The sequence below is a fragment of the Haliotis rufescens genome, unplaced genomic scaffold, assembly GCF_023055435.1.
Source record: "Haliotis rufescens isolate VD_foot unplaced genomic scaffold, xgHalRufe1.0.p SCAF_6, whole genome shotgun sequence".
Lineage (NCBI taxonomy): Eukaryota > Metazoa > Mollusca > Gastropoda > Lepetellida > Haliotidae > Haliotis > Haliotis rufescens.
In genome coordinates this window covers 52,251,587-52,395,765 of record NW_025964334.1, presented here as the reverse complement: position 1 = coordinate 52,395,765, position 144,179 = coordinate 52,251,587, and the positions used below count along the sequence as shown (strand labels likewise).

Here is a 144,179-nt window from a genome sequence, read left to right as displayed (position 1 = left end):
GGGCACAATGACACACTCAACCGGGGCACAATGACACACTCAACCGGGGCACAATGACTCAGTCAACCGGGGAACAAAGACACGCTCAACCGGGGCACAATGACACTCAACCGGGGCACAATGACACTCAATCGGTGCACAATGACACACTCAACCGGGGCATAATGACACACTCAACCGGGGCACAATGACACACTCAAACGGGGCACAATGACACACTCAACCGGGGCACAATGACACACTCAACCGGGGCACAATGACACACTCAACCGGGGCACAATGACACACTCAACCGGTGCACAATGACACACTCATCCGGTGCACAATGACACTCAATCGGTGCACAATGACACACTCAACCGGGGCACAATGACTCACTCAACCGGGGCACAATGACACTCAACCGGGGCACAATGACACTCAATCGGTGCACAATGACACACTCAACCGGGGCATAATGACACACTCAACCGGGGCACAATGACACACTCAAACGGGGCACATTGACACACTCAACCGGGGCACAATGACACACTCAACCGGGGCGCAATGACTCAGTCAACCGGGGAACAAAGACACGCTCAACCGGGGCACAATGACACTCAACCGGGGCACAATGATACTCAATCGGTGCACGATGACACACTCAACCGGGGCATAATGACACACTCAACCGGGGCACAATGACACACTCAAACGGGGCACAATGACACACTCAACCGGGGCACAATGACACACTCATCCGGGGCACAATGACACTCAATCGGTGCACAATGACACACTCAACCGGGGCACAATGACTCACTCAACCGGGGCACAATGACACACTCAACCGGGGCACAATAACTCACTCAACCGGGGCACAATGACTCACTCAACCGGGGTACAATGACACACTCAACTGGGGCACAATGACACACTCAACCGGAGCACAATGACACATTTAACCGGGGCACAATGACTCACTCAACTGGGGCACAATGACACACTCAACCAGGGCACAATGACACTCAATCGGTGCACAATGACACACTTAACCGGGGCACAATGACACACTCAACCGGGGCACAATGACACATTCAACCGAGACACAATGACACGCCCAACCGGGGCACACTGACTCACTCAACTAGGGCACAATGACACGCCCAACCGGGGCACAATGACACACTCAACCGGGGCACAATGACACGCCCAACCGGGGCACACTGACTCACTCAACTAGGGCACAATGACACACTCAACCGGGTCACACACTTTAATCACACGATTCACGTCAGACGCTCTTAAAACAGCACAGGACACGGGAGATCTTAACTGCAGGCCAACAGATTTTGACAGCATTTTAGTAACATTCAAGGCGCTGCAGCTTAATGTAAGGTAAAAACCAGAAGTCCCGTTGGTCGCAAACGTCAAAAAACATCACAGGCGTGATGCTGCTTTGAGATACAACGACAATACATTATCCTAGTTATCATTGATACATGGTACATATCGATAGTTTCAAAAGACGTAATAAAATTATATAACAAAAACTAACACGCTTCTAGTAATTTTCTCCATTTCGGTGCTACCTGTAGGACAGGGCTTGATTGCAATTTTCGCGAACACCTGTGTCATCACTTTTCACCGCTTTTGCGCCAAATGGAGACTGGTTTCAGAGGCTGGTTATTGTCTAGCGTTGACGACTTTCATCTATTATGTTACCCCGGCATCCAAATTAAGTCACACCTGTAAAAAAACGAAATTGCTATATTCAAAAAGGTCGATGTAGTACATATAGCATAAAAAGGAACAGTATACAAGATTGAGTGGGTATATGAATAATCCTCACGTCACTTTCAATTGTATATTCGATTTAAAATTTCACATGGTGATTGGAATGAGATTGTATTCAGTTCAGTTGAAAGGTAATCGATAGCAAGATTGAACTTGATTACTTAATTCAACGTATTACAGCAACATTTATAAGCAGTCATGCAACTGTTTTGACACTGGGGTTAATCAAACGTGACAATAAAATAACAAAATGGTTCAACGTTTTGCATAAACACGTGTAATTTAACACAATCAGAGAGTTATAAACATGCCTAGTAGAGCGAGATGATTATTTAGGAAATTGATGTCAACGACATTGGACCCAAGCCATGGAATATTTATATCAAAATGAAACTGCCTCAGATACGAAAAACGGAATATCGATTCGGGAAACGATCTCCGAGACATTCACTGTTGTCCTTTCCAGTAAAAGTCACTGTCTGAACTAAAGATTTATATCCATTGTAATGAAGCCATTTCGTTTTCAATGGTTTCAAGACGCCTTATTGATACACTCACGTAACTTAATTGACGTTCTCTTCTATTGTTCGGGGGGACGGTGGCCCAGTCGTCTAAGGCGCCACAATTCGCTGTGCAGAGTTGCGTCCCTTGGCACGCCAGAAACCTATGATTGTGGATTCGAATGCCGGTTCGTCCCGATTATGTTTCTAGGTTTGTCAGCACCATACTCATGCTTGTGGGTTTCACCGAAGTGGTAAACGTCTGAGACCTGCATCACTTCGGACTTCCCTCCAACATCAAGCTGACACCGAAACGTCGCCTTTACAGTAAATAAGAAGTTGTTATCCATAACTTGTGTCATCCGTCATCTTTTAAGTTATGCCTTACAAAAAAAATGAAGCTGACACGTCGTGCGATAACTGTTAAAAGCGGCGTTATATTCCACTCTCTCACTTTAATTGTTCCCTTGTATATATTACTGGTGTTTAAGTGACACTTGGGTGGCCCAGTGGGCGGTACGTGTGTCCGTCATGTGGAGAGACTGGGTTCGATCCCGAGTATGTGTGAACATACTTTGTGTTCCGCACCTGACTTGGCTGCGGGTGATCATAATTCCAGAAACGTGTTGTTATGTTGCTAACAGTTACTCCAATGTTGCTGTGGTATTGCAGTTGAGCATTGTGTGTCTTGTGCTATCGTGTGACTAGTTGTCTGGGACCGCCACCGTGGTCTAGTGGTAGAGCGTCCGCCCGGAGAGCGGAAGGTCCGGGGTTCGATCCCCGACCGCGTCATACCAAAAGACGTTAAAAGATGGTACTTGTTGTTACCCTGTCTGGCGCTCGGCATACAGGGGCTAAAACAAGGACTGGTCGGCTCGGAGTCAGTATACTGTGTCTGAGTGGTGTATTCATGTTAAACTGCGGCATGGTATCTCAGTGAGCTAGCACTATAAATCGGCACCAGTCCGGACTAGTACAAGAAGCCACACAAACACACACAGGTACATGCAGTCACTATATAAGTGCAATAATCTTGGACGCGACGTTAAACACCATTTCACCTCACCTCACCTCACCTCACTAGTTGTCTGGCCCATCACTTGATAATCAACTTTATTTACATGCTGCTGTCACAAGGCTCACTCTGATATGCGGCGTCAGGCAACAAACATAAACATTGTGTACGTGACGGATCTACTACTACTAATAAGGAGAAGAAGGAGATGAAGAAGGAGAAGGAGAGGAAGAAGGAGAAGAAGAAGGAGAAGAAGAAAGAGGGGAGGAGAAGAAGAAGGAGAAGGAGAAGAAGGAGTAGGAGGAGAAGGAGAAGAAGGAGAAGGAGAAGGAAAAGAAGAAGAAGAAGGAGAAGTAGAAGAAGGAGAAGAAGAACAACAAGAAGAAGAAGAACAACAAGAAGAAGAAGGAGAAGAAGAAGAAGGAAAAGGAGAAGAAGAAGGAGAAGTAGAAGAAGGAGAAGAAGAACAACAAGAAGAAGAAGAAGAAGGAGAAGAAGAAGAAGGAGGAGGAGAAGAAGAAGAAGGAAAAGAAGAAGAAGGAGAAGAAGCAGAAGGAGGAGAAGAAGAAGAAGGAGAGGAGAAGGAGTAGAAGGAGGAGAAGAAGAAGGAGAAGAGAAGAAGAAGAAGAAGTCGTCTGGCCTGAAAAGTGAAACTGAAGGCTTTCTGTTCGCTGCTCAAGACCAGTCACTTACCACTCGAAACCGTCAATGTGTGATTTTGCATCAAAATGGAAATATGACATGTAGATTATGTAATGAATTTAACGAGACTGTCCAACACATTGTCAGTGGATGCCCAGCTTTGGCACAAACACAGTATCTTAAACGACATGATGGTGTAGCTCGATCATTTTATTACCGACTTCGCCATGCTTGTGGTTTTGACACAGAGGTCCATCCATGGTACGACCCGGAATATGTATAGGGTGTCATGGAAAATGATAAATACAACATTCTTTGGAATAGGCCCATTTACAGCCTTAGACGTATCCAGGCCAACAAACCTGATCTTGTCCTTTTTGATAAATCCAATGAAATCATTTATATCATTGAATTTTCTGTCCCTTTTGACACTAATGTGATTGACAAGAAAACATCATGGCAAATATGCGGACCTCGCTTTCGAAATGTCATGCTCACATCCCAAGTACCAAGTTGTCCGACTCCCCATTGTTCTCGGTGCCTTAGGTTTGGTACCTCCCAATCTGTTGACTGACATTGGGAGACTACCCGGGTTTGCTACCAGGAATACAGCCCTTCTGACAATCTGGGTAATGCAGAAGGCTGAAGTGTTGGGGAGTCTTCACACTCTCCGAAAAGTTCTGGGTGGGTTTGAGTAGGCAGCGCTTCCTAGGAGAAGTCCCATTCGCTTTCTGGGCTGCGTGTAGAGGGGGCAAGGGCCCTAAGCTGGTGAATAGCCTAACCAGCCTGACTGTGCCAGGATCACCCAAACCCTCATTGCTGCATTTTTTATTTTAATCTGTTAATAATACTAATACTACTACTAATAATAATAGTAATAATAATGATAATAATAATGATGATATGATGATGATGATGATGATGATGATGATGATGATGATGATGATGACGGATATGATGATGATAACAAGAACATCAACAATAAAACACCAACAGACTGCTTAATGTCAGTGGAAATCACGTGGCATAAAATAAACACCCACAATCTGTCACTGGCAGAATATTTCTGCAGCATTATCACGTGCCAGTAGCAGCAAAGGGCAGATGTCATGCGCCCGGCCCATAAATAAATACTACATGACATCAAAGATCGCATTAATCCAGAGAGCATCACAAGTGCCATTGTAGAGTGGCCCCCGAAATGTGTTGTTTTAATGTTCTCCAACATAACGCTGTTAACTCTATATATGTTAAACAAAACACCGTATTCAATAAAGAAAACATTGCGTTCACGTAAATCAATAAGCGGTACATAAGAGCGACATTCCAATCGTCAACTTTTATTTTAGTTTGAGCAATAAGCCTTTGATGTCAAAATTTCACAACTGTTGTGGTACAATCCTGCATGCTTGCTCTACGAAGATTTCAGCGTCTTTGGTTTACAACATTTGAAACTTTAGCTAAGCTTTCAGTTTTATTGAAGACGTGTGAAGGACATTGCCATGTTTGAAACATCACTGACTAAACTGATACCAGGTGAAATTCCCTTCTTTGACTTGAGCAATGTTCTCGTTGTTAAGGTGAAGAATTGACTTGCCTTTGCATGCGTTCGTGACGGGTGCAGCCGGTGGGCAGAACCCGCTTACCTATCACTTGGTATCACCACGAACTGATAGTGATTCATGAGCGCATGTTGAATATTTGGAATCATACAGCCGATTTTGCTTCCAGCAGCGATTTCTTATGATGACTTACGGGGTGGTCGGGTAGACTTGTGGTTAAAGCGTTCGCTCGTCAAGCCGAAGACCCGGTTTCGAATCCCGACATGGGTACAATATGTGAAGCCCATTTCTGGTGTCCCCCGCTGTGATATTGCTGGAATATTGCTAAAAGCGGCATAAAACCACTCTCGCTCACAATGATTACTTTCAGTATGGTAAAATGGCTTCGTCTCTTTTGCTTCGTGTTCCATTGACCAAAATAATAAAACTAACCTTTACTTACTACATTTAACATTATCGCAATGGTAGCATGCAGCTGCGAGTTGATCTAGAACATCAACTCGCGCATTTTTAAAACCATCGACGTTCTATCTCGACGGCTACGACAATAACAAGAATCCACTGAACCCTAATTAATGAAAATCTACCACCATTCCGCTTTTCTTGCCTTATCCAGCAAAATTGGGTATCCTGCTGGAAATGATCCCAAGATCATACCACCGTAAGACTTGGCATGATAGGTTTCTAACAAATCTAATTAATTTCAGTTGTCATGAGAATATGGATCTAATTCCATCACGTCTTGGGGTCCAACCAACTTATACTAATGCGCAGCAGGGATGACCTGTGGTCACTGTGGGTCTCTTGCCCGATATCTTCAACCTATGAGATCGATGCGTGAGTGACCAGGTTGACCACTTGGTGATTACTGTGCGGAAGATTGAGACGGGGGAGTAATTACTGACTTGTTGATCACAGCCGGATACATCACAGATGGTGACAACAGGATATATGGCCACTGCACTTTCAGGAAACCTCAAGTAAATTGATTATTATTATGCAAGACATGTTTGTCTACTGGGTATGCTCTCTGGAGGTACAAGTCAAGATTGAGCTATGTCTTCTGTAGATAATATCCCGGCCTGCGCTATGTCCTCTGTAGATACTATCCCGGCCTGCACTATGTCCTCTGTAGATACTATCCCGGCCTGCGCTATGTCCTCTGTAGATACTATCCCGGCCTGGGCTATGTCCTCTGTAGATACTATACCGTCCTGGACTGTGTCCTCTGTAGATAATATCCCAGCCTGCACTATATCCCCTGTAGATACTATCCCAGCCTGGGCTATGTCCTCTGTAGATACTATCCCGACCTGCACTATGTCCTCTGTAGATACTATCCCAGCCTGCACTATGTCCTCTGTAGATACTATTCCGGCCAGGGCTATGTCCTCTGTAGATACTATCCCGGCCTGGACTGTGTCCTCTGTAGATACTATCCCGGCCTGGACTATGTCCTTTGTAGATACTATCCCAGCCTGGGGTATGTCCTCTGTAGATACTATTCCGGCCTGGGTTTTGTCCTCTGTAGATACTATCCCGACCTGCGTTATGTCTTCTGTAGATTCTATCCTAGCCTGGGTTTTGTCCTCAATAGATACTATCCCGGCCTGCGTTATGCCTTCTGTAGATACTATCCCGGCCTGGGCTATGTCCTCTGTAGATACTATCCCGGTCTGGACTATGTCCTCTGTAGATACTATCCGAGCCTGGATTATGTCCTCTGTAGATACTATCGCAGCCTGCACTATGTCCTCTGTAGATACTATCCCGGCCTGGACTATGTACTCTGTAGATACTATCCCGGCCTGGACTGTGTCCTCTGTAGATACTATCCAAGCCTGCACTATGTCCTCTGTAGATACTATCGCAGCCTGCACTATGTCCTCTGTAGATACTATCCCAGCCTGGGCTATGTCCTCTGTAGATACTATCGCAGCCTGCACTATGTCCTCTGTAGATACTATCCCGACCTGCACTATGTCCTCTGTAGATACTATCCCAGCCTGCACTATGTCCTCTGTAGATACTATTCCGGCCAGGGCTATGTCCTCTGTAGATACTATCCCGGCCTGGACTGTGTCCTCTGTAGATACTATCCCGGCCTGGACTATGTCCTTTGTAGATACTATCCCAGCCTGGGGTATGTCCTCTGTAGATACTATTCCGGCCTGGGTTTTGTCCTCTGTAGATACTATCCCGACCTGCGTTATGTCTTCTGTAGATTCTATCCTAGCCTGGGTTTTGTCCTCAATAGATACTATCCCGGCCTGCGTTATGCCTTCTGTAGATACTATCCCGGCCTGGACTATGTCCTCTGTAGATACTATCCCGGTCTGGACTATGTCCTCTGTAGATACTATCCGAGCCTGGATTATGTCCTCTGTAGATACTATCGCAGCCTGCACTATGTCCTCTGTAGATACTATCCCGGCCTGGACTATGTACTCTGTAGATACTATCCAAGCCTGCTCTATGTCCTCTGTAGATACTATCGCAGCCTGCACTATGTCCTCTGTAGATACTATCCCGGCCTGGACTATGTACTCTGTAGATACTATCCAAGCCTGCACTATGTCCTCTGTAGATACTATCGCAGCCTGCACTATGTCCTCTGTAGATACTATCCCAGCCTGGGCTATGTCCTCTGTAGATACTATCGCAGCCTGCACTATGTCCTCTGTAGATACTATCCCGACCTGCACTATGTCCTCTGTAGATACTATCCCAGCCTGCACTATGTCCTCTGTAGATACTATTCCGGCCAGGGCTATGTCCTCTGTAGATACTATCCCAGCCTGGGCTATGTCCTCTGTAGATACTATCGCAGCCTGCACTATGTCCTCTGTAGATACTATCCCGACCTGCACTATGTCCTCTGTAGATACTATCCCAGCCTGCACTATGTCCTCTGTAGATACTATTCCGGCCAGGGCTATGTCCTCTGTAGATACTATCCCGGCCTGGACTGTGTCCTCTGTAGATACTATCCCGGCCTGGACTATGTCCTTTGTAGATACTATCCCAGCCTGGGGTATGTCCTCTGTAGATACTATTCCGGCCTGGGTTTTGTCCTCTGTAGATACTATCCCGACCTGCGTTATGTCTTCTGTAGATTCTATCCTAGCCTGGGTTTTGTCCTCAATAGATACTATCCCGGCCTGCGTTATGTCTTCTGTAGATACTATCCCGGCCTGGGCTATGTCCTCTGTAGATACTATCCCGGTCTGGACTATGTCCTCTGTAGATACTATCCGAGCCTGGATTATGTCCTCTGTAGATACTATCGCAGCCTGCACTATGTCCTCTGTAGATACTATCCCGGCCTGGACTATGTACTCTGTAGATACTATCCCAGCCTGGACTGGGTCCTCTGTAGATACTATCCAAGCCTGCACTATGTCCTCTGTAGATACTATCGCAGCCTGCACTATGTCCTCTGTAGATACTATCCCAGCCTGGGCTATGTCCTCTGTAGATACTATCGCAGCCTGCACTATGTCCTCTGTAGATACTATCCCGACCTGCACTATGTCCTCTGTAGATACTATCCCAGCCTGCACTATGTCCTCTGTAGATACTATTCCGGCCAGGGCTATGTCCTCTGTAGATACTATCCCGGCCTGGACTGTGTCCTCTGTAGATACTATCCCGGCCTGGACTATGTCCTTTGTAGATACTATCCCAGCCTGGGGTATGTCCTCTGTAGATACTATTCCGGCCTGGGTTTTGTCCTCTGTAGATACTATCCCGACCTGCGTTATGTCTTCTGTAGATTCTATCCTAGCCTGGGTTTTGTCCTCAATAGATACTATCCCGGCCTGCGTTTTGTCTTCTGTAGATACTATCCCGGCCTGGGCTATGTCCTCTGTAGATACTATCCCGGTCTGGACTATGTCCTCTGTAGATACTATCCGAGCCTGGATTATGTCCTCTGTAGATACTATCGCAGCCTGCACTATGTCCTCTGTAGATACTATCCCGGCCTAGACTATGTACTCTGTAGATACTATCCCGGCCTGGACTGTGTCCTCTGTAGATACTATCCAAGCCTGCACTATGTCCTCTGTAGATACTATCGCAGCCTGCACTATGTCCTCTGTAGATACTATCCCGGCCTGGGCTATGTCCTCTGTAGATACTATCGCAGCCTGCACTATGTCCTCTGTAGATACTATCCCGGCCTGCACTATGTCCTCTGTAGATACTATCCCAGCCTGCACTATGTCCTCTGTAGATACTATCCCAGCCTGCACTATGTCCTCTGTAGATACTATCCCGGCCAGAGCTATGTCCTCTGTAGATACTATCCCGGCCTGGACTGTGTCCTCTGTAGATACTATCCCGGCCTGGACTATGTCCTTTGTAGATACTATCCCAGCCTGGGGTATGTCCTCTGTAGATACTATTCCGGCCTGGGTTTTGTCCTCTGTAGATACTATCCCGACCTGCGTTATGTCTTCTGTAGATTCTATCCTAGCCTGGGTTTTGTCCTCAATAGATACTATCCCGGCCTGCGTTATGTCTTCTGTAGATACTATCCCGGCCTGGGCTATGTCCTCTGTAGATACTATCCCGGTCTGGACTATGTCCTCTGTAGATACTATCCGAGCCTGGATTATGTCCTCTGTAGATACTATCGCAGCCTGCACTATGTCCTCTGTAGATACTATCCCGGCCTGGACTATGTACTCTGTAGATACTATCCCGGCCTGGACTGGGTCCTCTGTAGATACTATCCAAGCCTGCACTATGTCCTCTGTAGATACTATCGCAGCCTGCACTATGTCCTCTGTAGATACTATCCCAGCCTGGGCTATGTCCTCTGTAGATACTATCGCAGCCTGCACTATGTCCTCTGTAGATACTATCCCGACCTGCACTATGTCCTCTGTAGATACTATCCCAGCCTGCACTATGTCCTCTGTAGATACTATTCCGGCCAGGGCTATGTCCTCTGTAGATACTATCCCGGCCTGGACTGTGTCCTCTGTAGATACTATCCCGGCCTGGACTATGTCCTTTGTAGATACTATCCCAGCCTGGGGTATGTCCTCTGTAGATACTATTCCGGCCTGGGTTTTGTCCTCTGTAGATACTATCCCGACCTGCGTTATGTCTTCTGTAGATTCTATCCTAGCCTGGGTTTTGTCCTCAATAGATACTATCCCGGCCTGCGTTATGTCTTCTGTAGATACTATCCCGGCCTGGGCTATGTCCTCTGTAGATACTATCCCGGTCTGGACTATGTCCTCTGTAGATACTATCCGAGCCTGGATTATGTCCTCTGTAGATACTATCGCAGCCTGCACTATGTCCTCTGTAGATACTATCCCGGCCTAGACTATGTACTCTGTAGATACTATCCCGGCCTGGACTGTGTCCTCTGTAGATACTATCCAAGCCTGCACTATGTCCTCTGTAGATACTATCGCAGCCTGCACTATGTCCTCTGTAGATACTATCCCGGCCTGGGCTATGTCCTCTGTAGATACTATCGCAGCCTGCACTATGTCCTCTGTAGATACTATCCCGGCCTGCACTATGTCCTCTGTAGATACTATCCCAGCCTGCACTATGTCCTCTGTAGATACTATCCCAGCCTGCACTATGTCCTCTGTAGATACTATCCCGGCCAGAGCTATGTCCTCTGTAGATACTATCCCAGCCTGCAAGATGTCCTCTGTAGATACTATTTAGGCCTGGGCTATGTCCTCTGTAGATACTATCCCAGTCTGGGCTATGTCCTCTGTAGATACTATCCCGGCCTGGGTTTTGTCCTGTGTAGGTTAAGTCAAGATTGGGCTACGTCCTCTGTAGATACTATCCCGGCCTGGACTATGTCCTCTGTAGATACTATCCCAGCCTGGGCTATGTCCTCTGTAGATACTATCCCGGCCTGGGTTTTGTCCTCTGTAGATACTATCCCGGCCTGCGTTATGTCTTCTGTAGATACTATCCCAGCCTGGGTTTTGTCCTCTGTAGATACTATCCCGGCCTGCGTTATGTCTTCTGTAGATACTATCCCGGCCTGGGCTATGTCCTCTGTAGATAATATCCGAGCCTGGATTATGTCCTCTGTAGATACTATCCCAGCCTGGGCTATGTCTTCTGTAGATACTATCCCAGCCCGGGCTATGTCCTCTGTAGATACTATTACGGCCTGGGCTATGTCCTCTGTAGATACTATCCCAGCCTGGGTTTTGTCCTCTGTAGATACTATCCCAGCCTGGGTTTTGTCCTGTGTAGGTTAAGTCAAGATTGGGCTACGTCTTCTGTAGATATTGTACCAGCCTTGGCTATACCCTCTGTAGATGCTATCCAAGCATGGGCTATGTATTTTGTAGATACTACCCAGCCTGCGCTATGCCCTCTGTAAATACAATTCAAGATTGTAATGTGTCCTCCGTAGATACAAGTCAAGATTGGGTCCTCTGTAGATCCTATCCAATCAATGTCCTTTTTACATACTATCCCAGTCATGTCCTCTGACGTTCCTCGTGAGACCTGGGTTATGATCTCTGAAGATACTATTCATCATTGGCAATTCCGTGCATCCATGTACACCGATCAACAATACAAACATAAATTGATGCACGTTCTCTGCGCACGCACGCACGCACGCACGCACCTAGACCCTGTATCATGGCCTCTGTACACACACACACACACACACACACACACACACACACACACACACACACACACACACACACACACACACACACACACACACACACACACACACACACACACACAAACTCCTCGTCTGTACCTGTGTCACTTCCTCTGTACACTCACACACTCCTAGTCTGTACCTGTGTCACTTCCTCTGTACACACACACTCCTAGTCTGTACCTGTGTCACTTCCCCTGTACACACACACACACTCCTAGTCTGTACCTGTGTCACTTCCTCTGTACACACACACTCCTAGTATGTACCTGTGTCACTTCCTCTATACACACACACTCCTAGTCTGTACCTGTGTCACTTCCTCTGTACACACACACTCCTAGTCTGTACCTGTGTCACTTCCTCTATACACACACACTCCTTGTCTGTACCTGTGTCACTTCCTCTATACACATACACTCCTAGTCTGTACCTGTGTCACTTCCTCTATACACACAAACTCCTCGTCTGTACCTGTGTCACTTCCTCTATAAACACACACTCCTAGTCTGTACCTGTGTCACTTCCTCTATACACACACACTCCTAGTCTGTACCTGTGTCACTTCCTCTATAAACACACACTCCTTGTCTGTACCTGTGTCACTTCCTCTATAAACACACACTCCTAGTCTGTACCTGTGTCACTTCCTCTATACACACACACTCCTAGTCTGTACCTGTGTCACTTCCTCTGTACACACACACTCCTAGCCTGTACCTGTGTCACTTCCTCTATACACACACACTCTTAGTCTGTACCTGTGTCACTTCCTCTGTACACACACACTCCTAGTCTGTACCTGTGTCACTTCCTCTATAAACACACACTCCTAGTCTGTACCTGTGTCACTTCCTCTATAAACACACACTCCTAGTCTGTACCTGTGTCACTTCCTCTATACACACACACTCCTAGTCTGTACCTGTGTCACTTCCTCTGTACACACACACTCCTAGCCTGTACCTGTGTCACTTCCTCTATACACACACACTCTTAGTCTGTACCTGTGTCATGTCCTCTGTACACACACACTCCTCGTCTGTACCTGTGTCACTTCCTCTGTACACACACACTCCTAGTCTGTACCTGTGTCACTTCCTCTATAAACACACGCTCCTAGTCTGTACCTGTGTCACTTCCTCTATACACACACACTCCTAGTCTGTACCTGTGTCACTTCCTCTATACACACAAACTCCTAGTCTGTACCTGTGTCATGTCCTCTGTTCACACACACTCCTCGTCTGTACCTGTGTCACTTCCTCTGTACACACACACTCCTAGTCTGTACCTGTGTCACTTCCTCTATAAACACACACTCCTAGTCTGTACCTGTGTCACTTCATCTATACACACACACTCCTCGTCTGTACATGTGTCACTTCCTCTATAAACACACACTCCTAGTCCGTACCTGTGTCACTTCCTCTGTACACACACACACTCCTAGTCTGTACATGTGACTCCTAATCTGTAAATGTGTCACTTCTTCTGTACACACACTCCTATTACAACAATTGTGACAATGCGCATACAACATAAACATAAACAACATAAGTATGTATTCAATCATGACACTGCGAAGACCGTAGACCTACAATATGACAACTAGGAACACGTAGCAGAGATCGGACGTTTGACGAAAACACAGACAGACACAATGTCAAGATTGCATAAATTTCTCCAAGTCCACTAGAGATATACATAGATGGATTTCTTATGCCTGCGACTTATGTGAGACAATGTCAGTTGTGGAACAGACCCTCTGAGCATCAGACCAACACATGATAGATCTGTCCCGGTTGAGATCTCTTGCATTCGGCAGGACGATGGATGAGGACATATTCATAGTCGGGGAGTCTTCACATTCATGAAGGCATAGTCGCCTTTTACGACAAGCATGGTTGCTGAAGACCTATTCTACCCCGGATCTTCACGGGTCTCTACCATCAAGAACTGTCCCAACTGACCTCTGACATTCCCACTGTGTAACACTCATGGCCCGGTCCTGTGGGTGTCTGCTAACAGTCATATCACAAGACATAATTATGACATCTTGTCTGGGTCGGGGTTTGAGAGATGGTACAAAGGCCCCGTTTGGGCTTATGACCTGCGGAAGGCTTAAAACGTTGGGGCTTTGTAGCCGCGTTTTGACAGAAGTTAGGTGAAATGTTTAACCTCGCGTTCTAGATTATTGCACTTATATAGTGACGTGCATACACGTGTTTTTGAGTGTGTGGCTGCTTGTACTCGTCCGAACAAATGCCGGATGGTAGTGCTGGCTCTTTCATTTACCATGCCGCAATTTAACATGCATATCCCACCCAGACACAGTATATTTTCTCCGAGCCGACCAGTCCTTGTTTTAGCCCCTTAATGCTGATTGCCAGGCTGGGCAACAACAAGTACCATATTTGAACGTCTTTGGTACGACGAAGCTGGCGATCGAACCACCGACCTTCTGCTCTCCGAGCAGACGCTCTATCCACAAGACCATGGAGCTGGTTCCCTATGACAGAGCAGGAGATCTCTGTCAGATATTTCGTAACTGTGGAATGACATCTGAAGTTTGATAAAGGGGACTAGAAATGTTTCTCGCAGTAGCACAACATACAAATATTTCTACAAGAAACAGTATGTCTACAGAATATCAGAATCCTTTATATTGTTTCAGTATTGAGGTTATAAACGAATGTACAAATATACTGCTTTTGTATGTACACCGTGATAGAACTTGAATACTGTTCAAATCTCACTCAGTCCTTATGTGTGCTTGTATTTTTGTGATCGATGTGCACCAACCGTCAGGTTGAAATGCTGGTCAGTGTACCAATGGGTACTCTTTACGGTCAAGTAACAATGTTGTAATGTGCATTGATTCTATTTTATTTATTACACATCAAGATCATGCATCTATCTTAGGCATGTTGGAAATAATCGTTTTCAATTATTTTGCAATTACGGACAAGGGCAAAACAAATATTTCGATAATTATAATTATTAATCTATAACCAAGGTCACTCAAGACCGGAATAACACCAGATACCGCATACGTCTCTAATTGAATCAGCGGAGCTCTCAAATCAAGACAGACCATGCCATTTATCCTCCTGGGATATGACTTCAGGAACCCTGCCAGCCAGACATGAGGCTTTCATGGACGGCTGGACATTCAGACGGCATGGACAGCGGTCAATACATTCCGGAACACGCCCTCTAATGCCCTCACTGTATCCGTGCTTGCGGTCGCTCTGCGGAGTCAATTTCTGTCAATACACTCCCGTAGTAAGAGATTTTTCTTGTAAAGCCCTTCTGCCGTCGGCCTCCGAGTTCAAATGATTTCATCCCATCGAGTTGACCTTTCACGTCTCCACAACCTTTGAGTTGTAATCTTATTCTAATCTAAGGGAAATAGTATTTCGAATCAAGGATGTTTTCTTATTTTTGAAATCGACGTCTTCAAGGGGTTTAGGAATCTTAAGAGCTGTTTCTCGAGCCAACCACAGAAGCCTTGATGGTGGCACTGGTCTTTGTATCGACATCGAATTAAGATTATGGAAATGGTTTGTTCTCGTCACACGACCTTTCTGTATGACCAACAGTAACGTTATGTCATGCAAGTGATAAATTAGCCTTCTTTGAGGGCATGAAACAATCAATGTTTAAGGCCTCAGTTTTTAATGAATGAGTGAGTGAGTGAGTGAGTGAGTGTGTGAGTGAGTGAGTGAGTGAGTGAGTGAGTGAGTGAGTGAGTGAGTGAGTGAGTGAGTGAGTGAGTGAGTGAGTGAGTGAGTGAGTGAGTGAGTGAGTGAGTGGGTGAGTGAGTGAGTGGGTGGGTGGGTGTTGGGTTGAGTTAATGTTTCTTTTTGCATTAATGGAGATATAAACGTTAATATCGTTGTGTAATTAAATAATTACCATAACAACTAATACTACTAGTAATGGAATTAGTACTACAACAACTACTTCTACCAGTAATGAAGTTACTACTTCAACTAATTCTACTAGTAGTGAAAATACTACAACAATTACTACTCCTTATGATGAAATTACTACTACTATTTCTAAAAGTAGTGAAATTACGACTATCACTACTACTTATAGCAATACAACTACTTCTGTTATGAAATTACTACCACTTCTACTAGTAATGACATTACTACTACAACTACTTCTACTTGTAATGAAATTACTACTACTTACAATTGCTTTCATTGCTACTACTTACAGCAATGAAATTACTACTACAACTACTTCTACTAGTAGTGAAATTACTACTACAATTACTACTACTTATAATGAAGTTACTACTTCTACTAGTAACGAAATTTCTACAACTACTACCAGTAATGAAATAACTACTACAACTTCTTCTACTAGAAATGAAATTTCTACTTTAAATACTTCTACTAGTGATGAAATTACTACTACTACTACTAGCAATGAAATTACTTCTACAATTACTACTACTTATAATGAAATTACTACTACTACTTCTACTAGTAATGTTTACTAGTAATAGTAATTTGATTACTAGTAGTAGTAAATAAATTACTACTACTAATGATGAAATTACTACTACTATTACCACTACTCAGAGACCATAAAATAAATTGTGCCAATGTTACTACGACTTTCACAACTACACAACAGTACTACTGCATCGACTTCTGTCATCGGTAAAATATTCCCATCACACATAAAACACAAGGTCTCACATCAGTGGCGGACGCATCTGCTTAAGCAAGCCAGTCCGTGTACCTGGAAGTGTTTTTCACTGTAACGGTCGACAATTTCAACTATATATAGTTTCGTCAAGAGAAGATTCGCTCACTTGAATGAAAAACACAAATATAAAAATCAGTCAAGCTTACAGAAGGATCTGGCAGGGAGTCTCATACAAGTGATGTTCCACAAGATTATTCCCAGTTTTCCGGCTGCGCGGCGTCAAACACAAAATCTCGGGGCAAGAGAGTATCACGGTGTTATTGCAAAATGCAGACGCTTATCTGACGAACGCTCTGATAATTGAGTCTTGCAAAGTTTGCGAGGCGCATGTTTCGTACAAGGAGCGTCTGGCATGAGGAATTATTTCAGGATTATGCTATATCTCCTACTTTTACTACTATTTAAAGACATCATTTTAACACTGAACGGATGTTTGAAATATATTTTCATTATCGTTAATGATAAATATATGTACTCATACATACATTGATGTTGATTATTTACGTTAATAATGATACTGCTATTTTAGAATCTCACTTGGCTCAGTTGCTAAGACTGGATAATTTGATTTTTTTTTTAAACTTGTCGCCAGTGTGCTTTCTCAAACATTTATAGGATTTCAAACGCAGCTAAAATAGCATATGGAAATTAAAACGTGTTTCAGACATTTATTTCAAAGGTTAGTGTGTATTTACACGCGAAACATTAATATGGGGAGTATTAGAGATTTTCATTTCGTGACTTGGACGTACTTGCGCGTTTTATAATGTCTTTGGGTACAGACAGGTCACAGAAGAATCAATAGTATTCATGAAAACGTCCATTTTTTATTTTTTACATAATTTCCGTTTGTTTAATCTTCAAAGACGGGATTCACTAGACGAAGGATCTAATATGTCAAAAATAACTTCTGGAGGAAACAAAGATGTATCTGTCCAGCGCAGTGGAAGTGATTGTGGTGATGTTATTGCTTTCTGTAAATGAAGATCCTTGAAGGACATGGGCTACGAATAAACTGATCCAACTTGGAATATAACAATATGGATCTATTACTCGACGAAACACTGCCTTCAGGTTTGACATTTTAACGGCAAGGCTTCAGGGGAATTTAACAATGTTTTAAGTACATGTGTTTTGGATTCTACAAATCTGCAGATACTCCGTCGTGGATAAGTCATCACGCCGAAAACCCGGGTTCGATTCCTGACGTGGGTAAAATGTGTGAAGCCCATTTCTGGTGTCCCCCGCCGTGATGGTGGAATATTGCTAAAAGCGGCGTAAAATCAAACTCACTCACTCACTCGTCGTTGATAATGCCTCACTGTCACATAATCTTAAATCTAAATTAAATTTTACATTGTATTTTTATTGCGACATGTAATGCATTGGCGTTAAGGAGACACTAACGTGGCAATAGATCTGGGAACGGTTTCACAAAGCGATTTTTGCGCTAAGACTGTCGTAAGTCTATGTTGGCGTCTCGGCTCCCGAAATCAAATTATGGCTGCAGGTCTTAGACGGTTACCACACTGGTGGAACCAAAGATGGCATGGTGCCAAGAAACATAATCAGGAGGAATCGAGATTCGAACCCGCATAAGTTTATGGCGAGCAACAGCGAGTTGCGGCGCTTTAGACGACTGGGCCAACCGAACATTTACAGTCACATACTATATATATCGGTAAATGTATTAGAAGCAACGAGATTGGCTGTATTGCATACTACATGCCCACGCATTACCATTATACAAGGGCAAACAAGGCATAACATTGCTAACAAACACGAGTGTAATATTTGAATGGAGCTAATTACGATGGAACTGCTCGTAAACCAGGTTTATACTTACATTAAATCGATAAATGGGAAGGATGTTTTGAAAGGGACATCATTAACTAGTTAATGATGTTAGAAGACCCAGTTTGTCAATGGATCTGATGACGTTCGCTGTTTAATTAAGATGTTTGTCCGTTTCGAATGCTAAAACGCTGGTATTTGTTAGACTACTTGCTTTTCATGGTTCATACATGTTGGTTGTATTGTTCATAGCTGATTGAACTTTATACAGATTATGTAATGTATAACCAACACTAGTTTGTCAAGCATTCTTCTTGCCACAACCTCTTTGCATAACCCTACTGCCTATCCAACATGTTTTTGATATGCATCACAATAGATTAATTTCATATACTTAAATTGACCAAAATAATGTACTATACTATTGAAATAGCTTGGCCTATGTGTACCCAAGAAAAATAGAAATAAAGTGATAGAAGTAAGTTTGTCAAGCAATGTTCCAATGAGTGTGTGTGTGTGTATGTGTGTGTGTGTGTGTGTGTGTGTGTGTGTGTGTGTGTGTGTGTGTATGTGCGTGCGTGCGTGTGTCCATGCCGCAGTTTAATATGAATACCCCTCTCAGACACAGTATACCGACTCTGAGACGAGCAGTCTTTGTTCTATCCCTTTGGTGCCGATCTACAGGCAGGGTAACAACAAGTACCATCTTTCAACGTATTATGGTATGACGCAGGCGGGGGCACGGGTGGCCCAGTCGTCTAAGGCGCCGCAATTCGCCTTGGGCACGCCAGAAACCTATGATTGTGGGTTCGAATTCCGGTTCGCCCTGATTATGTTTCTAGGTTTGTCCGCACCATACTCATGCTCGTGGATTTCACCGAAGTGGTAAATGTCTGAGACCTGCATCACTTCGGGCTTTCCTCCCACATTAAGCTGACACGCCGTGATATAACTGGAATACTGTTAAAAGCGGCGTTAAACCCAACTCACTCACTACATATAAGTCCAATCTATTAGCCATTCCAGAATGTTCTTTTCAAACCAACAACCAACCAACTCACTCACAGGAGTGCGGCGTTAGACAACTGTTACTGGTTTGTCTGGTCCAGACTCGATCACCCATTTCCCAGGCAGCCAGGATATAGGCGTCTACTGTGCTATAGTACAACATCAAACCTGTATTCTTTAACTCTAAAGGCCATCGAAGTTGCTTCATTGTTTTAATGAAACACGAAACACAGATACAATGACTGAATCCTGCATTTTTTCCAAGCCCAAGATTTAGATTTAGAAAAAAAAAGTTCAAGACGAAAACGCTGCTGTTAATAAAAAAATGCTTGGTTTTTTTCGAATCTTTTATCTTTGGCGCATCTCCAAAAGTTGAAAGTAGCTCCAATAGCTCAAAGTAACAAATTAATCAGATCTGTTTTTCATCACAACAATTTTTTTACGTGACTCTAGCCAGGAAAGGTATCTCTCCAAGCATCCACACCTGCTCAAAGTACCGAAATAAACATTGACGTAACTTTCTACCAGAATGGTATGCCACTTAAATGTCATTAAATGCACATAAAATAAATAAGCAGGTGTAACCCTTGACGATGGTAAGGTTGATCTTGGCGGCGGTGACCCCACAGGCATGAAACTCGAGTCCGTTAACTTCACAGTTTCGCTTTGATAAATATATTGCAACTGTTTTTTCGTTCAACGTCAAAGCTGCAGGACCATGAGTCTTGAACCTTAGTGCCACAACGCAAACATGAAACTGAATCCTTTCGTCATCATTCGCATCTTTCCGTTACCAACAAGAAATTTCTCTAAGAATGGTTTCGTCATGTGACTCATTTACAGCCTGGTTCCCTGGGTTGGTTGCGCTTGCGCTTGTGCAGCGCAGGCGCAGCCAACCCAGAGAACCAGGATTGCTCATTTATACCTTAACTGGTGTCTTGGGTGAGTGAGTTTACGCCGTTTTCCAATACCCTTTTTTGTGGTATTTTAATATTTGAATATTCGTTGTATTAAGCTTACAAAATACAACAAAGGCCAATTTAAAAGGCGACTAACGGAATCGGGTGGTCAGGCTCGCTGACTTGGTTGATACATGTCATCTATCCTGATTGCGTGGATCGATGATCATGATGTCAATCACTGGATTGTCTGGTCCAGCAACGATTATTTTACAGACCGCCGTCATGTAGCTGGAATATTGCTGATTGCGGCGTTAAACAACAAACAAACAAAACAAACAAAACAACATAATCTACCAAAAGATTAAGGGGCACGGGTGACCCATTCGTCTAAGGCGCCACAATTCGCTGTGCAGAGTTGCGTCTCTAGGGCACGCCAGAAACCTATGATTGTGGGTTCGAATCCCGGTTTGTCCAGGTTATGTTTCTAGGTCTGTCAGCATCATACCCGTGCTCGTGGGTTTCACCGATGAGAACAACGTCTGAGCCCTGCGTCACTTCAGACTTTCCTCCCACGTCAAGCTGACACGTTGTGATATTACTGTAATACTGTTCAAAACGGCGTGAAACCCAACTCACTCACTCATATATCGCAGCCTTCGAGTGAGTGAGTGAGTGAGTGAGTTGGGTTTTACGCCGCTTTTAACAGTATTCCAGTTATATCACGGCGTGTCAGCTTAATGTGGGAGGAAAGCCCGAAGTGATGCAGGTCTCAGACATTTACCACTTCGGTGAAACCCACGAGCACGGGTATGGTGCTGACAAACCTAGAAACATAATCGGGGCGAACCGGAATTCGAGCCCACAATCATAGGTTTCTGGCGTGCCCAAGGTACGCAACTCTGCACAGCGAATCGCGGCGCCTTAGACGACTGGGCCTCCCGTGCCCCCTCGCAGCCTTCGAACACCATAAATGAGGCACAGTGCTCGGGCAATTTGCACGTGCTGCAACTTGGAATCTGGTACACGTGTCATCTCTTGCTTGACAAAATGCTACCAGTTTCAGGGCACTTGTCCGCCGCTCTGGCAGTAGGTGAGGGCGCCGCGCCATGACCTTTTGTCTCTCTGCTGCATTGCAACTTTCCACGTCACCTTTAGAGATCTATGTTCTGCCATTTCAGACTCGGCAGGTAGTCTGCGATCTGTTGTCGCTATTCCACAGTCAGATACAATGTTTTAGGGACCGCCTCCGTGGTCTAGTGGTAGAGCGTCCGCCCGGAGAGCGGAAGGTCCGGGGTTCGATCCCCGGCCGCGTCATAACAAAAGACGTTAACAGATGGTACTTGTTGTTACCCTGTCTGGCGCTCGGCATTCAGGGGCTAAAACAAGGACTGGTCGGCTCGGAGTCAGTATACTGTGTCTCAGTGGGCTAGCACTATAAATCGGCATCAGTCCGGACTAGTACAAGCAGCTACACACACACACACACACACACACACACGTGCAATAATCTTGGACGCGACGTTAAACCCAATTTCACCTCACCTCACCTCACCAATGTGTTAGGAACAGATAACATGGAGACTAAGGATGGTAATCGAGGCCAATCTGGGATGCGGAGCTGGAACCCGTTGATCTTCTCATGGATGTTTCGGGATGCAATTCTGCACAGCTTCTTGCGGCGCCTTAATTAGACCATAGAGTTCCCCTGATTAGACACTGGGCTATGCCCGACGTAATGAGAGACGGATGTATCCCAAATAGAGCATCATTATTGAAGCAAGATTCAGGTACAAATGTAATCAATATAAAACAAGGCAATGAGTGTCTTCGTTACATTGAGACATCAACATTCATGAAGTGCTAACCACAAAACAAACGCGACACAGTCGTCCAAATGACCAGAAATTGTCACATTTCTTGATTGCATTTTTTAATTATGCAAATTGAATGGCGGGTGCTACGCGTAGGGCACACCTGGTGGTTCTACTACACCAAATCAGAACCAGTTGGGACAGTGCGGTTTTCGTAGGGAGCCCTCGATCAGTGCAGATCGAGAGATATCTGCAGGCTGTGATTGGAGGATATTCTGTAAGATTTTTATGTCTTTCAAATGTACATCCATCCAGTTATTAAAACTGACCATGTTTTTCTATATTTAGTACTGTCTTTTTCAACATGATGACTTATGCTGAATGTGACCACAGCTATTTTCAAGTAGGTGACATTTGGTGCGAAACTGGGGGTGGCGTTTTTAGCTTCCTGAACTCGGAAATGGAGCTGGCTAAGCTAGTCATTTTTTTATGTTTTTATTGCTGCTCTAAGGCCAAACTGTGCACACACGTACAGTTAACAGCTGTTGAATGCTTAGTTATTTAAAAAAAAAATAACGTTACTATAGAAGTCTATGGGAAAACATTTGGTGGTGTGTAACCTGGTGTCATCACAGATTTTCAGTGGTCCATTCATATGATGTCAACATTTATTTGCCATTTGGTTATTCCCTTGCATTGACAATTTATATCATGCCCTATGAGACATGCTGCAGTGTAAACTTTAATATCGCTTTCAACAATTCCACAATAGTATCTCGCAAACACACACAAAATGAAGAAGTGTATTCACAGTGGATCTGAGACAGGGAATGGAGAACGAATGTACGGTCGGACATCAGTACACATCACATCCCGGGTCAGCACTACCCGTGGGGATGACAGGATAGAATAGGTCAGTCTTTGTCAAAATACAGATCCCCGCAGTCGCCTATACCCGTGAGGATTCTGGGGCAATAGATCACCAGCAACCATGACTGTCTCCCTCAGGGAGTCCCGGTGCCAAAGACCTACAACCCCCGCCGGACATTGTATCCAAGGAGGAGGTCATTGATAATTATGCTTAGTGACAATTGTTCTTGGACATTCGGTCATAGGAGTGCTATCCGCGAGCACTCGGACCTTCTGATTTAATGAGATTGCATCTATCACATTACAGGGGTCGGCGCGTCAAAGGACATTAGTTATTACATTTCTAGGAACCACCAGGGCTCGGTGTACTTTGATACCGAACTGTTAACCCGCAGAGATTCCGGTGAGACCACATTACCATTACCCGATGCTTGTCTCCCGGGTAGATTTCAGGCAGAATTGGTCTCTAGTACCCGATGCTATTCTCCCCGGGTAGATTTCAGGCAGAATTGGTCTCTAGTACCCGATGCTATTCTCCACGGGTAGATTTCATTCAGAATTGGTCTCTAGAACCCGATGCTATTCTCCCCGGGTAGATTTCAGGCAGAATTGGTCTCTAGTACCCGATGCTTGTCTCCCGGGTAGATTTCTGGCAGAATCGGTCTCCATTACCCGATGCTTGTCTCTCGGGTAGATTTCAGGCAGAATTGGTCTCTAGTACCCGATGCTATTCTCCCCGGGTAGATTTCAGGTAGAATTGGTCTCTGGTATCCGATGCTTGTCTCCCGGGTAGATTTCAGGCAGAATTGGTCTCTAGTACCCGATGCTTGTCTCCCGGGTAGATTTCAGGCAGAATTGGTCTCCATTACCCGATGCTTGTCTCTCGGGTAGATTTCAGGCAGAATTGGTCTCCATTACCCGATGCTATTCTCGCCGGGTAGATTTCAGGTAGAATTGGTCTCTAGTACCCGATGCTATTCTCCCCGGGTAGATTTCAGGTAGAATTGGTCTCTAGTACCCGATGCTTGTCTCCCGGGTAGATTTCAGGCAGAATCGGTCACCATTACCCGATGCTTGTCTCTCGGGTAGATTTTAGGCAGAATTGGTCTCTGGTACCCGATGCTTGTCTCCCGGGGAAATTTCAGGCAGAATTGGTCTCTAGTATCCGATGTTTGTCTCCCGGGTAGATTTCAGGCAGAATTGGTCTCTAGTATCCGATGCTTGTCTCTCGGGTAGATTTTAGGCAGAATTGGCCTCTAATACCCGATGCTTGTCTCCCGGGGAAATTTCAGGCAGAATTGGTCACCAGTATCCGATGTTTGTCTCCCGGGTAGATTTCAGGCAGAATTGGTCTCTAGTAACCGATGCTATTCTCCCCGGGTAGATTTCAGGCAGAATTGGTCAAAAGTACCCGATGCGTATTTCCCCGGGTAGATTTCAGATTTCAGGTGGGCGGTCATCATTAATGAATACTTACCGACTAATTAGGTTGTAATGTGTCACATGGCTGAAGGTGCCTCATCGTTCCGACGTGTGTGGGTCGTTGTTCAAGCTTTTAAACAAAAAGGGTGCATTTTCCGTCTCAATAATGTTCAGGCCGCTGTCATGTCGCTGGAATGTGCGGAGCAAAACAACATTCAACCTGCCACCTTGGCAGAACAGGCAATAACGACCCAGGTTCGAATCCCGGTATATATGTCAGCCCAGAATACCTACCCAGGGCCCTGTTCCACAAAGCGACCTTAGTGCTAAGTTGGTCGTAACTCCCATACTTTACCATAGGCTTACGATCAACGTAGCACTAAGATCGCTCTGTGGAACAGGGCCCTGGACACCATGCGTGTCTGTATCGTACGTCAAGGCACAAGCAATACCATCAGGCTATTGAAGATTGAGAGACCGCCGTTGACACATGGTGAGAACATTTATGTCCCAATAAACTAACAACCGATAATATGCCGTATAGGAATGCTTGTTGCGTGCTCTTTTCTTGCACAAGACATATTTGGCTAGTTACGTACAAACTCCCCGCTTCATGCAACGTATCGGGTTAAAATGGTTTAGTCGCAAGAATGGAAGCTGCACTTCGCCTTAAATTTGTAACCAGGATCAGGGTATTATTTGCAATGCATAGCGGTACATATTGACACAGTTACTAATGTCATCGTCGATATAAAGAAATAACAGGATCTAATTTACTTCTTGAATTAACTTCTCATCTATGCAAGATATAACGGGTCTTTTTAAAGACGCTTCAGCGGACTAGGTGAGGTGAGGGTAACAACAAGTACCATCTCTTAACGTCTTTTGGTATGACGCGGTCGGGGATCGAACCCCGGACCTTCCGCTCTCCGGGTGGACGCTCTACCATTAGACCACGGAGGCGATCCTTCAACGACTGACACTAACGTTGGAGTATGAGTGAGGGCAGATATCACCGCACTGAATTCCAACAGTTCTAACCAGGATATCATGGCGACTGCTTATCGGAAACAGTACATCAGTAAGAAGTACAAATAAAACAATACAAACAATCCATTTGATTCTGTTGTGTTTCTTTTAAAAGTGTTGTATTGTCAATGTGCTGTTAGCCTCAAGAGTGATGAATATATGTATGTCAGACATGACTTGGTGATGACAGCTGCAGTTGACGCAAGCAGAATAAAATCTGATGAATCGATGAATATTTCAAGAAACTCGTGTGACAGCGCATATATCTGTCTTCGTCCGGCGAGAGGGAGCCCCTCATCGATAACTGTTTTTTTTTGTTGTTGTTAGCTATATGACGGCGGTCTGTAAATAATCGAGTCTGGACCAGACATTCCAGTGATGGTTATCATGAGCATCGATCTTTGCAATTGGGATTCGATGACATGCATCAACCAAGTCAGCAATTCGGACTACCCCATCTCGTTAGTCGCCTCTTACGACAAGCATAGTCGCCTCTTGTGACAAGCATGAGTTGCTGAAGACCTATTCTACCCCGGATCTTCACGGGTCCTTTGCAATTGGGATACGATGACATGCATCAACCAAGTCAGCAATTCGGACTACCCCCATCTCGTTAGTCGCCTCTTACGACAAGCATAGTCGCCTCTTATGACAAGCATAGGTTTCTGAAGACTTATTCTAAGCCGGACCTTAAAAGTGGCAACAAATATTCAGACGAAGTGTTGCTGGGCTGGATGTGAAATAAAGTTATTGATGTTTATAAAGCCAGGCTTATACACTTTTATGTGTTCAAGAAGTACGCGTTAAATCAAGAATCAGTACGCCTTGGGGAGGAATACCCGTCAACAACAGCATTGCGATGATTGAGCACAGTGGGAAATATTCCAGCGATATCACAACGGCCTTTAAATACACCGGTAGAAACAGCTGAGGAAGGCATCCATTTTTTCACGACGGGGTCACGACACCACAGTCAACGAAGTCGTCATTTCATTGGAAGCTGAGCACTGGATGCCGGGATGGCAAACTTGGCTGGCCAAGCTCCTCACAGCGATAGCCCGTTCGCGGAGCTCTCTATACTACCGAGTGTGTAACGAAGGTGTCACGCGCTGGGAAGGAGCTTGTGGGTTCGCAATTGAAGGGAGATAACTCCAACAGGACTGCGATCACGACCACCATACTGACAAATTCGATTCCATTGATCAAGCCGCTTCAAAATATCACATCCAATAGCACAAACACTTGCACAACTTTCAAATTATTTACTATGCCCAAGCTAGCAGTAATATTCTTTCCCATTCAAATGGTATAAAGAAAAGTCAATAAATTTAATCATAATAAAAAAAGATTTTATTGCTTACAGTACTGAGCTTTTTCTATAAAAGTGATGAATCTGACGGCTATTATTGGAATGTATTTATTTCATGCGAAAAAAATATGTAAAAGCATTCACCATAAAGAATATACTGAACAAAAAGTTTAGGGATCATGAATATTCTTGGGGATATTTTCTTGTAGTGAAAACTGAGCACACAATTTCATAAAAAAACATTCCCAAATATATTCATGACATCCCGACTTTTTTTAAAAAAAAAATCTGATAAAACAATGTTGTCATTAAAATAACACACATTTTTAAAATAAATCTTCAATTAGAAGTTGGGTATCAAAATAGATAGTAAGTATCAAACTGCGCCTTTGAGTAACACAGCAAGTATCAAACTGCAGATTTGAGTAAGATAGCAAGTATCAAACTGCAGCTTTGAGTAAGACAGCAAGTATCAAACTGCAGATTTGAGCAAGATAGCAAGTATCAACCTGCAGCTTTGAGTAAGATAGCAAGTATCAAACTGCAGATTTGAATATCTATTACATAAGCAGCAATATGAAATAAGTAAGGATAAGATATATGGATGAACAACTTCTTTATTACAATTAGGAGCAACATTTCGGTGTAGGTTCTAACACCGTTATCAATCGATGATGTGTTGATGGTACCCCGGGGGTATGTAATAGCCACTGGGATAAAGTCAAAGCCCTCACAACCGACCTCAAAGACTTCAAAACCAGAAAACTACAAGAAGCCATCAACATCAATATACTCAACCTTCAATCAACCGTGGCCAAGGCTCTCAACCCCCGGCGTGCCATCAACTCATCAAATACCCCAATCAGTCAAAATCCTTTTGTTTACATTACTGGCTTCACCCTTTTGTTTATACTACAGAATTAGCCGGTCAACATGTTTACTACCCTTTTGTTTACATAACAGGCTTCTCCACTAAAGGACCTCCGTGGTCTTGTGGTAGAGCGTCCGCCCGGAGAGCGGAAGGTCCGGTGTCCGATCCGCGACCGCGTCATACCAAAAAACATTAAAAGATGGTACTTGTTGTTACCCTGTCTGGCGCTCGGCATTATGGGGCTAAAAGAAGGACTGGTCGGCTCGGGGTCAGTATACTGTGTCTGAGGGGGGTATTCATGTTAAACTGCAGCATGGTATCTCAGTGAGCTAGCACTATAAATCGGCATCAGTCCGGACTGGTACAAGCAGCCACACAAACACACACACGTACGTACATGCACGTCGCTATATAAGTGCAATAATCTTGGACGCGACGTTAAACCCCATTTCACCTCACATCACCTCTCCACTAAAGTGTAACAGCATCTGATATCTACTCTACTGTATAAACACTGCCTCCTACCTGTATATATACTTGTCAACCATACTCTGTACTTCACTTGCTTGATAAGGATGTTAAACCTACACCGAAAAGTCGCTCCTAATTGTAATCAAGTTGTTCATCCATATATCTTATCCTTACTTAGTATTCCAACTTCAAAATGCCTCTCAAAGAAACAATATGAAACTTTCACATTTTCCTCTTTGTCCATGAAGCTGTGTACAAGAGTGAGTGAGTGAGTTGGGTTTAACGCCGCTTTTAACAGTGTTCCAGTTATATCGCGGCGTGTCAGCTTAATGTGGGAGGACAGCCTGAAGTGATGCAGGTCTCACCACTTTGGTGAAACCCACGAGCACGGGTATGGTGCTGACAAACCTAGAAACATAATCGGGGCGAACCGGGATTCGAACCCACAATCATAGGTTTCTGGCGTGCCCAAGGGACGCAACTCTGCACAGCGAATCGCGGCGCCTTAGACGACTGGGCCACCCATGCCCCCTAAGTGTAACCAATACAAGCTAGTCTGGAAAAAGCACGACAAAGGCTGACATCTCATTGTGACTAGGTTAGATGGCTGGCAGAAAAAACAGACTTAGGTCAGTTTTGAAAGATTAATATTACAGTATATTTTACAACAGTCGTCAATGACATAGATATGATATTTTACCAAACATTAGAAACACTTCATTTGTCTACATGAATGAACAGACAATGGTCAATTGGTTCTTTGAAAAAATGGTACAAAAAACACAAGGGACAGGAACGTAAAATGAAAAGGATGAATTAACATGACAAAAACCGTTACTTCAAACAAACACGCCCAGAATAAGAAACTTTGGGAGGTGTTCACTCGAAAAACATTTTGAATTTTATTAATTTTTCTTTATGATATATCACCGGAAAATAACCTGTAAAAATATATTTCCATGATTTTATAACAATTACCTATTTTTCAGAACTATACCATGCCTTGAAGTTTTCAGGATTTCATTAAGTACATGTACGAACAATGTATATAATTTGTTAACTTTCATGTTTACTAAAAAGAAATACTAATATAGAAAAGAAAAACATTATTTTTCACAACTGATTCTGGAGTCAACTGTTGGTAGTCGTCTCAGAATCATGTAAGTGTAATTGCTGTTTGGATGATGAAAACTTTGATATTTACAAATCGATTGCTTCTGAAACTATTGTAAAATCGGCAATGGGATTCCTCATCAACACACTGGTTGACGTTCCCACCTTTGTCTGCACTTATTTGTGTGTGTTATCAATGTTGACGGAATCAAGTACAACTCTTATCAAACTACAAACTATCAACACTAAACTCAGTGTTCTGACATGTTTGTTTATTTTTCTAGATGAATGAAAGCAGCTATATTTTCTTTGTTTGACTCAAAATGATACTTTTATCTTACTAACAGGTAGCCATATTATAAGTAATTACATGGTAGTATCAATTCCAAAATAACATTTAGCTGATGGTGACAGTTTTACAACATGGTACTTAACAAGAAATGAGTGTGAGTGAGTATGGTTTTACGCCGCTTTTAGCAATATTCCAGCAATATCACGGCAGGGGACACCAGAAATGGGCTTCACACATTGTACCCATGTCGGGAATCGAATTTTGGTCTTCGGCGTGACGAGCGAACGCTATAACCACAAGGCTACCGGACCGTCCCCTCTTAACAAAAAACATGGCAATGAAAGTCATTCATGTTGATAAATACTTCGAGTACAAGTTGAGCAATACATATCATCCTTGTCAATGCTTCAAAACATGTTATTTGTTAATAAAGACTCTCAAACCATGACACATCTTTTCGTGGCAAGGGAGACAATTGACTATAAAAGTCTGTTTCCACCCTTGCCGAACTAGTCCTGAATTCCGGAGTTATATATTTGGCTGGACCAACAATTCTATGCATAGTCCAATCAAATTTTCGCAAACAACATGGCGACTGTCATGCAGATTAAGGTCAACTGCAGGACTTGCAAAGCATGTACACCGTCAACTAGGGGTCGACAGATATTTTCCAAAGCGTTTAATCGAGGTGCTCAAGTGATATGACCTGTTTTATTACAATATAGATCTGGATTATCAACCAGACTGTCATGATTGGGCGCCGCCATTTTGTTAACAGCAAATGCAAGTGATTTGAGAGGTGGAATCTGATTGGTCAGTAGGAGGGACATAGAAGGGGCATGGCCCGTAATAGCCACTGGTGGTGTTATGATCGAGCCTCTAAATTTCAGCCAAGTTCGGCAAGGGTGGAAACAGGAAGTTATATTCAGTTAACTCCCTTGCCTCGGCAAGATAAACATGACATCAAGTCACAATCAATACATACAAATTATTAGTCACTCAAATATGACAAGAGATCACAATGTTAAGAAATGTTTTCAACAAAAACATAAATTATATCACATTCATTCAATAATGACGATGAAAACTGGGTTGAATATTGTTGAACACAGCAGTCAGTCAGTCCGTCTTAATATAATTTATTATTATGCATTGATCTTGTGTGGTCACATAAAACAATTTCACATTTTAGATCTGTAAAAACAGATTTCTGGGTTAACCTCGTTTCAATTTGTAAATCACCGGACACTGTAAATACCAGTAATTGAACCTGAAAATACAAACAGAGTGAGTATCGTTTTACGCCGCTTTTAGCAATATTCCAGCAATATCACGCCGGGGGACAAAGATGTTTGCAAGCTGGTGAAACCCATGAGCTTAGACAAACCATGTATTTATGATTCCGACCCGACCAGTCTGTGTTTCATCCGCAAAATCCTTAACTCCAGGCAGGGTAACAACAAGTACCATATTTTAACATCTTTAAGTATGAAACAGCCAGGCGCTGCCAGAGCACCCGCTCTATCCACATAAAAGGGAGTTTGTGATCATTTGATAAAGTGAACTGACATAGAAACATGTAATAGTTGCATGAAGTTCTGAATGAGAAACACGAAGCAGGTCCAACTGGGGTTAGAGACACTCAAGTATCTCAAGTACACAGTACCCGATACACTCAAGTATCTCAAGTACTCAGTACCCAAGACACTCATGTATCTCAAGTACACAGTACCCGATACACTCAAGTATCTCAAGTACACAGTACCCGATACACTCAAGTATCTCAAGTACACAGTACCCGAGACACTCAAGTATCTCAAGTACACAGTACCCGAGACACTCAAGTATCTCAAGTACACAGTACCTGAGACACTCAAGTATCTCAAGTACACAGTACCCAAGACACTCAAGTATCTCAAGTACACAGTGCCCAAGACACTCAAGTATCTCAAGTACACAGTACCCAAGACACTCAAGTATCTCAAGTACACAGTACCCGATACACTCAAGTATCTCAAGTACACAGTACCCAAGACACTCAAGTATCTCAAGTACACAGTACCCGAGACACTCAAGTATCTCAAGTACACAGTACCTGAGACACTCAAGTATCTCAAGTACACAGTGCCGGAGACACTCAAGTATCTCAAGTACACAGTACCCGATACACTCAAGTATCTCAAGTACACAGTGCCGGAGACACTCAAGTATCTCAAGTACACAGTACCCGATACACTCAAGTATCTCAAGTACACAGTACCCGATACACTCAAGTATCTCAAGTACACAGTACCCAAGACACTCAAGTATCTCAAGTACACAGTACCCAATACACTCAAGTATCTCAAGTACACAGTACCCAATACACTCAAGTATCTCAAGTACACAGTACCCGAGACACTCAAGTATCTCAAGTACACAGTACCCGAGACACTCAAGTATCTCAAGTACACAGTACCTGAGACACTCAAGTATCTCAAGTACACAGTACCCGATACACTCAAGTATCTCAAGTACACAGTACCTGAGACACTCAAGTATCTCAAGTACACAGTACCCGATACACTCAAGTATCTCAAGTACACAGTACCCGATACACTCAAGTATCTCAAGTACACAGTACCCGAGACACTCAAGTATCTCAAGTACACAGTACCTGAGACACTCAAGTATCTCAAGTACACAGTACCCAAGACACTCAAGTATCTCAAGTACACAGTGCCCGAGACACTCAAGTATCTCAAGTACACAGTACCCGATACACTCATGTATCTCAAGTACACAGTACCCGATACACTCATGTATCTCAAGTACACAGTACCCAATACACTCATGTATCTCAAGTACACAGTACCCGAGACACTCAAGTATCTCAAGTACACAGTACCCGATACACTCATGTATCTCAAGTACACAGTACCCGATACACTCAAGTATCTCAAGTACACAGTACCCGATACACTCATGTATCTCAAGTACACAGTAACCGATACACTCAAGTATCTCAAGTACACAGTACCCAAGACACTCAAGTATCTGAAGTACACAGTACCTGAGACACTCAAGTATCTCAAGTACACAGTACCCAATACACTCAAGTATCTCAAGTACACAGTACCCAAGACACTCAAGTATCTCAAGTACACAGTACCCAAGACACTCAAGTATCTCAAGTACACAGTGCCCAAGACACTCAAGTATCTCAAGTACACAGTACCCAATACACTCAAGTATCTCAAGTACACAGTACCCAATACACTCAAGTATCTCAAGTACACAGTACCCAAGACACTCAAGTATCTCAAGTACACAGTACCCGAGACACTCAAGTATCTCAAGTACACAGTACCCAAGACACTCATGTATCTCAAGTACACAGTACCCGATACACTCAAGTATCTCAAGTACACAGTGCCCAAGACACTCAAGTATCTCAAGTACACAGTGCCCAAGACACTCAAGTATCTCAAGTACACAGTACCCGAGACACTCAAGTATCTCAAGTACACAGTACCCAAGACACTCAAGTATCTCAAGTACACAGTACCCGATACACTCAAGTATCTCAAGTACACAGTACCCAATACACTCAAGTATCTCAAGTACACAGTACCCAAGACACTCAAGTATCTCAAGTACACAGTACCCATGGTACCTATTGAGTTTTACACAATATCTTTGGATTTCATTGATAAAACTGCCTTGTTGCCTGGTAAAGAATACAATCATTTCACAATTATGAAAATATATATTTCTATCAAACAAAATATACCACATCATCAGACGAATAAATCAACAAGCAAAACAAGAATTGCAACACTTCCGACATTCCATAACATGTGTAACAAGCAATCACAAGCATACAAGATACACTCCACACATAGATGACTCACAAAACACACAATTCTTCAGCAGGATGGTACCAGGCAAAGACTGAAACTTGAATATCTATCCAAACTATTTCCCCCAAGCCACATCCCACAGTCAAAGGGAGACAACTCTATGGGGAACCAAATGCATTTCTTTCCAGCGGCCAAAGTTTGCACTTAATCCTCACAACAGACTTCTTTCAATCTATCAACGCTTCTGAATCAATATACCAGGTTACGTTTCCTATATCCGGCTTCACACCAAGGATCGGGTACTCATCCTTAGATCCCTCCGCATCTTCTAAATCTTTCAAAATTTGCCTCTTCCCTTCACCAGTTACAAAGACTGACAGCTGTTTAGCCTTGTTAATGACTGGCAATGTTAGAGTCATTCTCTGAATTTCAAACGAATCTTCCGGCCCGTACGCGAACGCTGTAAACTGTCTTATCGCACTTAGGCTTGGGTTATTTGGGAAAAGGGACGCGGTGTGACCATCGGCGCCAAGTCCTAAAACAATGTAGTCGAATCTTTTATCACTTATTTGATCTTTGATCATGTCTTGATACAACTGTAACCCCTCATCATTAGGGCTACACAACTTGCCTGTAACTTCTACAGGCATTGGATGAATATTGAAATAGGGTAGGCGTATATATTTCAAAAGATATTCTTCTATTTTACCAAAATTGGAATCTTTATCAGTAGCAGGAACACACCTTTCGTCCACTTGCCAAATATGCACATACCGCCATGGAATATCAGCAAAGTGCTGTGCAAGGGTTTCAAATAAAATAATTGGACTTTTCCCTCCTGAAAATGCAATATGGTACGACAATGACCTCTTTAATGTTTGCTTGATTGAGTGAGCTATGTCTTCGGCTAAACGGAAGGCAAGCCTCTGAGGATCTGTAGTAATTAACTTGTTGCCAAGAAAGGAAGAAGGGGTTTGTCCAAATGATTCATTTTGAATTGATGCCGCTCCTGTTACCATGGTAACAGAATCAGAAATATTTTCAGTATATTGCAGTTTGTTACTTGTCACTCTGAATGACAACTTTCCATCTTTGTCACCTGCATCGTAAATCTTAGGAGTAAGTTTAGAGAAAGATGAACTCACATCAGTCCAAATATCCCACAGTGAGAGTAAATGACTTGTCCCAATAAATTTGTCCTTGACACCGAGATACAAATCTTCTATCAAAACAGTATAAGCAGCTGGGTCTCTATGGGGGATTCCAATAAATAAATCATCCCTTTTCTGCCCAAATAATTCAGACGGTTTTGGTACGGAGGACTGGTCAGAGACTCCCGGGGGCCAAACAGGCTGACCAATAGATTTGGACATCAAGATGGCAGGCATTTTCAGCTGACCATGACCTATGTAAAAAATCAATTGTTGTAAATTTTTGTCCCTACAATTATTAGTGCAGACAGTATTTCTCTTAAATACCACCCTGACATAACCTGAGCGTTCATCAAGCTTCTTTCCACCAGCAAGAATAAATGGAACACCATCCCACCTCGGGGAATGTACCTTTAACATCACTGCTGCAAATGTTGGCGTAAATTTAGACTTTTCAAGATCGGCCTGTTCCTTTTCTGCATCTTTGAGATATTCGGAGAACTGACCAAGAAGAGTGGCAGACATTTTGGCAGGCTCTATCTGTTTCAGGAGTCTCAGCTTGTTGACCTTGATGTCGACTGATGATGATGAGTTTTGGGGGATCTCCATGGCGATGATTGTGAGCAGTTCCGTGAGGTGGTTCTGGAAGACATCTCTCATGACGCCAGTCTGATCATAGAAGTCAGTCCTGCCTGGAAATGTAACAAGAACATAACCATGGTACCACTGACAGATGTGTTGTTTGTAGCTCTCATGACTAGCATCATTGATTTAGATACAGCTGAATCTGTTCGATGTGGAGTGACTAAGAAAAAGTATATCCCTCCAATAAGGTGAGGTGAAATGGGGTTTAACATCATGTTGTTTGTTTGTCGTTTAATGCCGCACTCAGTAATATTCCAGCTATATGACAGCAGTCTGTAAATAATCAAATCTGGACCAGACAATCCAGTGGTTGACATCATGAGCATCGGTCCACGCAATTGGGGTCGATGACATGCATCAACCAAGTCAGCAAGCCTGACCACCTGATCCCGTTAGTCACCTCTTACGACAAACATGGGTTGCTGAAGACCAATTCTATCCCGGAATCTTCAGTGGACTTATGGCACTTATATAGCGATGTGCAAGCGTGTGTGAATGGCAGCCTGTACTAGTTCAGACCAATGCCAGCTTTATACTGCTAGCCCATTGAAATATCAATGCCACAGCTTAAGATGGATACCCACTCAGACATACCGACTCCGAGCCGACCAGTCTTTGTTGTTACACTGTATTAAACAATGTATCAAATAATCACGGTTCACTACTGTTTATATGACAATTTTAAAATACATAAAATACATAAACTTACATAGTCTCAAGCTTCCGTCCTCCCGGCCTTCATCAAGCACACTCTGTTGGTGTCATAAATTATTTCAACTATTGCTTGTTTGTTTTGCCTGTTTTGTTGCCACACTCAGCAATATTCCAGCTTTATGACGGCAGTCTGTAAATAATCGAGTCTGGGCCAGACAATCCAGGGACTGACATCATGAGCATTGATCCACGTAATTGCAATACAATGTCAGCGAGTCTGACCACCAGATCGTTAATCGCCTCTTACGACAAGCATAGTCGCTTTTTATGGCAAGAATAGGTTTGCTGAAGACCAATTCTACCACAGATCTTCATGGGTCTATTTCAGCTATTGAAAAAGGATATCAAATAGAAATAAACCAACAGAGCGTGCACGTTTAAGGCCTTGAGGCCAAAGGCTTGTGACTTTTTATTTGCATTCCCCTTTGGAATAAACACAAGACAATTTACCCAAAGTAAGGGAAATATGAAACAATGAATGGTGTTATGGACCTCCAGGGTTAGAACTAAACTCAAAAACTTCACTCATGTTACTAGCATGAGTCATCTTCCCGAGGCAAAGAGTCAACTGACTTTAAAAGTCCAGTTTCCACCCTTGCCGAACTAGGCTGGAATTACTGGGCCCGATCGTAGCGCCACCAGTGGCTATTACAAGTCGTGTCCCTTCTAAGCCTCTCCTATGGACCAATCAGATTCCACCTCTCATATCACTTGCGTTTGCTTTACACAAAATGGTGGCGCCCGGTCAGTTAGATCTGATCAACAATCAAGATCTATATTCTGATAAAACGGGTCTTACTTCGCGAAATGCATCAAATCATGTGAGCCCCTTGATTAAAAACATGAAAACATTGGGAAAATATCTGCTGACAATGAGTTGGCCGTGAATATGCATTGCAAATCCTGCAATCGACCGAAATCTGTACGACAGTGTACGACAGTGTACGAACCGGATTTCGATTTCGGTGCGTGATTTTGATTGGACTATGCATAGACTCGTTAGTCCAGCAAAAATGTAACTCCATAATACTAGCCTAGTTCGGCAAGGGTGGAAACTGCACTTTTAAAGTCAGTTAACTCTCTTGCCTCGGGAAGATGAGCATGAGTAGACATAAAATGCCCTTGTAATGTTAACACAATGGGGAAAATTGGAAACATGTACTAGCCCGCAGGTATTTGTACTAGCCCGCAGGTATTTGTACTAGCCCCGGGCAAGTGGGCTGGTGTTAAATTCTAACCCTGACCTCTGTCCTGTGTTAACGTTATTTGTTACCTTGAACTCCAATGGTTTCCTTCATAAATATTTCCACTTGCTCAACGTGGTCTCTGTTCAGTAAAGCTTCCACGTGATCGTTTTGTTTCCTAGGGAAAAAAGCATATCAAAGGATAAATATATATAGTTCAATAAGATTTAACAAATGAGTACTTTTTGTTGTTGTTTAACACTGCACTCAGCACCATTCCAGCTATATGACAGCAGCATGTTGGTTTGGTTGGTTTGTTGTTTAATGCCACACTCAGCAATATTCCAGCTATATGACGGCGGTCTGTAAATAATAGAGTCTGGACCAGACAATCCAGTGATTAATATGAGCATCGATCCACGCAATTGGGATCAATGACATGCATCAACCAAGTCAGCGAGCCTGACCACCCGATCCCATTACTCGCCTTTTACGACAAGCATAGTCACCTTTTACGGCAAGCATGGGTTGCTGAAGACCTATTCTACCCCGGAATCTTCACGGGTGACAGCAGCATGTAAATAATCAAATCTACATCAGACAATCCAGTGATTGATATTGTGAGCAACGATCCACGCCATTAGGGTACAAAGACATGCTATCAACCAAGTCACCAAGCCTGACGACCTGATTCATACAGATGCCTTTCACGTTCCTGGGGATCAACTCTTACCCAGAATCCAATAGATTAACAACAAATGAGTGAATAGGCGGGAGGAATTAAAACATAATTGTCCTGGCCTGTTAGGTTCGTGTGGGAGGAAAACCCAAGTGATGCAGTGTGAGCATATATGTATTGTGTGTTACATTCAACATCCTCCAGGTCTTCAGGGCTCGCATTTCGGTTTAAACCCTGGATCCATTCCAGTAGTTCTCGCGATCTTAAATTACCCACCCTTGACTTTCATTAGCGAAGTTGATTTGCTATGCTACTCAGACTAACGGACCAATCAGAAAGTGGATGCATGTCAACGATCCCAATAGCATGGATTGATGCTCATGATGTCAATCACTGGACTGTCTTGTCCAGATTTGATTATTTACAGACTGCCGTCATGTAGCTGGAATATTGCTGACTGCGGCGTTAAACAAAATTCAAACATACTAACAATGACACACAATCTGCTTTGACACATATTTCTAACCCATTTGATAACATCGGACTCTGGGGACATTTTCTAAATTCCCACAGGTTAAAACAACCTGCACTCACTCTTAATGCAAGGTACATTTTCTGCTGAGTGTTCAGGTTGCCCAAATTTAGGGACAGAGTAATCTTCGTGTTCAAAGTGTTTGTATAATAATTTGACACATTGATACAACTTTGTACTTTCAAGATATCCCTTGTATTCAAAACATAATTGTTAAAAGTAGTAGTGATGAGGGCCTCTTATTTCAGAGAGAGGCAAGGGTAACCCTGACATGAGACTCAAACAATTGTAAGACAATTTATCATTTAACTTAAGCATTTATCCATGACATAAGCTTATGACATAAAAACATGTATGTCATACCCCAATGACATAAGTATGCAAATTAGATATGCAAATTAGATAACCGGAAGAGGGAGCGGTTTGATTTGAAACTATATATTATAAGTGAAGTTACACCAGAGATATAATCAGATTACACAGAATCGTTGTTGTTACCGTTATTAAAGTTTCAATTATTCTGCAAAAGTCTGTTCAAGTATTTTGTTTAAAATAATCCGAGGAACTTTTTTTCTCAGCGAATTGTTTATTTTGGTTTACATGGCTATGGAAAACATGTATCACTACGCACGATCTATACGTAAGATTTCGACAAGTTGCTGATGTTAATGTCTAATGCAATTATTCCTTAATTTGGAAGCAAAAATTTGAAAATGATAAATAGAATTCATCACTCGTGTCGCCAAAGGCTCGGCAAATACCGATTAACTAAGACTCGGTTGATATTTCCCATATTAAAAAACACTCGTGATGAATACTCTATTAATCCTATGCCATGTTTATATGATGATAAATGTAAATATACCTGAAATTTATGATTTCTCTAACTATTGTTTTTCCAAGGTAGTGGTCAACCCTGTAGATCTCTTCTTCAGAAAAAGAATGGGACAACTCAAGACCCATTTCCTTAGCAGACTGGCGATCAAGGCCAAAAGGCTTTTCCAATACAACTTTCACTTTCCAGTTTTCATGGCTCACTCGGCAGTAATTCTTTATATATTGTGCAGCTGATAAATACCCACTCGATGGAATTGATAAGTAAAATATAGCCTCTACATTAACGTTTAATTTTCCATTCATAAGATTTTCCCATTTTATTTTTATACCATCACAAAAGGTTTTATAATGTTCATCTGTTTTCAATTGTGCATAATTGACTGAACTGATGAAATTCTCTTTGGATTTTTTACACGCAAGTCCATCCATCTCTTCACACGTAAGTCGTTCGTCAAGGACTTTGGATAAAATTGGTTCCGTTGATTCTGGGTCAGTTCTTCCAGTTGGGTAGAGGGTGAATGAATTATGTTCAGTTGTATACTTTGTTATGAGGCTATAGAATCCCTGCATGAGGTATCTCTTGGACAGATCACCCATACCGCCAATGATAATGATATCGGTGTGTTTATATTTTGAGTCTGTAACTTCAGTGCCCAAACTAAACTGCCACACAGAACACCCTGTGAGAAACACGATGGCGCCGGCTACAGTGCTCCCTAGTCTTGGGGCAAACATTTTAATCAAATTACTTGGCATACACAAGGAAATATTGAGATAAGATCGTTTAACTAATTCCAGTCGCATGAAGCGGTAGAGTAAATTGTGCTTGCAACCAAGAACCCATGGAATGAATATAAGTAAGGTGGAAATTTTCTTGTTACACGGGGGCCGCCATGTTAAAACGCAAAACCTATAGGGAGGACAGCTAATATTACATTTTGAAAATTGGCAGAAGACAATATTTCTGAAATTGTAATAATACTTTGAAATTATATGATATAAATGCGACACATTCATCCGAATTAATACAACAATAGTTCTGTACTAAACCTTTCCAACGAAAATGAATATTTGTTTATATCACATTTTGTAAGTGAATAAGTTGTCTTGTTTTCAGGACACACGGTGTTGTTGAAATCCAAAAACGAAACACGTAGTTTTATGTTTCGAAACTAAATGAGAAACGATGATTACTAGCTACACTAGTGTTTTAGATTATAATCATTACAGTTACAATGTACATGTTGTTTAAAATATTCAGCAGGATTGCTTAGTTCTAGTTCACTTTAAATGGTCGTGTTTCGTTTCCGTTCCATCTTTAGTCCTTGACCTCCACTGACCTTAAAGTATAAACACAACCATGGCCTCTAGAAGATTGGGAAGGATTGCTTTAGAAAACTCGACATTATTTATGTGTGACATGCAGGAAAAGTTCCGGCCCACTATTCAGTACTTTCCACAAATTATCAATGTAGCAAACAGAATGCTGAATGCTGCCAACACGCTTGACATGCCGGTCGTGGTGACAGAGCAATATCCAAAAGGTGATACAAGGGGCCCTTTTAGGGTTGCCTGGAATTATCCTCAGCATTTCGAATGATCACATTTTGGTTTATGTCCCTGAATGACTAAAATGCGTACAGAATTAGACGTGACAAATTGAAATGTTTGTGTCAGAAGATGATTTGATTTACACGTCTGATACACAGAAGTACTGACTGCAGAGTTTCAATGATGTAAGCATATGTTAAGACTCCACTATAATGACAGACTCTTACGTATGTTGACAGGCCTGGGCCCCACCGTTCCTGAACTTGATGTCAGCCAGCACAAAGTGTTCCCCAAAACCTGCTTCTCCATGCTCATACCAGAGGTTGAAGAACACATAAAAAAGATGAGAGGTATGGCTGGGACGGGTCCTGATTTACTACCCGGGTATCCACACCCCTATTACCCGACCCTACCCGGGTACCCGCTGTTGGTTTCAAGAGATAGATACAAAATGTCTGATTGGGAATAGTTTGACAGTAGCCCGAGCAAAATGTATTTAGATACACATATAGAGGTTATCACGCGAGTGTGTTTGCGGTTGGTAAATATCCTGCATTAGGAATAAACATTGTATTTAGTGAGCCTTGGCGAGCTAAATACATAGTGTTTATTCCTAATACAGGATATTTACCATCCCCAAACCCACAAGCGTGATAACCTCTTTATCATATAATGTCATTCTTTAATTCTGTGCTTCAAAATCGCTTTCCCTCTCTCACATACATAACCGAAACATTGCGAGTTTTTCTGGAATGCGCGCATTAATATTTATTACGTCACAGGGTAAGTGATGTGTCAGTCGGACAGTGACAGTAGCCAATATAGTTCCAACTGAAATCTGTTTCTTATACAGTGGCGAAGCAACATATACGCAAAACAACAATTGTTTTTAATTGCCTTTTGCGGCAATCAATCTGTCTGTCCGCTAGAGTAACTGTCCTTTGTCAAAGGGAAGCTACTCTAACCTTAGTCTATGAGACGTCACGGCCACGGTCAGTCGTTGTTGACAGTCGGTCTGTCCTGTCATAACGTTAAGAAGTGTAGTCAGATGTACACACAGCGACAAAACGAAACAAGGTAACAATTCAAACACATTTCGGACAAATCCAACTATTTTAATTTGTGGAGAAGGTTTCAAGTCGCAGAGGTCTACAAGCACAGATATGGCTACTGATCCCGCTTGGCTAGGCCTCGTGCCCTCGCAAAATTGTTTCGAAATTTATATCTCTAAAGTTGCCCAAACTCATAAAATGCCTTAGCTACGTCACAGTTAGAGACTGATTTCAGTATATTAGACTGTTCTTTTGATAATGATAGCAATTATCCCTGTAGTTTATCCAGATTCCCGATGGTTAATTCTGACTCGATCGCCGAATGATGAGGGCGACGCCATGTTTGTTTATAAACAGTGAAAGTAGTCCCTACTTGATCTTTGATATTTGCATCTCTATCCGCATATGACCCCAACGGATATCGTTTTTATCCGTTGGCTTTATCCTGCCGAGAAACCTACCCATTATATGATAAATAAAATTATCTGGTCATGCATATACACTGAAGTTGACTGAAGTTTTATCTTTTTTCAAACATCTGAAGGAATGCGTTCATAGTCTTGAAGACATGTGAACATTAGTGTAGTTTTAGTGATTTTATGTCATGAAACAATATATCATGTGACTAACCATGGGTTCGGGTAGTCCTGTGGGTACCGGGGTCCTACTCAGTACCCACCCGGCCTGAGTACCAGAGTTAACCGAATTGCATGGATCGATGTTCATGATGTTAATCGCTGGTTTGTCTGGTCCAGACTCGATTATTTACAGACCGCCAAACAAAAACAAACAAACATAATGCTCTTATCAACATTCATGAAATTCACTTGAACAGATATACAGGTTGTTGTGGAATTGTCAATCTCTCTTAATGTATTAGTTTCATTGTCAAGAAAGGATCTGTAATAATTCAGAATTGGTTGCCGTGGCTAGAGTAGATATTTGTTCACCATGTTCCAGATCTGAAGTCAGTGATCCTGTGTGGCATTGAGACTCAAGCTTGCATACAGCAAACAGCACTTGATCTGCTGGAGCGAAACTATGACGTTCATGTGATCGTGGATGCGTGTTCCTCCAGGAGTATGGTGGACAGGTAGGGTTGGGAGAGTGGAGCTATGACGTTCATGTGATCGTGGATGCGTGTTCCTCCAGGAGTATGGTGGACAGGTAGGGTTGGGAGAGTGGAGCTATGACGTTCATGTGATCGTGGATGCGTGTTCCTCCAGTATGGTGGACAGGTAGGGGTGGGAGAGTGGAGCTATGACGTTCATGTGATCGTGGATGCGTGTTCCTCCAGGAGTATGGTGGACAGGTAGGGTTTGGAGAGTGGAGCTATGATGTTCATGTGATCGTGGATGTGTGTTCCTCCAGGAGTATGGTGGAGGGGTTGGGGTGGGAGAGTGGAGCTATGATGTTCATGTGATTGTGGATGTGTGTTCCTCCAGGAGTATGGTGGACAGGTAGGGGTGGGAGAGTTGAGCTATGACGTTCATTTGCTCGTGGATGCGTGTTCCTCCAGGAGTATGGTGGACAGGTAGGGTTGGGAGAGTGGAGCTATGACGTTCATGTGATCGTGGATGCATTTTCCTCCAGGAGTATGGTGGACAGGTAGGGTTGGGAGAGTGGAGCTATGATGTTCATGTGATCGTGGATGCGTGTTCCTCCAGTATGGTGGACAGGTAGGGGTGGGAGAGTTGAGCTATGACGTTCATGTGATCGTGGATGCGTGTTCCTCCAGGAGTATGGTGGAGGGGTTGGGGTGGGAGAGTGGAGCTATGACGTTCATGTGATTGTGGATGCGTGTTCCTCCAGGAGTATGGTGGACAGGTAGGGGTGGGTGGGAGAGTGGAGCTATGACGTTCATTTGCTCGTGGATGTGTGTTCCTCCAGGAGTATGGTGGAGGGGTTGGGGTGGGAGAGTTGAGCTATGATGTTCATGTGATCGTGGATGCGTGTTCCTCCAGGAGTATGGTGGAGGGGTTGGGGTGGGAGAGTGAAGCTATGATGTTCATGTGATCATTGATGCGTGTTCCTCCAGGAGTATGGTGGACAGGTAGGGGTGGGAGAGTGGAGCTATGACGTTCATGTGATCGTGGATGCGTGTTCCTCCAGGAGTATGGTGGACAGGTAGGGGTGGGAGAGTGGAGCTATGACGTTCATGTGATCTTGGATGCGTGTTCCTCCAGGAGTATGGTGGACAGGTAGGGGTGGGAGAGTGGAGCTATGACGTTCATGTGATTGTGGATGCGTGTTCCTCTTGGAGTATGGTGGACAGGTAGGGTTGGGAGAGTGGAGCTATGATGTTCATGTGATCGTTGATGCGTGTTCCTCCAGGAGTATGGTGGACAGGTAGGGTTGGGAGAGTGGAGCTATGATGTTCATGTGATCGTGGATGCTTGTTCCTCCAGGAGTATGGTGGACAGGTAGGGTTGGGAGAGTGGAGCTATGACGTTCATGTGATCGTGGATGCGTGTTCCTCTTGGAGTATGGTGGACAGGTAGGGTTGGGAGAGTGGAGCTATGACGTTCATGTGATCGTGGATGTGTGTTCCTCCAGGAGTATGGTGGACAGGTAGGGTTGGGAGAGTGGAGCTATGATGTTCATGTGATCGTGGATGCGTGTTCCTCCAGGAGTATGGTGGACAATAGGGGTGGGAGAGTGGAGCTATGACGTTCATGTGATCGTGGATGCGTGTTCCTCCAGGAGTATGGTGGACAATAGGGGTGGGAGAGTGGAGCTATGATGTTCATGTGATCGTGGATGCGTGTTCCTCCAGGAGTATGGTGGACAATAGGGGTGGGAGAGTGGAGCTATGACGTTCATGTGATCGTGGATGCGTGTTCCTCCAGGAGTATGGTGGACAGGTAGGGTTGGGAGAGTGGAGCTATGACGTTCATGTGATCGTTGATGCGTGTTCCTCCAGGAGTATGGTGGAGGGGTTGGGGTGGGAGAGTGGAGCTATGATGTTCATGTGATCGTGGATACGTGTTCCTCCAGGAGTATGGTGGAGGGGTTGGGGTGGGAGAGTTGAACTATGACGTTCATGTGATCGTGGATGCGTGTTCCTCCAGGAGTATGGTGGACAGGTAGGGGTGGGAGAGTTGAGCTATGACGTTCATGTGATCGTGGATGCGTGTTCCTCCAGGAGTATGGTGGACAGGTAGGGGTGGGAGAGTTGAGCTATGACGTTCATTTGCTCGTGGATGCGTGTTCCTCCAGGAGTATGGTGGACAGGTAGGGTTGGGAGAGTGGAGCTATGACGTTCATTTGCTCGTGGATGCGTGTTCCTCCAGGAGTATGGTGGACAGGTAGGGGTGGGAGAGTTGAGCTATGACGTTCATTTGCTCGTGGATGCGTGTTCCTCCAGGAGTATGGTGGAGGGGTTGGGGTGGGAGAGTGGAGCTATGATGTTCATGTGATCATGGATGCGTGTTCCTCTTGGAGTATGGTGGACAGGTAGGGGTGGGAGAGTGGAGCTATGACGTTCATGTGATCGTGGATGTGTGTTCCTCCAGGAGTATGGTGGACAGGTAGGGTTGGGAGAGTGGAGCTATGATGTTCATGTGATCGTGGATGGGTGTTCCTCTTGGAGTATGGTGGACTGGGAGGGGGGGGAGAGTGGAGCTATGACGTTCATGTGATCGTGGATGCGTGTTCCTCTTGGAGTATGGTGGACAGGTAGGGGTGTGAGAAAACTGGAGCTATGACGTTCATGTGATCGTGGATGCGTGTTCCTCCAGGAGTATGGTGGACAGGTAGGGGTGGGAGAGTGGAGCTATGACGTTCATGTGATCGTGGATGTGTGTTCCTCCAGGAGTATGGTGGACAGGTATCGGGAAGATGGCACCCCTGCATTCTTCTCTCTGGTCCAGTGGTAGAGCGTCTGCCTGGAGAGTGGAATGTCGTGGGTTCTGTCTATTAAGGGGCTAAACTCGTAACAGATACTGGTGGCACTACGATCGAACCCGGAAATTCCAGCCTATTTCGGCAAGGGTGGAAACTGGACTTTTACAGTCAGTTAACTCCCTTGCCTCGGGAAGATGTGATTTGTTGAAATATAATGAATGAGTAAAACAAGGCAATCAATACACTCAGATAGGACAATTGTTATAAATGTACACTTTAATGTAAAACTTACAAGAATGACAGGAGTGTAGAAATATGTTCTCATCAAAATACATTACAAGAGTGTTCACTGAAATAATCCAAGGGAGGCAACTCCCCCTGACCTGCACCCATTTGCCATCCCAGCAAACACAATGATTTGGGATCAATGTTGGCCCAATGTCACCCTTAACGTGGTGCCATTGTTGGAAGATGATATTGGTCCAACAAGATCTTTTGCGCAGCATTTTCATCTTGGTCCAATGTTGGCAACATGACAAGAGTCCAACATTGTACCAACATGGGGCTGTTCTGCCAGTGTATCAATAGGGGTAGGCTGTGCGTGCACATGGGTTGTGCTGAGTATATTGTGTGGGCACACTGGTTGATGCTATTCATTGTTGGTGGTGTTTTTAAATCTGGACAATAAAGGTTTGCATACAGAGCAGCAGAGATCTACATTAACAGCATGCGCTCTTAACAAATTGTGTTATTGGAAGGCAGATTTGCTAAGCCTAAATTTCGTCAATTGTGATTATTCACATTGATGAAATTGATTCAGTTAACTTGCAATTGATAATAGGTTTAACAAGGTTTTCTGAATGTATTATTATGAATTTCTCAGGCAGTAAGATTGTGATATGACAAATATCATGTAATGTGGTTTGTTGTACATTTTGAAATCTGACAAAACTTCTCTGAGAATTCATAATGAGGAGACGCTTTTGATCTGTCTACTTACATTACCTGTGAAGATCCGGGCTGGAATAGGTCTTCAGCAACCCATGCTTGCTGTAAGATGCAACTATGTTTGTCGTAAGAGATGACTAACGGGATCGGGTGGTCATATCCCATTTGCTTGGATCGATGCTCATGATGTCAATCACTGGATTGTCTGGTCCAGACTCATTCAAGACCGCTGTCATATAGCTGGAATATTGCTGAGTGCGGCCTTAAACAACAAACCAACCAACCTTGTATTACCACTACATGGGATATGACAGGTGTGGTTGTCCAATCGCTTCTCTTTTTTTCCAGAATGTATGCATTTGATCGAATGAAGGAAGCCGGTGCTTTTCTGACGACCAGTGAGAGTATGATGCTGGCCTTGACGAAGGATGCTGCATCCCCCAAGTTTAAACAAGTTCAGAAACTCATCTGGGAATCCGCCCCGGACAGCGGACTCCTGGGAGATAAATAGACGCTGTGACTTAGCCCGGACAGCGGACTCCTGGGAGATAAATAGACTTTGTGACTCAGACACTTTGGTTATTGGTTCATGGGATCTAAAAGCACAGAAAATGATTGTTATAACGAATACCAAAGAGGAATTTTCATCAGTGCATGCAGCAGAATCTATTTCAGATTCCCAGTTTCTGATTTCCTTGGTCTAGATTTTCAAAATGATCTTAGTTAAGGTTAATATTAACAACTTACATTCAAAGTATGATATAAGTTTTTATGATAAGATACATTTTGGAAATTATCTTATAACTGTTGTATGTCGTACGGTGCATTTGTTAGTGGGAGAACAGTTCCATCTTGTTCCTGTTGTCAAAACTTGAAAACAGATCATTGTCTTTACATTGAAAGTTGCCAGATGCATTGCTCATCACCCTAACTGGTGCCTTTTGCTATTTTGAAATTTTTCGAAATTTTCCTTTTTTTTATGTTTCCATTGAAACAATTTCAACTTAGTCTCAAACAAGGACAGGTTCATTTCTGGGCCATAATTTGAAAACTGTTTAAAATTTCTATGAAACTACACATATGCAGTGATTGGTCATCAGCTTAACTGGAGCCTTTTACTTGTTTAAAATTTGTCAAAATGTCCATGGAAACAATTTCGACTTCAAGGGTAGGGTTTGTTTCAGGGTCATATCTTGAAAACCATTCAACGTATTTCAATGAAACTTGGGATATGCATTGCTCATCAGATTCACTTGCCCTTTTTGCTATTTTGAAAATGTTCTGAATTTTCTTTTCCAATGTTTCCATGGAAACAATTCTGTTTTAATCTCAAACAATTCTATGCTTTTTCCAAGCCATAATACTCAAACTAAGAATATTTTTGCATGAAACTATACATGTACACAGATCAGCTGCTCAACTATTGGTTTTTCATATTTTTCAATTTAAATATTTTTTCATTTTGGAAACAATTTGGACTATGTTCTAAACAAATATCATTTGCTTCCCGCCAAGACTTTACAGCTTATGAATATTTCTGCAGGAAACAATTATCTTTCCGGGCTATTATTGTTTTTTCTGGATTTGAAAACACATTTACAGTATCGACTTGAACTAATGTATTAAAAGACATGTGAAGATCTGGGTTAGAATAGGTCTTCAGCAATTGCCTGCTCCAGGCTCGATTATTTACAGACCACAGTCACATAGCCGGACTATTGCTGAGTGCGCCTTTAAACAACAAACCTACTGTATGAAAAGAAATTTGGAGGGAGACATAGGTTTTGGAGTAAAACACATTCTAGTTTCAAATATACCTTTGGCAAAGCATGCTCCATCTTGGATGAAGATGAAACATAAACGTAGACAGGTGTGGAGCTGTTTTAAGATTCATGACATTCTTTTAATATCTTAGGACAACGATAGCTTCAGGAATGGGCTACGACAGAGTATGGAGCTATCTTAAGATTTATGACATTCTTATATTATCTTAGGATGACGATAGCTTCAAAAATAGGCTACGACAGAGTATGATGTGCTCAAGATAGCTTTATGATAATCTTAACCCTCAGATTGTTTTGAAAATCTAGACACAGGTTTGGTAGGTGGTTTCAAAAACTGCATTAACAGTCCTGCTGATATCTTGCTGATGTCTGTGAGCACTGTGATTGATGGAGTAATGAACATGTTAATTATGCATGAGATTGTAAATAAACAGACAATGTGATTGATATTGATCTGCAGAGTTGTGAGACACAATGTGCAGATGAGACTGATTGATCAACTGATCATCAACTTATTGATCATTGCAACACAGACTGGATTTATGCATGAGGTGTTTAGACTGTGCACATGCACAGTGGACAGTGGACTTTGATAGCCGTGAAGCTTCGCAGTTGGTTGTCGTAAGATGCATCTATGATTGATTGCCATGATATTGCTGGAATATTTATGACAGAGGTGTTAAACAACAAACAACGAGCCTACAGTATGTTTTGCATATTGAGGCATGTTGTACATTTTATTCCCTCAGCATATAATGCAGGGGGATATGTTCAATGCCTGGACTGTCTGCCCGTCCGTCCATCTGTAGGTCCGTCTGACTGTCCGTTCGTAATCATTTCGTTTCCAGAGCATAAAAATACCAACAACAAAAATATTGAATATTTTTCACCCAAAATTGGCAGATATATCAAACAGGTCCTGAAGTGGTGCCTTTTGCTATATACAGATTTTATGCATTTTTATTTTTCTTAATTTCCATGGAATCAATTTTTACTTAGTCTCATAAGGGCGTTGATTTTGTATCTGGAGCACAATTCAATAACCATTCAATATCTTTCTACAAAACTTGGCAGATATATCAAACAGATACTGGAGTTGTGCCTGCGGCTGTTTGGGGATGTTTGACCTTTTTATATTTTTGATTGCCTTGGAAGCAATTTGGACTTAGTCTCAAAAGGGTGGGGGTAGGTGTCGTTTCTGTAGCACAACTTGAAAATTGTGAAAGACGTTTCATCCAAACCTGGTACATGTATTAAGTGTGAAGTGGTGCCTTTTGCTATTTAGGATTTTTTATATAAAACAAAAAACTTGTTTCCATGGCAACAAGTTTGACTTTGACACTATTCATAGTAGTGTGTTTGTCCAAAACATATCTGTAAATTGGTGCTCTTTCTCGAAACTGCACACACAAATACCAGGTTGTCAACTGCTGCCTTTCGCTATTAAGAGATTTTTAGAATATATTTCTTTTCTGTTTTCCGGTGAATGAAGGAGTAAGCATATACTCCAAAACGTTGTGTTCCTCATAATAAAGAAGTTGACATCCATAAATTCTCATTCTTAATTCTTATTATGGCCAGACAAATTTGGGTAAAAAATAGAAAAATGCAGGTCAAATGATCTTCTTGTCAAATGTATGAGTAAGTGGGAGAAAGTTATTTATTGCTGCAGTTAGCTCTAGTATTGTTACATCACATATATTTTGTTGGCATTTACTAAAAGCATATACTCTTGGCCTTGCACAGATAACTCTGTTCATTATATACTTTAGTGTGAAAGACTGAGATTTCTGTCATTTGGAAAAGTGATATTTCACAGCAGTGACAGAAAAGTGATATGTTCACTGCAGTGAACATAACACTTTGCCCAATCTCATTAAAATCAGATCTTTGTTCTCGCTTCCGCTAAACAAAGATCTGAGGACATCCCATTATGGGTCACGTCAGGCCGACCTTGTGCGAACTTTGACCGACCAATGGAATGACCAATCAGACGGCAGCTTGTTCGTGCTTTACGGCACAAATTTCAAATTGGCGACTACGTTTCGAAACATATTTTGTCAAATTCTCGATTACAAATTTGAAACCTGAACAAAAAGACATTCTGGAATGGCTAATAGATGGTCTAGATTGTTAGGATTCTGTCGTTAAACCCGTAACAATCGTTCGGAATACACCATGTTAAAGTTTTCGAGATTGCATGATTAGAAATCACATTCAGACTGTCACTTTCATAATCTGGTAAGTGACGCACTGATTGGTCGGATGAAAGGTCGTTCTGACGTGACCCCTAATGGGATGTCTTCAGATGTTTGTTTAGCGGTAAAGGTCTGATTTTAATGAGATTGACACTTTGCCAGAACTACTTGCCACTCAGACTTACTTCCCTTTACCCTGTACTTGAATTACCTCCCCTTTACCCTGTACTTGAATTACCTCCCCCTGAAACGGATTATATTCTGCTCATCCTAGTCGGTCGGTTGGTCCGTTTGTTGTTTTACGCCGCACTCAGCATTATTCAAGCTATATGACGGTGGTCTGTAAATAATCAAATCTGGACCAGACAATCCAGTGATTGACATCATGAGCATTGATCAACGCAGCTTAAATGAATGACATGCGTCGAACAAGTCAGCGAGCCTGACCACCCGATCCCGTTAGTCGCCTTTTACATGAAGCATAGTCGCATTTTACGGCAAGCATTAATCCTTGTCAAGAAACAACAAAGTGAAGATGGATATTGTCCATTTACTAGCTTCAACTGATTTAGTATATTTGAACAACATGAAGAAGCTCCTTCCAAACGTTTCTACAATGTTTGTAGTGAAGATGTTGACAGATTTCTTGATGAACAAGAAAATGAAAACATCAAAAAGAAGACTGCCTACGTCCTGAAGCTTCAAGACCAGTTGTAGAAATAGAACCCATTGTTCTCGATAACCTCATGTCCAAGTACCGCCTCCGTGGTCTAGTGGTAGAGCGTCCGCCTGGAGAGCGGAAGGTCCGGGGTTCGATCCCCGGCCGCGTCATACCAAAAGACGTTAAAAGATGGTACTTGTTGTTACCCTGTCTGAATGAGTGAGTATGGTTTTACGCCGCTTTTAGCAATATCCCAGCAATATCACGGCAGGGAACACCAGAAATGGGCTTCACACATTGTACCCATGTCGGGAATCGACCCGGGTCTTCGGCTTGACCGGCATTAAGCGGCTAAAATAAGGACTGGTCGGCTCGGAGTCAGTATACTGTGTCTGAGTGGGGTATTCATGTTAAACTGCGGCATGGTATCTCAGTGTGCTAGCACTATAAATCGGCATCAGTCCCGACTACACAAAAAAAGAAGTCCGTTTGACTCCAAATGAGAACGATGAATTGCAAAATAACTCGAAATCCAGAAAAGTGTATAAAACATCAATACGGTACTTGACCATGAATACCCTGTACCCAACAAAATCTGAATTTTGTTTAATTTAAGACCCATGACGGATGAAGTTCTTTAAGAAACTATCATGTAATTTTGTATAGAAATGTGTACATGACACGTAGTGGGGACAAACCGTGGAAGGCACAGCGCAAGCACGCATGCACTGCACGTTCTGTGGTAGGGGAAATGACAATGCGTTAGAGGGGCCGTCTCATGATAATTTTAGTCGCAATCTGACTCGCTCTTGCCATAGATCTCGTCGTCGGAACTGCTGGTGCCTGAACCGACTGCCACTATTATAGGTTGGACTGTTGCTGGCCGTAGTCCATCTCGTGACCAATAACGTGGCTCTATCTCGTCAACGACTGTGGCCACACAACGCCTCCATGTTTCTACTGTTACCCGACCAAGGGATTCGTTTACGAGTTGTTCAACGTCTCGTAATTTGAAGTTGTGTTCGATCGTCCAACGTCACCCTTGACGATGCCCCATACCAACTCGATTGGATTCAGGTCGCAGTGATAAGGTGGCAGTCGTAAGACAGTGTGACCCTGACCCTTGATGTAACTGTCAACTTTATACACGGGGTCAGGTTTCATAGTTTTGATGATTTCATAGAGCTGTGGTTTCATCGCTCGAGAAGGAAAGGTAATGTTCCTCCGTTGCAGCCAAGTAACCATGTCTCCTTTACGGTTATTAGAGGTTGGAGTCTTGCTTTCTGGATCCTGCACACTATGATACGGTGCATTGTCCATGACAATGAGAGACTTGGTAGGCAAAGCAGGGACTAATTTATCTTTCACCCACTCCAGAAATACATTGCCGTTCAATTCTGTGTGGTAGTCCCTGTTGTCTTTGGCCTTGGCTCTAAAGACGAAGTCACAGTCTGGGAGAAAACCCTGACTAGCAGAACCAGCATGGAGAACTATGAGTCTTTCACCCTTTCCCATTGGTAACTTTCTACCAGACTCCTTACAGTCACCACTGGGTACCCACTGACTGCTGGCTGTGTGTGACGCATTTACCCATGTCTCATCTAAGAAGACGGGCTCATATGCTTCTTCACGTTTCTGCTTGATGGTACGAAGGTAATGATTTCGGAGAGGAACAATGTCAGACCGTTCACACAACACAGCCCTATTTTCTCCGGTTATCTTTTTGTATTTGTAACCAAATGTATGCAACAGCTGCCATAGTTTGTACTTTGTAACACGTAAATCATGGTCAGTTTCAAGGTGTTTCTTCAAAATTCTTAGGGACAGGTACTTATTTTCTAAAAGCAGTTTAACAATTGCACGTCTGACTTGATCCCTCTGAAAACTGTCTAATTTATCAACCTTGCGTGGTTTTGACATGTTCCCTATCTCCTTGGCCTGACTATTTGTATCTCGTCGACTAACAACATATTTTAGTTTCTGAGGGGACATACCAAGAGCTTTTGAAGCTCGTTTCAAGAATTTATTAATTGCATAAAAAGGCTTTGCTCTTTCTGCTTCACTTCTAAAGAAATCATACACATTCAACATCAACTGTTTAACATCTGCTGAGTAGCGCATCTGTCATTGAATGAACACGGTCACTGTGTAGCACGTGCATACCGTGCTTGCGCTGTTCCTTCCACGGTTTGTCATCCTACGTGTCATGTACACATTTCTATACAAAATTACATGATAGTTTCTTAAAGAACTTCATCCGTCATGGGTCTTAATTAAACAAAATTCAGATTTTGTTGGGTACAGGGTATTCATGGTCAAGTACCGTATTGGTGTTTCATACAGTTTTCTGGATTTAAAGTGATTTTGCAATTCATCGTTCTCATTTGGAGTCAAACGGACTGTAGTACAAGCAGCCACACGCACACATGCATGCACGTCGCTATATAAGTGCAATAATCTTGGACGCGACATTAAGCCCAATTTCACCTCACGTCACCTCATGTCCAAGTTCCTCATCTCAGTTCGCAAGAAAGATGGTTCAGAGTACGAACCCTCATCTCGCAGGAATTTTCTGTCTTCCAGCTTAATTAAAAGTGACGAATTTTCAAAATCCAGATTAGTGCTGAAATCAAAACAAAAAGAACTGAAAACACAAGGAAAGGGGAATGAACCCCGGGTCGCTGACGGGATAACAGACAAGGACACAGATGTTATGTATCAAGCAGGTTCTCTCGGCTTGTCAAACAGAATCAGCCTCGTACATACAATGTGGGCTTTCTGAACACTCTGTTTCAGGATGGGAACTGGGAGAGAGGTACCTTCAGGTGTGATGGGGGAAGTCGACCTTAAAGATGACAACAAAGAAGAATATTTGGTATTTACCTCTGAGCGTCCGTCAAAGACCCGTTCTGGAGAAAGCCTAAGTGGCATCCACAGGAAGCACCGTAGCTTTGCAATCCCTGATGAACAAGATCAGAATCCATTGGCCTGCTACAAGAAGTACAGTGACAACCGGCCAACATCCATGAGTGAGGCCAACATCCATGCTTCACCCAAAGAGCCCCTTCTTTGTGGCAATTAACCACTCCGGGAAAGTCGAGTCTGCCTGGTACAAGAGTTCACCGATGGGCTTGAACAAATTATACAGTATCATGAATGACATGACGGATGGAACAAATATCACAAAAGACAAGCGTCTCACACCCTATACGTAAAATTGTATTTAATTGTACATACTCTTGACTCATTCAACAAACAATAAACCAAAACCAATGATAATTTAAATAAATTAACAGATCTAGATCTAGCTATTTGTCAAGTTTTTCGAATGTTTCCAAATAAAATATGAAATAATATTGAAGGCAATAAATTATATCAAATTAAATAATTAAATTATTGATAAATTTACACAATAAATATGATAAATGAAATTGCACCAATTACTGATTTTTTGCAGCATGAGAAAGCACCAAGTTCGGAAACTTGTGTATGAAGGGAGTTGCCACAAATCAAATCTTGGAAATAATAGGTAAACAAATCTATATGCGTTTTTCTTAGCTATCAAATAAGATCGGGTGGTCAGGCTCGCTGACTTGGTTGATGCATGTCATCGTATCCCGTATCACGTAATTGCATGGATCGATTTTACGAGGTGAAGCACTGAATTGTTGACTGAACATATGTGTTTTTGCAAGAGATGCACCAGATGGCTTGGTCCGTTATTGTTGTCTTTGATTGATCAGTGATGCATTAAGAATGATCAACATGGCATGTGGAAACGCCTCTTTGAAGGATGTTTCTATCACAGATCGATGTCTGAGTGTTTAAATATTAAATTAAAGTTTTCTCATGGGGTTTTGTCACTTGACACGGGGGGCCCAGTCGTCTAAGGCCCCGCGATTCGCTGTGCAGAGTTGCGTCCAGAAACCTAAAGTTGTGGGTTCAAATCCCTGTTCGCCCTGATTATGTTTCTAGGTTTGTCAGCACCATACCCGAGCTCGTGGGTTTCACCGAAGTTGTAAACGTCTGAGACGTGCATCACTTAAGGCTTTCCTCCCACATTAAGCTGACACGCCGTGATATAACTGGAATACTGTTAAAAGCGTTAAACCCAACTCACTCACTCAATGGCGGATCACCAGCGTCCAGAAGGGGTCTGCACAGAACTGTGGGTCCAGCTTGCGAGATCATGACATTGTCGCACAGGTAACAATTCTGGGAGACAGACTCGTACTCGGCACGGACGGCTGCTTCTTCATAACAAAGCGAAGTGCTGTCCTTCACTGTATATGCAGTGTATGTTTGCCTGTTTCATTCATCAATGCCTTTGTCCGGGGAGACACTGCCAGCATGTCAATATGCTGTAAAACCTGCATGAACAGACTTGATACAACACGAAGCTGCTTTCCTCACGATAAAGCGAAGTACAGTCGTTCTGTGTCCTCAGTCCTCGAGTCCATTGACTGTATCTTCGAGGAAGCTAAACGAATAATTTGTCGACTTAATACCATGCCTTCTGTATTGGTTATTGCACAATGCAATGACTATGCTGGTCGTAAGAGGCGATGAACGGGATCGGGTGGTCAGGCTCGCTGACTTGGTTGATGCATGTCATCGTGTCCCAATTGCGTGGATCGGTGCTCATGATCTCATATCACTGGATTGTCTGGTCACGACTCGATTATTTACAGACCGCCGTCATACAGCTGAAATATTGCTGAGTGCGGCGTTAAACAAAAAACAAAAAAACAAACTCGGGACTTTCACTGCCTGAGTATATTGACTATTTGACTGTGGCTGTATGGCTAAAGCAACTGTCACATCTGCGAGTAGAGAGAGCACTTGGTCTCCTGTTGTTAAAATATAAGATACTGGATGCAATGAACTATGACATAAAAAAACTCTGCAAAAATGAAACGCAAAAGTGATTTTAGATGCATATTTTATTGATCCTATAAATAATCAACAGATGGTAACTTGCACACATCCTTCTCATTGACCAAGGTTCCAAATGGCACACATGGAACAGTAGATTTTCAAAGTGAAGGTCATATGTGCCGCTATTAGAGTCCAAAACCGACTGGCATCGTCGTCAAATTGAAGCAATCAGATACCGAATTGTGGCCTGGACAATGTGGTTGTTGCTGACGTGCTCGCAGTCGTTGATCCAGTGCATCCCATAAATGTTCGATTGGGTTTAAATCTGGAGATCTTCTTGCATAATGGGAAGGACGTGTGGTCAGAGAATCTCATCCGTGTACCGTTGTGTCGTCACATTCCCATGACCTTGCACCAAGCCTGTTCTACCAGTTTAGGAGATGGCTGCCCACATCATTACACAACCACCGCCAAATGTGTCCACTATCTGTATGCAGTTTCGTGAATAGCGTTCCTCGACGCTCTACGCATGCTCACGGTGAAGTTTAAAACGTGACTCATCACAAAACCAAACTTGTCTCCATCAACGCCCGTGATGGAGTTATCCATTACTTACTTGGTGATTCTTTCAAGTAAGTGACGTATGAATCTGTCCTGTGCTCTGGTAGTGATGCACGATCAAGTTTCACAGTCTTGTATCAGACTTCCCTATATCCACGTTCAACAACGCCGAGGACACCCTGGGATATTGTACCATGAGGTGTTCAGACCCTGGGAAGACGCATCTTCCCGAGGCAAGTGAGTTAACTGACTGTACATGTAAAAGTCCAGTTTACACCCTTGCCGAACTAGGCTGGTATTATGGAGTTACATTTTGGCTGGACTAACGAGTCTATGCATAGTCCAATCAAAATCGCGCACCGAAATCGAAATCCGGTTCGTAAAGTGTCATGCAGATTTCGGTCGACTGCAGCATTTGCAAAACATGTGCACCGCTAACTCGTTGTCAACAAATATTTTCTAAATCTTTTCATGTTTTTAATCAAGGTGCTCACGTGATTTGATGCACTTCGCGATGTAAGACTCGTTTTATCACAATATAGATCTTGATTATCGATCAGATCGTCTTGACTGGGCGCCACCGTTTTGTTTGAAGCAAATGCAAGTGATACGAGAGGTTGAATCTGATTGGTCAGTAGGAGAGGCATAGAAAGGACATTACTCGCAATAGCCACTGGTGGCGCTACGATCGAGCCCAGGAATTCCAGCCTAGTTCGGCAAGGGTGGAAACTTGACTTTTAAAGTCAGTTAACTCCTTGCCTCGGGAAGATGGGGAAGACGCTGAGCCCCGTGACTGACGAGGATGGGTCGCTACTGTTTCTAATGTGTGGAAGTAAGTTACAATTTCATGCAAAGGTACTGTCATTTCTATCTCTTGCATACAAACCACACTAACACTAATCGAAATCCACAATATGGAGCTAAAATAATTATTCAAAAACTGAGAGCAATTATCATTAAGTTATCCAAATCTAAATTTATATAGTTCCAGATTTATCCGACGGCTAAAAAAGCTACGGGATTCCCGCAATGAAATTAATACAGTGTAGCAATAATTTATAAATTTGGTTGGACAAATGTTGCTTTTAACACTGTTTAAATTTACAATTATCACCCTAAAGTGTTCACGTTTTAGTTTGATATCCTGAACGAATTAGATATAAACTTCCTAGGGGAAGACTCTTATGGTACTAACTGCGTGGTCACACCCCTACATCACCCTTAAGTGTTTATTGTTCATCGCACATGGTTCACGAGTGACATGTTCTTCCCAGGAGAAGACTCGTATGGTACTTACTGCGTGGTCACACCCCTACATCACCCTTAAGTGTTTATTGTTCATCGCACATGGTTCACGAGTGACATGTTCTTCCCAGGAGAAGACTCGTATGGTACTAACTATGGGTCACACCCCTACATCACCCTTAAGTGTTTATTTTTATCGCACATGGTTCACGAGTGACATGTTCTTCCCAGAAGACTCGTATGGTACTAACTGTGTGGTCACACCCCTACATCACCCTTAAGTGTTTATTGTTCATCGCACATGGTTCACGAGTGACATGTTCTTCCCAGAAGAAGACACGTATGGTACTAACTGCGTGGTCACACCCCTACAACACCCTTTAGTGTTTATTGTTCATCGCACATGGTTCACGAGTGACATGTTCTTCCCAGGAGAAGACTCGTATGGTACTAACTGCGTGGTCACACCCCTACATCACCCTTAAGTGTTTATTGTTCATCGCACATGGTTCACGAGTGACATGTTCTTCCCAGAAGAAGACTCGTATGGTACTAACTGCGTGGTCACACCCCTACATCACCCTTAAATGTTTATTGTTCATCGCACATGGTTCACGAGTGACATGTTCTTCCCAGGAGAAGACTCGTATGGTACTAACTATGGGTCACACCCCTACATCACCCTTAAGTGTTTATTTTTATCGCACATGGTTCACGAGTGACATGTTCTTCCCAGAAGACTCGTATGGTACTAACTGCGTGGTCACACCCCTACATCACCCTTAAGTGTTTATTGTTCATCGCACATGGTTCACGAGTGACATGTTCTTCCCAGAAGAAGACACGTATGGTACTAACTGCGTGGTCACACCCCTACAACACCCTTTAGTGTTTATTGTTCATCGCACATGGTTCACGAGTGACATGTTCTTCCCAGGAGAAAACACGTATGGTACTAACTGCGTGGTCACACCCCTACATCACCCTTAAGTGTTTATTGTTCATCGCACATGGTTCACGAGTGACATGTTCTTCCCAGAAGAAGACTCGTATGGTACTAACTGCGTGGTCACACCCCTACATCACCCTTAAGTGTTTATTTTTATCGCACATGGTTCACGAGTGACTTGTTCTTCCCAGAAGAAGACTCGTATGGTACTAACTGCGTGGTCACACCCCTACATCACCCTTAATTGTGTTTTTTTATCGCACATGGTTCACGAGTGACATGTTCTTCCAAGGAGAAGACTCGTATGGTAGTAAGTGCGGGAGAGCATCAGACTGTGGATATGCACATTCAGTATGCAGCGGCGGTGTCTGCGACTGTGAGAGCAGTTACAATTATGATGACACAAGTGGAAACTGTACTGAGCGTAAGTATAGGGGGCTTTGTTACAACCCTTCATGTAAAAAGATAATCTTAATGAAAAAGAATACATTAAGGGTTGCGAGTTAACCCTTGTTACAACTCTTAATGTAAACCTATTATATGGTTTTAAGGAATGTATACTACTTAACAGGACCTTGAACACCTTTCTTGCCTGAATTGCAATATTATTTAAAACTTACGGCCTCAGTAATCTATTGCTAAAATACAAGCCAAGTAACTACTTCAAAATACCACTTTTAATAACGTGACAAACCTTCCCAGTTATTAAAAACAACTCTTTTTTGTTTTCGATAGGCTCACTGACATTTGCCATTTACAGTAATCAAGCAATATATTTAACTTCATTTGTAAGTTGTTGACAGTATTGCCAATAAGGCCATCAGCAAATAGAAGTGAATAATATTAATAAATTCCGGATGTAACTGAACACCAAATTCAGAAACCAATTCGTTTATAATAAAACTGACACAAAATGGGACTAAGCTTACACCCTTGCCTCACACCCACAAAGCAGTACAATGTACTCGATACTCTGTTGTTTGAACGAACACACGCCTTCACATTACTGTAGATTGATTGTACCATTTTACCCATTTAAGCACTCAAACCAATTTGTACAATAGCTTTCATAGAAGATGACGCTGAATGGAGTCGAATGCTTTAGAGAAATCAATAAATGCTACATAAAAATTACCTCCTTTTCGTGAAAGATTGGTTGGTTGGTTTGTTACTTTACGCCGCACTCAGCAATATTCCAGCTATATGACGGCGGTCTGTAAATAATCGAGTCTGGACCAGACAATCCAGTGATTGACGTCATGCGCATCGATCCACGCAATTGGGATACGATGACATGCATCAACCAAGTCAGCAAGCCTGACCACCCGATCCCGTTAGTCGCCTTTTACGACAAGCAAAGTCGCCTTTTACGGCGTGAAAGACAGCGCTGAAAGACAGAGTTTAAAATAGTTATCAATAGTTAAATAACCTTTTACGAAACCCCGACTGACATTCAGATATTTTATTCAAGTCGTCCAGACACACGCTTTATCATATCCCTGAAATCTTCCGCTGCTGAACTCTCTAGGTCACTCCTTTTACATTGTGCATACTGATCCCTCGTGATTCTACACAGTGATCTGTATGCATTGCAAACTCTGTTATACTTAATAAGGTATGACTAATCTTTAGTTTTCTTTCTGAACGCATTTAAATAATTGCACCGTTCATGTTTTTTTACAGCGAAATTCGTCATCATGCCATAGTGAACGTCTATAGTTATCGCTCACTCGTGTCTTCATCACAGAAGCGGCTGATACAATAGCATCAGTTATAAATGCTGCACCAGACACGTCTGTAAGAGAACACAGTGCTGCATTCTCACAGTCTGATGTCGAAGAGGATTCCATATTGTGGAGAAAATACTGTGAAGCTACACTTTCTAAGTGTATCTGTATTCTTTACGGTTACTGACTTTGTGTAACAACTTCATTTTAATGCGGGGCAGTCGGGTAGCCTAGTGGTTAAAGCGATTGCTCGTCACGCCGCAGACCCGGGTTCGATTCCCGACATGGGTACAATGTGTGAAGCCCATTTCTGATATTGCTGGAATATTGCTAAAAGCGGCGTAAAACCATACTCACTCACTCCTTTTAATGCCCCAAATACAGGTAGATGCTGCGATTCCGATCGAGATAATATATCAAAATCGGTGATATCGGGGAATATGTCACTCGATGCTAAAACATATTCTATCACACAATACCCTAAATGCCCAATAAATATAGTCACCGATTTGATAGTCAGTTCAAAATCTTTCATTCACAATAAATATGTTTAGAATTTAACACATTTCCAATGGGTTGTCTGGCCCAGACTCGATTATTTACAATCGTTCGTTAATTGGGTATAATTTGACTAAACCACATTCCATGATATTTCTCATATCACAATGTTACTGCCTGAGAAATTCATATTTCTACATTCAGAAAACCTTGTTAAACCTATTGTTTGTTTATTTGTTGTGTAACGCCGCACTCAGCAATATTCCAGCTATATGTCGGCGGTCTGTAAATAATAGAGTTTAGACAAGACGATCCACGCAATTGGGATACGATGACATGCATCAACCAAGTCAGCGAGCCTGACCACCCAATCCCGTTAGTCGCCTCTTACAACAAGCATAGTCGACTTTGACGGTAAGAATGGGTTACTGAAGTTGTTCTACCCCGGATCTTCACGGGTCAAATCTGGCAGTGCGTAGGATTAGTCTCACAAATGAATGTTTTTCAACGTTTTTGAGGGGTTATGTAGACTCTTCTTGATCACGATTCGAACTTCAGCTAACCTTTCCTCCAAGTGAAAGAAAAGAACATACATCTCCTATGCCGTCAATAGCTCCTGGATGCTATAAAATGTTCACTTCCTTGATTTGACCTTTGATAGATCTGGGGGGGGGGGGGGGGGGGGGGGTTGGGGGAGGAGGAGGGGGTTGTTAGTAAGTTAAAGATTTATGTCACGTCGGCAGTATTTCAGCCACGTTGTATTAACTTATTTTGAATGTTAAATCTGACCCGTGAAGGTCCGGGGTATAATAGCTTTTGAGCAACCCTTGCTGTAAAAGGCGACTATGCTTGTCGTTAGAGGCGACTAACGGGATCGGGTGGTCAGGCTCGCTGACATGGTTGATGCATGTCGTCGTATCCCAGTTGCGTGGATCGAGGCTCATGATATAATTCACTGGATTGTCTGATTATTTACAGACCGCCGTCATATAGCTGGAATATTGCTGAGTGCGGCGTTAAAAAACAAACAAAAGAACACACCAAAACAAAACAATATAAAATCCTGTCATCTCGGGATCAGTAAAATAACTAGTAACACATAACAGAACCACATTTAACTCAATAATAACAAACATGTTTGTTCGCATATCTGGCATTTATTAGGATTCAAATTAAAGCAACAATCAATTTGTCTTCACAAGCAACGAGATGCTTTTCGTAAGACCGATGAAATGTTAATACCACAGGCATACGAAGATATATCCAAATATCGACGTATATGATATAAATAGGGGAAGAGTTTTGCGGTCGGAATCTTGTTGTCCGTTACACGGTTTAAATGTGCGGTGTTGTTCGTGTGCACCGTGTCAGACTGCCATGGACAAATCATCTCATCACATATCTGACGTTTAGTGGCAATAACTTAACCAATGGTCTTTCGGGCAACAGTCACTTTGCCTTCACAAGTAACGAAACTCTTTTCGTATGACAGACATGCGAATACCATATAAATAAATGAGAAATATCGTGTTGTCCGTTCTGATTTGTGGACACAGTGTCGTTAGTGTGTACATCGCCGTTGGTGTGTACAGTGTCGTTGGCGTGTACAGTGTCGTTAGTGTGCACAGCGCCGTTAGTGTGTACATCGCCGTTGGTGTGTACAGTGTCGTTAGTGTGTACAGTGCCGTTCGTGTGCTCAGTGTCGTTAGTGTGTACAACGCCATTAGTGTGTGCATCGCCGTGAGTGTGTACAGTGTCGTTAGTGTGTACACCGCCGTTGGTGTGTAAAGTGTCGTTGGTGTGTACAGTGTCGTTGGTGTGTACAGTGCCATTAGTGTGTACATCGCCGTTGGTGTGTGCAGTGTCGTTAGTGTGTACAGTGCCGTTAGTGTGTACATCGCCGTTGGTGTGTACAGTGTCGTTAGTGTGTACAGTGCCGTTAGTGTGTACATCGCCGTTGGTGTGTACAGTGTCGTTAGCGTGTACAGTGCCGTTCGTGTGCTCAGTGTCGTCAGTGTGTACAATGCCATTAGTGTGTGCATCGCCGTTAGTATGTACAGTGTCGTTAGTGTGTACAGCGCCGTTGGTGTGTACAGTGTCGTTAGTGTGTACAGTGTCGTTGGTGTGTACAGCGCCGTTGGTGTGTACAGTGTCGTTAGAGTGTACAACGCCGTTGGTGTGTACAGTGTTGTTCGTGTGCTCAGTGTCGTCAGTGTGTACAATGCCATTAGTGTGTGCATCGCCGTTAGTGTGTACAGTGCCGTTAGTGTGTACAGCACCGTTAGTGTGTACAGTGCCGTTGGTGTGTACAGCGCTGTTAGTGTGTACAGCGCCGTTGGTGTGTACAGTGTCGTTAGAGTGTACAACGCCGTTGGTGTGTACAGTGTTGTTCGTGTGCACAGTGCCGTTAGTGTGTACAGCGCCGTTAGTGTGCACAGCGCCGTTGGTGTGTACAGTGCCGTTAGTGTGTACAGCGCCGTTAGTGTGTACAGCGCCGTTGGTGTGTACAGCGCTGTTGGTGTGTACAGCGCCGTTGGTGTGTACAGTGTTGTTCGTGTGCACAGCGCCGTTTGTGTAGTGTCATCATTGTGTACCGTGTCGTTAGTGTGTGCAGCGCCTTTAGTGTAGTGTCGTTAGTGTGTACGGCGCCGTTAGTGTAGTGTCATTAGTGTGTACTGTGTCGTTGGTGTGTGCAGCGCCTTTAGTGTAGTGTCGTTACTATAGTGTGTACGGCGCCGTTAGTGTAGTGTCATTAGTGTGTACTGTGTCGTTGGTGTGTGCCGCGCCTTTAGTGTAGTGTCGTTAGTGTGCACAGCGCCGTTAGTGTAGTGTCATCAGTGTGTACCGTGTCGTTGGTGTGTGCAGCGCCTTTTGTGTAGTGTCGTTAGTGTAAACAGCGCCGTTAGTGTAGTGTCATTAGTGTGTACTGTGTCGTTGGTGTGTGCAGCGCCTTTAGTGTAGTGTCGTTAGTGTGCACAGCGCCGTTAGTGTAGTGTCATTAGTGTGTACCGTGTCGTTGGTGTGTGCAGCGCCTTTAGTGTAGTGTCGTTAGTGTGTACAGTGTCGTTGGTGTGCACAGCGCCGTTAGTGTGTAGTGTCGTTAGTGTGTACCGTGTCGTTAGTGTGCACATCGCCGTTAGTGTGTACAGCGCCGTTAGTGTGTAGTGTCGTTAGTGTGCACAGTGCCGTTTGGTGAGTGTCGTGTGTACAGTGTCGTTTGTCTGTACAATGCCGTTAGTGTACAGTGTCATTAGTGTGTACAGTGTCGTTAGTGTGTACAGTGTCGTTAGTGTGTACAGTGTCGTTAGTGTGTACAGTGTCGTTAGTGTGTACAGTGTCATTAGTGTGTACAGTGTCGTTAGTGTGTACAGTGTCGTTAGTGTGCACATCGCCGTTGGTGTGCAGTGTAATTTTTGTGCAATGTCGTCAGACTGCAGTGTCGTTAGTGTGTAGTGCCGTTAGTGTGTACAGCGCCGTTGGTGTGTACAGTGCCGTTAGTGTGTAGTGCCGTTAGTGTGTACAGCGCCGTTGTTGTGTACAGCGCCGTTGGTGTGTACAGCGCCGTTGGTGTGTACAGTGTTGTTCGTGTGCACAGCGCCGTTTGTGTTGTGTCATCAGTGTGTACCGTGTCGTTAGTGTGTGCAGCGCCTTTAATATAGTGTCGTTAGTGTGTACGGCGCCGTTAGTGTAGTGTCATTAGTGTGCACAGTGCCGTTAGTGTGTACAGTGTCGTTAGTGTGTACAGTGTCGTTAAAGTGCTAAGTGTCGTTAGTGTACACAGTGCCGTTAGTGTGTACAGTGTCGTTAGTGTGTACAGTGTCGTTAAAGTGCTAAGTGTAGTTAGTGTGCACAGTGTCGTTAGTGTGCACAGTACCGTTAGTGTGCACAGTGTCGGATAGCCAGGTGCCAGTTTTCTGTGATATTAGTGACGAGATACCCGACAGGGAGCTCCAAAGCGGGCGTGTCGCAGAGGTTGCATGTTTCATCTTTATTGTCAAGCTCCGCATTGACACACACGAAGTCAGTCTCTGCCTCGCATGCTGCAGCGCAGGCCCGTATCGTTGACGTGCTCAGGACCTTGGAGTTGCAATAGTCAACTCCACTGGCAGGGTAAGTACTGATTTCCTTGCCATAGGCGGTGCAGCCTGAAAAATATGTCACATGTCACACTTCATACTTAAGGGAATTAATAATTACGTGGCACTGGCAATAGTTCAGCCACAAAGCGACACTCGTGTTAAAGGCATGTCATATGTGTATACATTGTAACCTCAAGTTCACCAGCTTAGTTTGAAATTGGACAGTCGAAATCATCAGGAATTTTCTTACTTGAATTCATAGGCTCTCAGGGGGCACGGGTGGCCCAGTCGTCTGAGGCGCCGCGATTCGCTATGCAGAGTTCCGTCCCTTGAGCACGCCAGAAACCTATGATTGTGGGTTCGAATCCCGGTTCGCCCCGATTATGTTTCTAGGTTTGTCAACACCATACCCGTGCTCGTGGGTTTCACCGAAGTGGTAAACGTCCGAGACCTGCATTACTTCGGGCTTTCCCTCACATTAAGCTGACACGCCGTGATATAACTGGAATACTGTTAAAAGCGGCGTTAAACCAAACTCACTCACTCACTCATAGACTCCCAGGTTATCTCCTTGACACTGCCCACTTTACATAAAGTTTATCAAGCGAATGTGGTTAGGGATGATGATTATCCTGTATTAGGTGAGGTGAAATGGGGTTTAACGTCGCGTCCAAGATTATTGCACTTATATAGCCACGTGCATGTACGTGTGTGTGTTTGTGTGTGTGTGTGTGTGGCTGCTTGTACTAGTCCGGACTGATGCCGATTTATAGTGCTAGCACACTGAGATATCATGCCGCAGTTTAACATGAATACCCCACTCAAGACACAGTATACTGACTTCGAGCCGACCAGTCCTTCTTTTAGCCCCTTAATGCCTAGCGCCAGACAGGGTAACAACAAGTACCATCTTTTAACGTCTTTTGGTATGACGCGGCTGGGGACCCGGGACCTTCCGCTCTCCGGGCGGACGCTCTACCACTAGACCACGGAGGCGGTTCCCTGCATTAGGAATAAACCTTGTATTTAGGGCGCCTTGACGAGCTAAATACAGAGTGTGTATTCCGAATACTGGTTATTTATCATCCTAAAACACACAAGCGTAGACAAGCGTACAATGTCATTCTGAACTTATGTCATCGAAAAACCTGTTTTCATCTCAAACAAAAAACAAAAAAACAATTGCCTATACATATTGTTCCACCTGCATACTTGTTTTTTAAAGGGAGGCTACGCTAACCCTAGTCTTTGTGTAGAGTCTGCCTGCCCTGCTATAGTGAGTGAGTGAGTTTGGTTTAACGCCGCTTTTAACATTATTCCAGTTATATCACGGCGTGTCAGCTTAATGTGGGAGGAAAGCCCGAAGTGATGCAGGTCTCAGACGTTTACCACTTCGGTGAAACCCACGAGCACGGGTATGGTGCTGACAAACCTAGAAACATAATCGGGGCGAACCGGGATTCGAACCCACAATCATAGGTTTCTGGCGTGCCCAAAGGACGAAACTCTGCACAGCGAATCGCGGCGCCTTAGACGACTGGGCCACCCGTGCCCCCTTGCCCTGTTATAACGTTACGAGGTGCAGAGTCAAATGTAACAAAAGCGACAAAACGAAACAAGGTAACACTTCGGATATATTAAGGCCAAATCCAACTGTCATAAATTTGGGAAATGGACCCAAGCCGCAGAAGTCTAAAAATGATCCCACTAGGCCAGTGACATCGCTAAATTGTTTCGCAATTTAGTCTCCAAAGTTGACATTAACTCATAATAATAGGCAAGGATTGTCAGGCTCCCGTCCAACTGTTGTCATCCCCTCCTTGCCAAATGCAGACCTGACATTAACTAACATTAAGAAAATTCATTAACATTAAGGATGGTGGCGCAGTTGCTAGCGCCACTGTCATTGGATCCAGAATAGTAGACCGCCTCCGTGGTCTAGTGGTAGAGCGTCCGCCCGGAGAGCGGAAGGTCCTGGATTCGAAACCCCGGCCGCGTCATACCAAAATACATTAAAAGATACTTGTTGTTACCTTGTCTGGCGCTCGGCATTAAGGGGCTAAGACAAGGACTGGTCGGCTCGGAGTCAGTATGCTGTGTCTGAGTGGGGTATTCATGTTAAACTGCGGCATGATATCTCAGTGTGCTAGCACTATAAATCGGCATCAGTCCGGACTAGTACAAGCAGTCACACACACACGTCGCTATATAAAACAATAATCTTGGACGGGATGTTAAACCCCATTTCACCTCACCTCACCTACAGACTAGTATCAAGATTACCAGATAACAGCTCTATATTCACAGCATAAGCGAACGCCATTTAAACAGCTCTAAACTATATCAATAACCAATCTAAAAATAAATACTTCATTATTTTTTTCAGATTCTCTTTCGTGTATACAGACAATTGGATATGTAATTTAAACCTCTTTTACTTAAATTTAGAAAAATATTATTTGATGATCTCGACGCTGCCCAATATGACATCACCAGTCTGTTGCTGGTAACCCAGTCATGTTGGAATCATTGGTAACACAATGACCGATGCGTCTGCAAAAGCAGCGCTCTGTGACACCACTTCTAATCCCTTACAATGATTATCAACCCATGATCAAGAGGTTACATACATGATCTAATACGAAAGAAGTTGGACACCCAAGTTGGTTGGTTTGTTTAACGCTGCACTCAGCATATTCCAGCTATATGACGGCGGTCTGTAAATAATCGAGCCTGGACCAGACAATCCAGTGATTGATATCCTGATTGGTTGGTTGGTTTGTTGTTTAACGCCGCACTCAGCAATATTCCAGCTATATGACGGCGGTCTGTAAAATAATCGAGTCTGAATCAGACAATCCAGTGATTAATATCATGAGCATCGATCCACGCAATTCGGATCGATGACATGCATCAACCAAGTCAGCGAGCCTGACCACCCGATCCCGTTAGTCGCCTTTTACGACAAGCATAGTCACATTTTACGGCAAGCATGGGTTGCTGAAGACCTATTCTACCCCGGAATCTTCAGGGGTCCTGAGCATCGATCCACGCAATTGGGATCGATGACATGCATCAACCAAGTCAGCGAGCCTGACAACCCGATCCCGTTAGTCGCCTTTTACGACAAGCATAGTCACCTTTTATGGCAAGCATGGGTTGCTGAAGACCTATCTACCCCGGGTCTTCACAGCTCAAAAACCAAAGTTTGACGCTGTCAGATCAATGTAATACCAAATACTTACGAATCAGACAGTCGCCACTCATGACGTCATAGCTAGCTCCAAACATGCAGGTGCAGACGCCGTCTTCGCATTTGGACTTCCCAAAGGCACAGTTTGAAGACGTCACGCACTTCGTTCCAAACGACGACTCTTGTAATAAGATACGGAAAAAAGAAAATATAGAACAAGCTTTGTTTTCAAGAATGTAATATAAGACCAGACAGCTCATATAAGGTTGGTTGGTTTGTTGTTTAACGCCGCACTATTCCAGCTGTACGACGGCGGTCTGTAAATAATCGAGTCTGTACCAGACAATCCAGTGATTGACATGAGCATCGATTCACGCAATTTGGATACGATGACATGCATCAACCAAGTCAGCAAGCCTTGACCACCCGTTTACGTTAAACGCCTCTTACGACAAGCATAGTTGCCTTTTACGGCAAGCATGGGTTGCTGAAGAGATATTCATCCCCGGATATTCACGGCTCTCAAACGTATGGAGGTAAGTGTTCGAAAGTGAATAGATTCCATCGTTCTTAAAGGTAAAAAAACCATTAGCCTCAACTACACCCTGCATACATAACCGACTCACTATGTTGTTGTTACTTAATTAAACGCCATATTCAGCACTATTCCAGCAATATGATGGCGGTCTGTAAATAATCGAGTCAGGACCAGACAATCCAGTGATTGACATCATGAGCATCGATCCATGCAACAACCAAGTCAGCGAGCCTGACCACCAGATCCCGTTACTCGCCTTTTTCGACAAGCGTGGGTTGCTGAAGACCCTGGATCCTCACGGGTACGGGCTTTGAACAGTCATGGTGGTATATTTTGTGTTTCACCTCCTAGATCCCACCAACCACGGGGTGTCAACAAGGACGAAGCCATATTTATTACTCATCCGTGAAGAGATCACCCGTTCAATAAACATACAGTGGTATTATACACTGTTTAATAACATCACGTGCACACAGAGACCCGTGAAGAATCCGGGATAGTCTTCAGCAACCCATGCTTGCCGTAAAAGGCGACTAACGGGATCGAGTGGTCAGGCTCGCTGACTTGGTTGATGCATGTCATCGAACCCATTTGCGTGGATCGATGCTCATGATGTCAATCACTGGATTGTCTGGTCCAGACTTGATTATTAACTGACCGCTGTCTGGAATATTGCTGAGTGCGGCGTTAAACATCAAACAAACAAATACAAAATCTGCCTGGAGCAATCGTGCTAAAAACATTTGTAATGCCAAGTTCATTCTTCAGACTTGTTATATTGCAGTATAATTTATTGTTAAATAATGATTGTAACTGTATTACATTGTTTCTGTGGAGATTCAGTAGAAATTCATTGCATTGTATTTGGATACTGATTAGTTGTCAAGAATGTAATATTATTTAATGTCAGCAGTTGTGAGGAAGTTGCTATATATAGATGCTCGAACTATCTGTAAACTTCTGAAATAGCATGGATGGATGTCAAGCGTTATAGAAACAAATGGGGTAGTCTGTGATGTTCTTGTGACACTGGACTAGTCAAGCACTGTGTGGAAAGTGCTGGAAAGCTAGTGAGACCATATGAGTGGAGCGGGCACGTGCCTGTCTCATCTCACAATTTATCTGACATTACATCAAGATCAGCTGTTATGTGAAGATCACTTACCACCCCGGATTCTCGGAAACTTGACCACTAATGCGGATAGGTGAATAATATAATCACTGAACTTTTTGCCATCACAACTGCCATCAAATTTTGTATTTGATACTGCCATTGCTTATTGAACTACCACTCTGTTTTTATTGATTTGTAAACCTAGTTAATTGTGTATACAATTGTAAATTGTTTGTTGGTATTGAAATAAATATTTTTACGTACAGATTTATGGGTTAGCTAATTGTTTCAACCTTGGAATCGATAAGGAACAGCTACTGTTTTCGGCTCTCTCATAAAAGATGCCTACTGCATTGGTACAAATGCAATACATATTTTACATATTAATAATGCAATCCTTTCTCGTTGCACTTTCGATGCTCATGATATTAATAACTGGATTGTCTGGTCCAGACTAGATTATTTACAGACCGCCGTCATATAGCTGGAATATTGCTGAGTGCGGCGTTAAACAACAAACCAACCAACCAACCAATCGTTGCACTTACTTCCACAGAAAGAATAGAGTCGTGATCCATCCTCGTCAGTCACGGGGTTCAAGGTCTTCCCAAGGACGGAGTAACCACAGCCGTAAGTAGAGCACGTCCTTATCCTTGGGTTGTACCTGTAGGACTTGCATCTGTTGTCCTCGGAACACCTTCTGTTGCAAAATGCCGGCATCATCACATTCATGAATGTAGAGAGGTGGAAATCTGTAACAGCCTTTCCATCAAATTCCGCTAGACGATAATCCTTGCATTGTGTACATGACCAAACAAATCCAATGACTTCTACTAGTAGACACATACCAATAGCAGCAGCGTTTGACTTTGAACACATGTCTGTCATTCTGTCTTCTTTTGCGCACCCAGGAATAATGTCAAGGGATCTTGTTCACTGACATCGTCTGGCTCTTATGACTAAACTTGTTTCACTAATGGTTTTCGTGTTGCTCCAACGATATTCATTAAAAATGTACATCATCATTGATCAGGTAAGTGGAAACCCCTCTTTCCAATCTAGCCTTGAGAATAATCTTATGTCTTTAAGCATTCTACCCGCTCCAATGGGTTTTCCCCCAGTGGAAATTTGTTGGTTAATGCCACACTGATCAATATTACATCTCTTTGGAGTCGCCTGTGAGGACCCAGGGTAGAATGTGTCTCCATACCCGTGAAGATCCCGGGGTAGAATAGGTCTTGGTTGATGCATGTCATATGGGAATATTGCTGAGTGCGGCGTTAAACAACAAACCAACCATTGTAATGCAACAACTCTCACAATAATAATTCTAACTGGAAAGTTCTTTTAAATATTACGCGCGATAAAAAAAGCATTGACTGATGCTTATTTATAAACAATCAGATTGAAACGGCCTTGAAAGAATGTACACTTTATACAGTCCATGTATGTAGCTCTTTAGTTTGTAATCCTGAACTCCAGTGTGTCTTTTAACGGGCGGATTACCATCCTGGAACATCTGATTGTTGCCTTGGAAATAGAATAGGTCTTCAGCAACCCATGTTTGCCGTAAAAGGTGACTATGCTTGCCGTCAAAGGCGACTAACGGGACCGGGTGGTCACTCGCTCACTCAGTCAAAGTTTACGTGCTTTTTGCAATTAATGAAACAAATATCTTCATGGCTGATTTGAAATAAAAAACTAAACAATGTTTTTCATTTGTGGGGTTCACGGGAGTCAAGGAAAGATATTTTGGTCCGAAAATAGAAATTGGAAGCTCGTGCTTGTGACCTTCGTTGTCCTGTTGACCTTGGATCGGTTGGTCATGCTCGCTGACTTGGTTGATGCATGTCATCGTATCCTAATTGATCGATGCTCGTGATGACAATCACTGGATTGTCTGTCAAGACTCGATTATTTACAGACCGCCGTCATATAGCTGGAATGCTGGAGTGCGGCGTTAAACAACAAGCAAACAAACAAACCAAGCAATATCAAAGTTATTTGATCTGTAATCACTATTTTGAGATGAATACTAACGCCTACGTTATGTTATCATCATCGGCATGACTATACACAATTTTGTCATTTTATCTTTAAGGCTGTGATAAGAGAAAGATAGTGAGACTATCACATGAAAGTCGTGTGATGCCTAAGAAGTAGTTAACCCCAGGTAGTCGGCGTCAGTGACCTCATCCAACGTCAGCATGCCGACCAAGTCACTAGGAGACTTCGTTCAGTGTCCTGTGTGCAGAACAAGGTAGGATCTGTTCTGTGTCATTCAATACAATCTACATACACATTGGGGCAGATACTTTGTAATGGTTATAAAACCTGGCGTTTTGCTCAAAACAACGTTTTCACACGTTTATTATTATTTCAGTTATTAACACTGAAGTGTGTCCTCTCCGAAACTATCGCAATGAATAGCTTGGAAATTGCTGATGCGGCGTAAAACAATATTCATTCATTCATTCATTCATTCATTCATTCATTCATTCATTCATTTATTCATCCTCCGAAACAGAGAGATACATTTAAGGGTCCGATCTGAGAATGGTAGGAAATCCAAAGATATTGATTATGTGAAGGAAATGATAAGAAATAGCGTTACATGCCTCGGGCTCGGTGTATGCTGCTCTACTCTCTCTCTCTCTCTCTCTCTCTCTCTCTCTCTCTCTCTCTCTCTCTCTTAAGACCACTGGGCTTTTTTCATTCTCTTCAGCAGACTAAGCTTATTCAGGGGCAAGAATACGTTGCTGTCTTATTTGTCGACTTATGAATTTTGCATGATTAATTTGGTTTGTTTCTTATTTAAATCCACACTAATGCATATTCCAGCATGACGTGGCGGCCCGTAAATAATCGAACCAGACAAGACAGTGATTGATATTATGAGCAATGTGTCACGCCGTCGGGGTAGGATAACATGCCTTTATACCATATCATCGAGTCTGGCAACTCCGTGGTCTAGTGCTAGAGCGTCCGCCCGGAAAGCGGAAGGTCAATGGTTCGAACCCAAAAGACATTAAAAGATGATACTTGTTCTTACCCTGCCTGGCGCTCGGCATTAGGGGGCTAAAACAAGGACTGGTAGGCTCGGAGTCAGTATACTGTGTCTGAATGGGGTATTAAAACTGGGACGTTGTATCTCAGTTGGCTATCAATAATAAATCGGCATTTTTCCTGACTAGTACAAGCAGCCAAACGTCCACGCACGTCCATGCACGTCGCTATAAAACCTCATTGCACCTCTCCTCAGACACGACTTAACATATGCGAAAATGAGAACCAACCATCTGATTAAATAATCACATTTATATATGTAACGAATGAATAGATTAACCCGATATTTCGGCATAGGGGGAAAGCTAAACACATATTCAAATATTCACATTTTTCTATGTATGTTAGGCTGGGTGAACAGATGGATGAAGGATGGATGGGTTGATGGACGATCCAGTTATTTCGGTAGTTCAATATGCACCAAATCTTTGGTGGAAAGAATAAGTAGAAGATAGAGCTGTTAAAATCCTGATTCCTTCTAAGTTGTTTAATTGCATGTTAAGCAGTTCGTGGTCGGTTTTGTTCAAACTGTTTTTCGTTTAAAAAATGATACATTTGTTCCCCCACAGCCACGTCCCCACCAACGGAGCACTGAAGGATGGCGTCTATGCTTCCACCTGTGAAAACTGTGGCCACTTCTTCAAGTTCAAGGCCACAGGTCCTCTCAAGTCCTCGGTCACCTTCACCATCAATGGGACATCCTTTACAGGTACGATTGAGCAACATGACTGATACCAAAGAACCAGTGTACAAATGATTGATTGTACATCTAATACACCAGTAAAGTGAGTGAGTGAGTTTGGGCTTTACGCCGCTTTTAGCAATATTCCAGTAATATCACGGCGGGGGACACCAGAAATGGGCTTCACACATTGTACCCATGTCGGGAATCGAACCCGGGTCTTCGGCGTGACGAGCGAACGCTTTAACCACTTGGCTACCCGACCGCCCCACTCCAGTAAAGAGTACGATTCCCATTATAATACAAAACTGTTCTCTGGCAAATATTTTCACGTCTAACGCGAGTGAGTAAGAATACATATATGCTGCAGCTTCATTCGGGAGGATTCCCGAAACAATGGTCATTTGGCGGGAACAATGTGCTAACTGCTTGGAGTGCTGATGTGATACAAAAGCAGTGCTTTATATATGACTTGAATTAATTTACTCGTTCGTTGTGCCTCGACAGATAGAACCAACTGCTTTTCCATTTCCCTCTGCGCTTGCGACCTTCATCGGCGTTCACAATGTCATGTTACCGATGTCTGTCACGTCCACAAAGACTGTCACGTTCACAATGTCAGTCACGTTCACAAAGACTGTCATGTTCACAATGTCAGTCACGTTCACAAAGACTGTCATGTTCACAAAATATGTCATGTTCGCAAAGTATGTCATGTTCACAAAATATATCATGTTCACAAATTCTGTCATTTTCACAGTGTATGTCATATTCACAAAGTATGTCATGTTCACAACGTCTGTCACGTTCACAATGTCTGTCATGTTCACATTGTCACATTCACAAAATATGTCACGTTCACAATGTCTGTCATGTTCACATTGTCACATTCACAAAATATGTCACGTTCACAATTTCTGTCATGTGCACATTGTCACGATCACAAAATATGTCACGTTCACAATTTCTGTCATGTTCACATTGTCACATTCACAAAATATGTCACGTTCACAATTTCTGTCATGTGCACATTGTCAAATTCACAAAATATTTCACGTTTACAATTTCTGTCATGTTCACAAAGTCTGTCATGTTCACAAAGTCCAACACTAATTTTCCCTTTCTCTCTGCGTTGGTGGGTGGCTTTCTAATACACCAGTAAAGTGAGTGAGTGAGTTTTGGCTTTACGCCGCTTTTAGCAATATTCCAGTAATATCACGGCGGGGAACACCAGAAATGGGCTTCACACATTGTACCCATGTCGGGAATCGAACCCGGGTCTTCGGCGTGACGAGCGAACGCTTTAACCACTTGGCTACCCGACCGCCCCACACCAGTAAAGAGTACGATTCCCATTATAATACAAAACTGTTCTCTGGCAAATATTTTCACGTCTAACGCGAGTGAGTAAGAATACATATATGCTGCAGCTTCATTCGGGAGGATTCCCGAAACAATGGTCATTTGGCGGGAACAATGTGCTAACTGCTTGGAGTGCTGATGTGATACAAAAGCAGTGCTTTATATATGACTTGAATTAATTTACTCGTTCGTTGTGCCTCGACAGATAGAACCGACTGCTTTTCCATTTCCCTCTGCGCTTGCGACCTTCATCGGCGTTCACAATGTCATGTTACCGATGTATGTCACGTTCACAAAGACTGTCACGTTCACAAAGTCTGTCACGTTCACAATGTCAGTCACGTTCACAAAGACTGTCATGTTCACAAAATATGTCATGTTCGCAAAGTATGTCATGTTCACAAAATATATCATGTTCACAAATTCTGTCATTTTCACAGTGTATGTCATATTCACAAAGTATGTCATGTTCACAACGTCTGTCACGTTCACAATGTCTGTCATGTTCACAAAGTCTGTCATGTTCACAAATTCTGTCATGTTCACAAAGTCTGTCATATTCACAATGTCTGTCATGTTCAAAATGTCTATCATGTTCACAATGCCTGTCACGTTACCAATGTATGTCATGTTCACAACGTCTGTCACGTTACCAATGTATGTCATGTTCACAATGCCTGTCACGTTACCAATGTATGTCATGTTCACAATGTCTGTCATATTCACAAGGTATGTCATGTTCACAAGGTATGTCATGTTCACAAAGTCTGTCACGTTCAAAATGTCGTTCATGTTCACAATGTCTGTCACGATCACAAAATATGTCACGTTCACAATTTCTGTCATGTTCACAATTTCTGTCATGTGCACATTGTCACATTCACAAAATATTTCACGTTTACAATTTCTGTCATGTTCACAAAGTCTGTCATGTTCACAAAGTCCAACACTAATTTTCCCTTTCTCTCTGCGTTGGTGGGTGGCTTTCTAATACACCAGTAAAGTGAGTGAGTGAGTTTTGGCTTTACGCCGCTTTTAGCAATATTCCAGTAATATCACGGCGGGGAACACCAGAAATGGGCTTCACACATTGTACCCATGTCGGGAATCGAACCCGGGTCTTCGGCGTGACGAGCGAACGCTTTAACCACTTGGCTACCCGACCGCCCCACACCAGTAAAGAGTACGATTCCCATTATAATACAAAACTGTTCTCTGGCAAATATTTTCACGTCTAACGCGAGTGAGTAAGAATACATATATGCTGCAGCTTCATTCGGGAGGATTCCCGAAACAATGGTCATTTGGCGGGAACAATGTGCTAACTGCTTGGAGTGCTGATGTGATACAAAAGCAGTGCTTTATATATGACTTGAATTAATTTACTTGTTCGTTGTGCCTCGACAGATAGAACCGACTGCTTTTCCATTTCCCTCTGCGCTTGCGACCTTCATCGGCGTTCACAATGTCATGTTACCGATGTCTGTCACGTCCACAAAGACTGTCACGTTCACAAAGTCTGTCACGTTCACAATGTCAGTCACGTTCACAAAGACTGTCATGTTCACAAAATATGTCATGTTCGCAAAGTATGTCATGTTCACAAAATATATCATGTTCACAAATTCTGTCATTTTCACAGTGTATGTCATATTCACAAAGTATGTCATGTTCACAACGTCTGTCACGTTCACAATGTCTGTCATGTTCACAAATTCTGTCATTTTCACAGTGTATGTCATATTCACAAAGTATGTCATGTTCACAATGTCTGTCACGTTCACAATGTCTGTCATGTTCACAAATTCTGTCATTTTCACAGTGTATGTCATATTCACAAGGTATGTCACGTTCACAATGTCTGTCATATTCACAATGTCTGTCATGTTACCAATGTCTGTCATGTTCACAAAGTCTGTCACGTTCACAATGTCTGTCATGTTCACAAATTCTGTCATATTCACAAGGTATGTCATGTTCACAAAGTATGTCATGTTCACAAATTCTGTCATATTCACAAGGTATGTCATATTCACAAGGTATGTCATGTTCACAAATTCTGTCATATTCACAAGGTATGTCATATTCACAAAGTATGTCATGTTCACAAATTCTGTCATATTCACAAGGTATGTCATGTTCACAAATTCTGTTATATTCACAATGTCTGTCATGTTCACAAATTCTGTCATATTCACAAGGTATGTCATGTTCACAAATTCTGTCATATTCACAATGTCTGTCATATTCACAAGGTATGTCATATTCACAATGTCTGTCATGTTCACAAATTCTGTCATATTCACAATGTCTGTCATGTTCACAAATTCTGTCATATTCACAATGTCTGTCATATTCACAAGGTATGTCATGTTCACAAGGTATGTCATGTTCACAAATTCTGTCATATTCACAAGGTATGTCATATTCACAAGGTATGTCATGTTCACAAGGTATGTCATGTTCACAAGGTATGTCATGTTCACAAATTCTGTCATATTCACAATGTCTGTCATATTCACAAGGTATGTCATATTCACAAGGTATGTCATGTTCACAAGGTATGTCATGTTCACAAATTCTGTCATATTCACAATGTCTGTCATATTCACAAGGTATGTCATATTCACAAGGTATGTCATGTTCACAAGGTATGTCATGTTCACAAATTCTGTCATATTCACAATGTCTGTCATATTCACAAGGTATGTCATATTCACAAGGTATGTCATGTTCACAAGGTATGTCATGTTCACAAATTCTGTCATATTCACAAGGTATGTCATGTTCACAAGGTATGTCATGTTCACAATGTCTGTCACGTTCACAAGGTATGTCATGTTCACAAAGTCTGTCATATTCACAATGTCTGTCATATTCACAAAGTATGTCATGTTCACAAGGTATGTCATGTTCACAAAGTCTGTCATATTCACAATGTCTGTCATATTCACAAGGTATGTCATATTCACAAGGTATGTCACGTTCACAATGTCTGTCATGTTACCAATGTCTGTCATGTTACCAATGTCTGTCACGTTCAAAATGTCGTTCATGTTCACAATGTCTGTCACGATCACAAAATATGTCACGTTCACAATTTCTGTCATGTTCACAATTTCTGTCATGTGCACATTGTCACATTCACAAAATATTTCACGTTTACAATTTCTGTCATGTTCACAAAGTCTGTCATGTTCACAAAGTCCAACACTTATTTTCCCTTTCTCTCTGCGTTGGTGGGTGGCTTTCTAATACACCAGTAAAGTGAGTGAGTGAGTTTTGGCTTTACGCCGCTTTTAGCAATATTCCAGTAATATCACGGCGGGGGACACCAGAAATGGGCTTCACACATTGTACCCATGTCGGGAATCGAACCCGGGTCTTCGGCGTGACGAGCGAACGCTTTAACCACTTGGCTACCCGACCGCCCCACACCAGTAAAGAGTACGATTCCCATTATAATACAAAACTGTTCTCTGGCAAATATTTTCACGTCTAACGCGAGTGAGTAAGAATACATATATGCTGCAGCTTCATTCGGGAGGATTCCCGAAACAATGGTCATTTGGCGGGAACAATGTGCTAACTGCTTGGAGTGCTGATGTGATACAAAAGCAGTGCTTTATATATGACTTGAATTAATTTACTTGTTCGTTGTGCCTCGACAGATAGAACCGACTGCTTTTCCATTTCCCTCTGCGCTTGCGACCTTCATCGGCGTTCACAATGTCATGTTACCGATGTATGTCACGTTCACAAAGACTGTCACGTTCACAAAGTCTGTCACGTTCACAATGTCAGTCACGTTCACAAAGACTGTCATGTTCACAAAATATGTCATGTTCGCAAAGTATGTCATGTTCACAAAATATATCATGTTCACAAATTCTGTCATTTTCACAGTGTATGTCATATTCACAAAGTATGTCATGTTCACAACGTCTGTCACGTTCACAATGTCTGTCATGTTCACAAAGTCTGTCATGTTCACAAATTCTGTCATGTTCACAAAGTCTGTCATATTCACAATGTCTGTCATGTTCAAAATGTCTATCATGTTCACAATGCCTGTCACGTTACCAATGTATGTCATGTTCACAACGTCTGTCACGTTACCAATGTATGTCATGTTCACAATGCCTGTCACGTTACCAATGTATGTCATGTTCACAATGTCTGTCATATTCACAAGGTATGTCATGTTCACAAGGTATGTCATGTTCACAAAGTCTGTCACGTTCAAAATGTCGTTCATGTTCACAATGTCTGTCACGATCACAAAATATGTCACGTTCACAATTTCTGTCATGTTCACAATTTCTGTCATGTGCACATTGTCACATTCACAAAATATTTCACGTTTACAATTTCTGTCATGTTCACAAAGTCTGTCATGTTCACAAAGTCCAACACTAATTTTCCCTTTCTCTCTGCGTTGGTGGGTGGCTTTCTAATACACCAGTAAAGTGAGTGAGTGAGTTTTGGCTTTACGCCGCTTTTAGCAATATTCCAGTAATATCACGGCGGGGAACACCAGAAATGGGCTTCACACATTGTACCCATGTCGGGAATCGAACCCGGGTCTTCGGCGTGACGAGCGAACGCTTTAACCACTTGGCTACCCGACCGCCCCACACCAGTAAAGAGTACGATTCCCATTATAATACAAAACTGTTCTCTGGCAAATATTTTCACGTCTAACGCGAGTGAGTAAGAATACATATATGCTGCAGCTTCATTCGGGAGGATTCCCGAAACAATGGTCATTTGGCGGGAACAATGTGCTAACTGCTTGGAGTGCTGATGTGATACAAAAGCAGTGCTTTATATATGACTTGAATTAATTTACTTGTTCGTTGTGCCTCGACAGATAGAACCGACTGCTTTTCCATTTCCCTCTGCGCTTGCGACCTTCATCGGCGTTCACAATGTCATGTTACCGATGTCTGTCACGTCCACAAAGACTGTCACGTTCACAAAGTCTGTCACGTTCACAATGTCAGTCACGTTCACAAAGACTGTCATGTTCACAAAATATGTCATGTTCGCAAAGTATGTCATGTTCACAAAATATATCATGTTCACAAATTCTGTCATTTTCACAGTGTATGTCATATTCACAAAGTATGTCATGTTCACAACGTCTGTCACGTTCACAATGTCTGTCATGTTCACAAATTCTGTCATTTTCACAGTGTATGTCATATTCACAAAGTATGTCATGTTCACAATGTCTGTCACGTTCACAATGTCTGTCATGTTCACAAATTCTGTCATTTTCACAGTGTATGTCATATTCACAAGGTATGTCACGTTCACAATGTCTGTCATATTCACAATGTCTGTCATGTTACCAATGTCTGTCATGTTCACAAAGTCTGTCACGTTCACAATGTCTGTCATGTTCACAAATTCTGTCATATTCACAAGGTATGTCATGTTCACAAAGTATGTCATGTTCACAAATTCTGTCATATTCACAAGGTATGTCATATTCACAAGGTATGTCATGTTCACAAATTCTGTCATATTCACAAGGTATGTCATATTCACAAAGTATGTCATGTTCACAAATTCTGTCATATTCACAAGGTATGTCATGTTCACAAATTCTGTTATATTCACAATGTCTGTCATGTTCACAAATTCTGTCATATTCACAAGGTATGTCATGTTCACAAATTCTGTCATATTCACAATGTCTGTCATATTCACAAGGTATGTCATATTCACAATGTCTGTCATGTTCACAAATTCTGTCATATTCACAATGTCTGTCATGTTCACAAATTCTGTCATATTCACAATGTCTGTCATATTCACAAGGTATGTCATGTTCACAAGGTATGTCATGTTCACAAATTCTGTCATATTCACAAGGTATGTCATATTCACAAGGTATGTCATGTTCACAAGGTATGTCATGTTCACAAGGTATGTCATGTTCACAAATTCTGTCATATTCACAATGTCTGTCATATTCACAAGGTATGTCATATTCACAAGGTATGTCATGTTCACAAGGTATGTCATGTTCACAAATTCTGTCATATTCACAATGTCTGTCATATTCACAAGGTATGTCATATTCACAAGGTATGTCATGTTCACAAGGTATGTCATGTTCACAAATTCTGTCATATTCACAATGTCTGTCATATTCACAAGGTATGTCATATTCACAAGGTATGTCATGTTCACAAGGTATGTCATGTTCACAAATTCTGTCATATTCACAAGGTATGTCATGTTCACAAGGTATGTCATGTTCACAATGTCTGTCACGTTCACAAGGTATGTCATGTTCACAAAGTCTGTCATATTCACAATGTCTGTCATATTCACAAAGTATGTCATGTTCACAAGGTATGTCATGTTCACAAAGTCTGTCATATTCACAATGTCTGTCATATTCACAAGGTATGTCATATTCACAAGGTATGTCACGTTCACAATGTCTGTCATGTTACCAATGTCTGTCATGTTACCAATGTCTGTCACGTTCAAAATGTCGTTCATGTTCACAATGTCTGTCACGATCACAAAATATGTCACGTTCACAATTTCTGTCATGTTCACAATTTCTGTCATGTGCACATTGTCACATTCACAAAATATTTCACGTTTACAATTTCTGTCATGTTCACAAAGTCTGTCATGTTCACAAAGTCCAACACTTATTTTCCCTTTCTCTCTGCGTTGGTGGGTGGCTTTCTAATACACCAGTAAAGTGAGTGAGTGAGTTTTGGCTTTACGCCGCTTTTAGCAATATTCCAGTAATATCACGGCGGGGGACACCAGAAATGGGCTTCACACATTGTACCCATGTCGGGAATCGAACCCGGGTCTTCGGCGTGACGAGCGAACGCTTTAACCACTTGGCTACCCGACCGCCCCACACCAGTAAAGAGTACGATTCCCATTATAATACAAAACTGTTCTCTGGCAAATATTTTCACGTCTAACGCGAGTGAGTAAGAATACATATATGCTGCAGCTTCATTCGGGAGGATTCCCGAAACAATGGTCATTTGGCGGGAACAATGTGCTAACTGCTTGGAGTGCTGATGTGATACAAAAGCAGTGCTTTATATATGACTTGAATTAATTTACTCGTTCGTTGTGCCTCGACAGATAGAACCGACTGCTTTTCCATTTCCCTCTGCGCTTGCGACCTTCATCGGCGTTCACAATGTCATGTTACCGATGTCTGTCACGTCCACAAAGACTGTCACGTTCACAATGTCAGTCACGTTCACAAAGACTGTCATGTTCACAAAATTTGTCATGTTCGCAAAGTATGTCATGTTCACAAAATATATCATGTTCACAAATTCTGTCATTTTCACAGTGTATGTCATATTCACAAAGTATGTCATGTTCACAACGTCTGTCACGTTCACAATGTATGTCATGTTCACAACGTCTGTCACGTTCACAATGTCTGTCATGTTCACAATGCCTGTCACGTTACCAATGTATGTCATGTTCACAATGTCTGTCACGTTCAAAATGTCGTTCATGTTCACAATGTCTGTCACGATCACAAAATATGTCACGTTCACAATTTCTGTCATGTTCACAATTTCTGTCATGTGCACATTGTCACATTCACAAAATATTTCACGTTTACAATTTCTGTCATGTTCACAAAGTCTGTCATGTTCACAAAGTCCAACACTAATTTTCCCTTTCTCTCTGCGTTGGTGGGTGGCTTTCATCACAATGATGGCCACGTTCACTATGTATGTCCCTGATTTCCCTGACGTGGTGCCCTTCACCCTAAATGCACCACTATATCTCACATTGCCTGGTACTGATATTCTTGTACCCTGTGTGTACCATGTACCCTGTGTGTACCATGTACCCTGTGTGTACCATGTACCCTGTGTGTACCATGACGGGTTTTACCAATACTCAAAATGCCAAACACTATTTTGTAAGGTTCCTGTTGATCTCGAGAGTTTGTACCAGTACATACACTGTCTGTCACACATACCCATCAGGTTGCACTAATGTTGGCACCCTCTATGACCCGCTCCACCTGTGCCCCGAAGGGCTTCACAGTCGCCATGCAGTGACTTACTATCTTTGCCCCTGTGCCGCTGAAGGGTGCACACAAGCTGACATTGTCTCTGTCTGCTGAGTATGTTCCCCCAGTGATACCTTTCCCCAATCCTCACTTTGAGTGCCGTAGAGTTGCATGGTCAACCTGTGCCTGGCTCGTTTGATGTTGATCACAGTGTCACTTATTTACGAAATATACGACAAGTGGGAGTTGTTTTTAATACAATAAAACACTGTTGGGAGAATAAACCATGAAGGGTACAGTCCCCTGTGGTTTATTCTCCCTGCAGTGTTTTATTGTACGATCAACTACGACAACGAGTTTACTTCTCATATGATATAGCAATTATTTTAAAAAATGATGAATCTCATTTTAATGTACAGGTGTGTGTGCGTGTGTGTGTGTGTGTGTGTGTGTGTGTGTGTGTGTGTGTGTGTGTGTGTGTGTGTGTGTGTTTGGTATTTTCACATATGACACGTGGATTATCTGCACCTTTTCTCCCAATACCGATTGTCATATCTCTTCCGATTTTGGGTGAGATCGTTCGGCCATTGCATTCATCTGCGCTGCCATCTATGGGGAACATCTCACTAGACACTCCCCTCTGAAAATATCGTCGTCCAATTTACGACGTCATCAGGTTGAGAGCCCATGTTCGAATCTCCAGAAATGACGTCATGATACAACAATGTTTTGTAGTGAAATAAACCACGCTTCGTTCTTCATTGTTCTTTGCGATTTAACACGTAGCTATCTTATATTTGCATTTTCACTTTTACCGTGGCGGGTTGCATGGATGCGCGCAATGTCCGCCAGTTCGTGTGCCCCCAAACGTCATTAGTTAGATGTGTAAGGGCACTTTACACATTTCATTAATTCTCATTCCAGTTGGCAACCAGTATGCCGCAGCTCTGTCCCTGAATGAGTTCATGAGGTCCCAGGGTGTGTCCTATGGCACCAAGGTGATGTGTATGGAGGGAGGGTGTGGCGTGTGTCTCGTCACTACCACACTGTATGATCCCATCACAAAGGCCGTGCAGACCTACACAGTCAACTCGGTACGTCACACAATACGTCATCGTTGTTAGAACATTATACTGTGTATTTTGGTAGATAATACGAGACTGTGCTGTATTCAAACAAAGACACACGAAAATAGTATACAGATATGAATTAAGGCAATGCCAACATTTACGTTGATATTTCTGTAGGCAGTGTCCCATAATTATTAAGCTGGCAATGTCTTAAATACGGAAGCCTTTAAGGTAGGGCCATTTTGTTTTTTATATTTTTTCGATACTATCTTGAAATTTCAAGATACTAAGTTGATATTTCAAGATACAGAAGTTGAAATTTCAAGATACAGAAGTTGAAATTTCAAGATACAGAAGTTGAAATTTCAAGATACTACCTTGGAATACAAGATACTATCTTGAAATTTCAACTTAGTTTCTTGAAAAAATATAAAAAACAAATGGCCCTACCTAAAAGGCTTCCGTATTTAATACATGTATGTCTGTAAAACATTTTCAAGATACTAAGTTGAAATTTCAAGATAGTATCGAAACATGTTTTAAAAAACCAAAGGCTTCCGAACTTAAACATATAACACATATTATTAAATGTCTGATTTTTGGCAGATAATACGAGACATTCATGTCGATATGCATTAAGGCAATCCAAACATTTACGTTAATATGTCTGCAGGCGATGACCCAATATTCACCTGGCAGTGTAACCATAAAACATATTGTAACATATCTTTTGGTTTGGTTTGGTTTGGTTTGTTGTTTAACGCCGCACTCTGCAATATTCCAGCTATATGACGGCGGTCTGTAAATAATCGAGTCTGAACCAGACAATCCAGTGATTGATAGCATGAGCATCGATCCACGCAATAGGGATCGATGACATGTATCAACCAAGTCAGCGAGCCTGACCACCCGATCCCGTTAGTCGCCTTTTACGACAAGCATGGGTTGCCGAAGACATCTAATTTCCGATAGTCAACTCGGTAGGAATGCGCATATGTGATAACATTTCTCGATTGCTTATAAACTAGGTTCGATTTGAAACAGTTGCATGTCCCTCAGTACTTGTATACCATAATCGATTTGTGAAGACTCTTTTTAATAATTAATTTCAAGTCAGCGTGTTATGAATGGATCCGACATTTCAGTGTCTGGTTCCTCTCTACACCTGTGACGGCATGCAAGTGACAACCATAGAGGGTCTCGGCAACCCCAGGGACGGCCTACACCCGATACAAGACCGTCTGGCACAGTACAATGGCTCTCAGTGTGGCTTCTGTAGCCCCGCCCAGGTCATGAATATGTATGGGTAAGATATTCAAGATGGGTATTATCTATGGAAGTTAATAAATGTAGTTAGGTAAGGTTTTCATGATATATGCGAAAAATGACCTCCAATCTGTCTACAGATGTCTGAAGTCATGTAACAAAGGTCAATATATAGCAATACACATGTATATGTATAAAGTATCATTTCTTGAAACGACTTCAGGGCATCGAATTCTACAAAAACGTATAACCTAACATGAGTGAGTGAGTTGGGTTAACGCTGCTTTTAACAGTATTCCAGTTATATCACGGCGTGTCAGCTTAATGTGGGAGGAAAGCCCGAAGTGATGCAGGTCTCAGACGTTTACCACTTCGGTGAAACCCACGAGCATGGATATGGTGCTGACAAACCTAGAAACATAATCGGACAAATTACACGACTGGGCCACCCGTGCCCCCTAACCTAACATGAGTATGTATGGATAAGAATGTAAATACACATATAAAAGTCGCGGCCGAACATAGTTAATTATAAAAAGAACAGGTCCAGTTTGTGCTAACTTTCATTGAGTAACAATATGAGCAGAACATACATGATTTATATATTATTCTATCATGTATCTGATGAGATCAGAAGAGTGTAAGAACTGTATCATAATTGTGTTATGTCTAAACAAATATTGACTTCTTGCCATGTTTCTCTTTCAGGTTACTGAAGAGAACACCCAACCCCACCATGCAGCAAGTAGAAAATGCCTATGACACGTCCATCTGCCGATGTACAGGTCGGTTAGAGTCTAATAATGTTTATATTAATTCTTTACAAACTTAAGGTTCCAATATTCATTAATATGTTATTGTGATTCAAGGAATGTTTACCAATTGTGCAGTGTTCACTTTAACTAGTAGGCAACACTCTAATTACAATATATTAGTTTCATCTTCTTAGTCTATTTCACTAACGGGTGGTCAGGCTCGCTGACTTGGTACGTGTCATCAATGATGCTCATGATGTCAATCACTGGATTGTCAGGTCCAGACTCGATTATGTTACAGACCGCCGTCATATAGCTGGAGTATTGCTGAGTGCGGCGTTAAACAACAAACAAACAAACAACAAACTAATACATGTATATTTATGTATGATTAATTCAGGATTAAGATCAAATGTTATCCTCTTTTTAAATGAACATATTCACGCGAGAGCGTGTGCTCGTTTGATGTCGATGTGTTTACGATTGTTTATAGATGACCTAATTGTAGTCCATAAATGACCCGATCAAGGTGTGTTGAAACCCGAAAGGATATTGACCTTGTCTCGCCCTCGTGCACGATACATTTCCGAGTGAACAAGTGATCACTTCACTCGTGTATAAGCTATGTTCGTACTTATTCTCCTCATGGCATATGAGTACAGATTTATCACACCATTATTATACTAGATATGGACTGTTATCAGCACTGTGTACGTGACACAGATAATGGATGTCGCCGTCTATCGCGAGCTGGCGGTCAACCAGTATGAACACAGTGACGTTCATGTCTATGTTGATTTCTTCACAATGACCTACATAAGTGCTTTTGATATGTGTTCCCTTTTCGATATAGTCGGATAGGCTTATGATATAGTCGGAACCGTGCAATGGACGCTGGTTCTGGCAGGGTCTTTATAGCAGAGTTTCATAATAAGCTCAGTAGCGTTTATGATTTGTTTGTCTGTTTGTTTGTTGTTTAACGCCGCACTCAGCAATATTCCAGCTATATGACGCCGGTCTGTAAATAAACGAGTCTGGACCAGACAATCCAGTGATTAATATCATGAGCATCGATCCACGCAATTGGTATCGATGACATGCATCAACCAAGTCAGCGAGCCTGACCACCCGATCCCGTTAGTCGTCTTTTACTACAAGCATAGTCACCTTTTACGGCAAGCATGGGTTGCTGAAGACCTATTCTACCCCAGATCTTCACGGGTTTATGAACTGTGCTGAGTCAACAAAAGAAATGTTGTTTGGGCAGAGACAGTTACACTTCCACGAACATGATTCTTGAACGTTTCTTTCTTTCTTGTAAGCGTCGGAATATCTGCATTTGTACACAACAGGTGAAATTAAAAATTAACATCTCGTTTTTACTTCTTTGATAGGCATTAAGAAGTTGGAATACTAAGTAAGGATAAGAATTAATGGATGAACAACTCCTTTATTACAATTAACAGTGACATTTTGGTGTAGATTCTAACACCGTTATCAATCAAGTGATATACAGAGTGTGGTCGGCAAGTATATATACAAGTAGGAGGCAATGTTTTTGCCAACCACATCACTTGCTTGATAACGGTGTTAGAACCTACACCGAAACGTCGCTCTTAATTGTAATAAAGAAGTTGTTCATCCATAAATTCTTACCCTTATTTCGTTTTTAGTTTCAACAAAATCAGTAAATGTGCTATGTGTGGCAGGATTTCTGGTTCATCACTTGATTGTCTGCTTTGTTAGCGTGCAGCCGTCCCATGGCAGGATTTGTTTGTTGTTTAACGCCACACTCGGGATTGATGTCCTGTGGATCGTTAGGTGGAATAGATGGTTGGTTGGTTGGTTGGTTGGTTGGCTTGTTTAACGCCGCACTCAGCAATATTCCAGCTGTATGACGGCGGTCTGTGTGACATATGATATAGTCACGTCTTCGTTCTCTTATATAGCCCATAAACCTTCCAGAATAATCTCTATCGCTTCGAATCACACTAACATTCATATATAGTATCTTCATCACCACTGCTTACATCAAATAGTACTACATTCCTGACAACTAATCATTGTCCAAATACAATGCAATGAGCTTCTACCGAATCTCAACAGAAACAGTTAATAATTGTTTAACAATAAAATGCAGTGCCATATATCAACATGTTAATTATGGGTATATGAGCTTTGTACATATACATGCAGGCTACAGACCGATCTTGGACGCCATGAAGTCATTCGCCTCTGATGCTGCGCCAAATCTGCCTGGAGGCACCATTGACATTGAGGTAAAACAAGTTGTTTCGTGTACTCTACCATACTAATAATGTACAAGTGTCGTCCCCAAGGATGTATTGTCCTCCGTTTCAGATCGTCAACAGGTGATGTACCTGTGTTGCAGACTTCCTTACATTTTTTCATTGAACAACGTGACGTTTTTCAGGAACTTGACAAGAAGATATGCAGCAAAACCGGGAAGACCTGCACAGGACGCTGTTCATCTGAGAGACAGACTGACCCGGAGCACGTCCCCCTCCACATTGTGCTGCAGGGGTCACAGTGGTACAAACCCACCACCAGACAGCAGCTATACGCCCTCCTCGGCCAACACAAGGGGGACAACTACAGACTCGTGTTCGGAAATTCAGGATACGGTACAAATATTGTGTTTCTAAGTTAACAGTTTTAAAACCTGCAATGATTCAAGTGTGTATGCAAACACACGTTGGTTGTATGTAAGGCTCTGTGGTTGGTATTTTAGTTTTAACAATACCGTAAATGTATTCGTATTATTTACCCAGGGCCTCTAGTAGAAAACTGTCAGGTTTAATCAAAGCGTTTAAGTAACCCTCTGCAGAATGATTTGATACAGCTTCACAATATCACACAGTTGTGACACATACAATAATCCAGCGGTTCATCGAGCAATCCATCCTTGGTTACTTGGTGTATTCTCATCTTCCAGAGGCAAGAGAGTTAACTGACTTTAAAAGTCCAGTTTCCACACTTGCCGAACTGGGCTGAGATTTCTGAGCTCGATCATAGCGCCACCAGTGGCTGTTACGAGTTATGTCCCTTCTAAGCCTCTCCTATGGACCAATCAGATTCCAGCTCTCGTATCACTTGCATTTGTTTCAAACAAAATGGCGGCGCCGAGTCAAGACGATCACGCCGATAATCAAGATCTATATTATGATAAAACGGATCTTACATCGCGACGTGCATCAAATCACGTGAGCACCTTGATTAAAAACATGAAAACATTTGAAAAATATCTGTTGACAACGAGTTGGCGGTGCACATGCTTTGCAAATCTTGCAATCGACCGAAATCTGTACGACAGTTTCCGGACCGGATTTCGATTTCGTTGCGCGATTTTGATTGGACTATGCATAGACTCGTTAGTCCAGCCAAAATGTAACTCCATAATACCAGCCTAGTTCGGCAAGGGTGGAAACTGGACTTTTATAGTCAGTTAACTCACTTGCCTCGGGAGGATGGTGTATTCTACGTTGATAAATAACCTGGGCATAAACGCGCCCTTTAGCTTCGTTTTGAGCTCGATTCGAATTGTAGGAAGCTCATAATAGCGTACAATGACACTACACTCACAAGCAAGAGAAATTCTGTGCTCCGTTCATGATAAGAAGAATGAAGATGTTGATGTCACTTCTGAAAGGAAACTCTTGTGGCGTATGGGCACAGGGTATTTGACATAATTGAATGGACATATTATATACACTGGATTATTGTATGCATATGGTCAGTATGTAGTCAGTAACGTTGATGAACATGTATTTTGGAGTTTATTATTGGTAATTATTCCAGGGGTGTATAAGGAGATCGGCCCATGGATGTATGATGTCCTCATTGACCTGCGTGGCATCCAGGAGTTCTATGACTTTTCAGTAAGTTTAATTGAAACCACATTACAGCCAGAAATGTCATGGTACCGTAAGTGGTTCCTTTTGTTTGTATAGATCCCCCTGTCTCTATTGCTTGACGGAACAGTGGGCCGATGAGCACCGGGTGTTTAGGATGGTTGACCTGGGTGCCTGTCTGTCGTACCCTTACGACGCTGGTAGTTGCTTAGGCTTTTAATAGTACCATATAATCTATTTTTTTACCGGTCGTCATGATGTAGGTGATAAGCTGAAGAGCAACAGAAAATATACCTCACAGTTTATATTATCATATGTTTTATTTACAACTGGTCAGCGAGAGTATAAACAAAACAGTGTACTGGCGTTTTGTCAGCACTCAAAGAATACTTCCACATAATTTTATTTTGAAAAAATAATTCGACATAAAACTTTTAAAAATTAAAAACCATTTTGTTCACAAAATACACAACATTCTGATGGGTATCTTAGATATCTTATCTTTGAAAATCATACATTTCCTTTTTTCGGCACACATTATAACATTTCTAACAAGGTAGGAGTCGAATGGGTGCACATTGAATTCTTACCCCAATCATATTTGCACGCCAGATTACTCACAGATTACTTTTTACAAACTGTAGCAAAAATGATGGTAAAATAAACGTAATCAAGTTTAACAACAGTTCTTTCAATTCCCAATTACATATAAAAGTAAACGTGGTGTACTTTCTTTTGCCACTCCAGTTAAAAAAGTGAGAGAAGCGTCTCATTAGTTGAAATATATCGTTCATAGATAGGATTTGAGTGAGTGAGTGAGTTGGGTTTAACGTCGCTTTTAACAGTATTCCAGTTATATCACAGGGTGTCAGCTTAATGTGGGAGGAAAGCCCGAAGTGATGCAGGTCTCAGACTTTTATCACTTCGGTGAAACCCACGAGCACGGGTATAGTGCTGACAAACCTAGAAACATAATCGGGGCGAGCCGGGATTCGAACCCACAGTCATAGGTGTCTGGCGTGCCAAAGGGACGCAACTCTGCACAGCGGATCGCGGCGCCTTAGACGACCCGTGCCCCCTCGTAGACTTGAAAGAATGTTTCTCTAAATGCATACTTGATCATGTACCAAATTTGAAAACTGACAGTTTTTATGACGACATAACTAAAAACTTGATTATATATTGTGTTTGGTTATTAGAAAAAGATCGACTTTTCTCTGAAATAACCTAAACGGTTAAGCTATCACAGAAGCATGATGCGTCATCCATGTAACATGACGTGATAGCATTCAATAGATACATCATATAAGTCACTGTTCCAGTACCGTAGAAAGAGAGAGGGCAAATAACATAAAACACGTCCCATTTTAATTCTGGAAACCCAAAAGTCCAGAAACTCTACGGTCTTTTCCCAGTCTCGGTTAAAGGTCAAGAAGGGCGAGAAAAAGGTTTGGCCAATGGGCAGGCAGCGATATTGAAATATTCTCGCCAATGGGCGAGAAAAAGGTTTGGCCCATGGGCGAGAATATGTTCCTTTACTCAAAACTCATGTTTCTGTTTCGCAAATACATGCGGGTGTTTTTACCATTTTCATGGCACATAATGTAACTCAATTTTACTTCATTCAGCTATTTTATAGCGTTTTTGAAATATTTAGCCCATGGGCGAGAAAAGGTTTGGCCCATGGGCGAGAATATTTCCCTTTGCTCAAAACTCATGTTTTAGTGTCGCATATACATAAAGGTGTTCTTAGAAGTTTCATTGGCGAGAATATTTTCCTTTGCTCAACAGTTTTAGTTTCGCAAATACATAAAGGTGGGTCTACAAGCATGACACATGATTCAACTATTTTACGGCGTTATTAAAATATTTCGCTCATGTTTTCGTCAGTCCCTTTAAAGCATCAACTAACCGTGTGCAAAGTATATTGTATCGTGTTAAATATACTTTATATTATATCATAACATTACTATTTAAAGATATACCTGCTGTCGGTCAATTACGATCTACCACACCACGCGTGAATAAACAGTTATGCAGGTGGGCAAACACCTAGCCTGAAAATGTTTATTTTTTTGTGGATACATGTTTTACAAATGTTCGTTGATATGTGGATATATTAAGCACAAAGACAAACAAATGTTTATGACAGATGAATTAGTACCTTGATATATTCATCAAGATGTGTATCATCGTTTAATGGGGTAGGTATGAAATATACAGGTACGCGTGCGCGTATTTTAATGAAAAAAACTATTCGTCTTTTATTGCATAACGTTTGGCTGAATATCTTACATTCTAACGAAATCTCGAAATAATTATTTAATTACATGCGTTGTCGAACTGACCAGTGGGAATTTTGTTTCAATGCGATTGAGGAAAACGTGAGTGAATATTGTGACACAATCGACTTTAAACCGCACAGATGTATCTGTAAATGTGTTACATCTATAGATTAGTATTATATCTACCTATATACCACTTTATAATGTCACGGTACATCGTATTTAAAGAAAACAAGGGGCTCAAAGTGAAGCACTTTTACCGTATTTTCTTAAGAAAATCCAAGTCAGAAGAGTTCCGTCCGACTTGGCCCGTGCTGTCAAAATCAAATTAAACCTCACAGATGTGTGATCAAATGGATTCACATCTATAGATGAGTATTATATCTACCTAAATACTACTTTATAGTGTCTCCGATCGCTGTACTTAAAGAAAACAAGAGGCTCAAAGTGAAGCCATTTCCCCTCTATATTCTCAACATAGTCTCTATCAGAAGTGTTTGGCTTGTGTTGGGTCCGACTTGGCCCGGGCGGTCCAAATCGACTTTAAACACACAGATGTATCTTCAAACGTGTTTACATCTATAGATTAGTATTATACCTACCTATACACTACTTTATAATGTCCCAGTGTACCGCTTTTAAAGAAATCTGAGCCGTTAAAGTCAAGCACTTTTACTGATTTTTCTTAATACAAAATGTCAAAATCAACTTAAACCTCACAGATGTATCATCAAATGGATTCACATCTATAGCTAAGCATTATATCTACCTATATATCACTTTATAATGTCACGGTACATCGTATTTAAAGAAAACAAGGGGCTCAAAGTGAAGCCATTTCCCCTCTACATTCTCAACATAGTCTCGATCAGAAGTGTTTGGCTTGTGTTGGGTCCGACTTGGCCCGGGCTGTCAAAATCGACTTTAAACACAGATGTATCTTCAAATGTGTTTACATCTATAGATTAGTATTAAATCTACCTATATACCACTTTATAATGTCACGGTACATCGTATTTAAAGAAAACAAGGTGCTCAAGGTGAAGCCCTTTCCCCACTACATTCTCAACATAGTCTCTATCAGAAGTGTTTGGCTTGTATCTTCAACTCTGCACAGCGAATCGCGGGGCCTTAGACGACTGGGCCACAAGTGCCCCCGACACACAAGAGACTCAGTAACATTCACGCACCATTGGGAATATCAAAGTAAGTTTATACAGCAAACTACGGTTATAACGAATTCAAAGGGAACATTAATTGTAGATCGTAATAATTTAGTTCGCAAGACAATGGGCAATAGGCAAGCATCGTGTCCTGGAGATGATGGAACCAAATTTCACACCAACCGTCAACTATGGCAAAACTCAACGATCGTGTCAATTATGCAAAGTGTCATTAATTTGACTTGGGGTGTGTTATTCATGATGCAGTGTAATATGATCTGGACAGTAAAGCAGTAGAATAACGTGCAACAAATTATTTATGATAAATTCCGTCGTTGTGTTCATGGCTATTCACAGTGACAAACATAAACAGACGGCAGACTATCGTTGTCACAACATAATATCCCCTTGTTCAAGTTGGCGATATAATTTATTCATCTGGAAGATATTGGAATTCAAACCACAGTGAAATACGCTACACTTCAGTGCATTTTTACAAAATAAATCATATGAAACCCATACCTTTTGCTGATGTGATCACTGCTGTCACGTTGTCATTTCCGGTTTGGTTGTCTCAACAACAATCAGTAACGTAATCAGTGGCGTTGCTTTTCAGAGGCCTATTCGGGTGCTATTGTGGCCTTACAGTAATATTGATCGCTAAGCACGCCGCAGACTCGAGTTCCATTTCAAATGTGTATCTTACTCATTCCAAAGAAGAAGTGTGTCAAGGTAAACACAACAGGTTCTCAGGATTTAGATTTAAGTCCCAAAAGGAACAGAGGCTGTGTGTGTTTTGACCAAACATGTTAATGCCATATAACACAAGGCGGGATCTCAATATCCCAAAATCTAAAAAAATCCAAAAAAAATTGTATTTATGTTAATGTTTTAATTCTTTAGTTACCGCGTCCCTTTCGCGTGTCAATGCGTTTATAGCAGTTCCACTGTTGTAACAATCGTTATATCAAACTGGTGCAGAATCTTGGGGAAATGTAATGACTGCAATACAATCAAGCATGTCAGAAGAGAAATGTCGTTCCTTTTGTGAAACCATTAAAGTCTGTAAGTGATCAATCACATATTCTTATTTGATAATATTTCTTAAGAAAATACAGTAAAAGAGCTTGACTTTAACGGCCCAGTTTTCTTTAAATGCCATACACTGTGATATTATAAAGTGGTATATATGTAGATATAACACTAATCTATAGATGTAAACACATTTGAAGATACATCTGTGAGGTTTAAGTTGATTTTGACAGCCCGGGCCAAGTCGGACTGAACACTTCTGACATAGATTTTCTTAAGAAAATACAATAAAAATGCTTCACTTTGAGCACCTTGTTTTCTTTCAATACGATGTACCGTGACATTATAAAGTGGTATATAGGTAGATTTAATACTAATCTATAGATGCAAACACATTTGATGATACATCTGTGTGTTTAAAGTCGATTTGGACCGCCCGGGCCAAGTCGGACCCAACACGAGCCAAACACTTCTGATAGAGACTATGTTGAGAATGTAGAGGGAAAAGGGTTTCACTTTGAGCACCTTGTTTTATTTCAATACGATGTACCGTGACATTATAAATTGGTATATAGGTAGATTTAATACTAATCTATAGATGTAAACACATTTGAAGATACATCTGTGTGTTTAAAGTAAATTTGGACAGCCCGGGCCAAGTCGGACCCAACACAAGCCAAACACTTCTGATAGAGACTATTTTGAGAGTGTAGAGGGAAAAGGGCTTCACTTTGAGCACCTTGTTTTCTCTAAATACCGCGATCTGAGACACAATAAAGTGGTATTTAGGTAGATATAATACTAATCTATAGATGTGAATCCATTTGATGATTCATCTGTGAGGTTTAAGTTGATTTTGACAGCCCGGGCCAAGTCGGACCGAACACTTGTGTGACTGTTGAGAGTATAGGGAGAAGAGGTCTACTTTAACCAACGTGTCTGCTTTAAATACGACGAACAGTGACATTATAAAGTGGTATTTATTAAGATATAGTACGTTCCTATAAATATAAACGCTATACCGACAGATGGAAATTTGTATCACGATAGCTAGAAGTATTTGATACGTTTTAAATCTTATTTCGGTTAACGATTGCTCTTTTACAGGTTAGCTAGATCAGCGACGCTTACACACAGCTCCACTGTCTGGTTTTCAAGCGATTTACTCCGAATTACTTAATTATGGTGCACTTTTTTGTTTGGTGATTGTTCATTCATGTCATGTGTTTATATTGCATCAATTATATGAAGGTATGATCGCCGATAATGAAGTAATTAGCCAATAACACTTTGGCCCGTCTTGCCCCGGCCCGACTTTTAGGCAATGCCCTGTACATGTATATTTTTTGTGGATACATGTATTACATATTTTCGTTGATATGTGGATATATTAAGCACATAGACACAAAAAGTTTATGAAAGATGAATTGGTGCCTTGATATATATATTCAACGAGAACGAATCTTGTATTTTCTCCGCGATCCTGATGTGTATCGTCGTTTAATGGGTCATTCATTAAAAGTATGTTGTGAGGCGATATTAAAGGAGCCGCTCAATTTACAGTGTCGTCCGTTTCGCGTGAACTACCACCCTACCCTGTCAGAAAGAGTTATGTAATCGGTACACAAATATATTTGGTGCGATGTCAGTGTGGAAGGAGTTTGAATTACGTCCGCCACTGGCCACAGAAATCCTCGAAGTAGAGTAACAATCAACAAGGCCAATGCCGTACTAATAACCCAGTGACTCACGTAACAACGGCTGTCAATCAGTCTGCTACAGCTACCATACCATCATCCCTGTCACAACTGGCGTATTAACGGCTTATTCAAAATATTAATTGTGGAAACGTCGTTAACAGACTAACGTACGTCGTATTCAGTGCTCAACTGGATGTTACCTTCCTTATATCATCTAACAGCCCTGTTTGTGAAAATATGTACTAGACATAAGATTTAAAGACTAATTAAATCAATTGTAAGACTGCATAGATCATAAAACCGAATAAAATATGTCTTGGTATCATCTCTTGTGTATTAGATGATGGTAATGACCTGAAATGTGATAACGTTAGATAAAAAGGAGAAACACTGAAGTGTTTTACAATACTTGGAAACATGAGCAATAAGATGTAGCAGCATAAACATGCATGGAATAGGGAAAATGGTGCAAACAAATTGAAAAGGATTTTAATACAAAATTATTGAACTAAATAACTTGCCTGAACAGAAGGGGTAACAAACTTGTTTGACAGTTATTCGTGTGTTGTAGACAGTCGAATGGGACTCATGTGTGTACGAAGGGTACGCATATCTATTGCCAGTTTTAGTACTCATACACTTTCACTTTTTGTGTTGATATGATTTCTATTTTCGTACATGATATGATTTCATTTTTATCTTTGGCTGCTATGTTTATATATGTTCGAGTAGCTGTCTGTCCCTCATAAATTGACATTGTTCTGCCTCGCTATTGCATCTCTTGACTACAGGAGATCTACAGCATATAGGGGATCTAACTGCAATTCTTGTTTTAACCAAGCCCGGGTTTGACATTCCAGTAACTGGATTCAGGTTGATTGCAAGATATGCATACCTCGTCATAGTGATTGTTGTGAATTCCTCAAAGTTTTGTTTGTTTGTTAGTTGTATAACGCCGCACTTAGCAATATTTCAGCTGTATGACGACGGTCTGTAAATAATCGAGTCTGGACCAGACAATCCAGTGATTGACATCATGTGCATCGATCCACGAAATTGGGATACGATGACATGCATCAACCAAGTCAGCGAGCCTGACCACCCGATCCCGGTAGTTGCCTCTTACGACAAGCGCTGTCGCCCTTTTACGCCAAGAATGGGTTGTTGAAGATCTTCACGGGTCTTACTTACTTATATTGGAGATTTTACGTGCGCTTTCCGACTGCAGCGTATTTCGCACACGGGCCCGGCCAAGCCATTTAATGTGTTTCCGAAAAGGGGAAAAAGTTGTTTGGCAATCCAGTAGGGGTGTTTTAGTGGTTGCTTATATAGAATTTTGGAAATTTTGAAATTTTGAAAAAATGCCAAGAGGGTTTGGGGGACGAACTAAGGGACCTGAGTATGGAAGTTTGTTAGTTTGATTATGTGGTCTGGTTTTGGTAGTTTATTGGGGTTTTAAATGCGATTTATTAGTCCTGTTTTGATTAAGTATACGCCTAAGGCTTTGAATTTTTCTATTTTATTTTGTGGGTTTAGGATTGCTTCTAGAGTAAGAGCCTTATTTAGATTTAGGGTGGTTTGTAGTGTAGTTCGGTGTGTTAGGTAGTGGGTGCAGTGTATGAGTGCGTGTTCTGGGGTTTCTTGTTGTTTGCAATGTGGGCAGGTTCCTGTTGCGTGTTTTCTTATTATTTTGAGGTGGTTATTTAGGTTGGTATGTCCTGTTTGGAGTTTAGTAATTACTCTGTCGATTTTTTTGGACGGATGTAGAATTTTTGGTTTGGTTAGGTTTTTTTTGAGAACCTTTTTGATTTGGCTATTTGAGTTTTGATATAGGTTATGCCATTTTTTGGTGATTTTTTGTTTGTTAACACTTTTAATTTCTGATTTGGAGATGGGTAGGTTTAAGCTTATTTCTGGGATTTTCAGGGATAGTTTAGCTGCTTTATCGGCGTTTTCATTGCCGTATATTCCTACATGGGCGGGGATCCAAATGAATACTATTTGTTTGCCTGCCTTAGTTAAATCGTTTGAGCTTTTTAGTATCTGATTTATTAGTTCAGGGCGGTTTTTGGTGTTTTTATTTTGGAGGGCTTGTAGTCCACTGAGCGAGTCGGTAAGTATTAGGATTTTTTGTTGTTTTTTAGATTGTTGATTATGAAGGGCTGAGGCCATGCCCATTAGTTCGGCCGTGAATATTGATTGATTGTTTGGGAGTCGGTAGGATTGTGTGGCTTTAGTTGGTTGTGTGATGTGGACTCCGAAACCTGTGTGTTTAGAGATCGGATCTGAGGATCCGTCTGTGTAAATGTGACACCAATTTGGCCAATTTTCATGTATGTATGCTAGTGTTGTGGTTTTGGCTATGTTTGGGTCGGTTTGTTTATTAATGGTACTAGCTAGTGTTATGTCTATTTTGGGTGTTTTAAGTTTTGGGGTGAAGATATTTGATTTTTTACAGTTTTGTTTAAGATTGTTTATTTGGTGTTCATTTAAGTAATTGGTTATTCTATGGGATATTGGAGTAAGTAGAGGGTGTTTTCGAGCTAGGGCTTGGTTTTTTGGGCTTATATTTTTGTTTATTAGGCTTTGAATTAGGGGGTTGGATTGAGACGCGGCCCAGAAATTTAGGGTTAATTGTACCCTACGTAGACTTAGTGGCATTTCTCCTGTTAAGGCCTGGAGTGAAGTGTAGGAGGTGCCATGTTGAGTGCGTGTTTTTAGTTTTAGAGCCTGATATTGGATTGAGTCTAGTCTTTTGCTTAGGGATTGGTTTAGGGTGTCGTATATGGCACATCCCTAGTCTATTTTAGATCTAATTAGTGATATATAGAGTGAGAGGAGGGTGTCTTTGGAGGCCCCCCAGTTTGAGCCAGTGAGGCATCTTAGCGTATTTAGATCTTTGCTACATTTAGTTATTAGATTATTTATGTGAGCGTCCCAGGAGAGATGTTCATCGAAAATAAGTCCTAAGAATTTGGTTTGTTTTAGGAATTGGATTGGTTTGTTGTTTAGCTGGAGTTTTGGGGAGGCGGGTTTCATGTTTTTGTGTTTAAATACTATTCCTGTAGTTTTTTCCGAGTTAAGGGAGAAGCCCCATTTGTCAGCCAATTGCTGTATTTTGTTTAGAGATTTTTGAAGTAGGTTTGGGGCCATTTTAATGCTTTTTGTGCGGATCCAGAGGGCTCCATCATCCGCGAATTTAGATGTGTTTATTTTAGGGGATAGGCCCTCGAATAGATCATTTATCATTATATTGAAGAGTGTGGGGCTGAGGATACTGCCCTGGGGAGTGCCATTTTCTAGGGGACATTGGTCCGATAGCGTTTGGTCTATACCCACGGTTATTTTACGATTGTTTAGGAAGTCTTGGATGTAGTTTATTATTTGACCTTTGAGTCCTATTTTTTGTAGTTTTTGTATTAGCCCGTCGTGCCATACCATGTCGAAAGCTTTGGAGAAGTCTAAGAAGATGCCTGTAGTATATTGTTTGCTGAGTTGTCCTGTTTTAATGTCCCGCTCTAAACGGGCGAGGCTATCTAAGATTGAGCGGCCAGGAGTGAAACCACTTTGATCTGGGTTTATGATGTTATTTTGAGTTAGGTAATGTTGTAGTCTGTTTTTAGCCATAGATTCCATTACTTTACATAAGTTTGAAGTTAAGGTCTATAGGAGTTAGCCTGATTAGCTGGTTTATTAGGTTTAGGGATTGGTATGACTAAGGCCTGTTTCCAGGGAGTAGGTACTTGTCCGTTTTGATAGATGAGATTGTATAATTTAAGAAGTGCTTGGAGTAGTTTAGGGGGGAGTTTTTTAATTATTTGGTAGGAAGTTAGGTCCAATCCTGGGGCTGTTCCCTTTTTCCTGTTTTGGATGACGTAGAGTAGCTCCTCCATTGAGAAAAGGTGGTTTAATTCTAGGTTGTCATTATTTGGTTCTTTGGAGGATTTGTTTTCTGTTTTAAGTTTATCTTGAAATTTTTGGCTAAAGTTGTTGTTACTGCTTACGGACGAAAAGTGGTTGGCGAGGTTATTTGCCTTTTCAGCGGGGTTTGTTGAATTATTAATGTTAGGTGGTTTTTTTTGACGTTTTAAGCCTCTAATGGCGAACTGAGTTATAGTTCGGTAGTGTGAATTTGGATTTTTTTGAGAATTTAGTTTCCTGAATACAAGCAATATGTGGGCCTTTATCTCGTTTAAATTTAGCTTTTAGTTCATGGCCGTGGGAGGTGAGTCCTTTGGCGTTCCACTGAAAAATATTTAGTCCTTCCATTTTTGGGGTCGGGTGTTTGGTAATTTTCGTTTTAGTTTTATTTTACTTGGTGAGTTCTTTTAGGTGGAGGTTAAAGAGGAAGAAGGGGAGATTGGTTAAGTTTAGATTGAATGCTACTTTGTGGAAGGATTTCATGCTTGCGTTTGGTGAGTTTTGACTATGCGTGTAAGCTAGGAGTAAAGTGAGACTATTTAGGTTTTTGAAGGTAGTTTCATTTGTTTTAGTTGGAGTAGCTTCGATTGTTTCTTCTGTTGTGGAGTACTCTTCTTCATCAGTTAAGTTAGAATTAGCTGTTTGGGTTTCCATAGGGGTGGCTTGCGGTGTGGAGGGTTGTGTTTGGGCTTGCGTGGTGGGCGTAGCTGTGGATTTAGTGTTTGTGTTTTTTTGTTGTGCTTGCTTGTGGGTGAATGTTGTTGCCTTGTGGGCTGTAGAGTGTTTGGGTGAGGGTCGTGTTGTGGTGGTCGTTTTGTGGTTTATTTTGCATGCGGGTGTTGATGGTGTGGCTATGTGAGGTATGGGAGAGTTGGTGGGTGGTTGTGTGGCTGCATGTGTGTGTGAGGTGGGTGCGGTTTCTAATTTCGTCGTCCCAGACAGAGCTTGCGGTTATAGGTGTGGTGTTTGTTTGAGGGATGGTGTTTGGGTGGGGTGTAGGGAGAAGCGGTTTTGATGCGGGTGATGCAAATTTTCGAGTTTGGATTTTGGCCGTTTCTATGTTAATGTGTTTGTTGGCCTGCTGGGTGAGGGTGTGTCTGTGTGGGCATTGGTTTGAAAGTGAGGTGTGTTTGATGGATTTGCAGTAGATGCACCAGGGTGAGCATGTGCCTGTGCAGTCTGTTTGTGCGCATTTTTTACATTTAGTTTTTTTAAATGTGCATTGGGAGGCTTTGTGATTATATTTGAGGCAGATGGAACATTGTTTGACCTGTTTTATATAGGGTTTGACTTCTAAGCTAGTGTGGGCTCCGAAAGATATGTGTTTTGGGGCTTCGGGAAATCTAGCGGTCTTTTTGAAGTTGATGATAACAATTTTAGGTTGGGACCGTTTTTCCATTTCTAGTTGAGGTGATTCTGCGGGTACTTGTGATTTGAGGTTGAGGGTTTAGGTCTTGGTTTATGTTTGCTTCTAGGGAGTAAAGTTCTAAATCTTCAGTTGTTTCTCTTGGATTGACTCTAATTACGCCTCGTGTGTATTGCTGCCAGTTTGGTTTTTGTTTGATTACGGTAACGTGGAATATTTGAGTTAATTTATTGGCTGCCATGAAGGATTCTTGGTTAGGGAAAATAATTTGGTATCCTTTGTTGGCTTTTTTAATGTTGCTGTAGTTTATCTCTTCTCGTTTGAACCAGAGTCCTATTTTGTCTATTGAAAGTTGGTGTGTGAGTGTGGTGCCTGAACCTGCGGAGAAGAAGTAGAGGGCAAAGGTGGTGAGGAAGGCGGCCGGGGAGGGTGTGGGCGATGGAGATGGAGTGGATGTGTCGAGTTTGCGTTTTTTGGTGTTTTGAGTCGGCGAGTTGGCTGGTTTGGTGGGGGTGGTGTGTTTCGTGTTTTCGCCATACTCGGTCGGGACGATGTTTTCGAGTGACCTCCCGGAAGTGTTGTGCGCTTCCGCAGGCGTGGGTGAGTAAGGAGATGGAATGTATGCGAGTGTGGCGTTGCGGGTGTCAGTCATGTTGTTTGGGTGTTGTGTTGGAGAGCTGGAGAGCGTGTGTTCTGGTGAGTGGTGGTGGAGTGGGAGTGGTGTTTCAGGGAGGTGAGTTGGTTTGTTGTTTTTACTTGGTGAGTTGTGTTTAGGAGGCGGAGGAGGTTGCGGTGGTTATTTGTTGTTGGTTTTAGTAGGAGGGTTTGGGAAATGGATTAATTATTAAAGATTTATTTTGTTGCTGGAAGGCTGGGATTAGGTGAGACAAGTGGAAAGCGGAGATTAGGAGATATTTAGTCGAAGGAGTGGAGGTATGTGAGTGGTGGGCGTGGGTGGTGAGTAGGAAAGAGCGTGCGTTGTGTTAAGGAGAAGGGGGGATTAGGTGTTTTTTGTTTTTAGGAGTTGGGTCAAAGGGTGTGTGTGAGTGGTGGGTAGTGAGTAGAAATGAGTGCGAGCTGTGTTAGGGAGATGGGGGAGGATAAGGTGTTGGTTATTTATAAGAGTTGAGTGTTGTTGTTTTTTAAGGATTTAGGGGTTTTGTGATTAATTCAGTGAGAGTGATGTATGTGAATAAGGATGAAAGGATAACGTGATAATTACCGATGATGGAGTTTCCTTGGCTGGCTATCAGGCAATGCTCTGTGCTGGCTTGGGAAGTGTTGCTCGCTTGGCCAAGACTCGATTATTTACAGACCGCTGTCCTATAGCTGGAATATTGCTAGGTTCGGCGTTACACAACAAACAAACAAACGATGAGAGTGATTTTAAGAGTATGTGAATAAGGCTGAAAGGATAACGTGATAATTACCGATGATGGATTTCTCCTTGGCTGGCTATCAGGCAATGCTCTGTGCTGGCTTGGGAGGTGTTGCTCGCTTGGAGTACAAACTGCAACTGGATCACGGGTCTATTGACGCAGGGATTTGTGTAAAGTCTTTCAGACAGCATACAATGCCAACTCAAAAATTATACTCAGTGTCTCCGCAAAGTAATATAATACGGTACTTAGGGTACATGTGAGATTATACTCAGGTTAAGTAGATGTTTAATCCATATAACGTGTTATCATTCTACCTAACAATGTATTTAAGTAAATGAATGCAAAACAAACTCAACGGCTAAAAGGGTTTAATTGAAAAAACTACCCCTGGTCTTGCCTAATAAAACAACTGCAACCCGACACAGATTAAACGCAACTTACAAACACAATCATAATCTGGTTAATCTGTATCACTCAACGAGTTGGAGCCGCTTACTCTGCCGACAGTATGACAGTATTGGGCAGCTCGGTAATTAGGAGGTAAAACCAGGCAGGTACACTGGTCACACTTGACTGGTCTGACTGATGATTAGGTCGTGTGTCAATTGGGAGTGAATCATAGCAAGAAGTATCTGCGAAACTATTTGCTCCTTTTATGGGACCGATTAGTTTATGACCATGGGCCTCGGCACAAGCGTGGTGTTGGAAGACAAGTTATACATGTACATCCGATATGGTGACTGTTTTTCGCCATTCATATTCTAAATACATTCATAATCCCACAACATTTTAGTTCTCCTTGAAACTTTTTAATCACTTCAATATGTACAATAGATTGAACGAGAACAAATGATATATTGCAGATTATTAAATCATTGTCTCTATTATCCGCCGCTACGTTTGTATCGTTTGCATTGTACAAAGAAATATTTTGTCTGTCCTTTTGCAGATTTAGCCTTAGGATGTGCTCATTTGAATTAGGAACGAAAATAATTGCTTATCATGAGTATATATGATACAGTTAAAAGTTACTTATACACTGTAGACGTATTCACTTTAAAGTCGTATACGACCTTCGCGAGCGAGTTGAATGATCCAGGTTAATTGGAACGAAGTCTAGAAAGGGTTATAAAGTTTTGTATTTGGTAATGTGTAGGTTTGTTAAATATGATTTTTTTTAATTCCTTTTATTTCAGTATGTAAAAACATAATTATGCGCTTAAAAACAGAGCTGACTTGATGGGAGATATGGCGTTAGCCACCTGAGATTGTCTTTTGGACACGGTTTAACCTTACTGTGTCCTCACCCTGGTTGTTGTTACCGTTGTTATAAGGGATTAAGAGCTAGACAGTTACAGTCTGTATCACTAAAGTGGACATGTGCAGGTGAACTCTGTTCAATTAGTTTATGAAATGCCCAAAATTGTGAACTCCAGACAATAATAACATGAGAGTAAATCCACGTGCGTCTGCCTTTCCCCTCGTTCACCTTCGAAATCCTTGATTATTATATCATGCCAGAGTTCTGAAATTCAGTGACAATGTTGCTGAACGGTAGAATCTGATGGACGTATTGTGCAGAACCTGTTTGACACTGTGGGTTCCAGGACCACTATAACTCTGAGCTGAAAAAAATTTGGTCCTAACCGCCCCAACATCTACAAGTTTGTAAGCTTGTAGACATCATTAAGATGAAATTAACAGTCCCATGCTGAGACCTTTCTCAAAATTCAGGCCGGTGGCAGGCTGCCAACAAAGAGAAGAAAATATCGCAACACCGACACAAGTGTGCTCAGTCAAACAAAGAACTTACGACCGGCAGAAAACAACTCCAGTTGAGTATGCCGATGCTGTATCTCAACCGTGTTGGCCTGAAAATTTAAACATGCTAATTAAATCCATAATCGAAAAATTATTTTTAATAGAAACCGTATCTTAATTTGTTCTTGCACTGTATCATATCGTGTATTTCATCTGTATATGTGTAATGTGAATATGTATAAATGACTACACTTATACCGCATATTCTGCAACAGACTATAATTAATCACCTTATTATTGTCTCTCCATTTACCATGACGAAAGAATTGAAAGACTAAAGACACAGCTTCTTAGTGGAAGAAAAACTGTAATGCAATTTCTTGATGCCGTTGGATATGTACTAAAGCTACAGTAATCATGAGTCATTATTATTATTACTGCATAATGTAAATATCAGCTATTAAACAATGTATGAAGCTTCAAGATTGTCTTGTCTGTTTAACCTTCTTTTGGGTCAGTTCATTATTTTAGAGGTAACAGAGCACTTGACATGTGCAGTCAGCTGTAAATTTGTTTTGATAAGGGTGTAGGCGAAATGAGGTGTAGGCGAAATGAGGACGGGCCCCATGACCGACTGCACTAATACCCTTTTAACAGTGGACACCGATTTCAGTATACATGTAGGCTTTTTGTTAAAAAAGGAATATGCAGGAATTTATATGTAACAATTAACTGTGTACTAATTACATGTTTGAATGTTATCAGATTTGCGTTCTGAGATACAGTGATGTAAGCATCTTCTACAATTAACAATACATGTATATAATAAAATACAAAACTCTCTGCCGGAATTTTTTGTGGAAATCATTCGATCAAGTAAAAATGACTGCGTGACAAGACGAATCAACTATTTATACCCGATAAAAGAAACTGCCTTATTTTAGGAACAGTGCCATAACAGGACATTTGAAATTTTTAACAAGCAGATACATTAGAGACAGTGACTAGACTACATGTACGTAATCCGTATCAATCAAAGGTGCAAAAAAACTGAAAATCATATCTGTCGGAGACCTACCAACTTACCAAGTTTTATCATTACTTTATTTATTACAATGCAAATACTTTAGTGATACATTTTTCAGAGGAGAGGGCATACAAACAAGTATATTGCTTCCATGTGTGAATGCAGGTTGTACTTGGCATCTCAGTTCTCAGTTTCATATCGGTTGTATATCTGAATTTGTATATGACACCATGCGTACAGCATGACAATTACATGCTATTCGTCAGTCTACAACACACATAACACGGTCAAACAATTTTGGGCACCGCTTTTGCAAGTTATTCAGTACAATAATGTTTTATTAAAATCTATTTCAATTTGTTTTCACCATTTTCCCTATTGGCAGTCGTTGTTACGTGCGTCACTAGGTAATTAGTACGGCATTGACCTTGTTGATTGTTACTATACTTTGAGGATTTCTGTGGCCAGTGGCGGACGTTATTCAAACTCCTTCCACACTGACATCGCATCAAATATATTTGTGTATCGATTACATAACTCTTATGGACAGGGTGGGGTGGTAGTTCACCGGACGACACTGTGTATATTGGGCGGCTCCTTTGATATCTTCTCCAAACATACGTTTATTGAATGACCCCATTAAACCATGATACACATCTTGATGAATATATCAAGGCATTAATTCATCTTTCATAAACATTTGTTTGTCTTTGTGCTTAATATATCCACATATTAACGAACATTTGTAAAACATGTATCCACAAAAAAATAAACATTTTCAGGCTAGGTGTTTGCCCACAGCAACACCTGCATAACTGTTTATTCACGCGTGGTGTGGTAGATCGTAATTGACCGACAGCAGGTATTGTAGAATCACTTGTAAATAACGCCGACACTGTAATTAGATACAACGTCCTAATGAGAATATGAGAATTATCATAAGAAGGCTGTGTTTTTTTTCTGAACTGTTACCATTTTCATACCCAAAGTGCCAATGCAGTTAAAAGGTGCTTTAGGGTCACAATATTCACTCACGTTTTCCTCAATCGCATTGAAACATAATTCCCACTGGTCAGTTCGACACCGCATGTAATTAAATAATTATTTCGAGATTTCGTTAGAATGTAAGATATTCAGCCAAACGTTATGCAATAAAAGACGAATAGTTTTTTTCATTAAAATACGCGCACGCGTACCTGTATATTTCATACCTACCCCATTAAACGATGATACACATCTTGATGAATATATCAAGGTACTAATTCATCTTTCATAAACATTTGTTTGTCTTTGTGCTTAATATATCCACATATCAACGAACATTTGTAAAACATGTATCCACAAAAAAATAAACATTTTCAGGCTAGGTGTTTGCCCACCTGCATAACTGTTTATTCACGCGTGGTGTGGTAGATCGTAATTGACCGACAGCAGGTATATCTTTAAATAGTAATGTAATGATATAATATAAAGTATATTTAACACGATACAATATACTTTGCACACGGTTAGTTGATGCTTTAAAGGGACTGACGAAAACATGGGCGAAATATTTTAATAACGCCGTAAAATATTTGAATCATGTGTCATGCTTGTAGACACACCTTTATGTATTTGCGAAACTAAAACTGTTGAGCAAAGGTAAATATTCTTGCCCATGGGCCAATCTTTCACGTCCAGAGTGAAATATTTCAATAACGCCATAAACTAGTTGAATTAAGTTAAAATTTGTTAAATTATGTGACATGAAACTTCTAAGAACACCTTTATGTATATGCGACACTAAAACATGAGTTTTGAGCAAAGGGAAATATTCTCGCCCATGGGCCAAACCTTTTCTCGCCCATGGGCTAAATATTTCAATAACGCTATAAAATAGCTGAATTAAGTAAAATTGAGTTACATTATGTGCAATGAAAATGGTAAAAACACGCGCATGTATTTGCGAAACAAAAACATAAGTTTTGAGTAAAGGAAAATATTCTCGCCCATGGGCCAAACCTTTTTCTCGCCCATGGGCGAAATATTTCAATATCGCTATAAAATCGTTGAATTAAGTTAAAATGAGTTTAATTTTGTTACATTTTGTGTCATGATACTTGAATAAATACATTTAATGTATAATTTGCGAAACAAAAACATGAGGTTTGAGTAAAGGAACATATTCTCGCCCATGGGCCTGCCCATGGGCCAAACCTTTTTCTCACTCATTTTAACTTATTTCAATATCGCTATAAAATAGTTGAATTAAGTTAAAATGAGTTATATTTTGTGTCATGATACTAGAATGAATACATTTAATGTATTTGCGAAACAAAAACATGAGTTTTAAGTAAAGGAATATATTCTCGCCCATGGGCCTGCCCATGGACGACATAGTGTAAATATTAAGTTTTTAAACATTTTTTTTTCATTTTTTCTTCCTTGGTATGTTCCCATGAAAACAGCATGTTTAATTTTGTAAATAACTTTCACCGATACTGGGCAAAGACTGTAGAGTTTCTGGACTTTTGGGTTTCCAGAATTAAAATGGGACGTGTTAATTGTTTTTGAATTTTCAATGTTGTTTATTGGTAGTAGTTGTCAGGTTTCCGTGTGTTATTGAATCTACGATGCACGGACATTTTACATTAATAACCTAGCGCTTACGTCGTCGGTTTGTAATAAACGTCCCAGGCATTCCGGGGTGGAATAGGTTTTCAGCAACCTATGCTTGCCGTAAAAGGTGACTATGCTTGTCGTAAAAGGCGACTAACGGGATCGGGTGGTCAGGCTCGCTAACTTGGTTGATGCATGTCATCGATCCCAATTGCGTGGATCGATGCTCATGATATTAATCACTGGATTGTCTGGTCCAGACTCGATTATTTACAGACCGCCGTCATATAGCTGGAATATGGCTGAGTGCGGCGTTAAACAACAAACCAACCAACAAACCCAGGCACCGAATCATGTTTCCCTCTGAATTCACTCACTCTCTGATATTTCAAGATGTATTGTATCATCAGGTGGACTCCTCCAAGGTGACGTTTGGTCCTAGCATCACCCTGACCAACTTGATGGAGGTCTTCACGAAAAACAGCACTACCCCTGGCTTGTCATACTTTCGGGACTTTGCCAACGGCGTGGCTGTCATTGCTAACACCGGAGTCAGAAATGTGAGTAAAATTTGGAAATCGCACATAAATGACGTCAATAACACTTTCTCTGAACGTTTCTATGCGTTTTGGTTTGTTTGTTTGTTTGACGTTTTACGCCGCACTCAGCAATATTCCAGCGATATGACGGCGGTCTGTAAATAATCGAGTCTGGACCAGACAATCCAGAAATTGACATCATGAGCATCGATCCACGCAATTGGGATACGATGACATGCTTCAGCCAAGTCAGCAAGCATGACCACCCGATGCCGGTAGTCGCCTTTTACGACAGGCATAGTCGCCTTTTACGACAAGCATAGTCGCCTTTTACGGCAAGCATGGGTTGCTGAAGACCTATTCTACCCCGGATCTTCACGGGTCAATGGATCAGCGTCACTGTAAAGCTACACGCAGAATGATTGTATATCTGCTTGCAGGAAGTAAAATACATATTATCACTGCATTGTAACACGCAATTCGAAACGCTGTCATGAATTTCACGACGTCACAAAAATCTTAAAATCAACCGTCACATGAACGTCCTTACAAATAATGAGGGCTGCCTCTGTGCCCTCACGTCTTCGAACACAGGTGGATAATTTAAGATATGACGACTATCTTACATGTTGACGGTTGGACTGTGGTTCTCCCTGCAGATCTCAGTGAAGGGATATGCATGAGTCTAAAACGTAAGATTATGTATTTCAGTTGGGCAGCTGGGCCGGTAACCTGATGCTGAAGAACCTGCACACCGAGTTCCCGTCGGATGTCTTCACCATGTTCGAGACAGTCGGGGCAACTCTGTTCATTGGTGAGATATATGCTCATGATGGTACACATGACAAACTTCGTATGACAAGATTAATATAATACTCCTGCAAGAGAAGATATACATACATGTACATGAGACCCGTGAAGATCCGGGGTAGAATAGGTCTTCAGCAACCCATGCTTGCCGTAAAAGGCGACTATGCCTGTCGTAAAAGGCGACTAACGGGATCGGGTGGTCAGGCTCGCTAACTTGGTTGATGCATGTCATCGATCCCAATTGCGTGGATCGATGCTCATGATATAAATCACTGGATTGTCTGGTCCAGACTCGATTATTTACAGACCGCCGTCATATAGCTGGAATATTGCTGAGTGCGGCGTTAAACAACAAACCAGCAAACCAACCAACAAACAAACAAACCACCATGTACATGAACTGCATGTCCTGCGTCTCCTTATCGCGTGTTGAGATGTTGAGTCTTTTTATGTTATATGAATAAATACATTAAAATACCTTTAATACTGTATGAAATTTTGATAAATACAATTAAAATTAATGCAATTTGATATTGTTTTGTATAAACTCAAATAATATGTCCATGGTGCTGAAAATAATTACTTTGGTACTCAGTGTGCATGGCTTTACGTTCTCAGCTCCTTGGGAAGTATGTATTTAGTGGACATGGTATGCACATCTACTTTATTGCGTTGGTGTAGGATCGAGTGATGGTACGGAGAGAGCATACAGTCTTATGGACTTCCTGAGCCTAGACATGAAGGGCAAGGTCATCCTGTCTGTGATACTTCCAACATTCCCATCCGGAGACGTGTATGTCAAGACCTTCAAGGTTTCCCAAAGACAGCAGGTACATAGCTAAAGCAATGTCGCTTGGAGGTAACCTTCTGCATGATGGTATAGAAGTTGCAACTATGCTTTGTTTGTTCGTGTTTTGTTTAACGCCCGACTCTGCAATATACCGTGAAGATCCGGGGTAGAATAGGTCTTCAGCAACCCATGCTTGCCGTAAAAGTTGACTATGCTTGTCGTAAAAGGCGACTAACGGGATCGGGTGGTCAGGCTCGCTGACTTGGTTGATGCATGTCATCGATCCCAATTGCGTGGATCGATGCTCATTATGTTAATCATTCGATTGTCTGGTCCAGACTCGATTATTTACAGACCGCCGTCATATAGCTGAAATATTGCGGCGTTAAACAACAAACCAACCAACTATATTACGGCGGATTGTCAAAAATGTCTGAACCAGACAATCCAGTGAATGACATCATGAGCATCGATCCACGCAATTGGGATACGACGACACGCATCAACCAAGTCAGCTGGCCTGACCACCCGTTATTCGCCTCTTACGACAAGCATGGGTTGCTGAAGACCGGGTCTATTCTAACCCGGATCTTCACGGGTATGCAACTATGCATACGATCGTACCCAAACAACTCATCCGTACATTATCGTTCCATTCCCATCACGAAATGTGTGTGGATAAAAACCTTCAAGCCACTCCAAGACAACAGGTACAGATCATTTTGTTCACCCTGATAATGTTCCACGTCACCAGTACACACAAGCTCTTGGTAAAACTGGTTACAACGGAACTAACATGTCCACTCGACTCTTCCAGAAAGGGGCGGGTCACGCCGAAGACCCGGGTTCGAATCCCGACATGGGTACAATGTGTGAAGCCCATTTCTGGTGTTCCCCGCCGTGATATTGCTGGAATATTGCTAAAAGCGGCGTAAAACCAAACTCACTCACTCACTCACTCTTCCAGAATGCCCACGCCTACGTGTCAGCAGGCTTCAGGATGCAGCTGGACAGAAGTAACAATTTCACGGTCAAATCCAAACCATCCCTGGTGTACGGTGGCATCAACAAGACACTGGTAAAGTTAGAAATATTATCAATTCCCTGAGATGAACAAAAATATTATGTTAAATACTAAAAGCCATTGCAATGTTACGAGAACGAATACATCGGATAGAAATATATGCCCTCATGAAACTGTTTTGAATGTTCACAAGGAATCGTTCGTCCGTGTAGGAATAAAGATGTTATACACATGATGGTAATAAAACCAGTGAAGTATGTAATGAGGATCAATGTTACATCACATGTTTTACTGTTCTTGACCCAATGATGTACAACATTAGGATACTCCCTAGGTTCACGCCAGCAACACAGAGGCGTTTCTACAGGGCAAACAGTTGGGGGACCCTCAAGTCCTCAAAGGTAAGTGATCTGAGGGGAGAGGCAGAGAGAGAGAGAACGATTGGAGGAGAAAGAGAGAGGGTGTAGAGAGAGAAAGATGTGAGTAGAGAGAGTGGGTAGAGAGAGAAAGATGGGAGTAGAGAGAGGGGGAGAGAGAGAGAGAAAGATGTGAGTAGAGAGAGGGTGTAGAGAGAGAAAGATGTGAGTAGAGAGAGGGGGTAGAGAGAGAAAGATGTGAGTAGAGAGAGGGTGTAGAGAGAGAAAGATGTGAGTAGAGAGAGGGTGTAGAGAGAGAAAGATGTGAGTAGAGAGAGGGGGTAGAGAGAGAAAGATGTGAGTAGAGAGAGGGTGTAGAGGAGAGAGAGAGAGTGAGAGAGAGAGAGAGAAAGATGTGAGTAGAGAGAGGGTGTAGAGAGAGAGAACGATGGGAGTAGAGAGAGGGGGTAGAGGAGAGAGAGAAAGATGTGAGTAGAGAGAGTGGGTAGAGAGAGAAAGATGTGAGTAGAGAGAGGGGGTAAAGAGAGAAAGATGGGAGTAGAGAGGATAGTAGAGAGAGAAAGATGTGAGTAGAGAGAGGAGGTAAAGAGAGAAAGATGTGAGTAGAGAGAGGGGGTAAAGAGAGAAAGATGGGAGTAGAGAGGGTAGTAGAGAGAGAAAGATGTGAGTAGAGAGAGGAGGTAAAGAGAGAAAGATGGGAGTAGAGAGAGGGGGTAGAGAGAGAAAGATGTGAGTAGAGAGAGGGGGTAGAGAGAGAAAGATGTGAGTAGAGAGAGGGTGTAGAGAGAAAAAGATGGGAGTAGAGAGAGGGGGTAGAGAGAGAAAGATGTGAGTAGAGAGAGGGTGTAGAGGAGAGAGAGAAAGAGAGAGAGAGAGAAAGATGTGAGTAGAGAGAGGGTGTAGAGAGAGAGAACGATGGGAGTAGAGAGAGGGGTAGAGAGAGAAAGATGTGAGTAGAGAGAGGGTGTAGAGAGAGAAAGATGGGAGTAGAGAGAGGGGGTAGAGAGAGAAAGATGTGAGTAGAGAGAGGGTGTAGAGGAGAGAGAGAAAGAGAGAGAGAGAAAGATGTGAGTAGAGAGAGGGTGTAGAGAGAGAGAACGATGGGAGTAGAGAGAGGGGGTAGAGGAGAGAGAGAAAGAGAGAGAGAAAGATGTGAGTAGAGAGAGTGGGTAGAGAGAGAAATATGTGAGTAGAGAGAGGGGGTAAAGAGAGAAAGATGGGAGTAGAGAGGGTAGTAGAGAGAGAAAGATGGGAGTAGAGAGAGTGTGTAGAGAGAGACAGATGGGAGTAGAGAGGGTAGTAGAGAGAGAAAGATGGGAGTAGAGAGAGGGGTAGAGAGTGAGAAAGATGGGAGTAGAGAGAGGGAGAGAGAAAGAGAGACACACACACAATATTCGATCACACTTAGTCAGCTGCAGAATAGTTTGTGCTATCATAAATTGGTTATGCAATGTTCAATTAAGGTGGGAAGATTTTGTACGAAAAAAGCCTGCCTTTCTTGGTTGTCATTGGTCGCGGTTGCCACACTAGAGAGAACTTAGTACCCAGAAGAAAGATACATTGATCCATGTATCATTTGCAGGTGCTTTTGCGACTCTGTCGGCCGAGCTGGTTCCCGACACCACCCCTGGCTTGTCCAGTACAACCTACAGGAAGAACCTGGCCGTCTCTCTCTTCTACAAGGTCAGTACCCGTCATTGTTGTCTGACTGACGCTCGGGCAAGTCTGTATTACATTGCAACACAATGTCACCATGTCAACTGGTAGCTCCAGTTAAATATATGTCAAGCAACAAGCGATCATATGGTAGTAACTAGGGCAAAAACGAAATGAAAATATGCTCCTTAGCACAACTATCTAAGGGGATGCCAATGATTATATATTGCCAGTGTTGCAAGTGAGTTTTGATTCCTACCTACTGCTTAGCCCTAGCAGATACCTGTCTTTATCATATAATGGGTAGGTTTCTCGGCAGGATAAAGCCAACGGATAAAAACGATATCCGTTGGGGTCATATGCGGATAGAGATGCAAATATCAAAGGTCAAGTAGGACTACTTTCACTGTTTATAAACAAACATGGCGTCGCCCTCGTCATTCTGCGATCGAGTCAGAATTAACCATCGGGAATCTGGATAAACTACAGGGATAATGGCTATCATTATCAACAGAACACTCTAATATGCTGAAAATCAGTATCTAACTGTGACGTAGCTAAGGCATTTTATAAGTTTTGGCAACTTTGGAAATATAAATTTCGAAACAATTTTGCGAGGGCACGAGGCCTAGCCAAGCGGGACCAGTAGCCATATATATCTGTACTTGTAGACCTCTGCGGCTTGTAACCTTCTCCAAAAAATTAAAATAGTTGGATTTGGCCGAAATATGTTTGAATTGTTACCTTGTTTCGTTTTGTCTCTGGGTGTACATTTGACTACACTTCTTAACGTTATAACAGGGCAGACCGACTGTCAACAACGTCTGACCGTGGCGCCTCATAGACTAGGGTTAGAGTAGCTTCCCTTTGACAAAGGGCAGTTACTCTAGCGGACAGACCGATGGATTGCCGCGAAAGGCAATTAAAAACAACTGTGTATATGTTGCTTCGCCACTGTATAAGAAACAGATTTCAGTTGGAACTATATTGGCTACTGTCACTGTCCGACTGACACATCACTTACCCTGTGACGTAATAAATATTAATGCGCGCATTCCAGGAAAACTCGCAATGTTTCGGTAAAGGGAAAGAGAGGGAAAGCGATTTTAAAGCACAGAATTAAAGAATGACATTATATGATAAAGAGGTTATCACGCTTGTGTGTTTGGGGATGGTAAATATCCTGTATTAGGAATAAACACTATGTATTTAGCTCGCCAAGGCTCGCTAAATACAATGTTTATTCCTAATGCAGGATATTTACCATCCCCAAACACACTCGCGTGATAACCTCTATTTACCCTGTGCATGTGTTAGATATCAAACACGTGCTTGATCAAACAATCATAACATTTGATGGTTAGTGGGGGAGGGATTTGACGTTGACATTAAACAAATCAAAATGAATAATTGATAATATATTATTGAGTCGTCAGAGTGTCCTGTACGTTCCGTGAATTTGCCATTGTTTTACTGTCATTGTTCTACTGTTTTACAATCATTGTTCTTCTTTTTTAACAATCATTGTTCAATTGTTCTACAAACATCGTTTTACTGTTTTACTATCATTGTTCTACTGTTTTACAATCATTGTTTTACTGTTTTACTATCATTCTTCTACTGTTTTAAAATCATTGTTCTCCTGTTTTACAATCATTGTTCAACTGTTTTTCAATCATTGTCCCACTGCTTTACAAGCATTGTTCTACTGTTTTACAATGATTGTTCTACTGTTTTACAAGCATTGTTCTACTGTTTTACAAGCATTGTTCTACTGTTTTAAAATCATTGTTCTCCTGTTTTACAATCATTGTTCCACTGTCTTTCAATCATTGTCCTACTGCTTTACAAGCATTGTTCTACTGTTTTACAAGGATTGTTCTACTGTTTTACAAGATTTGTTCTACTGTTTTACAATCAGTACGTGCTCGCCATGTGTGGTGAAAAAGCAGCGACGCGATTCCGGAGTGGGGGTACCAACTTGATACGTCCAGTTTCTTCCGGCATTCAGACGTATGCCAGTCGTAAAGATGAATACCCTTTGACTCAACCTATGACAAAAAAAGATGCAACACTACAGGTAAACATCAGTTTCCTAAACAGGGTGGTACTTATTTCACAGGGGCGGTCGGGAAGCCTAGTGGTTAAAGCGTTCGCTCTTCACGCCGAAGACCCGGATTCGATTCCCGACATGGGTACAATGTGTGAAGCCCATTTCTGGTGTCCCCTGCCGTGATATTGCTCGAATATTGCTAAAAGCGGCGTAAAACCATACTCACTCACTCACTCACTCACACGGTTTAACTCACATACATGTAAAACAATGCGAGCTCACGGTTCTTCATATATTGTGCTTATAACTTCAAGTTTGTTTTGTTTGTTTCTTTGTTGTTTAACGCCGCACTCAGCAATATTCCAGCTATATGACGGTGGGCTGTAAATAATCGAGTCTGGACCAGACAATCCAGCGATTGACATCATGAGCATCGATCCACGCAATTGGGATCGATGCCATGCACCAACTAAGTCAGCGAGCCTGACCACCCGCTCCCGTTAGTCGCCTCTCACGACAAGCATAGTCGCCTTTTACGGCAAGCATGGGTTGCTGAAGACCTATTCTAACCCGGAATCTTCACGGGTCTTATATGTATCTGATTACATTAGGTTATATGTATCTGATTACATTAGGTTATATGCGATGTTGAATTCGCCTTTGGTGCCATTATAAATTAGATAGGATTACGGAAATCTGGTCTCTTTATGTCTTGATATTGATCTATGTTGACCATTTGCAAAATGCCATTTTGACTCAATCCTGACTTTAGAAAACTCTTTAAGATGTTTGTGTGTTTTAGACATCTGGAAGGGTTAGGTTCGTCAACGACGTCCCTCCAGTCCCGGAGGAGGTTTGCGCATCCTTCGTGATCAGCAGCGTCGGAAACGCCGAAATTGACACCGTAGACACATCTGCAGCCTTGGTAACCTTATTATATTTTTAAGCATTAAAACATTGTTGGGTATTACAGTTACATGTCTGTAGTGTATAATCCGAGAAGACTATTAATCTGTTATCCGTAGGCGTTGAGGTTATAAATGAGCTATCGAAACGTGTATAGAAGTTTTCATTGCAAAGAGGTAATCTTCTTAATCAAGACAACCCATTTTTGTCTACCCGAGGCACCGTTTACCGTTTCTTGGAAACTTAATTATAATGGGAAAAGCTATTCATCCTCCATTGACGAGTATTTCTTACTTAAGAATGTCTGCTTTTCTCACACGTCAATTCCTCGTTTACATAAATGACAGAATTCATTCTCCTGTCTCAATGACATTGTGTAAAATAGGCGGAATAAGCTGTTATTCACCCGGTTCTTTGTTTCCGTAGAGTTATCCTGGAGTTCTGAAGTACATCTCTGCGGCAGACATACCAAAAGGCGGCAGCAACAGTTACCAGGCACCATCTGCCGATGTCGAGGAGGTAAGGACAATTAACATGTTCTTTTGTACCCTCTATTTCTTGGACCGCCTCCGTGGTCTTGTGGTAGAGCGTCCGCCCGGAGAGCGGAAGGTCCAGGGTTCGATCCCGGGCCGCGTCATACAAAAAGACGTTAAAAGATTGTACTTGTTGTTACCCTGTCTGGCGCTCGGCATTAAGGGGCTAAAACAAGGACTGGTCGGCTCGGAGTCAGTATACTGTGTCTGAGTGGGGTATTCATGTTAAACTGCGGCATGGTATCTCAGTGAGCTAGCACTATAAATCGGCATCAGTCCGGACTAGTACAAGCAGCCACACACACATACACGTGCATGTACGTCGCTATATAAGTGCAATAATCTTGGACGCGACGTTAAACCCAATTTCACCTCACCTCACCTCTATTTCTTGTTATAAACCTCCAGTGATGCTTTACCATTGTTACAACAGGTTGTTCTTTTCTCCCAAAATCCCTCGGCCCACGGGATTCTCGAGCTGTGCGCTTTTGACGGAGAACTTTCGAGTGCTACAATTGAAATTTCAGAATTAAAGTTATGTCATGTAAACAAAAAGCATCTTCATATCTGTCGGTTTATAAGTCAGATATAAACCTTCTCCTATGGCTATCCGTGAAAATAATGCACTCCAGCGCAGGAAAAGCCATTGGGCCTACGGATGCGGGCTTCTCCTTTGCCGGACTGCATTATTTTCACGGATAGCCCGCGGAGGCGGTTTATATCCTATACATAGGCTATGATCACGGTGTTGCATGCGTGGCGTGAAAGGCATCGAGATGAGTAGTTGGTGGATACAGTGGCTGTAGGAGTATTACCTGTATCTTCTAGTGCCACCTGTAGTAATCATTAAGTACCACATGTACCCTGACGGTGCAAACTAAGCTGGTCGTATGAGGCGATCTTGTTGTCACGCTCCTGGGCTTGGTTCAAGGTACCCGTGTCATTGTACCCATACGAAAGCCCATTAGGACCATATCGGTATTTTGTTTTTTTCTCTTTTAAAAGTCGTAATTACGAGAAAAATGTATGATTACGACTTTTAAAAGAGAAAAAACAAAATACCAATATGGTCCTAATGGGCTTTCGTATGGGTACAATGACACGGGTACCTTTTTTTAATTACGAGTTTTGAAAAGTCGTAATTACGACATTTTTCTCGTAATTACGACTTTTAAAAGAGAAAAAACAAAATACCAATATATGGTCCAAATTGGCTTTCGTATATCAGACGGTGCGGGTCGTTGCTCATGATATTAATCACAGAATTGTTAAGTCCACACTCAATTATAAACACTCGTCATATTTACTGAACAACAAAAGTTCCTGTGACAAGATTTAATGCAAAATTGTGTTTCTTACCAAATCTGAAACAATTTCGGTTTGCAACAGATAAAAGACTCCTGTATGAGTTCAAATGGTTTAATTTGCCAGAAAATGCGTGATTTCATAAAAATCATGAACATGCCAAAATGCAAATTTACAAATCAATAGTATGTGTGTCCACCTATGGTTGCGATGCAAGCAACACATCTTCGTCTCATGGAATGGACCAGGAGTCGCACAAAGTCTTGTGGGATGTCTGTCCATATCTGCCGGAGCATGTTTCGAAGTTCCTGGAGTGTCTGTGGAACACGTGGTTGACGTCGAAGGCGCCGATCCATCTCATCCCACATATGCTCGATTGGTGAGAGATCAGGGGAGCGAGCCGGCCAGGGGATGACATTCACGTTGTTTTGTTGTGAATCCTGAACACGTCGTGGCCGGGCGTTGTCATGTTGAAAGATAATGATTGGGCGATAACGACGCAAAAACGGTAGAACAACAGGGCCGATGATCTCGTCGCGGTAGCGCTGTCCATTGAGATTTCCTTCTACCACTATCAAACTGGTCCTCTGTCTTGCTGTAATCCCACCCCATACCATAACGCTGCCGCCCCCGAACCGATCTTCATCCATGACACAATAATTGACGTAACGTTCACCTCGACGTCGTTACCCTGGAATCCGTCCATCGCTGTGGCTGAGGTGAAAACGAGACTCGTCAGTGAATAGAACTTGTCCCCACTGCATGGCCGTCCAGCGTAGACGCTGTCTGCACCACTGAAGACGTGCTTGACGGTGGTTTCCTGTCAAAATGGGACGTCTGGCGGGTCTTCTGGCGACAATCCCTGCACATCTGAGGCGGCGACGTACGGTTTGTGAAGATATTCGTCGAAGGAAGGGCAGGAATACTTCTTGCAGTCACTGTTGCTGGCTGGAATCGATTTCGTAGGTGTGTTGTTCGAATCCAGTTGTCTTGTCGATTATTGGTTACGTGTGGCCTGCCACTCCGAGGATGGTCTCTCACTGCATTGGTCTGTTGCCAACGTTACCACAAACACCAAATGGTGTTTCTGTGGACGTTAAATTGTCTTACAACATCACGTTCTCGATCCTGCTTCAAGCATACCAATGGCTCGCAGACGCTCATTTTCGGACAGGCGTGACATTTAGTAATGTTGAATAATTGCGTAATTTTGTTGTTTTTCTTAGTGGTTGTTGTCAGCACGATGCTAAATAATGCATATGGAGTCGCGTTAACGCACATGATTTTATACCCATTCTTGGGTAGTGAAATGCATGGGGCTTGCATAAAAGTCACCTTTTACATGGAATGCATCCTTTTCTGTAGCAGTTGCGTTTTTTGTGACCTGATTCCATACATGTACCACAATACTGAAAACCAAATATTGGTGTCACAGGAACTTTTGTTTTTGAGTAATGTTGAAACAACAAACACACACCTCGATGGTTATCACCTTGAACAAACCCAGTAAGTGAGTGAGTGAGTTGGGTTTAACGCTGCTTTTAACATTATTCCAGTTATATTACGGCGTGTCAGCTTAATGTGGGAGGAAAGCCCGAAGTGATGCAGGTCTTCGGTGAAACCCACGAGCACGGGTATGTTGCTGACAAACCTGGAAACATAATCGGGGCGAACCGGGATTCGAACCCATAATCATAGGTTTCTGGCGTGCCCAAGGCACGCAACTTTGCACAGCGAATCGCGGCGCCTTAGAAGACTGGGCCACCCGCGCCCCCTGAACAAACCCAGATTCATCCAAGGTTACATTGTATCACAAACCATTGTGTGACATCCCGGCGCTTGGATGCTTTTCAAATACCTATCAATTCCATTTTACGAACGATGTGACCGCCTCCGTGGTCTAGTGGTAGAGCGTCCGCCCGGAGAGCGGAAGGTCCGGGGTTCGATCCCCGACCGCGTCATACCAAAAGACGTTAAAAGATGGTACTTGTTGTTACCCTGTCTGGCGCTCGGCATTAAGGAGCTGATACAAGGACTGGTCGGCTCGGAGTCAGTATACTGTGTCTGAGTGGGGTATTCATGTTAAACTGCGGCATGGTATCTCAGTGAGCTAGTACTATAAATCGGCATCAGTCCGGACTAGTACAAGCAGCCACACAAACACACACACGTACATGCACGTCGCTATATAAGTGCAATAATCTTGGACGCGACGTTAAACCCCATTTCACCTCACCTACAAAAGATGCGTTTACTTGATAAGCACAATATAAAGTTTTATCTTCCCAGAGCATTCGTAGCCTTAAAGTTATAAGGCCAAGAGAATACATAACAAGTGGAGCAATTTATTATGACAAGAAAGAACTGTAAAAAAACAAGTTAGCCTCTCTTTTAAATATGTAGCTTGGTGATTATCACGAACGTGCCACTAATGCTATGGGTAGGAACTAATCTGTCAACCTTGTCTGTTAACAGTTGTTCTGCAGTGGGAAGGTCCTCTATAGTGGGCAACCAATTGGTATCATCGTTGCAGGTAGGTCTTCGCGTCTATTAACTGGGTTTCCTCTTTCCCTAACCTGGTTCTAGCAAGAAACATTGAATTCTACCAATTCGTACCTATAAATCGTACTGGAAATTGTCTTGACTTGTTGTTGTTTGTTTGTTTGTTTGTTTGTTTAACGCCGCACTCAGCAATATTGCAGCTATATGACGGCGGTCTGTAAATAATCAAGTCTGGACCAGACTGTCCAGTTGTTGATATCATGATCATGCATGATATGACATGCATCAACCAAGACAGCGAGGCTGACCACCCGACCCCGTTTGTCGCGTTTTATGGGTTGCTGAAGACCTATTCTAGTCCGGATTTTCACGGGTCACTTAAGGGACACCAATAATTGCTAGCTGATTAATATGTAAGACGAGCAGGTATTTCACAGTCACAGGTGTCCATTTTGTCAGAGAAAAGTTTATTGAGATTGTTGCGGTGTCCAAGATTAGAAGTAAGTTTCAACTCTGTTCGAGCACATTTAAAGTTCCTTCTTTATTGTTATTGGTCAGTTTGGGTGAGTGGGTTGTCCTTATATGTTCAACGTCTCAACGTCTGTCAGCAGCTAGTGTTTCTGGAGGGACCACGTGTGCCAAAATAGCTGCAATCTTAGATAATGCATGTTGTTAGATTCTGCTACTTACCTATTTGTCCTGAAAAGGTTCCTCTTTGACTTGATATTCACCAAACCATGCTTTTTCGTAAGGGGTGACTAACGGGATCGGGTAGTCAGGCTCCCTGATGTATGTCACCGTATTTCCTATTCATAAACCGATTCTTATGATGTCAATCACTGGGTTGTCTGGTCCAGACTCGATTATTTACTGATCACCGTCTTTAGCTTGAATATTGTGAGTTTGGGGTAAACAAGAAACAAACAAATAAAATTAAGGTAAAATATTTAAGAGTCAAGCTCTTTGACTTCAAACCTTGATGTCGGTATTTACTCTATGACGGAGACGTTTCGGACAATGAAAGATCGGGGGTAGGGGGGAGTTTCTGTCACCTTACAAAAACTTACTTTTTTAATAAAACGAGCTATGAGCAAATGACGTGTGTTGTATTCCAGTGGACAAACTATCAGCGGACACAGCAGCCAGCATGGTGAAAGTTACCTACAAGAACGTCCAGCCTCCCATCATTACAATGGAAGATGCCATTCAGAAGAATTCCGTATTTCCAAATGTTGCCAAGGAGTTCAAAGTAGGCGATGCTGCAGGTATGTTTTGACTTGATCGTTTACACATAATGTTGTTTCTCTCGATCTTCCAGTCCTTATCGAACATAAATTACACAAGATACATTAAATGTTATGAAATTAGTCTCTGAGTTAACAATGTTACAATTTACTCGAAATAAAAAAGAATGTAAATCTGCGTCCGAATTGGTTATGAATCACAAAACCTTTACTCTTAGCTAACACAAAATGCATTGTCTAATTGACCCGTGAAGATTCCGGGGAAGAATAGGTCTTCAGCAACCCATGCTTGCCGTAAAAGGTGACTATGCTTGTCGTAAAAGGCGACTAACGGGGTCGGGTGGTCAGGCTCGCTGACTTGGTTGATGCATGTCATCGATCCCAATTGATTGGATCGATGCTCATGATATCAATCACTGGATTGTCTGGTCAAGACTCGATTATTTACAGGCCGCCGTCATATAGCTGGAATATTGCTGAGTGCAGCGTTAAACAACAAACAAACAAACAAACAAACATTGTCTAATTATTGCATATTGTTTTCAGCTGCAATTGCTTCCTCAGACAAAAAGGTTTCCGGTCGAATTAAACTAGGACATCAGTATCATTTCCATCTGGAGACACAGGTCAGTCAGCACCTGGAAAACTAGGGCATTAGATATTTGCTCATGTGGTACTGGTTACGAGTGAATTGGGTAAATATTGTAAAAATATCTGTGGTGGCAATAAAGTATTGCAAGAATACACCGTAGGGTATATAATAATTCACATTGTTTGATTTTGCAGTAAATGCTACATATACAAATCGATGCTCATGATATCAATCACTGGATTGTCTGGTCCAGATTCGATTATTTACAGACCGCCGTCATATAGCTGGAATATTGCTGAGTGGGCCGTTAAACAACAAACAAACAACAAACAAATAGTCAATGCATACATCAGAAATAAAATGCAATAGATGCCAGATGCAATTAACCATTTTGACTTGTACCATATGTTCTCGTACTCGTACAGGTGAATACTTGACTGGCCCTTACATGTTTGTGTGTGTGTGTGTGTGTGTGTGTGTGTGTGTGTGTGTGTGTGTGTGTGTGAATATCGGGTGTCACCTCCATTTGTGTTGATACAAGCGAGGCAGCGGCTGCGTATTGAAGACAAAATCCGTTTCTTTGTTTCTTTGTTTCTTTGTTTGTTGTTTACAGCCGCACTTAGCTATATGACGGCGGTCTGTAAAATAATCGAGTCTGGACCAGACAATCTAGTGATTGTTATCATGATCCATGCAATTGGGATCGATTACATGTATCAACCAAGTCAGCGGAATGTATGTGATTGGTCTGGCGGAATGTATGTGATTGGTCCGGGGTAGGATGTTGCGTTCTGCTTGTCTCGCTGATCCTGTAATTTGGTCATTCAAATCTTCATTATTAGAATATTTTCCTTATTACAATATTTTCCATCCACAGGTGAGCATATGCTATCCAGACGAGGATGGGGTTGGCGTGAGTCTTCTCTCGGCAACACAGTGGGCAGATAATGAACAACTGGTCGTATCAAAAGTTCTCAACATCCCAGAAAGCAGGTACAGCTACCTGAACTGTTTTTGTTTATATGTTTACTATTGAACGTGCAGGATTTACAAGATCATAATTATCCGTCCCTTGTTTTCCACTGTGCGTATGTGTGAATGCCATTAATTAGTAAAAAATTGTACATATGCACATGAGAAAGTAAAAACGTGTACAGATATTTATATCTACACGTGGTTTCTTAACTCTCGGGGGCACGGGTGGCCCAGTCGTCTAAGGCGCCGCGATTCGCTGTACACAGTTGCGTCCCTTGGACACGCCAGAAACCTATGACTGTGGGTTCGAATCCCGGTACGCCCCGATTATGTTTCTAGGTTTGTCAGCACCATACCCGTGCTCGTGGGTTTCATCGAAGTGGTAAACGTCTGAGACCTGCATCACTTCGGGCTTTCCTCCCACATTAAGCTGACACGCCGTGATATAACTGGAATACTACTAAAAGCGGCGTTAAACCCAACTCACTCACTCACTCCTTAACTCTCAACATTGTTCTTAAACTCTCCACTCTCCGCGTTGTTCTTTAAATCTCCATATAGTTCTATAGCCGTCGACATGGATCTTCAACTCACCACTTGCGTTTGCAACTCTCCTCTAACATGTAGTTTTCTGCAATAGTATCATATAGGAAGTCGGCTTGTCCAACAACATTTAGTAGTTGAGATGACCCCCATGGCCCCGAGTCATAGAAATTGAAGCTTCATGGAGTAAAGTTCGAAATGTCTCCAAATCAGCAGAAATTTATTCGAGGTTCATAAAATGCAACGTACGGCGCAGCCAGTAATATTGAAGCGTTATCATGGCTTCTGTGAAATAATTCCGCCAGGTTTAACAACCGATGATGTGTTAATATTGACGCCGTCCAGGTACGAATCGAAGACACATAACCAAAAATTGTAAACACTAGAATCAATATTGAAGAAACGCAAAACTACATATAACAATGATGTATCAGTAACACAGTCTAGAAGTGAAGATTTCAGGTCAAAGGGCAGTAAATGTTTTCAAATCGAAATTCTGCCATTCTTCAAATTATGTCACCTTATAACTGTGAGCAACACATGCTTGCCCTAAAAGGCGACTAACGGGATCGGGTGGTCAGGCTCGCTGACTTGGTTGATGCAGGTCATCGATTCCAATTGCCTGGATCGATGCTCATGATATCAATCACTGGATTGTCTGGTCCAGAATCGATTATTTACAGACTGCCGTCATTTAGCTGGAACATTGCTGAGTGCGGCGTAAAATAACAAACCAACCAACCAAATTATAACTGTGATTTATTAATTTTGATAGTGTGGATTTATATGTCCCCCGCCGTGATATTGCTAGAATATTGTTCAAAGCGGCGTAAAACCATACTCACTCATGTATGAAAGTAGATTTGTGTCTCAAGAAGATCTCGTTGGCGTTTCAGTGTCAACGTGACCGTAAAACGCCTCGGAGGATCGTATGGTGCCAAAATATCACGTGGCTTTCTACCAGCATGTGCTGCCGCTCTCGCCACACACGTCATGAGGAGGTTGGTCTCACCCGACACAGCAAACAACCAAGTGTCCACAGTGTATTTTATGTGTAACATGAATGATATTTTCATTCAGGCATTTTACTAAACGCATAAATATTTCAGTTATTTTACAACTATTTTCCATTCAGCTAGAGTGAAAACGAATTTCAAACATTTCATGGTCAATTTCATCACCAGTGACTGCAAATTATAGGATGAAGAGAAAAAAACAAAGTCTCTCTCTCTCTCTCTCATTATATATATATATATATGTGCGTGTGTGTGTGTGTGTGCATATATGTGTGTGTATGTATATGCATGTACATATGTTTAATTGTGGAATTCTCACCCTAACATTAGTTGTTGTAATGTTTTTAAGGCCCTTTTGAGACCCGTGAAGATTCCGGGGTAGAATAGGTCTTCAGCAACCCATGCTTGCCGTAAAATGTGACTATGCTTGTCGTAAAAGGCGACTAACGGGATCGGGTGGTCAGGCTCGCTGACTTGGTTGAAGCATGTTATCGATCCAAATTGCGTGGATCGATGCTCATGATATCAATCACTGGATTGTCTGATCCAGACTCGATTATTTACAGACCGCCGTCATATAGCTTGAATATTGCTGAGTGCGGCGTTAAACAACAATAAAAATTAAAAAATTAGATGATATTAATCACTGGATTGTCTGGTCCAGACTCGATTATCTACAGACCGCCGTCATATAGCTGGAATATTGCTGAGTGCGGCGTTAAACAACTAACCAACCAACCAACCTTTAAGGCCCTTTTGAACTTCGTAACACTTATATTTTTATCTGAATGAACACTTGTTTCAGTCAATTTGTAAAATGACAGAAATATTAGGCACTTTGTAAATATAGTCTAAGTGAATAACTGTTTACACATTGACTGTTACATATCTGAGGAAAACGTCAGTCCTCAAAAGTCATATGTTATATGTTGTGTCGGCATTTTTATATTCAAAGCTCCTGGCGACATTTGGTATTCTTGTTTCTTTGTCTGTTGTTTAACGCCGCACTCAGCAATATTCAAGCTGTATGACGGCGGTCTGTAAATAATCGAGTATGGACCAGACAATCCAGTGATTAATATCATCTAATTTTTTAATTTTTATTGTTGTTTAACGCCGCACTCAGCAATATTCAAGCTGTATGACGGCGGTCTGTAAATAATCGAGTATGGACCAGACAATCCAGTGATTGACATCATGAGCATCGATCCACGCAATTTGGATGCGATAACATACATCAACCAAGTCAGCGAGCCTGACCACCCGACCCCGTTGGTCACCTTTTACGGCAAGCATGGGTTGCTAAAAAACCTATTCCACCCCGGATTTTAACGGGTTTTTGTATCCTAATCGAGTAAATATGACCCGGAGTCGTGACGTATTACATGCACATGTAGGGGTTAATGAAACATTATGTTGCCACATGTCAGACTTGCTCGACTAGGTCTTCAGCAACCCATGCTTGCCGTAAAAGGTGACTATGCTTGTCGTAAAAGGCGACTAACGGGATCGGGTGGTCAGGCTCGCTGACTTGGTTGATGCATGTCATCGATTCCAATTGCTTGGATCGATGCTCATGATATTAATCACTGGATTGTCTGGTCCAGACTCGATTATTTGCAGACCGCCGTCATATAGCTGGAATATTGCTGAGTGGCGCGTTAAACAACAAACAAACCAAACCAAATCGATTATTTACAGACCACCGTCATACAGCTGGAATATTGCTGTGTGCGGCGTAAAACAACAGACCAACCAACCGAACCAACTATGTCGACTTATTAATACTTCATGATTCGTTCATCACTGCATTGTCTTGTCCAGGCCCGGCTGCTTGCAGACCGCCGTTATATAGTTGGAATATTGTTAAAATTGTTAAACAACAAACATATCCTATTTCATATATCATAGTTGGTTTCGAATTTTTCTCGATGTTTGGTTCACATTTTCCAGACCTGTCCGCCTGGCGATGAACTTCCACACCAACATGAAGTCAATCGGGAAACGCTACCCTTTTATGGCGGATTACACGGTGAGACTTTGATGTTTCAGTAAATAGGAGCAGACAATTAAATGGCTATGAATATTGCTAAAAGCGGTTTGAGAATCATATTCATCATAACTGTTGATCACAAGCACGTCTTTGATTTACAACAAACAAACCAAATCTTTGATTTACTCTGAGCAAATAACGGTAACGGCAATCGCACCTCGTCTGTATTGTTGGTTGGTTTGTTGTTTAACGCCGCACTCAGCAATATTCCAGCTATATATGATGGCGGTCTGTAAATAATCGAGTCTGGACCAGACAATCCAGTGATAAATATCATGAGCATCGATCCACGCAATTGGGATCGATGACCTGCATCAACCAAGTCAGCGAGCCTGACCACCCGATCCCGTTAGTCGCCTTTACGACAAGCATAGTCACCTTTTACTGCAAGCCTGGGTTGCTGAAGACCTATTCGACCCCAGAATCTTCACGGGTCCGTCTGTCTTGTACACTCACAGTATATAATATAGAAAAGAAATACGTACACATGTTTGTCTAAACGCCTTTGAATAAATCAGGGAAGGGACCCGAGAAGATCCGGGGTAGAATAGGTCTTCAGCAACCCATGCTTGCTGTAAAAAGCGACTATGCTTGTAAGAGGCGACTATCGGGATCAGGTGGTCTGACTCGCTGACTTGGTTGGTGCATGGCATCGATCCCAATTGCGTGAAACGATGCTCATGATATCAATCGCTGGATTGTCTGGTCCAGACTCGATTATTTACAGACCGCCGTCATATAGCTGGAATATTGCTGAGTTCGGCGTTAAACAACAAACAAACAAACAAAACAAACTTGAAGTTATAAGCACAATATATGAAGAACCATGAGCTCGCATTGTTTTACATGTATATTTATTTTAGCAATATTCCAGCAATATCACGGCGGGGGCCACCAGAAATGGGCTTCACACATTGTACCCATGTCGGGAATCGAACCCGGGTCTTCGGCGTGACGAGCGAACGCTGACTTGGTTGCTCCACGTCATCGATCCCAATTGCGTGAAACGATGCTCATGATGTCAATTACTGGATAGTGTGGTCCAGACTCGATTATTTACAGACCGCCGTCATATAGCTGGAATATTGCTGAGTGCGGCGTTAAACAAACCAGCATTGTCCGTGTCGTCCAGGCAATAAAGGCATCGATCTATATCACTGTTGCCAGGTCGGGGTGACCAATGATGGGAAGCTGAATGGAGTTCAGATGACGGTTTACGCCGACTGCGGCTCGTCACCCAATGACTGCGCAATGGGCAGTTTCCCACCATGGATGGATAGCGGTAACTACCCTCATCTTTCAGAAACAAAGAATATATAGGCATCTAAGATAATTGCCGTATTGTATTTTCATTTTCATTGATGTATTTCTTATCCTAAGATACTAATGTGCCTTCAAGATAATCACTAGTTCTTCGTTAGTGCTTTGTCAGAACAGGTGTTTATTTCTAACAAATATACTATTTACTCTGTCAAAGTAAAAGAACGAAATGCTCCTCATCTAATTGACTTTTTAGCGGTCTGCAATACACGACCTGTAGTAGCAAAGAGATTTAATACTATTGGTCTTGTGATCGACGATTTGATTTAAGGTCAGTGCTTCTAATTTGCAACGTTTAATAGTGGCGATGTATTGATATTGCTTTAAAATATGTTGTAAAAGGACACCCTTGCGCGATGAGCACCAAAAAAAGACATCCTATGGCAAAGTGTTACATTTTGCAGCATACAACTGTCCAGCTTGGGATTTCAAACCTGTTGCTCTGAAGACTAATCTCCCAACCAACACTGCCTGTCGATCTCCAGGTACGACCATCAGCAAATATTTGTAGCCATAATTCATGTTTCACCGACCCGTGAAGATCCGGGGTAGAATAGGTCTTCAGCAACCCCTCCTAGCTGTGAAAAGCGACTATGCTTGTCGTAAGAGGCTAACGGGATCGGGTGGTCAGGCTCGCTGACTTGGTTGATGCAGGTCCTCGTATCCCAATTGCGATGGTCGATGCTCATGATGTCAATCACTGGATTGTCTGGTCCAGACTCGATTATTTACAGACCGCCGTCATATAGCTGGAATATTGCTGAGTGCGGCGTTAAACAAACACACAAACAAACACAGATTGCACAAGACAATTATCAACAGGTTATTGTTCGGTTGGGGCATAAGGCATCGAACAAACAAACACTTCCTTTGTTTAGTGGCTACCGGTAGAGCAGGACTTGCTTACCGTTTTGACGAACACCTGGTCCCTTTCACTAATCCATTCATATAATGTTCATCATTATTTTGCCAGTTTTGGCAAAATAATCGAGACAATTAGTCTCTGGCGTTGACGTTTTGAATTTACTGCCCACCAGGGTCGAGTCCTGCCATCTTCATCACGGAGTCAATTCTGGACCACGCAGCCAAAATCCTGAACAAAGACCCATTGGAGTTCAGGAAACTAAACCTCTATGAAAACGGCCAGGTGAGTAATGTCATGTTGGCTTAACCTATCGCCATGTGTCTTTCAGTGTCAACTCAATCAGTATAACCAGGTCGATAAGTCGTTTTCAATTTCTGGTACCGCCAAAAAGCGTCTTAGCAAATATCTGTCACTCATTCACGGAGTCCCTAAACAAATAGATGAATAATATCCGCTTTACTTTTCTTACCTTTGCCCTTGATTACATTATGGTGAGGTGAGGTGAAATGGGGTTTGACGTCGCGTCCAAGATTATTGCACTTATATAGCAACTTATATAGTCCGGACCGATGCCGATTTATAGTGCCAGTCCACTGTGATACCATGCCGCATGAATACCCCACTCAGAAACAGAATACTGACTAGGAGCCGACCAGTCCTTGTTTTATCCCCTTAATGTCGAGCGCTAGACAGGGTAACAACAAGTACCATCTTTTAACGTCTGTTGTCATGACGCGGCCGGTGATCGAACCACGTAGGCGGTGATTAAATGATGGGTAAAAACGAGTGTCCAAAATATCATGCGAAATAATACTGACAAGTCAGTAGCGTCAAGCTGTTCTTCGTCAGTCCAGGTATAAATTATTATACATGCCCTCGTGACATTACGACCCATCTAACCTCGACTAACGGGATCGGGGGGTCAGGCTCGGTGACTTGGTTGATGCATGTCACCGATCCCAATTGGTTCGATGCTCATGATATCAATCACAGGATTGTCTGGTCCAGACGCGATTACTTACAGAGCGTGGTCATATAACTGTAATATTGCTGAGTGCGGCGTTAAACAACAAACCAACCAACCAAATCTTTCACATATATTTCTAATTTTACGTAGCCGTTTGAATATAGGAATGACTGCAATTTTGAAGCGCTCATACCACTACATTAAGATATCATCCTTTGGAACAAGTGAGTGCAAGGCTCCGGTCCACAAAGCGACCTTAGCATTAAGACTGCCATAGGTCCATATCTGTTTTGTGCTATTCACCCAGACCCCAAAACCTTAGTGAACAGAGTACAGATCTAATTTGCGAGGATGTCAAGTAGCTTGTATATACGAACTACATGTGATTTATTCTGTCACAGACAACTGCCCATGGAATGCTTCTGAAATACTGCACGATCAAAAATATGGTGGCCCAACTGGAGACGTCAGCCGATGTCCAGGCCAGGAAACAACAAGTTGCAGCTTTCAACCAGGTACATGAGTTTCTTCACTTTGTAGTGAAAAAGAAACTAGAGAAAACTGGGGAGGAAAGTCCGGAGTGTTGCAGTTCTCAGACGTTTACCACTTTGGTGAAACCAACGAGCACAGGTATGGTGCTGACAAACCTAGAAACATATTCGGGGTGAGCAGGGACTCGACCCACAATCATAGGTTTCTGGCCCAAGGGATGCAAGTCTGCGCAGCGAGTTAGAGCGCAGTAGAGGTATGGGTCACCCGTGTCTACTTTTGTGAACGGTTGCCGTAAAAGGCGACTATGCTCGTAGTAAGAGGTGACGAACGGGATCGGGTGGTCAGGCTCGCTGACTTGGTTGATGCATGTCGTCGATCCTAATTGCGTGGAGACCCGTGAAGAATCCGGGGTAGAATAGGTCTTCAGCAACTCATGCTTGCCGTAAAAGGCGACTATGCTTGTCGTAAAAGGTGACGAACGGGATCTGGTGGTCAGGCTCGCTGACTTGGTTGATGAATGTCGTCGATCCCAATTGCGTGGATCGATGCTCATGATGTCAATCTCTGAATTGTCTGGTCCAGACTCGATTATTTACAGACCGCCGTCATTTAGCTGGAATATTGCTGCGTGCGGCTTTAAACAACAAACACATTTTGTGAAAGGTAGATCGTTTGGCCACCGAACATCAATATTTTGAGACGATTATCTTTCTTTCTACATTTTAATTTTACCAAGGCCAACAGATGGAAGAAGAAGGGTATTTCGGTGATGCCTCTGCGCTTCGAGTTGAACTTCACACACGCCAAATATAATGTTTATATGACTATATACAATGGCGATGGATCCGTCGCCATATCGATCGGCGGTATCGAGAATGGCCAAGGAATCAACACAAAGGTCAGTCGGATGATTATCAAAGTGCTACATGTGTTTGTGGGTATATTTCATAATTGAGGACACACGTGCACGAGTATATTTGTCATATTTAGCGATGACAATGAATATGCACATTTTCAGTCAATGTTAGCCTTGATATTGTTGTTACATGATGTTACTAATAATCGACATTGTAGGTTGTTGCACATTTAAAACCTTTGTTGAATTGTTGCGTTTGGATTATATTTACATCTCTCCTTGGGTTAATGTTCACCAATATTACGTGCCAAACGTTTTACTGACCTTTATGTTTCAATATGTAGGATTTCATCCTCCACACATTACATAACCGACCCGTGAAGATTCCGGGGTAGAATAGGTCTTCAGCAACCCATGCTTGCCGTAAAAGGTGACTATGCTTGTCGTAAGAGGCGACTAACGGGATCGGGAGGTCAGGCTCGCTGACTTGGTTGATGCATGTCATCGATCCCAATTGCGTGGATCGATGATCATGATGTCAATCACTGGATTGTCTGGTCCAGACTCGATTATTTACAGACCGCCGTCATATAGCTGGAATATTGCTGAGTGCGGCGTTAAACAACAAACCAACCAACCATTACATAACCAAACACAATATTTAAGTTTTACTTTCAGCTCATGTATCGTAAGAACTTTTTTGTTTTCATGTTTTGATTCATTACTTACAAGCCAGTCGTTCGAGGATAAATAAAGTTTGAACGTCAAGAGTATTGTACTTATATAGAGACGCGCGCGTGTGTTAATCGTGTATATATGTCTCTGTGTGTGTCTTTCCGAACTAGTCCAGACGAATGTTCTAGCCCTTAGTCTCTTAGTTCTAGCCCACTGAGATACTGTCCGCAGTTTAACATGAAGTACGTCTCGATGGTTCGATGTTCAGTGTTCACACTTAGAAAGCCGTTATACATCTGAAAACATGGTAATTATGTGAACACACTTTCAGTAATTGTTTGTAAAATATGCATAATGGGTTATCTTTGTTCATGACAGATGATGCAAGTCTGTGCCTTTGAGCTTGGCATCCCCATGGATACGATCAAGGTGAAAGCAACTTCATCCCTGGCCAACTCTAACTCCATTACATCCGGTGGCAGCATCACCAGCGACGTGAACGCATTGGTACGATGTGCTGGTTTATAAATCCACCCTTCTCAATTCGACAACACACATAACAACATCAGCATTGGGCCTGTTTGTACATACACATATATACATATATATATATACATACACACACACATACACACACACACACATACATATATATTTAGAACATTTTGACATTTGGTCACTTCTATACTGGATAATATAGCTTTTGATATGCGACTCAGACTGCAAATGACCCCTTTAGACAACTTTTAATTATCCTACGTCACCCGTGAAGATTCCGGGGTAGAATAGGTCTTCAGCAACCCATGCTTGCCGTAAAAGGCGACTATGCTTGTCGAAAAAGGCGACTAACGGGATCGGGTAGTCAGGCTCACTGGATTGTCTGGTCCAGACTCGATAATTACAGACCGCCGTCATATAGCTGGAATATTGCTCAGTGCGGCGTAAAACAACATACCAAACCAAACCGAAACCTTGTGGTTGTCGCATGTTTTAAAAAAAATTTAGAAATGATACCTATCTGAGAGTAGCATGGACAGAGACAGGTGTTATGGAATATGTTTAGGCATATATTCAAGATTGAGTTTCTTTGGCGTTGATGTGTAGAAGTTACCAAATAGTCGACAACAATGATCTCACACCAAAATGATCTTCTACTAGTGTCGAGGGTCCTGACCAAAATGAAATTAAAATAGACTTAGGCAGTGTACATGGGTTAAAAGTAGTTTTTTACCCTTTAAAAAAAGTTGACATCAATATAAATCGCTGTCCAGTCAAGGAAACAAGATGGTTTCCCCTCGGCGTGACTAAAAGTCCAGTAAATACAAATACTTAGCTTGTTACATAGATACATGAATAGATTAACTAAATAAAGTTTCCTAACACTGTTACTTTATTAATTGGATGTCACAATGACACCTTTTGGTTGCACTCATTAGGCGTGACGTTAATATAATGATATACATGAAATACATCGAACTTCAACCTTTCACTCAAAATCCTACTTACAGGATGGTTAGTTGGTTGGTTGGTTGGTTTGTTTAACGCCGCACTCAGCAATATTCCAGCTATATGACGGTGGTCTGTAAATAATCGAGTCTGGACCAGACAACCCAGTGATTGATATCATGAGCATCGATCCACGCAATTGGGATTGATGACATGCATCAACCAAGTCAGCGAGCCTGACCACCCGATCCCGTTAGTCGCCTTTTGCGACAAGCATAGTCACCTTTTACGGCAAGCATGGGTTGCTGAAGACCTATTCCACCCCGGATCTTCACGGGTCGAGACAACTAGTCGTAACCAGTAGTGCGAGAAGCAAACGTAAAAGAAAACAATAGGCGATAAGCCGTGGAATATTAAATAGTATTAAACTAGTATAAAATATATCCGGCAAGACACGTTTTCAACTCATTCTTTCATTTTAAGATATTTAGATACTATATCCAAATACCTGATGTTATAGTTTTGTGTAGACCACCGAAGAGATATAGGATACTGTTATTTTAATCGAAATTGAAGTCTTGACAATTGGATTAAGTAAATAGCGAATGACACATAAAACTGGTATACATGAGGGTATTTTTTTATAACAATATATTTTGTTCCCCGGCTTTATATCACAAACTTTTTATTTACTGAAAACCATTAAACAGTCAATTGTCACTATTAACACAACATGTTTTGATGTTTGGGTATTTTCCACAAACTATTCATCGTTATCACCACTGCCAACAGACTATTCATCGTTATCACCACTGCCAACAGACTATTCATCGTTATCACCACTGCCAACAGACTATTCATTTTGGGCATATATCTGAACAAACTTTCATTTAAAAAACTCTTCACCCCCTTAAAGGGGAAGTGTACACGCAAAAATCACTTTCTTTCTTTTTCTATACAAAACACAATTTTAGAATGAGTTAGTATCTGTGTTTGAAAATATACACTCATTTTTTTCACAGTGAAAGTAGGAAGCTCACAATAGTGTGAAAATGATATGCCGTTATGAGGCCTTCGTTTTTCAAGCTAAACAGGCCTGAGTTATCCCCCTTAGATTATGACGTAATTGGTGCCATTTCAACCAACTGGGTCCCTGTCTATTCTCAACGCAAAAGATATCAAGTACCAGTTTGCGGTAAAACAACATGGCCTACGACACACTCCGGCGCAGTGGTGACTCAGCATAACACTATGCTTGCTGGCATCTGAGACGCTAGAATCACACACCTGTACCTACACCACGTGAAGCGGCTCTAACAAAGCATGATGACGTCATAATGTTTATCAATTGGCACCAATGACGTCATATTGCAAGGGGCATAAGCCATGGTGTTTTTGCTATGGATATAGAACACTTGGTAAATGTGAAAAATATAATAGTTTTAATGCGAAAAAAATGTTAATTAATTGTGATATTTTTATATTTTTGTCTATGACATTTCTAGGTTAACATTTTTAATGTGGAAAAAGTACAAGAAAAATAGGTTCATTTCCGTGTGAACTTGCCCTTTAACCTTTCTCAATACACGCACGCACGCACGCACGTCTATAGATTGCCAATTTGGTACGTTGATTAATTCAAAGATTTGAATATGTTGAAAAGTTCCTTACTGTCTCTTGATTCTGTTACCATTAATTACTTCACGCAACATGTTTGGCAACTTGCTAACGCTTGTCCCTGATGAGAATAACGTATTTATAACTTTAACATCTACAGGGAGTCATGCAGTGCTGTCAACTATTAAAGACACGGATGGCTCCGGTCAAAGCCAAGATGACCAAGCCTACCTGGCAGAAGCTGGTTGCTAAGTGCTTCAGCGAAGGGGTGGACTTGTCAGCCAGTTGCTCGTAAGTCGCTAGCAATTTTATACAAATGGATAAATACAAATAGATTTACATCTGGATATATCTATAACATTATGGAAGCGAAGTTATGGTATAATTGCTTTGCTAAATTGAATTTGAAACACTGAACTGATTAAAGTGCTTAAGTGCACATTGGGCAAAGAAGTAGAATAAATATGCTTGGTCTAATATCTATGCCGACTATGCTTGTCGTAAGAGGCGACTAACGGATCAGGTGGTCAGGCTTGCTGACTTGGTTGATGCATGTCATCGATACAAATGGCGTGGATTGATGCTCATAATATTAATCACTGCATTGTCTGGTCCAGACTCGATTATTTACAGACCGCCAAAATACAAACATAATTTTACGACTCGCATTTTTTTTAAAGTGTCAAAATATAAATTCAAATTGCCTACACATATATAGAATTTTATGTTACTGATTTAACAGGCGACTTGTATGTACCTTTTGTAAATCTGTCACTGTACTATTGGCCTCAACGCCAAATAATACGAATAAAATGTCTGTCTGTCTGCAATCCGGAAGGTACTTTGGACAGAAACATATTTAACTTCGTAATGTTAGTAACCACCCCATTCGCCCTGAAAGCTTTATCATGTGTATTTATGCGGGGTACATCTATATATAATGTATCTTCCTCCACTATTTTATGGGGGCGGTGGGGTAGCCTGGTGGTTAAAGCGTTCGCTCGTCACGTCGAAGACCTGGGTTCGATTCCCCACATGGTACAATGTGTGAAGCCCATTTCTGGTGTCCTCCGCCGTGATATTGCTGGAATATTGTTAAACGCGGCGTAAAACCATACTCACTCAATCCACTATTTTATGAATGTCAGTGTACCTGTATTGCTTTCAACAGCACGTACCCCTCTGGGGACTTCTCTGACTACAACATCTACGGTGTAACGTGCACAGAGGTCGAGGTAGACGTTCTGACCGGGGAGAACCAGATCAACAGGGTGGACATCCTGTATGACTGTGGAGAGAGGTGAGATCAACAGAGTGGACCTTCTGTATGACTGTGGTGAGAGGTGAGATCAACAGAGTGGACATCCTGTATGACTGTGGAGAGAGGTGAGATCAACAGAGTGGACATCCTGTATGACTGTGGAGAGAGGTGAGATCAACAGAGTGGACATACTGTCAGACTTTGTAGAGAGGTGAGATCAACAGAGTAGACATCCTGTATGACTGTGAAGAGAGGTGAGATCAACAGAGTGGACATCCTGTATGACTGTGGAGAGAGGTGAGATCAACAGAGTGGACATCCTGTATGACTGTTGAGAGAGGTGAGATCAACAGAGTGGACATCCTGTATGACTGTTGAGAGAGGTGAGATCAACAGAGTGGACATACTGTATGACTGTTGAGAGAGGTGAGATCAACAGAGTGGACATCCGGTATGACTTTGGAGAGAGGTGAGATCAACAGAGTGGTCATCCTGTATGACTGTTTAGAGAGGTGAGATCAACAGAGTGGACATACTGTATGACTGTGGAGAGAGGTGAGATAAACAGGGTGGACATCCTGTATGACTGTAGAGAGAGGTGAGATCAACAGAGTTGACATCCTGTATGACTGTGGAGAGAGGTGAGATCAACAGAGTAGACATCTGTAGGACTGAATGATATTTTAAGTATCAGTCTAAATATTTGTTTCGTAAACCACAACATTTTGCCGCAATGTATGTCTTCTGCAAGGCCATTTCTGATTTTACAACAGTCTGAAGAAGAAGAATATTTTGCAAGAATTATTGTACTGTGTACGAACACTCTTTCAAGCGTATCAGGGAATGATATACGTTTGCAATAGTTAAATCATTGTTTTATCTCCCTTGGTTCAGCATGAATCCTGAGATTGACATGGGACAAGCTGAGGGTGGGTTTGTGATGGGTCTTGGCTACTGGATGACCGAACAGATGATCTTTGACCCCAAGACTGGCACCGCCCTGACTGATGGCACATGGGTAAGACGTGTCTAGGGTAGGATTGGTACATTGTGTCACGTGGCAGAAATATCGCAGCAAATGAAACATCACAAGTACCACACACAGATGTTTTTCTTTCAAAATGGATAAAAAAGTGTGAATTACGTTCATTATCCACAATAAAAAATATAAGTTATTCAGGTCGTGATAACATGGTCACAATATCATCTTTATATGCAAGTGGGCAGCCTTTTGCGACATAAGTATGCTCCTGACGCAATGTGCTGGCATTTATACTGATCTTTGTTTGTGTTTAATATTTCTCTTTTGCAAACTAGATAGCTCTTAAATGTTAATTATTTATCCCTTACAACAGTTAATGGGATATTAATTAATTAATATTCAGTAAACTACGGTTATAACGAACTCAAAAAGACCATTAATTTTAGTTCGTTATAACCGAAGTTGGTTAAAGGCACATATACAGCCTATATACAGGAAATGGACGTGACCCCAAAACAGTTCGTTATATCCGTCAGTTCGGTATAAGCGTGTTCGTTATATACGTAGTTTACTGCAGCTTAACTAGTTTCATCACATCTTTAAACTTGTGATAGCATTGTAGCATATAAGTTTATGTGGCTGACATGAGATTCTGTGTTGCGCAGGAATACCTGCCCCCACTAGGAAAGGACATTCCTATCGACTTCCGTATTCAGTTCCTGAAGAATGCCCCCAACCCACGCGGTGTCCTGAGAGCAAAAGGTAAATGTCAGGCACTGTATGTAGCAGCCCTGACTATATCAACATAGGAATGTTGACTACGTGTGGATACCACTGCATGCAATTACATAAATGTCAACCACTGTATGTAGCAGCCCTGACTATATCAACACAAGAATGTTGACTACGTGTGGATATCACTGCATACAGTTACATAAATGTCAACCACTGTATGTAGCAGACCTGACTATATCAACATAGGAATGTTGACTACGTGTGGATATCACTGCATACAGTTACATAAATGTCATCCACTGTATATAGCAGCCCTGATTATATCAACACAAGAATGTTGACTACGTGTGAATATCACTGCATACAGTTACATAAATGTCATCCACTGTATATAGCAGCCCTGACTATATCAACATAGGAATGTTGACTACGTGTGAATATCACTGCATGCAATTACATAAATGTCAACCACTGTATGTAGCAGCCCTGACTATATCAACACAAGAATGTTGACTACGTGTGGATATCACTGCATGCAATTACATAAATGTCATCCACTGTATATAGCAGCCCTGATTATATCAACACAAGAATGTTGACTACGTGTGGATATCACTGCATGCAATTACATAAATGTCAACCACTGTATGTAGCAGACCTGACTATATCAACATAAGAATGTTGACTACGTGTGGATATCACTGCATACAGTTACATAAATGTCAACCACTGTATGTAGCAGACCTGACTATATCAACATAAGAATGTTGACTACGTGTGGTTACCACTGCATGAATACATTTCGCGAACACGTGGTATCATCATTATTTTGATGGGGATTCATGATCGTATGCTCATGATAAGGTTTCAAATACACCTGATGGTTTCGCATTGTGTACATTCACATGAAAGTTCAAAGTACATGGAGTGATGTTTTAAGTGAGTGAGTGAGTTAATATTTTACATCGCACTGGCAATATCTTAAGCCACATAGTGATGGGACATGTTATTGAATACCTGCCGAAAAAGGACAGTAAAATACTTTGATAGATATCACATATTGAATATAAACCATACAAACTAATTCAAAGTTGAGAGACGTATTACCATGATGAACCACCGACTAACTATCTACCATGATATGTTTTTATTCTCCCTTCACACTAGTTCACTTGTGTATCCTACTAACACCAATCTAAAATACTATGTTAACCTGCCGCTGCTTCTTTTTCACATAAATGATCACGATGGTCTTCTGTTTCAGCTGTAGGCGAGCCGCCCCTGGTCATGGCTACATCAGCGTTGTTGGCTGTGAAACACGCCATCGAGGCTGCCAGAAAGGAAATATCAAAGGACACATTCTTCCCTCTGGGTATTACCCTCTACATTTGCCAATGATATGCCACCTACATTTTGCAAGCGTAATATGTTGCCAGTGTCATAATATAGCACTTTGCTTTCTTTCATCTAAAAGTGAAAGTCTTAAGACACATGCATACCTTCTCTTAAGGGATAGATATTAAACCTGGTTTGATGTCTTTAATTGGGATCTTTTAAATGACATAAGGTCGGTCAAATAGACACATATGGACCCGTGAAGATTCCCGGGTAGAGAAGGTCTTCAGCAACCCATGCTTGCCGTAAAAGCTGACTATGCTTGTCGTAAAAAGCGACTAACGGGATCGGGTTGTCAGGCTCGCTGACTTGGTTGATGCATGTCATCGATCCCAATTGCGTGGATCGATGATCATGATATTAATCACTGGATTGTCTGGTTCAGACTCGATTATTTACAGACCGCCGTCATATAGCTGGAATATTGCTGAGTGCGGCGTTAAACCAACCAACCAACCAACCAACCAACTATCTATTCTACCTAACGATCCACAGGACATCAATCCCGAACTTGTTACAGTTCAAGTGCTCAGGGGGGTGTTGGGTAGCCTCGTGGTTAAAGCGTTCGCTCGTCGCGGGGAAGACCCAGGTTCGATTCCCGACATGGGTACAATGTGTGAAGCCCATTTCTTGTGTCCCCCGCCGTGATGTCGCTGGAATATTGCTAAAAGCGTAATACCATCCATACTCACTCATTCAGTCAATTTCTGTCTTTGTAGATGGTCCAGCAACGGTGGAGGCTATTCAGACGGCATGTCTAGTCGACACCAGCCAGTTTGTGTACGGGACATATTAGTACATGTAGATCAGCAAACCACAAGGCCTTATTCACCCGATGTTAGAGGCGCTCAACGTTGTGAGAATCCAAGATGAGGGCTATGTCAACCTGATACCGAACACACGTGTTGCCCGACCAACCGCGATGTATATCATTCGACTTAAGCAACACACATCAACCAACAAAAGGATACAGATCAGCCATGTCAACTTGTTTCAAATAATATTTCATCTTTAATATGCTTCAGAATGACATAAAAACGTTAATTCAATCCGGGGTATAGAATAGGTCTTCAGCAACCCATGCTTGCCGTAATAGGCGACTATGCTTGTCGTAAAAGGCGACTAACGGGATCGGGTGGTCAGGCTCTCTGACTTGGTTGATGCATGTCATCGATCCACGTAATTGGGATCGATGACATGCATGCCAATCACTGGATTGTCTGGTCCAGACTCGATTATTTACAGACCGCCGTCATATAGCTTGAATATTGCTGAGTGCGGCGTAAAACAACCAACCAACCAACCAACTTTTCCATCATGCGTGTGAATTATCACGTTGAGATAAACCTTTCTGAAGTGTAAACCAATGTTATTCCGAATCATTTTGTTGTATTCTAAGCTGTGTTACACTGACTCATCCGTCTTGTTGTAAATCACTTACTGGTACCTGCATGTTCATTCACAAAATGGAGCCGTGCATTAATCCAACCTCTCTAGATGATACTATTTTCTTACATCCAATATGATCATTGACATGACTTGGCCGACCTCAATACCGTAAGCGATTTTGTCGTTATGTTTTCAGCTCTGTTCTTCAAAATATATTTTAATATGAATCTTGTAATGTTATCCTAGGTGAAAACATATCAATTCAATTGTTTGCAAAATGTACATATGTCACATATTGACATTCCAGACATTTGATTGACTGACTATCTTCGCATTAATTTATTTATCTTCCGATGATTGGGAACGTCATGTTTCTGTACAAACCCAGGAGAGCTGAAAGCCTACTTATGTTTTGATGTGTTTATTTCTTCTTTCATGAATAAACAACAAATGTTGTTTCTTCTGGTTGTTTTTTGTTGTTCCTGAAACGTGTCTGTTGGCCTGGATGAAAGTGTTCAGTATCACAGATTGTATGGCCTCCCTGTCTAGCAGGAGTTGAGGAGGACAGTGCCACTGGAGCCTCTGTTCCAGACATGAGCAGATCAAGACTAACATCACAGCCATCTTGGAACGTTTCTGAATTAGCCTCCTCATCCAGAAGACTACCATTGATTGTTTTCTCTTCTGCATTGCTTTTCAAAGAGTCTAATTCCAATTTCCCTTCCCCAGTGACTGCCTTTGGTATTTCTCCATCATCTGAGGGTCCATCATCATGTTTATGAGGTTCCCCCGATACTTCATTGAGCAGAGTCACACCCTCTCCTTCTGCCTTTGGTATTTCTCCATCATCTGAGGGATCATCATCGTGTTTATCAGGTTCCCCTGATACTTCATGGAGCAGAGTCACACCCTCTCCTTCTGCCTTTGGTATTTCTCCATCATCTGAGGGTTCATCATCATGTTTATCAGGTTCCCCTGATACTTCATGGAGCAGAGTCACACCCTCTCCTTCTGCCTTTGGTATTTCTCCATCATCTGAGGGTTCATCATCATGTTTATCAGGTTCCCCTCATACTTCATGGAGCAGAGTCACACCCTCTCCTTCTGCCTTTGATATTTCTCCATCATCTGAGGGTTCATCATCATGTTTATCAGGTTCCCCTGATACTTCATGGAGCAGAGTCACACCCTCTCCTTCTGCCTTTGGTATTTCTCCATCATCTGAGGGTTCATCATCATGTTTATCAGGTTCCCCTGATACTTCATGGAGCAGAGTCACACCCTCTCCTTCTGCCTTTGATATTTCTCCATCATCTGAGGGTTCATCATCATGTTTATCAGGTTCCCCTGATACTTCATGGAGCAGAGTCACACCCTCTCCTTCTGCCTTTGGTATTTCTCCATCATCTGAGGGTTCATCATCATGTTTATCAGGTTCCCCTGATACTTCATGGAGCAGAGTCACACCCTCTCCTTCTGCCTTTGGTATTTCTCCATCATCTGAGGGTTCATCATCATGTTTATCAGGTTCCCCTGATACTTCATGGAGCAGAGTCACACCCTCTCCTTCTGCCTTTGATATTTCTCCATCATCTGAGGGTTCATCATCATGTTTATCAGGTTCCCCTGATACTTCATGGAGCAGAGTCACACCCTCTCCTTCTGCCTTTGGTATTTCTCCATCATCTGAGGGTTCATCATCATGTTTATCAGGTTCCCCTGATACTTCATGGAGCAGAGTCACACCCTCTCCTTCTGCCTTTGATATTTCTCCATCATCTGAGGGTTCATCATCATGTTTATCAGGTTCCCCTCATACTTCATGGAGCAGAGTCACACCCTCTCCTTCTGCCTTTGATATTTCTCCATCATCTTGTACATGTGTTGTGTTATGTTTCCTGGCTGCATATGTGACGACGGTCTGTACATATCGAGTCTAAACAAGACAATCCCCTCATTGTTGACAGTTCAGACGTATTAAACAGAACTCATTGGTATTAAATGCACATTCACACCCTTGATATGGGCAATAACAGTGACCAATTGCCTCTTGACGTTCTGAAACCAATACGTGTGTGTACATAGCTATTGTTAACGATACTTTCTCAGAGCACTATCGTTGTTTTTTCTGACATCCCTATTCTACTTTTGATTTGGAAATTCATCCATAATGCAGTAAAATCTTTGCTCACTGTAAGACATATGTTATGAACGTATACCCAATTTGATTGATATTTGTGGAAATTACGGCTAGATAAAATCCTTCCGGGTTACAGGACAAACAGACTGGATTCAGGCAACTCGCTGACCTGTTTAGTTGAATCTTCCCAACAAACATCATCTGCCACTTCGACCTGTAGATCCAGGGAGACTGGTTGAATGTCCGGCACAAGAGTATGAGAAGTCAGCATTTCTGAATGATGAACTCTCTTGACTCCATCACCATTTAATGGAGTAATGATGTCGATGTTTGGCTCTCGTTTTCCAACCACTTTTTAGGGTTCTGGATGCCATATATCCAGGATCTTATGTCCAACCGGTTGATGGTTCTTCAGCAAGATTCCGGCACGTGTGGGGATCCAATCAACATTGGCAATATTGTTCAGGACAGTCATTCGTTTTGATGTAGCTTCTTCTGTTTGTTTGCTGGCTTGTTGTAAGGATGTCTGCTCCTGATAGGTTCCCGGAAAAAGAACAGCTGGTATGGAGAGTTTC

The 144,179-nt window shown here is 42.0% G+C and overlaps 4 protein-coding genes across 8 annotated transcripts; 2 read left to right on the top strand and 2 right to left on the bottom strand.

Moving 5' to 3' along the window:
- Positions 1 to 33,860: 33,860 nt before the first annotated feature.
- Positions 33,861 to 40,278, bottom strand: LOC124138167 (GDH/6PGL endoplasmic bifunctional protein-like). The gene is made up of 3 exons (XM_046504697.2): positions 39,410 to 40,278; positions 37,423 to 37,511; positions 33,861 to 35,482 (listed from the first exon to the last, which is right to left on the bottom strand). The coding sequence occupies exons 1-3, from the start codon at positions 40,183 to 40,185 to the stop codon at positions 33,867 to 33,869; spliced, it is 2,481 nt and encodes an 826-aa protein (XP_046360653.2). The 5' UTR covers positions 40,186 to 40,278; the 3' UTR covers positions 33,861 to 33,866.
- A 438-nt stretch (positions 40,279 to 40,716) lies between these two features.
- Positions 40,717 to 49,009, top strand: LOC124138166 (isochorismatase domain-containing protein 2-like). Of its 4 annotated transcripts, none has more exons than XM_048386078.1 (5): positions 40,717 to 40,925; positions 41,172 to 41,282; positions 42,945 to 43,077; positions 47,127 to 47,281; positions 47,327 to 49,009. In XM_048386078.1, the coding sequence occupies exons 1-5, from the start codon at positions 40,742 to 40,744 to the stop codon at positions 47,332 to 47,334; spliced, it is 591 nt and encodes a 196-aa protein (XP_048242035.1). In that variant the 5' UTR covers positions 40,717 to 40,741; the 3' UTR covers positions 47,335 to 49,009. The 4 variants fall into 4 exon arrangements, with proteins under 4 accessions (XP_048242035.1, XP_048242037.1, XP_048242034.1 ...); XM_048386080.1 differs by having other exon boundaries at positions 47,127 to 47,293; positions 47,339 to 49,009; XM_048386077.1 differs by having other exon boundaries at positions 47,127 to 47,299; positions 47,345 to 49,009.
- Positions 49,010 to 62,428: 13,419 nt separating this feature from the next.
- LOC124138165 lies at positions 62,429 to 71,184 on the bottom strand. Its single transcript, XM_046504695.2, has 3 exons — positions 70,752 to 71,184; positions 68,604 to 68,732; positions 62,429 to 65,424 (listed from the first exon to the last, which is right to left on the bottom strand). Exons 1-3 carry the CDS (start codon positions 71,089 to 71,091, stop codon positions 65,156 to 65,158), a joined length of 738 nt encoding a protein of 245 aa, XP_046360651.2. The 5' UTR covers positions 71,092 to 71,184; the 3' UTR covers positions 62,429 to 65,155.
- A 1,159-nt stretch (positions 71,185 to 72,343) lies between these two features.
- LOC124138211 (xanthine dehydrogenase-like) lies at positions 72,344 to 141,255 on the top strand. 2 transcript variants are annotated; one of them, XM_048386247.1, is made up of 35 exons: positions 72,344 to 72,463; positions 73,839 to 73,978; positions 84,273 to 84,442; positions 85,564 to 85,724; positions 86,393 to 86,469; positions 88,636 to 88,718; positions 88,874 to 89,084; positions 90,259 to 90,338; positions 108,957 to 109,106; positions 109,797 to 109,899; positions 110,577 to 110,725; positions 111,653 to 111,763; positions 112,044 to 112,110; positions 113,669 to 113,769; positions 115,664 to 115,822; positions 116,598 to 116,720; positions 117,128 to 117,220; positions 121,015 to 121,072; positions 122,157 to 122,306; positions 122,832 to 122,911; positions 123,755 to 123,870; positions 125,292 to 125,396; positions 127,365 to 127,443; positions 128,632 to 128,746; positions 129,189 to 129,269; positions 129,822 to 129,931; positions 131,018 to 131,131; positions 131,845 to 132,006; positions 133,018 to 133,146; positions 135,863 to 135,993; positions 136,874 to 137,002; positions 137,858 to 137,981; positions 138,611 to 138,707; positions 139,945 to 140,052; positions 140,795 to 141,255. In XM_048386247.1, the coding sequence occupies exons 1-35, from the start codon at positions 72,411 to 72,413 to the stop codon at positions 140,869 to 140,871; spliced, it is 3,996 nt and encodes a 1,331-aa protein (XP_048242204.1). In that variant the 5' UTR covers positions 72,344 to 72,410; the 3' UTR covers positions 140,872 to 141,255. The 2 variants fall into 2 exon arrangements, with proteins under 2 accessions (XP_048242204.1, XP_048242205.1); XM_048386248.1 differs by lacking the exons at positions 72,344 to 72,463; positions 73,839 to 73,978; positions 84,273 to 84,442 and adding an exon at positions 85,395 to 85,398.
- The last annotated feature ends 2,924 nt before the right edge of the window (positions 141,256 to 144,179 follow it).

Excerpts from the sequence above, each read along its gene's own strand:
- LOC124138167 (XM_046504697.2), bottom strand. The coding sequence starts at position 40,185 with ATGCGACTGGAATTAGTTAAACGATCTTATCTCAATATTTCCTTGTGT. Across the intron at positions 37,512-39,409 it reads AGAGAAATCATAAATTTCAG|GAAACAAAACGATCACGTGG; the intron begins GTATATTTACAT and ends TTTTTTCCCTAG. Across the intron at positions 35,483-37,422 it reads GGAAACCATTGGAGTTCAAG|GCAGGACTGACTTCTATGAT; the intron begins GTAACAAATAAC and ends TTACATTTCCAG.
- LOC124138165 (XM_046504695.2), bottom strand. The coding sequence starts at position 71,091 with ATGACAGACATGTGTTCAAAGTCAAACGCTGCTGCTATTGGTATGTGT. Across the intron at positions 68,733-70,751 it reads ACTCTATTCTTTCTGTGGAA|AGTCGTCGTTTGGAACGAAG; the intron begins GTAAGTGCAACG and ends TCTTATTACAAG. Across the intron at positions 65,425-68,603 it reads GAGTGGCGACTGTCTGATTC|GCTGCACCGCCTATGGCAAG; the intron begins GTAAGTATTTGG and ends CATATTTTTCAG.
- LOC124138211 (XM_048386247.1), top strand. The coding sequence starts at position 72,411 with ATGCCGACCAAGTCACTAGGAGACTTCGTTCAGTGTCCTGTGTGCAGA. Across the intron at positions 117,221-121,014 it reads CATCTGCCGATGTCGAGGAG|TTGTTCTGCAGTGGGAAGGT; the intron begins GTAAGGACAATT and ends GTCTGTTAACAG. Across the intron at positions 140,053-140,794 it reads GGACACATTCTTCCCTCTGG|ATGGTCCAGCAACGGTGGAG; the intron begins GTATTACCCTCT and ends CTGTCTTTGTAG.
- LOC124138166 (XM_048386078.1), top strand. The coding sequence starts at position 40,742 with ATGGCCTCTAGAAGATTGGGAAGGATTGCTTTAGAAAACTCGACATTA. Across the intron at positions 41,283-42,944 it reads ACACATAAAAAAGATGAGAG|ATCTGAAGTCAGTGATCCTG; the intron begins GTATGGCTGGGA and ends ACCATGTTCCAG. Across the intron at positions 43,078-47,126 it reads TCCAGGAGTATGGTGGACAG|AATGTATGCATTTGATCGAA; the intron begins GTAGGGTTGGGA and ends CTTTTTTTCCAG.